Below are 144,179 nucleotides of genomic sequence, written 5' to 3' on the forward strand. Positions count from 1 at the left end.
AGGACCGGAGCTGATAAAAATGTTGATATGGATGTAATTTTTTTTCTGACTGCGGTTTCAAAACCATGCACCAGAATCAACTTCTTTCAACTCAGTAATGCATTTTGGATGTGTACCTAGAGTTTAAAGAAGAAAAACAGGAACTTTTAGAATTTTCATTTTTTTGACCAAAACGACAGGACCGGAGCTGATAAAAATGTTGATATGGATGTTATTTTTTTTCTGACTGCGATTTCAAAACCATGCACCAGAATTCACTTCTTTCAACTCAGTAATGCATTTTGGATGTGTACCTAGAGTTTAAAGCAGAAAAACAGGAACTTTTAGAATTTTCATTTTTTGACCAAAACGACAGGTCCGGAGCTGATAAAAATGTTGATATGGATGTAATTTTTTTTCTGACTGCAGTTTGAAAACCATGCACCAGAATCAACTTCTTTCAACTCAGTAATGCATTTTGGATGTGTACCTAGAGTTTAAAGCAGAAAAACAGGAACTTTAAGAATTTTCATTTTTTGACCAAAACGACAGGTCCGGAGCTGATAAAAATGTTGATATGGATGTAATTTTTTTTCTGACTGCGATTTCAAAACCATGAACCAGAATTCACTTCTTTCAACTCAGTAATGCATTTTGGATGTGTACCTAGAGTTTAAAGCAGAAAAACAGGAACTTTTAGAATTTTCATTTTTTGACCAAAACGACAGGACCGGAGCTGATAAAAATGTTGATATTGATGTAATTTTTTTTCTGACTGCGGTTTCAAAACCATGCACCAGAATCAACTTCTTTCAACTCAGTAATACATTTTGGATGTGTACCTAGAGTTTAAAGCAGAAAAACAGGAACTTTTAGAATTTTCATTTTTTGACCAAAACGACAGGACCGAAGCTGATAAAAATGTTGATATGGATGTAATTTTTTTTCTGACTGCAGTTTGAAAACCATGCACCAGAATCAACTTCTTTCAACTCAGTAATGCATTTTGGATGTGTACCTAGAGTTTAAAGCAGAAAAACAGGAACTTTTAGAATTTTCATTTTTTGACCAAAACGACAGGACCGAAGCTGATAAAAATGTTGATATGGATGTTATCTTTTTTTCTGACTGCGATTTCAAAACCATGCACCAGAATCAACTTCTTTCAACTCAGTAATGCATTTTGGATGTGTACCTAGAGTTTAAAGCAGAAAAACAGGAACTTTTAGAATTTTCATTTTTTGACCAAAACGACAGGACCGGAGCTGATAAAAATGTTGATATGGATGTAATTTTTTTTCTGACTTCGGTTTCAAAACCATGCACCAGAATCAACTTCTTTCAACTCAGTAATGAATTTTGGATGTGTACCTAGAGTTTAAAGCAGAAAAATAGGAACTTTTAGAATTTTCATTTTTTGACCAAAACGACAGGACCGGAGCTGATAAAAATGTTGATATGGATGTTATTTTTTTTTTGACTGCGGTTTCAAAACCATGCACCAGAATCAACTTCTTTCAACTCAGTAATGCATTTTGGATGTGTACCTAGAGTTTAAAGCAGAAAAACAGGAACTTTTAGAATTTTCATTTTTTGACCAAAACAACAGGACCGGAGCTGATAAAAATGTTGATATGGATGTAATTTTTTTTTTGACTGCGGTTTCAAAACCATGCACCAGAATCAACTTCTTTCAACTCAGTAATGCATTTTGGATGTGTACCTAGAGTTTAAAGCAGAAAAACAGGAACTTTTAGAATTTTCATTTTTTGACCAAAACGACAGGACCGGAGCTGATAAAAATGTTGATATTGATGTAATTTTTTTTCTGACTGCGGTTTCAAAACCATGCACCAGAATCAACTTCTTTTAACTCAGTAATACATTTTGGATGTGTACCTAGAGTTTAAAGCAGAAAAACAGGAACTTTTAGAATTTTCATTTTTTGACCAAAACGACAGGTTCAGAGCTGATAAAAATGTTGATATGGATGTAATTTTTTTTCTGACTGCGGTTTCAAAACCATGCACCAGAATCAACTTCTTTCAACTCAGTAATACATTTTGGATGTGTACCTAGAGTTTAAAGCAGAAAAATAGGAACTTTTAGAATTTTCATTTTTTGACCAAAACGACAGGACCGGAGCTGATAAAAATGTTGATATGGATGTTATTTTTTTTTTTACTGCGGTTTCAAAACCATGCACCAGAATCAACTTCTTTCAACTCAGTAATGCATTTTGGATGTGTACCTAGAGTTTAAAGCAGAAAAACAGGAACTTTTAGAATTTTCATTTTTTGATTAAAACAACAGGACCGGAGCTGATACAAATGTTGATATGGATGTAATTTTTTTTCTGACTGCGGTTTCAAAACCATGCACCAGAATCAACTTCTTTCAACTCAGTAATGCATTTTGGATGTGTACCTAGAGTTTAAAGCAGAAAAACAGGAACTTTTAGAATTTTCATTTTTTGACCAAAACAACAGGACCGTAGCTGATAAAAATGTTTATATGGATGTAATTTTTTTTCTGACTGCGGTTTCAAAACCATGCACCAGAATCAACTTCTTTCAACTCAGTAATACATTTTGGATGTGTACCTAGAGTTTAAAGCAGAAAAATAGGAACTTTTAGAATTTTCATTTTTTTGACCAAAACGACAGGACCGGAGCTGATAAAAATGTTGACATGGATGTTATTTTTTTTTTGACTGCGGTTTCAAAACCATGCACCAGAATCAACTTCTTTCAACTCAGTAATACATTTTGGATGTGTACCTAGAGTTTAAAGCAGAAAAACAGGAACTTTTAGAATTTTCATTTTTTGACCAAAACGACGGGACTGGAGCTGATAAAAATGTTGATATTGATGTAATTTTTTTTCTGACTGCGGTTTCAAAACCATGCACCAGAATCAACTTCTTTCAACTCAGTAATACATTTTGGATGTGTACCTAGAGTTTAAAGCAGAAAAACAGGAACTTTTAGAATTTTCATTTTTTGACCAAAACGACAGGTTCAGAGCTGATAAAAATGTTGATATGGATGTAATTTTTTTTCTGACTGCGGATTCAAAACCATGCACCAGAATCAACTTCTTTCAACTCAGTAATACATTTTGGATGTGTACCTAGAGTTTAAAGCAGAAAAACAGGAACTTTTAGAATTTTCATTTTTTGACCAAAACAACAGGACCGGAGCTGATAAAAATGTTGATATGGATGTAATTTTTTTCTGACTGCGGTTTCAAAACCATGCACCAGAATCAACTTCTTTCAACTCAGTAATACATTTTGGATGTGTACCTAGAGTTTAAAGCAGAAAAATAGGAACTTTTAGAATTTTCATTTTTTGACCAAAACGACAGGACCGGAGCTGATAAAAATGTTGATATGGATGTTATTTTTTTTTTGACTGCGGTTTCAAAACCATGCACCAGAATCAACTTCTTTCAACTCAGTAATGCATTTTGGATGTGTACCTAGAGTTTAAAGCAGAAAAATAGGAACTTTTAGAATTTTCATTTTTTGACCAAAACGACAGGACCGGAGCTGATAAAAATGTTGATATGGATGTTATTTTTTTTTTTAATGCGGTTTCAAAACCATCCACCAGAATCAACTTCTTTCAACTCAGTAATGCATTTTGGATGTGTACCTAGAGTTTAAAGCAGAAAAACAGGAACTTTTAGAATTTTCATTTTTTGACCAAAACAACAGGACCGGAGCTGATAAAAATGATGATATGGATGTAATTTTTTTTCTGACTGCGGTTTCAAAACCATGCACCAGAATCAACTTCTTTCAACTCAGTAATACATTTTGGATGTGTACCTAGAGTTTAAAGCAGAAAAACAGGAACTTTTAGAATTTTCATTTTTTGACCAAAACGACAGGACCGGAGCTGATACAATTGTTGATATGGATGTAATTTTTTTTCTGACTGCGGTTTCAAAACCATGCACCAGAATCAACTTCTTTCAACTCAGTAATGCATTTTGGATGTGTACCTAGAGTTTAAAGCTGAAAAACAGGAACTTTTAGAATTTTCATTTTTTGACCAAAACGACAGGACCGGAGCTGATAAAAATGTTGATATGGATGTTATTTTTTTCTGACTGTGATTTCAAAACCATGCACCAGAATTCACTTCTTTCAACTCAGTAATGCATTTTGGATGTGTACCTAGAGTTTAAAGCAGAAAAACAGGAACTTTTAGAATTTTCATTTTTTGACCAAAATGACAGGTCCGGGGAGCTGATAAAAATGTTGATATGGATGTAATTTTTTTTCTGACTGCAGTTTCAAAACCATGCACCAGAATCAACTTCTTTCAACTCAGTAATGCATTTTGGATATGTACCTAGAGTTTAAAGCAGAAAAACAGGAACTTTTAGAATTTTCATTTTTTGACCAAAACGACAGGTCCGGAGCTGATAAAAATGTTGATATGGATGTAATTTTTTTTCTGACTGCGATTTCAAAACCATGCACCAGAATTCACTTCTTTCAACTCAGTAATACATTTTGGATGTGTACCTAGAGTTTAAAGCAGAAAAACAGGAACTTTTAGAATTTTCATTTTTTGACCAAAACGACAGGTCCGGAGCTCATAAAAATGTTGATATGGATGTAATTTTTTTCTGACTGCGGTTTCAAAACCATGCACCAGAATCAACTTCTTTCAACTCAGTAATGCATTTTGGATGTGTACCTAGAGTTTAAAGCAGAAAAATAGGAACTTTTAGAATTTTCATTTTTTGACCAAAACGACAGGACCGGAGCTGATAAAAATGTTGATATTGATGTAATTTTTTTTCTGACTGCGGTTTCAAAACCATGCACCAGAATCAACTTCTTTTAACTCAGTAATACATTTTGGATGTGTACCTAGAGTTTAAAGCAGAAAAACAGTAACTTTTAGAATTTTCATTTTTTGACCAAAACGACAGGTTCAGAGCTGATAAAAATGTTGATATGGATGTAATTTTTTTTCTGACTGCGGTTTCAAAACCATGCACCAGAATCAACTTCTTTCAACTCAGTAATACATTTTGGATGTGTACCTAGAGTTTAAAGCAGAAAAATAGGAACTTTTAGAATTTTCATTTTTTGACCAAAACGACAGGACCGGAGCTGATAAAAATGTTGATATGGATGTAATTTTTTTTCTGACTGCGGTTTCAAAACCATGCACCAGAATCAACTTCTTTCAACTCAGTAATGCATTTTGGATGTGTACCTAGAGTTTAAAGCAGAAAAACAGGAACTTTTAGAATTTTCATTTTTTGATTAAAACAACAGGACCGGAGCTGATACAAATGTTGATATGGATGTAATTTTTTTTCTGACTGCGGTTTCAAAACCATGCACCAGAATCAACTTCTTTCAACTCAGTAATACATTTTGGATGTGTACCTAGAGTTTAAAGCAGAAAAACAGGAACTTTTAGAATTTTCATTTTTTGACCAAAACGACAGGTCCGAGCTCATAAAAATGTTGATATGGATGTAATTTTTTTCTGACTGCGGTTTCAAAACCATGCACCAGAATCAACTTCTTTCAACTCAGTAATGCATTTTGGATGTGTACCTAGAGTTTAAAGCAGAAAAACAGGAACTTTTAGAATTTTCATTTTTTGACCAAAACAACAGGACCGTAGCTGATAAAAATGTTTATATGGATGTAATTTTTTTCTGACTGCGGTTTCAAAACCATGCACCAGAATCAACTTCTTTCAACTCAGTAATACATTTTGGATGTGTACCTAGAGTTTAAAGCAGAAAAATAGGAACTTTTAGAATTTTCATTTTTTTGACCAAAACGACAGGACCGGAGCTGATAAAAATGTTGACATGGATGTTATTTTTTTTCTGACTGCAGTTTCAAAACCATGCACCAGAATCAACTTCTTTCAACTCAGTAATGCATTTTGGATATGTACCTAGAGTTTAAAGCAGAAAAACAGGAACTTTTAGAATTTTCATTTTTTGACCAAAACGACAGGTCCGGAGCTGATAAAAATGTTGATATGGATGTAATTTTTTTTCTGACTGCGATTTCAAAACCATGCACCAGAATTCACTTCTTTCAACTCAGTAATACATTTTGGATGTGTACCTAGAGTTTAAAGCAGAAAAACAGGAACTTTTAGAATTTTCATTTTTTGACCAAAACGACAGGTCCGGAGCTCATAAAAATGTTGATATGGATGTAATTTTTTTCTGACTGCGGTTTCAAAACCATGCACCAGAATCAACTTCTTTCAACTCAGTAATGCATTTTGGATGTGTACCTAGAGTTTAAAGCAGAAAAATAGGAACTTTTAGAATTTTCATTTTTTGACCAAAACGACAGGACCGGAGCTGATAAAAATGTTGATATTGATGTAATTTTTTTTCTGACTGCGGTTTCAAAACCATGCACCAGAATCAACTTCTTTTAACTCAGTAATACATTTTGGATGTGTACCTAGAGTTTAAAGCAGAAAAACAGTAACTTTTAGAATTTTCATTTTTTGACCAAAACGACAGGTTCAGAGCTGATAAAAATGTTGATATGGATGTAATTTTTTTTCTGACTGCGGTTTCAAAACCATGCACCAGAATCAACTTCTTTCAACTCAGTAATACATTTTGGATGTGTACCTAGAGTTTAAAGCAGAAAAATAGGAACTTTTAGAATTTTCATTTTTTTGACCAAAACGACAGGACCGGAGCTGATAAAAATGTTGACATGGATGTTATTTTTTTTTTGACTGCGGTTTCAAAACCATGCACCAGAATCAACTTCTTTCAACTCAGTAATGCATTTTGGATGTGTACCTAGAGTTTAAAGCAGAAAAACAGGAACTTTTAGAATTTTCATTTTTTGACCAAAACGACGGGACTGGAGCTGATAAAAATGTTGATATTGATGTAATTTTTTTTCTGACTGCGGTTTCAAAACCATGCACCAGAATCAACTTCTTTCAACTCAGTAATACATTTTGGATGTGTACCTAGAGTTTAAAGCAGAAAAACAGGAACTTTTAGAATTTTCATTTTTTGACCAAAACGACAGGTTCAGAGCTGATAAAAATGTTGATATGGATGTAATTTTTTTTCTGACTGCGGATTCAAAACCATGCACCAGAATCAACTTCTTTCAACTCAGTAATACATTTTGGATGTGTACCTAGAGTTTAAAGCAGAAAAATAGGAACTTTTAGAATTTTCATTTTTTGACCAAAACGACAGGACCGGAGCTGATAAAAATGTTGATATGGATGTTATTTTTTTTTTGACTGCGGTTTCAAAACCATGCACCAGAATCAACTTCTTTCAACTCAGTAATGCATTTTGGATGTGTACCTAGAGTTTAAAGCAGAAAAATAGGAACTTTTAGAATTTTCATTTTTTGACCAAAACGACAGGACCGGAGCTGATAAAAATGTTGATATGGATGTTATTTTTTTTTTGACTGCGGTTTCAAAACCATCCACCAGAATCAACTTCTTTCAACTCAGTAATGCATTTTGGATGTGTACCTAGAGTTTAAAGCAGAAAAACAGGAACTTTTAGAATTTTCATTTTTTGACCAAAACAACAGGACCGGAGCTGATAAAAATGATGATATGGATGTAATTTTTTTTCTGACTGCGGTTTCAAAACCATGCACCAGAATCAACTTCTTTCAACTCAGTAATACATTTTGGATGTGTACCTAGAGTTTAAAGCAGAAAAACAGGAACTTTTAGAATTTTCATTTTTTGACCAAAACGACAGGACCGGAGCTGATACAATTGTTGATATGGATGTAATTTTTTTTCTGACTGCGGTTTCAAAACCATGCACCAGAATCAACTTCTTTCAACTCAGTAATGCATTTTGGATGTGTACCTAGATTTTAAAGCTGAAAAACAGGAACTTTTAGAATTTTCATTTTTTGACCAAAACGACAGGACCGGAGCTGATAAAAATGTTGATATGGATGTTATTTTTTTCTGACTGTGATTTCAAAACCATGCACCAGAATTCACTTCTTTCAACTCAGTAATGCATTTTGGATGTGTACCTAGAGTTTAAAGCAGAAAAACAGGAACTTTTAGAATTTTCATTTTTTGACCAAAATGACAGGTCCGGGGAGCTGATAAAAATGTTGATATGGATGTAATTTTTTTTCTGACTGCAGTTTCAAAACCATGCACCAGAATCAACTTCTTTCAACTCAGTAATGCATTTTGGATATGTACCTAGAGTTTAAAGCAGAAAAACAGGAACTTTTAGAATTTTCATTTTTTGACCAAAACGACAGATCCGGAGCTGATAAAAATGTTGATATGGATGTAAATTTTTTTCTGACTGCGATTTCAAAACCATGCACCAGAATTCACTTCTTTCAACTCAGTAATGCATTTTGGATGTGTACCTAGAGTTTAAAGCAGAAAAACAGGAACTTTTAGAATTTTCATTTTTTGACCAAAACGACAGGACCGGAGCTGATAAAAATGTTGATATGGATGTTATCTTTTTTCTGACTGCGGTTTCAAAACCATGCACCAGAATCAACTTCTTTCAACTCAGTAATGCATTTTGGATGTGTACCTAGAGTTTAAAGCAGAAAAACAGGAACTTTTAGAATTTTCATTTTTTGACCAAAACAACAGGACCGTAGCTGATAAAAATGTTTATATGGATGTAATTTTTTTCTGACTGCGGTTTCAAAACCATGCACCAGAATCAACTTCTTTCAACTCAGTAATACATTTTGGATGTGTACCTAGAGTTTAAAGCAGAAAAATAGGAACTTTTAGAATTTTCATTTTTTTGACCAAAACGACAGGACCGGAGCTGATAAAAATGTTGACATGGATGTTATTTTTTTTCTGACTGCAGTTTCAAAACCATGCACCAGAATCAACTTCTTTCAACTCAGTAATGCATTTTGGATATGTACCTAGAGTTTAAAGCAGAAAAACAGGAACTTTTAGAATTTTCATTTTTTGACCAAAACGACAGGTCCGGAGCTGATAAAAATGTTGATATGGATGTAATTTTTTTTCTGACTGCGATTTCAAAACCATGCACCAGAATTCACTTCTTTCAACTCAGTAATACATTTTGGATGTGTACCTAGAGTTTAAAGCAGAAAAACAGGAACTTTTAGAATTTTCATTTTTTGACCAAAACGACAGGTCCGGAGCTCATAAAAATGTTGATATGGATGTAATTTTTTTCTGACTGCGGTTTCAAAACCATGCACCAGAATCAACTTCTTTCAACTCAGTAATGCATTTTGGATGTGTACCTAGAGTTTAAAGCAGAAAAATAGGAACTTTTAGAATTTTCATTTTTTGACCAAAACGACAGGACCGGAGCTGATAAAAATGTTGATATTGATGTAATTTTTTTTCTGACTGCGGTTTCAAAACCATGCACCAGAATCAACTTCTTTTAACTCAGTAATACATTTTGGATGTGTACCTAGAGTTTAAAGCAGAAAAACAGTAACTTTTAGAATTTTCATTTTTTTGACCAAAACGACAGGTTCAGAGCTGATAAAAATGTTGATATGGATGTAATTTTTTTTCTGACTGCGGTTTCAAAACCATGCACCAGAATCAACTTCTTTCAACTCAGTAATACATTTTGGATGTGTACCTAGAGTTTAAAGCAGAAAAATAGGAACTTTTAGAATTTTCATTTTTTTGACCAAAACGACAGGACCGGAGCTGATAAAAATGTTGACATGGATGTTATTTTTTTTTTGACTGCGGTTTCAAAACCATGCACCAGAATCAACTTCTTTCAACTCAGTAATGCATTTTGGATGTGTACCTAGAGTTTAAAGCAGAAAAACAGGAACTTTTAGAATTTTCATTTTTTGACCAAAACGACGGGACTGGAGCTGATAAAAATGTTGATATTGATGTAATTTTTTTTCTGACTGCGGTTTCAAAACCATGCACCAGAATCAACTTCTTTCAACTCAGTAATACATTTTGGATGTGTACCTAGAGTTTAAAGCAGAAAAACAGGAACTTTTAGAATTTTCATTTTTTGACCAAAACGACAGGTTCAGAGCTGATAAAAATGTTGATATGGATGTAATTTTTTTTCTGACTGCGGATTCAAAACCATGCACCAGAATCAACTTCTTTCAACTCAGTAATACATTTTGGATGTGTACCTAGAGTTTAAAGCAGAAAAATAGGAACTTTTAGAATTTTCATTTTTTGACCAAAACGACAGGACCGGAGCTGATAAAAATGTTGATATGGATGTTATTTTTTTTTTGACTGCGGTTTCAAAACCATGCACCAGAATCAACTTCTTTCAACTCAGTAATGCATTTTGGATGTGTACCTAGAGTTTAAAGCAGAAAAATAGGAACTTTTAGAATTTTCATTTTTTGACCAAAACGACAGGACCGGAGCTGATAAAAATGTTGATATGGATGTTATTTTTTTTCTGACTTCGGTTTCAAAACCATGCACCAGAATCAACTTCTTTCAACTCAGTAATACATTTTGGATGTGTACCTAGAGTTTAAAGCAGAAAAATAGGAACTTTTAGAATTTTCATTTTTTTGACCAAAACGACAGGACCGGAGCTGATAAAAATGTTGACATGGATGTTATTTTTTTTTTGACTGCGGTTTCAAAACCATGCACCAGAATCAACTTCTTTCAACTCAGTAATGCATTTTGGATGTGTACCTAGAGTTTAAAGCAGAAAAACAGGAACTTTTAGAATTTTCATTTTTTGACCAAAACGACAGGTCCGGAGCTCATAAAAATGTTGATATGGATGTAATTTTTTTCTGACTGCGGTTTCAAAACCATGCACCAGAATCAACTTCTTTCAACTCAGTAATGCATTTTGGATGTGTACCTAGAGTTTAAAGCAGAAAAACAGGAACTTTTAGAATTTTCATTTTTTGACCAAAACGACAGGACCGAAGCTGATAAAAATGTTGATATGGATGTTATCTTTTTTTCTGACTGCGATTTCAAAACCATGCACCAGAATCAACTTCTTTCAACTCAGTAATGCATTTTGGATGTGTACCTAGAGTTTAAAGCAGAAAAACAGGAACTTTTAGAATTTTCATTTTTTGACCAAAACGATAGGACCGGAGCTGATAAAAATGTTGATATGGATGTAATTTTTTTTCTGACTTCGGTTTCAAAACCATGCACCAGAATCAACTTCTTTCAACTCAGTAATGAATTTTGGATGTGTACCTAGAGTTTAAAGCAGAAAAATAGGAACTTTTAGAATTTTCATTTTTTGACCAAAACGACAGGACCGGAGCTGATAAAAATGTTGATATGGATGTTATTTTTTTTTTTGACTGCGGTTTCAAAACCATGCACCAGAATCAACTTCTTTCAACTCAGTAATGCATTTTGGATGTGTACCTAGAGTTTAAAGCAGAAAAACAGGAACTTTTAGAATTTTCATTTTTTGACCAAAACAACAGGACCGGAGCTGATAAAAATGTTGATATGGATGTAATTTTTTTTTTGACTGCGGTTTCAAAACCATGCACCAGAATCAACTTCTTTCAACTCAGTAATGCATTTTGGATGTGTACCTAGAGTTTAAAGCAGAAAAACAGGAACTTTTAGAATTTTCATTTTTTGACCAAAACGACAGGACCGGAGCTGATAAAAATGTTGATATTGATGTAATTTTTTTTCTGACTGCGGTTTCAAAACCATGCACCAGAATCAACTTCTTTTAACTCAGTAATACATTTTGGATGTGTACCTAGAGTTTAAAGCAGAAAAACAGGAACTTTTAGAATTTTCATTTTTTGACCAAAACGACAGGTTCAGAGCTGATAAAAATGTTGATATGGATGTAATTTTTTTTCTGACTGCGGTTTCAAAACCATGCACCAGAATCAACTTCTTTCAACTCAGTAATACATTTTGGATGTGTACCTAGAGTTTAAAGCAGAAAAATAGGAACTTTTAGAATTTTCATTTTTTGACCAAAACGACAGGACCGGAGCTGATAAAAATGTTGATATGGATGTTATTTTTTTTTTACTGCGGTTTCAAAACCATGCACCAGAATCAACTTCTTTCAACTCAGTAATGCATTTTGGATGTGTACCTAGAGTTTAAAGCAGAAAAACAGGAACTTTTAGAATTTTCATTTTTTGACCAAAACGACAGGACCGGAGCTGATAAAAATGTTGATATGGATGTTATCTTTTTTCTGACTGCGGTTTCAAAACCATGCACCAGAATCAACTTCTTTCAACTCAGTAATGCATTTTGGATGTGTACCTAGAGTTTAAAGCAGAAAAACAGGAACTTTTAGAATTTTCATTTTTTGACCAAAACGACAGGTCCGGAGCTGATAAAAATGTTGATATGGATGTAATTTTTTTTCTGACTGCGATTTCAAAACCATGCACCAGAATTCACTTCTTTCAACTCAGTAATGCATTTTGGATGTGTACCTAGAGTTTAAAGCAGAAAAACAGGAACTTTTAGAATTTTCATTTTTTGACCAAAACGACAGGTTCAGAGCTGATAAAAATGTTGATATGGATGTAATTTTTTTTCTGACTGCGATTTCAAAACCATGCACCAGAATCAACTTCTTTCAACTCAGTAATGCATTTTGGATGTGTACCTAGAGTTTAAAGCAGAAAAACAGGAACTTTTAGAATTTTTAATTTTTGACCAAAACGACAGGTTCAGAGCTGATAAAAATGTTGATATGGATGTAATTTTTTTTCTGACTGCGGTTTCAAAACCATGCACCAGAATCAACTTCTTTCAACTCAGTAATTCATTTTGGATGTGTACCTAGAGTTTAAAGCAGAAAAAGAGGAACTTTTAGAATTTAAATTTTTTGACCAAAACGACAGGACCGGAGCTGATAAAAATGTTGATATGGATGTAATTTTTTTTCTGACTGCGGTTTCAAAACCATGCACCAGAATCAACTTCTTTCAACTCAGTAATGCATTTTGGATGTGTACCTAGAGTTTAAAGAAGAAAAACAGGAACTTTTAGAATTTTCATTTTTTTGACCAAAACGACAGGACCGGAGCTGATAAAAATGTTGATATGGATGTTATTTTTTTTCTGACTGCGATTTCAAAACCATGCACCAGAATTCACTTCTTTCAACTCAGTAATGCATTTTGGATGTGTACCTAGAGTTTAAAGCAGAAAAACAGGAACTTTTAGAATTTTCATTTTTTGACCAAAACGACAGGTCCGGAGCTGATAAAAATGTTGATATGGATGTAATTTTTTTTCTGACTGCAGTTTGAAAACCATGCACCAGAATCAACTTCTTTCAACTCAGTAATGCATTTTGGATGTGTACCTAGAGTTTAAAGCAGAAAAACAGGAACTTTAAGAATTTTCATTTTTTGACCAAAACGACAGGTCCGGAGCTGATAAAAATGTTGATATGGATGTAATTTTTTTTCTGACTGCGATTTCAAAACCATGAACCAGAATTCACTTCTTTCAACTCAGTAATGCATTTTGGATGTGTACCTAGAGTTTAAAGCAGAAAAACAGGAACTTTTAGAATTTTCATTTTTTGACCAAAACGACAGGACCGGAGCTGATAAAAATGTTGATATTGATGTAATTTTTTTTCTGACTGCGGTTTCAAAACCATGCACCAGAATCAACTTCTTTCAACTCAGTAATACATTTTGGATGTGTACCTAGAGTTTAAAGCAGAAAAACAGGAACTTTTAGAATTTTAATTTTTTGACCAAAACGACAGGACCGAAGCTGATAAAAATGTTGATATGGATGTAATTTTTTTTCTGACTGCAGTTTGAAAACCATGCACCAGAATCAACTTCTTTTAACTCAGTAATGCATTTTGGATGTGTACCTAGAGTTTAAAGCAGAAAAAACAGGAACTTTTAGAATTTTCATTTTTTGACCAAAACGACAGGACCGAAGCTGATAAAAATGTTGATATGGATGTAATTTTTTTTCTGACTGCAGTTTGAAAACCATGCACCAGAATCAACTTCTTTCAACTCAGTAATGCATTTTGGATGTGTACCTAGAGTTTAAAGCAGAAAAACAGGAACTTTTAGAATTTTCATTTTTTGACCAAAACGACAGGACCGAAGCTGATAAAAATGTTGATATGGATGTTATCTTTTTTTCTGACTGCGATTTCAAAACCATGCACCAGAATCAACTTCTTTCAACTCAGTAATGCATTTTGGATGTGTACCTAGAGTTTAAAGCAGAAAAACAGGAACTTTTAGAATTTTCATTTTTTGACCAAAACGATAGGACCGGAGCTGATAAAAATGTTGATATGGATGTAATTTTTTTTCTGACTTCGGTTTCAAAACCATGCACCAGAATCAACTTCTTTCAACTCAGTAATGAATTTTGGATGTGTACCTAGAGTTTAAAGCAGAAAAATAGGAACTTTTAGAATTTTCATTTTTTGACCAAAACGACAGGACCGGAGCTGATAAAAATGTTGATATGGATGTTATTTTTTTTTTGACTGCGGTTTCAAAACCATGCACCAGAATCAACTTCTTTCAACTCAGTAATGCATTTTGGATGTGTACCTAGAGTTTAAAGCAGAAAAACAGGAACTTTTAGAATTTTCATTTTTTGACCAAAACAACAGGACCGGAGCTGATAAAAATGTTGATATGGATGTAATTTTTTTTTTGACTGCGGTTTCAAAACCATGCACCAGAATCAACTTCTTTCAACTCAGTAATGCATTTTGGATGTGTACCTAGAGTTTAAAGCAGAAAAACAGGAACTTTTAGAATTTTCATTTTTTGACCAAAACGACAGGACCGGAGCTGATAAAAATGTTGATATTGATGTAATTTTTTTTCTGACTGCGGTTTCAAAACCATGCACCAGAATCAACTTCTTTTAACTCAGTAATACATTTTGGATGTGTACCTAGAGTTTAAAGCAGAAAAACAGGAACTTTTAGAATTTTCATTTTTTGACCAAAACGACAGGTTCAGAGCTGATAAAAATGTTGATATGGATGTAATTTTTTTTCTGACTGCGGTTTCAAAACCATGCACCAGAATCAACTTCTTTCAACTCAGTAATACATTTTGGATGTGTACCTAGAGTTTAAAGCAGAAAAATAGGAACTTTTAGAATTTTCATTTTTTGACCAAAACGACAGGACCGGAGCTGATAAAAATGTTGATATGGATGTTATTATTTTTTTACTGCGGTTTCAAAACCATGCACCAGAATCAACTTCTTTCAACTCAGTAATGCATTTTGGATGTGTACCTAGAGTTTAAAGCAGAAAAACAGGAACTTTTAGAATTTTCATTTTTTGATTAAAACAACAGGACCGGAGCTGATACAAATGTTGATATGGATGTAATTTTTTTTCTGACTGCGGTTTCAAAACCATGCACCAGAATCAACTTCTTTCAACTCAGTAATACATTTTGGATGTGTACCTAGAGTTTAAAGCAGAAAAACAGGAACTTTTAGAATTTTCATTTTTTGACCAAAACGACAGGACCGAAGCTGATAAAAATGTTGATATGGATGTAATTTTTTTTCTGACTGCGATTTCAAAACCATGAACCAGAATTCACTTCTTTCAACTCAGTAATGCATTTTGGATGTGTACCTAGAGTTTAAAGCAGAAAAACAGGAACGTTTAGAATTTTCATTTTTTGACCAAAACGACAGGACTGGAGCTGATAAAAATGTTGATATTGATGTAATTTTTTTTCTGACTGCGGTTTCAAAACCATGCACCAGAATCAACTTCTTTCAACTCAGTAATACATTTTGGATGTGTACCTAGAGTTTAAAGCAGAAAAACAGGAACTTTTAGAATTTTCATTTTTTGACCAAAACGACAGGACCGAAGCTGATAAAAATGTTGATATGGATGTAATTTTTTTCTGACTGCAGTTTGAAAACCATGCACCAGAATCAACTTCTTTCAACTCAGTAATGCATTTTGGATGTGTACCTAGAGTTTAAAGCAGAAAAAACAGGAACTTTTAGAATTTTCATTTTTTGACCAAAACGACAGGACCGAAGCTGATAAAAATGTTGATATGGATGTAATTTTTTTTCTGACTGCAGTTTGAAAACCATGCACCAGAATCAACTTCTTTCAACTCAGTAATGCATTTTGGATGTGTACCTAGAGTTTAAAGCAGAAAAAACAGGAACTTTTAGAATTTTCATTTTTTGACCAAAACGACAGGTCCGGAGCTGATAAAAATGTTGATATGGATGTAATTTTTTTTCTGACTGCGATTTCAAAACCATGAACCAGAATTCACTTCTTTCAACTCAGTAATGCATTTTGGATGTGTACCTAGAGTTTAAAGCAGAAAAACAGGAACTTTTAGAATTTTCATTTTTTGACCAAAACGACAGGACCGGAGCTGATAAAAATGTTGATATTGATGTAATTTTTTTTCTGACTGCGGTTTCAAAACCATGCACCAGAATCAACTTCTTTGAACTCAGAAATACATTTTGGATGTGTACCTAGAGTTTAAAGCAGAAAAACAGGAACTTTTAGAATTTTCATTTTTTGACCAAAACGACAGGACCGAAGCTGATAAAAATGTTGATATGGATGATATCTTTTTTTCTGACTGCGATTTCAAAACCATGCACCAGAATCAACTTCTTTCAACTCAGTAATGCATTTTGGATGTGTACCTAGAGTTTAAAGCAGAAAAACAGGAACTTTTAGAATTTTCATTTTTTGACCAAAACGACAGGACCGGAGCTGATAAAAATGTTGATATGGATGTAATTTTTTTTCTGACTGCGGTTTCAAAACCATGCACCAGAATCAACTTCTTTCAACTCAGTAATGAATTTTGGATGTGTACCTAGAGTTTAAAGCAGAAAAATAGGAACTTTTAGAATTTTCATTTTTTGACCAAAACGACAGGACCGGAGCTGATAAAAATGTTGATATGGATGTTATTTTTTTTTTGACTGCGGTTTCAAAACCATGCACCAGAATCAACTTCTTTCAACTCAGTAATGCATTTTGGATGTGTACCTAGAGTTTAAAGCAGAAAAACAGGAACTTTTAGAATTTTCATTTTTTGACCAAAACGACAGGACCGGAGCTGATAAAAATGTTGACATTGATGTAATTTTTTTTCTGACTGCGGTTTCAAAACCATGCACCAGAATCAACTTCTTTCAACTCAGTAATGCATTTTGGATGTGTACCTAGAGTTTAAAGCAGAAAAAACAGGAACTTTTAGAATTTTCATTTTTTGACCAAAACGACAGGACCGAAGCTGATAAAAATGTTGATATGGATGTAATTTTTTTTCTGACTGCAGTTTGAAAACCATGCACCAGAATCAACTTCTTTCAACTCAGTAATGCATTTTGGATGTGTACCTAGAGTTTAAAGCAGAAAAAACAGGAACTTTTAGAATTTTCATTTTTTGACCAAAACGACAGGTCCGGAGCTGATAAAAATGTTGATATGGATGTAATTTTTTTTCTGACTGCGATTTCAAAACCATGAACCAGAATTCACTTCTTTCAACTCAGTAATGCATTTTGGATGTGTACCTAGAGTTTAAAGCAGAAAAACAGGAACTTTTAGAATTTTCATTTTTTGACCAAAACGACAGGACCGGAGCTGATAAAAATGTTGATATTGATGTAATTTTTTTTCTGACTGCGGTTTCAAAACCATGCACCAGAATCAACTTCTTTCAACTCAGAAATACATTTTGGATGTGTACCTAGAGTTTAAAGCAGAAAAACAGGAACTTTTAGAATTTTCATTTTTTGACCAAAACGACAGGACCGAAGCTGATAAAAATGTTGATATGGATGTTATCTTTTTTTCTGACTGCGATTTCAAAACCATGCACCAGAATCAACTTCTTTCAACTCAGTAATGCATTTTGGATGTGTACCTAGAGTTTAAAGCAGAAAAACAGGAACTTTTAGAATTTTCATTTTTTGACCAAAACGACAGGACCGGAGCTGATAAAAATGTTGATATGGATGTTATTTTTTTTTTGACTGCGGTTTCAAAACCATGCACCAGAATCAACTTCTTTCAACTCAGTAATGCATTTTGGATGTGTACCTAGAGTTTAAAGCAGAAAAACAGGAACTTTTAGAATTTTCATTTTTTGACCAAAACAACAGGACCGGAGCTGATAAAAATGTTGATATGGATGTAATTTTTTTTTTGACTGCGGTTTCAAAACCATGCACCAGAATCAACTTCTTTCAACTCAGTAATGCATTTTGGATGTGTACCTAGAGTTTAAAGCAGAAAAACAGGAACTTTTAGAATTTTCATTTTTTTGACCAAAACGACAGGACCGGAGCTGATAAAAATGTTGATATTGATGTAATTTTTTTTCTGACTGCGGTTTCAAAACCATGCACCAGAATCAACTTCTTTTAACTCAGTAATACATTTTGGATGTGTACCTAGAGTTTAAAGCAGAAAAACAGGAACTTTTAGAATTTTCATTTTTTGACCAAAACGACAGGTTCAGAGCTGATAAAAATGTTGATATGGATGTAATTTTTTTTCTGACTGCGGTTTCAAAACCATGCACCAGAATCAACTTCTTTCAACTCAGTAATACATTTTGGATGTGTACCTAGAGTTTAAAGCAGAAAAATAGGAACTTTTAGAATTTTCATTTTTTGACCAAAACGACAGGACCGGAGCTGATAAAAATTTTGATATGGATGTTATTTTTTTTTTGACTGCGGTTTCAAAACCATGCACCAGAATCAACTTCTTTCAACTCAGTAATGCATTTTGGATGTGTACCTAGAGTTTAAAGCAGAAAAACAGGAACTTTTAGAATTTTCATTTTTTGATTAAAACAACAGGACCGAAGCTGATACAAATGTTGATATGGATGTAATTTTTTTTCTGACTGCGGTTTCAAAACCATGCACCAGAATCAACTTCTTTCAACTCAGTAATACATTTTGGATGTGTACCTAGAGTTTAAAGCAGAAAAACAGGAACTTTTAGAATTTTCATTTTTTGACCAAAACGACAGGTCCGGAGCTCATAAAAATGTTGATATGGATGTAATTTTTTTCTGACTGCGGTTTCAAAACCATGCACCAGAATCAACTTCTTTCAACTCAGTAATGCATTTTGGATGTGTACCTAGAGTTTAAAGCAGAAAAACAGGAACTTTTAGAATTTTCATTTTTTGACCAAAACGACAGGACCGGAGCTGATAAAAATGTTGATATTGATGTAATTTTTTTTCTGACTGCGGTTTCAAAACCATGCACCAGAATCAACTTCTTTCAACTTAGTAATACATTTTGGATGTGTACCTAGAGTTTAAAGCAGAAAAACAGGAACTTTTAGAATTTTCGGTACTCTTTACTTAGAAGGGCGCCCATCATGGCCATCTCGGGCATTGAATGCACTAAAAAATCGGGTGAGATGCGACCGACGAGATGCCCGAGATTTCCCATAGGGAACAATGTTAAATGTCTCAATTGACCCGATTTTCCTGTTCAATGCCTCAATTGACCCGATTTTTCCATAGGAAACAATGTTAAATGGGCCACAGAGGCCAAATAGGCACCCTGAAGTGTATAATGGCCACCCGAATTGTTAACGCCACCCCACGATCAACGTCAACCCGAAGCGTGGCGAGCGCAGCGAGCCCGCGAGGGGCTGCGGTACGCGTCCTACGACCTTTTCATACCCCCACTATCCACGTCGGCGTGGAGTTGAGAATAGAAAGCGTGGCGAGCGCAGCGAGCCCCGCGGATACCTTCACAGGTATCCGCGTCCCCTCGCGGGCTTCACAGCTGTCCGCGTCCCCTCGCGGGGCTCGCTGCGCTCGCCACGCTTCGGGCTCGGTGGCTCGCTGCGCTCGCCACACTTTCTATTCTTAACTCCACGCCGACGTGGATAGTGGGGGTATGAAAAGGTCGTAGGACGCGTACCGCCGCCCCTCGCGGGCTCGCTGCGCTCGCCACGCTTCGGGTTGACGTTGATCGTGGGGTGGCGTTAACAATTCGGGTGGCCATTATACACTTCAGGGTGCCTATTTGGCCTCTGTGGCCCATTTAACATTGTTTCCTATGGAAAAATCGGGTCAATTGAGGCATTGAACAGGAAAATTGGGTCAATTGAGACATTTAACATTGTTCCCTATGGGAAATCGCGGGCATCTCGTCGGTCGCATCGCACCCAATTTTTTTGTGCATTCAATGCCCGAGATGCCCGAGATTTTTTACTAACGATGCCCACGATCAAAATCGTGGGCGCCGTTCTAAGTAAAGAGTACCGAATTTTCATTTTTTGACCAAAACGACAGGTTCAGAGCTGATAAAAATATTGATATGGATGTAATTTTTTTTCTGACTGCGGATTCAAAACCATGCACCAGAATCAACTTCTTTCAACTCAGTAATACATTTTGGATGTGTACCTAGAGTTTAAAGCAGAAAAACAGGAACTTTTAGAATTTTCATTTTTTGACCAAAACAACAGGACCGGAGCTGATAAAAATGTTGATATGGATGTAATTTTTTTTCTGACTGCGGTTTCAAAACCATGCACCAGAATCAACTTCTTTCAACTCAGTAATGCATTTTGGATGTGTACCTAGAGTTTAAAGCAGAAAAACAGGAACTTTTAGAATTTTCATTTTTTGACCAAAACGACAGGTCCAGAGCTGATAAAAATGTTGATATGGATCTAATTTTTTTTCTGACTGCGGTTTCAAAACCATGCACCAGAATCAACTTCTTTCAACTCAGTAATACATTTTGGATGTGTACCTAGAGTTTAAAGCTGAAAAACAGGAACTTTTAGAATTTTCATTTTTTGACCAAAACGACAGGACCGGAGCTGATAAAAATGTTGATATGGAGGTTATTTTTTTCTGACTGTGATTTCAAAACCATGCACCAGAATTCACTTCTTTCAACTCAGTAATGCATTTTGGATGTGTACCTAGAGTTTAAAGCAGAAAAACAGGAACTTTTAGAATTTTCATTTTTTGACCAAAACGACAGGTCCGGGGAGCTGATAAAAATGTTGATATGGATGTAATTTTTTTTCTGACTGCAGTTTCAAAACCATGCACCAGAATCAACTTCTTTCAACTCAGTAATGCATTTTGGATATGTACCTAGAGTTTAAAGCAGAAAAACAGGAACTTTTAGAATTTTCATTTTTTGACCAAAACGACAGGTCCGGAGCTGATAAAAATGTTGATATGGATGTAATTTTTTTTCTGACTGCGATTTCAAAACCATGCACCAGAATTCACTTCTTTCAACTCAGTAATGCATTTTGGATGTGTACCTAGAGTTTAAAGCAGAAAAACAGGAACTTTTAGAATTTTCATTTTTTGACCAAAACGACAGGACCGGAGCTGATAAAAATGTTGATATGGATGTTATCTTTTTTCTGACTGCGGTTTCAAAACCATGCACCAGAATCAACTTCTTTCAACTCAGTAATGCATTTTGGATGTGTACCTAGAGTTTAAAGCAGAAAAACAGGAACTTTTAGAATTTTCATTTTTTGACCAAAACGACAGGTCCGGAGCTGATAAAAATGTTGATATGGATGTAATTTTTTTTCTGACTGCGATTTCAAAACCATGCACCAGAATTCACTTCTTTCAACTCAGTAATGCATTTTGGATGTGTACCTAGAGTTTAAAGCAGAAAAACAGGAACTTTTAGAATTTTCATTTTTTGACCAAAACGACAGGTTCAGAGCTGATAAAAATGTTGATATGGATGTAATTTTTTTTCTGACTGCGATTTCAAAACCATGCACCAGAATCAACTTCTTTCAACTCAGTAATGCATTTTGGATGTGTACCTAGAGTTTAAAGCAGAAAAACAGGAACTTTTAGAATTTTTAATTTTTGACCAAAACGACAGGTTCAGAGCTGATAAAAATGTTGATATGGATGTAATTTTTTTTCTGACTGCGGTTTCAAAACCATGCACCAGAATCAACTTCTTTCAACTCAGTAATTCATTTTGGATGTGTACCTAGAGTTTAAAGCAGAAAAAGAGGAACTTTTAGAATTTAAATTTTTTGACCAAAACGACAGGACCGGAGCTGATAAAAATGTTGATATGGATGTAATTTTTTTTCTGACTGCGGTTTCAAAACCATGCACCAGAATCAACTTCTTTCAACTCAGTAATGCATTTTGGATGTGTACCTAGAGTTTAAAGAAGAAAAACAGGAACTTTTAGAATTTTCATTTTTTTGACCAAAATGACAGGACCGGAGCTGATAAAAATGTTGATATGGATGTTATTTTTTTTCTGACTGCGATTTCAAAACCATGCACCAGAATTCACTTCTTTCAACTCAGTAATGCATTTTGGATGTGTACCTAGAGTTTAAAGCAGAAAAACAGGAACTTTTAGAATTTTCATTTTTTGACCAAAACGACAGGTCCGGAGCTGATAAAAATGTTGATATGGATGTAATTTTTTTTCTGACTGCAGTTCGAAAACCATGCACCAGAATCAACTTCTTTCAACTCAGTAATGCATTTTGGATGTGTACCTAGAGTTTAAAGCAGAAAAACAGGAACTTTAAGAATTTTCATTTTTTGACCAAAACGACAGGTCCGGAGCTGATAAAAATGTTGATATGGATGTAATTTTTTTTCTGACTGCGATTTCAAAACCATGAACCAGAATTCACTTCTTTCAACTCAGTAATGCATTTTGGATGTGTACCTAGAGTTTAAAGCAGAAAAACAGGAACTTTTAGAATTTTCATTTTTTGACCAAAACGACAGGACCGGAGCTGATAAAAATGTTGATATTGATGTAATTTTTTTTCTGACTGCGGTTTCAAAACCATGCACCAGAATCAACTTCTTTCAACTCAGTAATACATTTTGGATGTGTACCTAGAGTTTAAAGCAGAAAAACAGATACTTTTAGAATTTTCATTTTTTGACCAAAACAACAGGACCGAAGCTGATAAAAATGTTGATATGGATGTAATTTTTTTTCTGACTGCAGTTTGAAAACCATGCACCAGAATCAACTTCTTTCAACTCAGTAATGCATTTTGGATGTGTACCTAGAGTTTAAAGCAGAAAAAACAGGAACTTTTAGAATTTTCATTTTTTGACCAAAACGACAGGACCGAAGCTGATAAAAATGTTGATATGGATGTAATTTTTTTTCTGACTGCAGTTTGAAAACCATGCACCAGAATCAACTTCTTTCAACTCAGTAATGCATTTTGGATGTGTACCTAGAGTTTAAAGCAGAAAAACAGGAACTTTTAGAATTTTCATTTTTTGACCAAAACGACAGGACCGAAGCTGATAAAAATGTTGATATGGATGTTATCTTTTTTTCTGACTGCGATTTCAAAACCATGCACCAGAATCAACTTCTTTCAACTCAGTAATGCATTTTGGATGTGTACCTAGAGTTTAAAGCAGAAAAACAGGAACTTTTAGAATTTTCATTTTTTGACCAAAACGACAGGACCGGAGCTGATAAAAATGTTGATATGGATGTAATTTTTTTTCTGACTTCGGTTTCAAAACCATGCACCAGAATCAACTTCTTTCAACTCAGTAATGAATTTTGGATGTGTACCTAGAGTTTAAAGCAGAAAAATAGGAACTTTTAGAATTTTCATTTTTTGACCAAAACGACAGGACCGGAGCTGATAAAAATGTTGATATGGATGTTATTTTTTTTTTGACTGCGGTTTCAAAACCATGCACCAGAATCAACTTCTTTCAACTCAGTAATGCATTTTGGATGTGTACCTAGAGTTTAAAGCAGAAAAACAGGAACTTTTAGAATTTTCATTTTTTGACCAAAACAACAGGACCGGAGCTGATAAAAATGTTGATATGGATGTAATTTTTTTTTTGACTGCGGTTTCAAAACCATGCACCAGAATCAACTTCTTTCAACTCAGTAATGCATTTTGGATGTGTACCTAGAGTTTAAAGCAGAAAAACAGGAACTTTTAGAATTTTCATTTTTTGACCAAAACGACAGGACCGGAGCTGATAAAAATGTTGATATTGATGTAATTTTTTTTCTGACTGCGGTTTCAAAACCATGCACCAGAATCAACTTCTTTTAACTCAGTAATACATTTTGGATGTGTACCTAGAGTTTAAAGCAGAAAAACAGGAACTTTTAGAATTTTCATTTTTTGACCAAAACGACAGGTTCAGAGCTAATAAAAATGTTGATATGGATGTAATTTTTTTTCTGACTGCGGTTTCAAAACCATGCACCAGAATCAACTTCTTTCAACTCAGTAATACATTTTGGATGTGTACCTAGAGTTTAAAGCAGAAAAATAGGAACTTTTAGAATTTTCATTTTTTGACCAAAACGACAGGACCGGAGCTGATAAAAATGTTGATATGGATGTTATTTTTTTTTTACTGCGGTTTCAAAACCATGCACCAGAATCAACTTCTTTCAACTCAGTAATGCATTTTGGATGTGTACCTAGAGTTTAAAGCAGAAAAACAGGAACTTTTAGAATTTTCATTTTTTGATTAAAACAACAGGACCGGAGCTGATACAAATGTTGATATGGATGTAATTTTTTTTCTGACTGCGGTTTCAAAACCATGCACCAGAATCAACTTCTTTCAACTCAGTAATACATTTTGGATGTGTACCTAGAGTTTAAAGCAGAAAAACAGGAACTTTTAGAATTTTCATTTTTTGACCAAAACGACAGGTCCGGAGCTCATAAAAATGTTGATATGGATGTAATTTTTTTCTGACTGCGGTTTCAAAACCATGCACCAGAATCAACTTCTTTCAACTCAGTAATGCATTTTGGATGTGTACCTAGAGTTTAAAGCAGAAAAACAGGAACTTTTAGAATTTTCATTTTTTGACCAAAACAACAGGACCGTAGCTGATAAAAATGTTGATATGGATGTAATTTTTTTTCTGACTGCGGTTTCAAAACCATGCACCAGAATCAACTTCTTTCAACTCAGTAATGCATTTTGGATGTGTACCTAGAGTTTAAAGCAGAAAAATAGGAACTTTTAGAATTTTCATTTTTTGACCAAAACGACAGGACCGGAGCTGATAAAAATGTTGATATTGATGTAATTTTTTTTCTGACTGCGGTTTCAAAACCATGCACCAGAATCAACTTCTTTTAACTCAGTAATACATTTTGGATGTGTACCTAGAGTTTAAAGCAGAAAAACAGGAACTTTTAGAATTTTCATTTTTTGACCAAAACGACAGGTTCAGAGCTGATAAAAATGTTGATATGGATGTAATTTTTTTTCTGACTGCGGTTTCAAAACCATGCACCAGAATCAACTTCTTTCAACTCAGTAATACATTTTGGATGTGTACCTAGAGTTTAAAGCAGAAAAATAGGAACTTTTAAAATTTTCATTTTTTGACCAAAACGACAGGACCGGAGCTGATAAAAATGTTGATATGGATGTTATTTTTTTTTTTACTGCGGTTTCAAAACCATGCACCAGAATCAACTTCTTTCAACTCAGTAATGCATTTTGGATGTGTACCTAGAGTTTAAAGCAGAAAAACAGGAACTTTTAGAATTTTCATTTTTTGATTAAAACAACAGGACCGGAGCTGATACAAATGTTGATATGGATGTAATTTTTTTTCTGACTGCGGTTTCAAAACCATGCACCAGAATCAACTTCTTTCAACTCAGTAATGCATTTTGGATGTGTACCTAGAGTTTAAAGCAGAAAAACAGGAACTTTTAGAATTTTCATTTTTTGACCAAAACAACAGGACCGTAGCTGATAAAAATGTTTATATGGATGTAATTTTTTTTCTGACTGCGGTTTCAAAACCATGCACCAGAATCAACTTCTTTCAACTCAGTAATACATTTTGGATGTGTACCTAGAGTTTAAAGCAGAAAAATAGGAACTTTTAGAATTTTCATTTTTTTGACCAAAACGACAGGACCGGAGCTGATAAAAATGTTGATATGGATGTAATTTTTTTTCTGACTGCGGTTTCAAAACCATGCACCAGAATCAACTTCTTTCAACTCAGTAATGCATTTTGGATGTGTACCTAGAGTTTAAAGCAGAAAAATAGGAACTTTTAGAATTTTCATTTTTTGACCAAAACGACAGGACCGGAGCTGATAAAAATGTTGATATTGATGTAATTTTTTTTCTGACTGCGGTTTCAAAACCATGCACCAGAATCAACTTCTTTTAACTCAGTAATACATTTTGGATGTGTACCTAGAGTTTAAAGCAGAAAAACAGGAACTTTTAGAATTTTCATTTTTTGACCAAAACGACAGGTTCAGAGCTGATAAAAATGTTGATATGGATGTAATTTTTTTTCTGACTGCGGTTTCAAAACCATGCACCAGAATCAACTTCTTTCAACTCAGTAATACATTTTGGATGTGTACCTAGAGTTTAAAGCAGAAAAATAGGAACTTTTAGAATTTTCATTTTTTGACCAAAACGACAGGACCGGAGCTGATAAAAATGTTGATATGGATGTTATTTTTTTTTTTACTGCGGTTTCAAAACCATGCACCAGAATCAACTTCTTTCAACTCAGTAATGCATTTTGGATGTGTACCTAGAGTTTAAAGCAGAAAAACAGGAACTTTTAGAATTTTCATTTTTTGATTAAAACAACAGGACCGGAGCTGATACAAATGTTGATATGGATGTAATTTTTTTTCTGACTGCGGTTTCAAAACCATGCACCAGAATCAACTTCTTTCAACTCAGTAATGCATTTTGGATGTGTACCTAGAGTTTAAAGCAGAAAAACAGGAACTTTTAGAATTTTCATTTTTTGACCAAAACAACAGGACCGTAGCTGATAAAAATGTTTATATGGATGTAATTTTTTTTCTGACTGCGGTTTCAAAACCATGCACCAGAATCAACTTCTTTCAACTCAGTAATACATTTTGGATGTGTACCTAGAGTTTAAAGCAGAAAAATAGGAACTTTTAGAATTTTCATTTTTTTGACCAAAACGACAGGACCGGAGCTGATAAAAATGTTGACATGGATGTTATTTTTTTTTTGACTGCGGTTTCAAAACCATGCACCAGAATCAACTTCTTTCAACTCAGTAATGCATTTTGGATGTGTACCTAGAGTTTAAAGCAGAAAAACAGGAACTTTTAGAATTTTCATTTTTTGACCAAAACGACGGGACTGGAGCTAATAAAAATGTTGATATTGATGTAATTTTTTTTCTGACTGCGGTTTCAAAACCATGCACCAGAATCAACTTCTTTCAACTCAGTAATACATTTTGGATGTGTACCTAGAGTTTAAAGCAGAAAAACAGGAACTTTTAGAATTTTCATTTTTTGACCAAAACGACAGGTTCAGAGCTGATAAAAATGTTGATATGGATGTAATTTTTTTTCTGACTGCGGATTCAAAACCATGCACCAGAATCAACTTCTTTCAACTCAGTAATACATTTTGGATGTGTACCTAGAGTTTAAAGCAGAAAAACAGGAACTTTTAGAATTTTCATTTTTTGACCAAAACAACAGGACCGTAGCTGATAAAAATGTTTATATGGATGTAATTTTTTTTCTGACTGCGGTTTCAAAACCATGCACCAGAATCAACTTCTTTCAACTCAGTAATACATTTTGGATGTGTACCTAGAGTTTAAAGCAGAAAAATAGGAACTTTTAGAATTTTCATTTTTTTGACCAAAACGACAGGACCGGAGCTGATAAAAATGTTGACATGGATGTTATTTTTTTTTTGACTGCGGTTTCAAAACCATGCACCAGAATCAACTTCTTTCAACTCAGTAATGCATTTTGGATGTGTACCTAGAGTTTAAAGCAGAAAAACAGGAACTTTTAGAATTTTCATTTTTTGACCAAAACGACGGGACTGGAGCTAATAAAAATGTTGATATTGATGTAATTTTTTTTCTGACTGCGGTTTCAAAACCATGCACCAGAATCAACTTCTTTCAACTCAGTAATACATTTTGGATGTGTACCTAGAGTTTAAAGCAGAAAAACAGGAACTTTTAGAATTTTCATTTTTTGACCAAAACGACAGGTTCAGAGCTGATAAAAATGTTGATATGGATGTAATTTTTTTTCTGACTGCGGATTCAAAACCATGCACCAGAATCAACTTCTTTCAACTCAGTAATACATTTTGGATGTGTACCTAGAGTTTAAAGCAGAAAAATAGGAACTTTTAGAATTTTCATTTTTTGACCAAAACGACAGGACCGGAGCTGATAAAAATGTTGATATGGATGTTATTTTTTTTTTGACTGCGGTTTCAAAACCATGCACCAGAATCAACTTCTTTCAACTCAGTAATGCATTTTGGATGTGTACCTAGAGTTTAAAGCAGAAAAATAGGAACTTTTAGAATTTTCATTTTTTGACCAAAACGACAGGACCGGAGCTGATAAAAATGTTGATATGGATGTTATTTTTTTTTTGACTGCGGTTTCAAAACCATCCACCAGAATCAACTTCTTTCAACTCAGTAATGCATTTTGGATGTGTACCTAGAGTTTAAAGCAGAAAAACAGGAACTTTTAGAATTTTCATTTTTTGACCAAAACAACAGGACCGGAGCTGATAAAAATGATGATATGGATGTAATTTTTTTTCTGACTGCGGTTTCAAAACCATGCACCAGAATCAACTTCTTTCAACTCAGTAATACATTTTGGATGTGTACCTAGAGTTTAAAGCAGAAAAACAGGAACTTTTAGAATTTTCATTTTTTGACCAAAACGACAGGACCGGAGCTGATACAATTGTTGATATGGATGTAATTTTTTTTCTGACTGCGGTTTCAAAACCATGCACCAGAATCAACTTCTTTCAACTCAGTAATGCATTTTGGATGTGTACCTAGAGTTTAAAGCTGAAAAACAGGAACTTTTAGAATTTTCATTTTTTGACCAAAATGACAGGTCCGGGGAGCTGATAAAAATGTTGATATGGATGTAATTTTTTTTCTGACTGCAGTTTCAAAACCATGCACCAGAATCAACTTCTTTCAACTCAGTAATGCATTTTGGATATGTACCTAGAGTTTAAAGCAGAAAAACAGGAACTTTTAGAATTTTCATTTTTTGACCAAAACGACAGGTCCGGAGCTGATAAAAATGTTGATATGGATGTTATTTTTTTCTGACTGTGATTTCAAAACCATGCACCAGAATTCACTTCTTTCAACTCAGTAATGCATTTTGGATGTGTACCTAGAGTTTAAAGCAGAAAATCAGGAACTTTTAGAATTTTCATTTTTTGACCAAAATGACAGGTCCGGGGAGCTGATAAAAATGTTGATATGGATGTAATTTTTTTTCTGACTGCAGTTTCAAAACCATGCACCAGAATCAACTTCTTTCAACTCAGTAATGCATTTTGGATATGTACCTAGAGTTTAAAGCAGAAAAACAGGAACTTTTAGAATTTTCATTTTTTGACCAAAACGACAGGTCCGGAGCTGATAAAAATGTTGATATGGATGTAATTTTTTTTCTGACTGCGATTTCAAAACCATGCACCAGAATTCACTTCTTTCAACTCAGTAATACATTTTGGATGTGTACCTAGAGTTTAAAGCAGAAAAACAGGAACTTTTAGAATTTTCATTTTTTGACCAAAACGACAGGTCCGGAGCTCATAAAAATGTTGATATGGATGTAATTTTTTTCTGACTGCGGTTTCAAAACCATGCACCAGAATCAACTTCTTTCAACTCAGTAATGCATTTTGGATGTGTACCTAGAGTTTAAAGCAGAAAAATAGGAACTTTTAGAATTTTCATTTTTTGACCAAAACGACAGGACCGGAGCTGATAAAAATGTTGATATTGATGTAATTTTTTTTCTGACTGCGGTTTCAAAACCATGCACCAGAATCAACTTCTTTTAACTCAGTAATACATTTTGGATGTGTACCTAGAGTTTAAAGCAGAAAAACAGTAACTTTTAGAATTTTCATTTTTTGACCAAAACGACAGGTTCAGAGCTGATAAAAATGTTGATATGGATGTAATTTTTTTTCTGACTGCGGTTTCAAAACCATGCACCAGAATCAACTTCTTTCAACTCAGTAATACATTTTGGATGTGTACCTAGAGTTTAAAGCAGAAAAATAGGAACTTTTAGAATTTTCATTTTTTGACCAAAACGACAGGACCGGAGCTGATAAAAATGTTGATATGGATGTAATTTTTTTTCTGACTGCGGTTTCAAAACCATGCACCAGAATCAACTTCTTTCAACTCAGTAATGCATTTTGGATGTGTACCTAGAGTTTAAAGCAGAAAAACAGGAACTTTTAGAATTTTCATTTTTTGATTAAAACAACAGGACCGGAGCTGATACAAATGTTGATATGGATGTAATTTTTTTTCTGACTGCGGTTTCAAAACCATGCACCAGAATCAACTTCTTTCAACTCAGTAATACATTTTGGATGTGTACCTAGAGTTTAAAGCAGAAAAACAGGAACTTTTAGAATTTTCATTTTTTGACCAAAACGACAGGTCCGAGCTCATAAAAATGTTGATATGGATGTAATTTTTTTCTGACTGCGGTTTCAAAACCATGCACCAGAATCAACTTCTTTCAACTCAGTAATGCATTTTGGATGTGTACCTAGAGTTTAAAGCAGAAAAACAGGAACTTTTAGAATTTTCATTTTTTGACCAAAACAACAGGACCGTAGCTGATAAAAATGTTTATATGGATGTAATTTTTTTTCTGACTGCGGTTTCAAAACCATGCACCAGAATCAACTTCTTTCAACTCAGTAATACATTTTGGATGTGTACCTAGAGTTTAAAGCAGAAAAATAGGAACTTTTAGAATTTTCATTTTTTTGACCAAAACGACAGGACCGGAGCTGATAAAAATGTTGACATGGATGTTATTTTTTTTTTGACTGCGGTTTCAAAACCATGCACCAGAATCAACTTCTTTCAACTCAGTAATGCATTTTGGATGTGTACCTAGAGTTTAAAGCAGAAAAACAGGAACTTTTAGAATTTTCATTTTTTGACCAAAACGACGGGACTGGAGCTGATAAAAATGTTGATATTGATGTAATTTTTTTTCTGACTGCGGTTTCAAAACCATGCACCAGAATCAACTTCTTTCAACTCAGTAATACATTTTGGATGTGTACCTAGAGTTTAAAGCAGAAAAACAGGAACTTTTAGAATTTTCATTTTTTGACCAAAACGACAGGTTCAGAGCTGATAAAAATGTTGATATGGATGTAATTTTTTTTCTGACTGCGGATTCAAAACCATGCACCAGAATCAACTTCTTTCAACTCAGTAATACATTTTGGATGTGTACCTAGAGTTTAAAGCAGAAAAATAGGAACTTTTAGAATTTTCATTTTTTGACCAAAACGACAGGACCGGAGCTGATAAAAATGTTGATATGGATGTTATTTTTTTTTTGACTGCGGTTTCAAAACCATGCACCAGAATCAACTTCTTTCAACTCAGTAATGCATTTTGGATGTGTACCTAGAGTTTAAAGCAGAAAAATAGGAACTTTTAGAATTTTCATTTTTTGACCAAAACGACAGGACCGGAGCTGATAAAAATGTTGATATGGATGTTATTTTTTTTTTTACTGCGGTTTCAAAACCATCCACCAGAATCAACTTCTTTCAACTCAGTAATGCATTTTGGATGTGTACCTAGAGTTTAAAGCAGAAAAACAGGAACTTTTAGAATTTTCATTTTTTGACCAAAACAACAGGACCGGAGCTGATAAAAATGATGATATGGATGTAATTTTTTTTCTGACTGCGGTTTCAAAACCATGCACCAGAATCAACTTCTTTCAACTCAGTAATACATTTTGGATGTGTACCTAGAGTTTAAAGCAGAAAAACAGGAACTTTTAGAATTTTCATTTTTTGACCAAAACGACAGGACCGGAGCTGATACAATTGTTGATATGGATGTAATTTTTTTTCTGACTGCGGTTTCAAAACCATGCACCAGAATCAACTTCTTTCAACTCAGTAATGCATTTTGGATGTGTACCTAGATTTTAAAGCTGAAAAACAGGAACTTTTAGAATTTTCATTTTTTGACCAAAACGACAGGACCGGAGCTGATAAAAATGTTGATATGGATGTTATTTTTTTCTGACTGTGATTTCAAAACCATGCACCAGAATTCACTTCTTTCAACTCAGTAATGCATTTTGGATGTGTACCTAGAGTTTAAAGCAGAAAAACAGGAACTTTTAGAATTTTCATTTTTTGACCAAAATGACAGGTCCGGGGAGCTGATAAAAATGTTGATATGGATGTAATTTTTTTTCTGACTGCAGTTTCAAAACCATGCACCAGAATCAACTTCTTTCAACTCAGTAATGCATTTTGGATATGTACCTAGAGTTTAAAGCAGAAAAACAGGAACTTTTAGAATTTTCATTTTTTGACCAAAACGACAGGACCGGAGCTGATAAAAATGTTGATATGGATGTTATCTTTTTTCTGACTGCGGTTTCAAAACCATGCACCAGAATCAACTTCTTTCAACTCAGTAATGCATTTTGGATGTGTACCTAGAGTTTAAAGCAGAAAAACAGGAACTTTTAGAATTTTCATTTTTTGACCAAAACGACAGGTCCGGAGCTGATAAAAATGTTGATATGGATGTAATTTTTTTTCTGGCTGCGATTTCAAAACCATGCACCAGAATTCACTTCTTTCAACTCAGTAATGCATTTTGGATGTGTACCTAGAGTTTAAAGCAGAAAAACAGGAACTTTTAGAATTTTCATTTTTTGACCAAAACGACAGGACCGAAACTGATAAAAATGTTGATATTGATGTAATTTTTTTTCTGACTGCGGTTTCAAAACCATGCACCAGAATCAACTTCTTTCAACTCAGTAATACATTTTGGATGTGTACCTAGAGTTTAAAGCAGAAAAACAGGAACTTTTAGAATTTTCATTTATTGACCAAAACGACAGGTTCAGAGCTGATAAAAATGTTGATATGGATGTAATTTTTTTTCTGACTGCGGATTCAAAAGCATGCACCAGAATCAACTTCTTTCAACTCAGTAATACATTTTGGATGTGTACCTAGAGTTTAAAGCAGAAAAACAGGAACTTTTAGAATTTTCATTTTTTGACCAAAACGACAGGACCGGAGCTGATAAAAATGTTGATATGGATGTAATTTTTTTTCTGACTGCGGTTTCAAAACCATGCACCAGAATCAACTTCTTTTAACTTAGTAATGCATTTTGGATGTGTACCTAGAGTTGAAAGCAGAAAAACAGGAACTTTTAGAATTTTCATTTTTTGACCAAAATGACAGGTCCGGGGAGCTGATAAAAATGTTGATATGGATGTAATTTTTTTTCTGACTGCAGTTTCAAAACCATGCACCAGAATCAACTTCTTTCAACTCAGTAATGCATTTTGGATATGTACCTAGAGTTTAAAGCAGAAAAACAGGAACTTTTAGAATTTTCATTTTTTGACCAAAACGACAGGTCCGGAGCTGATAAAAATGTTGATATGGATGTAATTTTTTTTCTGACTGCGATTTCAAAACCATGCACCAGAATTCACTTCTTTCAACTCAGTAATACATTTTGGATGTGTACCTAGAGTTTAAAGCAGAAAAACAGGAACTTTTAGAATTTTCATTTTTTGACCAAAACGACAGGTCCGGAGCTCATAAAAATGTTGATATGGATGTAATTTTTTTCTGACTGCGGTTTCAAAACCATGCACCAGAATCAACTTCTTTCAACTCAGTAATGCATTTTGGATGTGTACCTAGAGTTTAAAGCAGAAAAATAGGAACTTTTAGAATTTTCATTTTTTGACCAAAACGACAGGACCGGAGCTGATAAAAATGTTGATATTGATGTAATTTTTTTTCTGACTGCGGTTTCAAAACCATGCACCAGAATCAACTTCTTTTAACTCAGTAATACATTTTGGATGTGTACCTAGAGTTTAAAGCAGAAAAACAGTAACTTTTAGAATTTTCATTTTTTGACCAAAACGACAGGTTCAGAGCTGATAAAAATGTTGATATGGATGTAATTTTTTTTCTGACTGCGGTTTCAAAACCATGCACCAGAATCAACTTCTTTCAACTCAGTAATACATTTTGGATGTGTACCTAGAGTTTAAAGCAGAAAAATAGGAACTTTTAGAATTTTCATTTTTTGACCAAAACGACAGGACCGGAGCTGATAAAAATGTTGATATGGATGTAATTTTTTTTCTGACTGCGGTTTCAAAACCATGCACCAGAATCAACTTCTTTCAACTCAGTAATGCATTTTGGATGTGTACCTAGAGTTTAAAGCAGAAAAACAGGAACTTTTAGAATTTTCATTTTTTGATTAAAACAACAGGACCGGAGCTGATACAAATGTTGATATGGATGTAATTTTTTTTCTGACTGCGGTTTCAAAACCATGCACCAGAATCAACTTCTTTCAACTCAGTAATACATTTTGGATGTGTACCTAGAGTTTAAAGCAGAAAAACAGGAACTTTTAGAATTTTCATTTTTTGACCAAAACGACAGGTCCGAGCTCATAAAAATGTTGATATGGATGTAATTTTTTTCTGACTGCGGTTTCAAAACCATGCACCAGAATCAACTTCTTTCAACTCAGTAATGCATTTTGGATGTGTACCTAGAGTTTAAAGCAGAAAAACAGGAACTTTTAGAATTTTCATTTTTTGACCAAAACAACAGGACCGTAGCTGATAAAAATGTTTATATGGATGTAATTTTTTTTCTGACTGCGGTTTCAAAACCATGCACCAGAATCAACTTCTTTCAACTCAGTAATACATTTTGGATGTGTACCTAGAGTTTAAAGCAGAAAAATAGGAACTTTTAGAATTTTCATTTTTTTGACCAAAACGACAGGACCGGAGCTGATAAAAATGTTGACATGGATGTTATTTTTTTTTTGACTGCGGTTTCAAAACCATGCACCAGAATCAACTTCTTTCAACTCAGTAATGCATTTTGGATGTGTACCTAGAGTTTAAAGCAGAAAAACAGGAACTTTTAGAATTTTCATTTTTTGACCAAAACGACGGGACTGGAGCTGATAAAAATGTTGATATTGATGTAATTTTTTTTCTGACTGCGGTTTCAAAACCATGCACCAGAATCAACTTCTTTCAACTCAGTAATACATTTTGGATGTGTACCTAGAGTTTAAAGCAGAAAAATAGGAACTTTTAGAATTTTCATTTTTTGACCAAAACGACAGGACCGGAGCTGATAAAAATGTTGATATGGATGTTATTTTTTTTTTGACTGCGGTTTCAAAACCATGCACCAGAATCAACTTCTTTCAACTCAGTAATGCATTTTGGATGTGTACCTAGAGTTTAAAGCAGAAAAATAGGAACTTTTAGAATTTTCATTTTTTGACCAAAACGACAGGACCGGAGCTGATAAAAATGTTGATATGGATGTTATTTTTTTTTTTACTGCGGTTTCAAAACCATCCACCAGAATCAACTTCTTTCAACTCAGTAATGCATTTTGGATGTGTACCTAGAGTTTAAAGCAGAAAAACAGGAACTTTTAGAATTTTCATTTTTTGACCAAAACAACAGGACCGGAGCTGATAAAAATGATGATATGGATGTAATTTTTTTTCTGACTGCGGTTTCAAAACCATGCACCAGAATCAACTTCTTTCAACTCAGTAATACATTTTGGATGTGTACCTAGAGTTTAAAGCAGAAAAACAGGAACTTTTAGAATTTTCATTTTTTGACCAAAACGACAGGACCGGAGCTGATACAATTGTTGATATGGATGTAATTTTTTTTCTGACTGCGGTTTCAAAACCATGCACCAGAATCAACTTCTTTCAACTCAGTAATGCATTTTGGATGTGTACCTAGATTTTAAAGCTGAAAAACAGGAACTTTTAGAATTTTCATTTTTTGACCAAAACGACAGGACCGGAGCTGATAAAAATGTTGATATGGATGTTATTTTTTTCTGACTGTGATTTCAAAACCATGCACCAGAATTCACTTCTTTCAACTCAGTAATGCATTTTGGATGTGTACCTAGAGTTTAAAGCAGAAAAACAGGAACTTTTAGAATTTTCATTTTTTGACCAAAATGACAGGTCCGGGGAGCTGATAAAAATGTTGATATGGATGTAATTTTTTTTCTGACTGCAGTTTCAAAACCATGCACCAGAATCAACTTCTTTCAACTCAGTAATGCATTTTGGATATGTACCTAGAGTTTAAAGCAGAAAAACAGGAACTTTTAGAATTTTCATTTTTTGACCAAAACGACAGATCCGGAGCTGATAAAAATGTTGATATGGATGTAATTTTTTTTCTGACTGCGATTTCAAAACCATGCACCAGAATTCACTTCTTTCAACTCAGTAATGCATTTTGGATGTGTACCTAGAGTTTAAAGCAGAAAAACAGGAACTTTTAGAATTTTCATTTTTTGACCAAAACGACAGGACCGGAGCTGATAAAAATGTTGATATGGATGTTATCTTTTTTCTGACTGCGGTTTCAAAACCATGCACCAGAATCAACTTCTTTCAACTCAGTAATGCATTTTGGATGTGTACCTAGAGTTTAAAGCAGAAAAACAGGAACTTTTAGAATTTTCATTTTTTGACCAAAACGACAGGTCCGGAGCTGATAAAAATGTTGATATGGATGTAATTTTTTTTCTGGCTGCGATTTCAAAACCATGCACCAGAATTCACTTCTTTCAACTCAGTAATGCATTTTGGATGTGTACCTAGAGTTTAAAGCAGAAAAACAGGAACTTTTAGAATTTTCATTTTTTGACCAAAACGACAGGACCGAAACTGATAAAAATGTTGATATTGATGTAATTTTTTTTCTGACTGCGGTTTCAAAACCATGCACCAGAATCAACTTCTTTCAACTCAGTAATACATTTTGGATGTGTACCTAGAGTTTAAAGCAGAAAAACAGGAACTTTTAGAATTTTCATTTATTGACCAAAACGACAGGTTCAGAGCTGATAAAAATGTTGATATGGATGTAATTTTTTTTCTGACTGCGGATTCAAAAGCATGCACCAGAATCAACTTCTTTCAACTCAGTAATACATTTTGGATGTGTACCTAGAGTTTAAAGCAGAAAAACAGGAACTTTTAGAATTTTCATTTTTTGACCAAAACGACAGGACCGGAGCTGATAAAAATGTTGATATGGATGTAATTTTTTTTCTGACTGCGGTTTCAAAACCATGCACCAGAATCAACTTCTTTTAACTTAGTAATGCATTTTGGATGTGTACCTAGAGTTGAAAGCAGAAAAACAGGAACTTTTAGAATTTTCATTTTTTTGACCAAAACGACAGGACCGGAGCTGATAAAAATGTTGATATGGATGTTATCTTTTTTCTGACTGCGATTTCAAAACCATGCACCAGAATCAACTTCTTTCAACTCAGTAATGCATTTTGGATGTGTACCTAGAGTTTAAAGCAGAAAAACAGGAACTTTTAGAATTTTCATTTTTTGACCAAAACGACAGGTCCGGAGATGATAAAAATGTTGATATGGATGTAATTTTTTTTCTGACTGCGGTTTTAAAACCATGCACCAGAATCAACTTCTTTCAACTCAGTAATTCATTTTGGATGTGTACCAAGAGTTTAAAGCAGAAAAAGAGGAACTTTTAGAATTTTAATTTTTTGACCAAAACGACAGGACCGGAGCTGATAAAAATGTTGATATGGATGTAATTTTTTTTCTGACTGCGGTTTCAAAACCATGCACCAGAATCAACTTCTTTCAACTCAGTAATACATTTTGGATGTGTACCTAGAGTTTAAAGCAGAAAAACAGGAACTTTTAGAATTTTCATTTTTTGACCAAAACGACAGGTCCAGAGCTGATAAAAATGTTGATATGGATGTAATTTTTTTTCTGACTGCGGTTTCAAAACCATGCACCAGAATCAACTTCTTTCAACTCAGTAATACATTTTGGATGTGTACCTAGAGTTTAAAGCAGAAAAACAGGAACTTTTAGAATTTTCATTTATTGACCAAAACGACAGGTTCAGAGCTGATAAAAATGTTGATATGGATGTAATTTTTTTTCTGACTGCGGATTCAAAACCATGCACCAGAATCAACTTCTTTCAACTCAGTAATTCATTTTGGATGTGTACCTAGAGTTTAAAGCAGAAAAATAGGAACTTTTAGAATTTTCATTTTTTGACCAAAACGACAGGTCCGGAGCTGATAAAAATGTTGATATGGATGTAATTTTTTTTCTGGCTGCGATTTCAAAACCATGCACCAGAATTCACTTCTTTCAACTCAGTAATGCATTTTGGATGTGTACCTAGAGTTTAAAGCAGAAAAACAGGAACTTTTAGAATTTTCATTTTTTAACCAAAACGACAGGACCGGAACTGATAAAAATGTTGATATTGATGTAATTTTTTTTCTGACTGCGGTTTCAAAACCATGCACCAGAATCAACTTCTTTCAACTCAGTTATACATTTTGGATGTGTACCTAGAGTTTAAAGCAGAAAAACAGGAACTTTTAGAATTTTCATTTATTGACCAAAACGACAGGTTCAGAGCTGATAAAAATGTTGATATGGATGTAATTTTTTTTCTGACTGCGGTTTCAAAACCATGCACCAGAATCAACTTCTTTCAACTCAGTAATGCATTTTGGATGTGTACCTAGAGTTGAAAGCAGAAAAACAGGAACTTTTAGAATTTTCATTTTTTGACCAAAACGACAGGACCGGAGCTGATAAAAATGTTGATATGGATGTTATCTTTTTTCTGACTGCGATTTCAAAACCATGCACCAGAATCAACTTCTTTCAACTCAGTAATGCATTTTGGATGTGTACCTAGAGTTTAAAGCAGAAAAACAGGAACTTTTAGAATTTTAATTTTTTGACCAAAACGACAGGTCCGGAGATGATAAATATGTTGATATGGATGTAATTTTTTTCTGACTGCGGTTTCAAAACCATGCACCAGAATCAACTTCTTTCAACTCAGTAATTCATTTTGGATGTGTACCTAGAGTTTAAAGCAGAAAAAGAGGAACTTTTAGAATTTTAATTTTTTGACCAAAACGACAGGACCGGAGCTGATAAAAATGTTGATATGGATGTAATTTTTTTTCTGACTGCGGTTTCAAAACCATGCACCAGAATCAACTTCTTTCAACTCAGTAATACATTTTGGATGTGTACCTAGAGTTTAAAGCAGAAAAACAGGAACTTTTAGAATTTTCATTTTTTGACCAAAACGACAGGTCCAGAGCTGATAAAAATGTTGATATGGATGTAATTTTTTTTCTGACTGCGGTTTCAAAACCATGCACCAGAATCAACTTCTTTCAACTCAGTAATACATTTTGGATGTGTACCTAGAGTTTAAAGCAGAAAAACAGGAACTTTTAGAATTTTCATTTATTGACCAAAACGACAGGACCGGAGCTGATAAAAATGTTGATATTGATGTAATTTTTTTTCTGACTGCGGTTTCAAAACCATGCACCAGAATCAACTTCTTTCAACTCAGTAATACATTTTGGATGTGTACCTAGAGTTTAAAGCAGAAAAAGAGGAACTTTTAGAATTTTCATTTTTTGACCAAAACGACAGGTCCGTAGCTGATAAAAATGTTGATATGGATGTAATTTTTTTTCTGACTGCGATTTCAAAACCATGCACCAGAATTCACTTCTTTCAACTCAGTAATGCAATTTGGATGTGTACCTAGAGTTTAAAGCAGAAAAACAGGAACTTTTAGAATTTTCATTTTTTGACCAAAACGACAGGACCGGAGCTGATAAAAATGTTGATATGGATGTAATTTTTTTTCTGACTGCGGTTTCAAAACCATGCACCAGAATCAACTTCTTTCAACTCAGTAATGCATTTTGGATGTGTACCTAGAGTTTAAAGCAAAAAAACAGGAACTTTTAGAATTTTCATTTTTTGACCAAAACGACAGGACCGGAGCTGATAAAAATGTTGATATGGATGTTATTTTTTTTTGACTGCGGTTTTAAAACCATGCACCAGAATCAACTTCTTTCAACTCAGTAATGCATTTTGGATGTGTACCTAGAGTTTATAGCAGAAAAACAGGAACTTTTAGAATTTTCATTTTTTGACCAAAACGACAGGTCCGGAGATGATAAATATGTTGATATGGATGTAATTTTTTTTCTGACTGCGGTTTCAAAACCATGCACCAGAATCAACGTCTTTCAACTCAGTAATTCATTTTGGATGTGTACCTAGAGTTTAAAGCAGAAAAAGAGGAACTTTTAGAATTTTAATTTTTTGACCAAAACGACAGGACCGGAGCTGATAAAAATGTTGATATGGATGTAATTTTTTTTCTGACTGCGGTTTCAAAACCATGCACCAGAATCAACTTCTTTCAACTCAGTAATACATTTTGGATGTGTACCTAGAGTTTAAAGCAGAAAAACAGGAACTTTTAGAATTTTCATTTTTTGACCAAAACGACAGGTCCAGAGCTGATAAAAATGTTGATATGGATGTAATTTTTTTTCTGACTGCGGTTTCAAAACCATGCACCAGAATCAACTTCTTTCAACTCAGTAATACATTTTGGATGTGTACCTAGAGTTTAAAGCAGAAAAACAGGAACTTTTAGAATTTTCATTTATTGACCAAAACGACAGGACCGGAGCTGATAAAAATGTTGATATTGATGTAATTTTTTTTCTGACTGCGGTTTCAAAACCATGCACCAGAATCAACTTCTTTCAACTCAGTAATACATTTTGGATGTGTACCTAGAGTTTAAAGCAGAAAAAGAGGAACTTTTAGAATTTTCATTTTTTGACCAAAACGACAGGTCCGTAGCTGATAAAAATGTTGATATGGATTTAATTTTTTTTCTGACTGCGATTTCAAAACCATGCACCAGAATTCACTTCTTTCAACTCAGTAATGCAATTTGGATGTGTACCTAGAGTTTAAAGCAGAAAAACAGGAACTTTTAGAATTTTCATTTTTTGACCAAAACGACAGGTCCAGAGCTGATAAAAATGTTGATATGGATGTAATTTTTTTTCTGACTGCGGTTTCAAAACCATGCACCAGAATCAACTTCTTTCAACTCAGTAATACATTTTGGATGTGTACCTAGAGTTTAAAGCAGAAAAACAGGAACTTTTAGAATTTTCATTTATTGACCAAAACGACAGGTTCAGAGCTGATAAAAATGTTGATATGGATGTAATTTTTTTTCTGACTGCGGATTCAAAACCATGCACCAGAATCAACTTCTTTCAACTCAGTAATTCATTTTGGATGTGTACCTAGAGTTTAAAGCAGAAAAATAGGAACTTTTAGAATTTTCATTTTTTGACCAAAACGACAGGTCCGGAGCTGATAAAAATGTTGATATGGATGTAATTTTTTTTCTGGCTGCGATTTCAAAACCATGCACCAGAATTCACTTCTTTCAACTCAGTAATGCATTTTGGATGTGTACCTAGAGTTTAAAGCAGAAAAACAGGAACTTTTAGAATTTTCATTTTTTAACCAAAACGACAGGACCGGAACTGATAAAAATGTTGATATTGATGTAATTTTTTTTCTGACTGCGGTTTCAAAACCATGCACCAGAATCAACTTCTTTCAACTCAGTAATACATTTTGGATGTGTACCTAGAGTTTAAAGCAGAAAAACAGGAACTTTTAGAATTTTCTTTTTTTGACCAAAACGACAGGTTCAGAGCTGATAAAAATGTTGATATGGATGTAATTTTTTTTCTGACTGCGGATTCAAAACCATGCACCAGAATCAACTTCTTTCAACTCAGTAATACATTTTGGATGTGTACCTAGAGTTTAAAGCAGAAAAACAGGAACTTTTAGAATTTTCATTTTTTGACCAAAACGACAGGACCGGAGCTGATAAAAATGTTGATATGGATGTAATTTTTTTTCTGACTGCGGTTTCAAAACCATGCACCAGAATCAACTTCTTTCAACTCAGTAATGCATTTTGGATGTGTACCTAGAGTTGAAAGCACAAAAACAGGAACTTTTAGAATTTTCATTTTTTGACCAAAACGACAGGACCGGAGCTGATAAAAATGTTGATATGGATGTTATCTTTTTTCTGACTGCGATTTCAAAACCATGCACCAGAATCAACTTCTTTCAACTCAGTAATGCATTTTGGATGTGTACCTAGAGTTTAAAGCAGAAAAACAGGAACTTTTAGAATTTTAATTTTTTGACCAAAACGACAGGTCCGGAGATGATAAATATGTTGATATGGATGTAATTTTTTTCTGACTGCGGTTTTAAAAACCATGCACCAGAATCAACTTCTTTCAACTCAGTAATACATTTTGGATGTGTACCTAGAGTTTAAAGCAGAAAAACAAGAACTTTTAGAATTTTCATTTTTTGACCAAAACGACAGGTCCAGAGCTGATAAAAATGTTGATATGGATGTAATTTTTTTTCTGACTGCGGATTCAAAACCATGCACCAGAATCAACTTCTTTCAACTCAGTAATTCATTTTGGATGTGTACCTAGAGTTTAAAGCAGAAAAATAGGAACTTTTAGAATTTTCATTTTTTGACCAAAACGACAGGTCCGGAGCTGATAAAAATGTTGATATGGATGTAATTTTTTTTCTGGCTGCGATTTCAAAACCATGCACCAGAATTCACTTCTTTCAACTCAGTAATGCATTTTGGATGTGTACCTAGAGTTTAAAGCAGAAAAACAGGAACTTTTAGAATTTTCATTTTTTAACCAAAACGACAGGACCGGAACTGATAAAAATGTTGATATTGATGTAATTTTTTTTCTGACTGCGGTTTCAAAACCATGCACCAGAATCAACTTCTTTCAACTCAGTAATACATTTTGGATGTGTACCTAGAGTTTAAAGCAGAAAAACAGGAACTTTTAGAATTTTCATTTATTGACCAAAACGACAGGTTCAGAGCTGATAAAAATGTTGATATGGATGTAATTTTTTTTCTGACTGCGGATTCAAAACCATGCACCAGAATCAACTTCTTTCAACTCAGTAATACATTTTGGATGTGTACCTAGAGTTTAAAGCAGAAAAACAGGAACTTTTAGAATTTTCATTTTTTGACCAAAACGACAGGACCGGAGCTGATAAAAATGTTGATATGGATGTAATTTTTTTTCTGACTGCGGTTTCAAAACCATGCACCAGAATCAACTTCTTTCAACTCAGTAATGCATTTTGGATGTGTACCTAGAGTTGAAAGCAGAAAAACAGGAACTTTTAGAATTTTCATTTTTTGACCAAAACGACAGGACCGGAGCTGATAAAAATGTTGATATGGATGTTATCTTTTTTCTGACTGCGATTTCAAAACCATGCACCAGAATCAACTTCTTTCAACTCAGTAATGCATTTTGGATGTGTACCTAGAGTTTAAAGCAGAAAAACAGGAACTTTTAGAATTTTAATTTTTTGACCAAAACGACAGGTCCGGAGATGATAAATATGTTGATATGGATGTAATTTTTTTCTGACTGCGGTTTAAAACCATGCACCAGAATCAACTTCTTTCAACTCAGTAATTCATTTTGGATGTGTACCTAGAGTTTAAAGCAGAAAAAGAGGAACTTTTAGAATTTTAATTTTTTGACCAAAACGACAGGACCGGAGCTGATAAAAATGTTGATATGGATGTAATTTTTTTTCTGACTGCGGTTTCAAAACCATGCACCAGAATCAACTTCTTTCAACTCAGTAATACATTTTGGATGTGTACCTAGAGTTTAAAGCAGAAAAAGAGGAACTTTTAGAATTTTCATTTTTTGACCAAAACGACAGGTCCGTAGCTGATAAAAATGTTGATATGGATGTAATTTTTTTTCTGACTGCGATTTCAAAACCATGCACCAGAATTCACTTCTTTCAACTCAGTAATGCAATTTGGATGTGTACCTAGAGTTTAAAGCAGAAAAACAGGAACTTTTAGAATTTTCATTTTTTGACCAAAACGACAGGACCGGAGCTGATAAAAATGTTGATATGGATGTAATTTTTTTTCTGACTGCGGTTTCAAAACCATGCACCAGAATCAACTTCTTTCAACTCAGTAATGCATTTTGGATGTGTACCTAGAGTTTAAAGCAAAAAAACAGGAACTTTTAGAATTTTCATTTTTTGACCAAAACGACAGGTCCAGAGCTGATAAAAATGTTGATATGGATGTAATTTTTTTTCTGACTGCGGTTTCAAAACCATGCACCAGAATCAACTTCTTTCAACTCAGTAATACATTTTGGATGTGTACCTAGAGTTTAAAGCAGAAAAATAGGAACTTTTAGAATTTTCATTTTATGACCAAAACGACAGGACCGGAGCTGATAAAAATGTTGATATGGATGTTATTTTTTTTTGACTGCGGTTTCAAAACCATGCACCAGAATCAACTTCTTTCAACTCAGTAATGCATTTTGGATGTGTACCTAGAGTTTATAGCAGAAAAACAGGAACTTTTAGAATTTTCATTTTTTGACCAAAACGACAGGTCCGGAGATGATAAATATGTTGATATGGATGTAATTTTTTTTCTGACTGCGGTTTCAAAACCATGCACCAGAATCAACGTCTTTCAACTCAGTAATTCATTTTGGATGTGTACCTAGAGTTTAAAGCAGAAAAAGAGGAACTTTTAGAATTTTAATTTTTTGACCAAAACGACAGGACCGGAGCTGATAAAAATGTTGATATGGATGTAATTTTTTTTCTGACTGCGGTTTCAAAACCATGCACCAGAATCAACTTCTTTCAACTCAGTAATACATTTTGGATGTGTACCTAGAGTTTAAAGCAGAAAAACAGGAACTTTTAGAATTTTCATTTTTTGACCAAAACGACAGGTCCAGAGCTGATAAAAATGTTGATATGGATGTAATTTTTTTTCTGACTGCGGTTTCAAAACCATGCACCAGAATCAACTTCTTTCAACTCAGTAATACATTTTGGATGTGTACCTAGAGTTTAAAGCAGAAAAACAGGAACTTTTAGAATTTTCATTTATTGACCAAAACGACAGGACCGGAGCTGATAAAAATGTTGATATTGATGTAATTTTTTTTCTGACTGCGGTTTCAAAACCATGCACCAGAATCAACTTCTTTCAACTCAGTAATACATTTTGGATGTGTACCTAGAGTTTAAAGCAGAAAAAGAGGAACTTTTAGAATTTTCATTTTTTGACCAAAACGACAGGTCCGTAGCTGATAAAAATGTTGATATGGATTTAATTTTTTTTCTGACTGCGATTTCAAAACCATGCACCAGAATTCACTTCTTTCAACTCAGTAATGCAATTTGGATGTGTACCTAGAGTTTAAAGCAGAAAAACAGGAACTTTTAGAATTTTCATTTTTTGACCAAAACGACAGGACCGGAGCTGATAAAAATGTTGATATGGATGTAATTTTTTTTCTGACTGCGGTTTCAAAACCATGCACCAGAATCAACTTCTTTCAACTCAGTAATGCATTTTGGATGTGTACCTAGAGTTTAAAGCAGAAAAACAGGAACTTTTAGAATTTTCATTTTTTGACCAAAACGACAGGTCCAGAGCTGATAAAAATGTTGATATGGATGTAATTTTTTTTCTGACTGCGGTTTCAAAACCATGCACCAGAATCAACTTCTTTCAACTCAGTAATACATTTTGGATGTGTACCTAGAGTTTAAAGCAGAAAAATAGGAACTTTTAGAATTTTCATTTTTTGACCAAAACGACAGGACCGGAGCTGATAAAAATGTTGATATGGATGTTATTTTTTTTGACTGCGGTTTCAAAACCATGCACCAGAATCAACTTCTTTCAACTCAGTAATGCATTTTGGATGTGTACCTAGAGTTTAAAGCAGAAAAACAGGAACTTTTAGAATTTTCATTTTTTGATTAAAACAACAGGACCGGAGCTGATACAAATGTTGATATGGATGTAATTTTTTTTCTGACTGCGGTTTCAAAACCATGCACCAGAATCAACTTCTTTCAACTCAGTAATACATTTTGGATGTGTACCTAGAGTTTAAAGCAGAAAAACAGGAACTTTTAGAATTTTCATTTTTTGACCAAAACGACAGGTCCAGAGCTGATAAAAATGTTGATATGGATGTAATTTTTTTTCTGACTGCGGTTTCAAAACCATGCACCAGAATCAACTTCTTTCAACTCAGTAATGCATTTTGGATGTGTACCTAGAGTTTAAAGCAGAAAAACAGGAACTTTTAGAATTTTCATTTATTGACCAAAACGACAGGTTCAGAGCTGATAAAAATGTTGATATGGATGTAATTTTTTTTCTGACTGCGATTTCAAAACCATGCACCAGAATCAACTTCTTTCAACTCAGTAATTCATTTTGGATGTGTACCTAGAGTTTAAAGCAGAAAAACAGGAATTTTTAGAATTTTTAATTTTTGACCAAAACGACAGGTTCAGAGCTGATAAAAATGTTGATATGGATGTAATTTTTTTTCTGACTGCGGTTTCAAAACCATGCACCAGAATCAACTTCTTTCAACTCAGTAATTCATTTTGGATGTGTACCTAGAGTTTAAAGGAGAAAAAGAGGAACTTTTAGAATTTTAATTTTTTGACCAAAACGACAGGACCGGAGCTGATAAAAATGTTGATATGGATGTAATTTTTTTTCTGACTGCGGTTTCAAAACCATGCACCAGAATCAACTTCTTTCAACTCAGTAATACATTTTGGATGTGTACCTAGAGTTTAAAGCAGAAAAACAGGAACTTTTAGAATTTTCATTTTTTGACCAAAACGACAGGTCCAGAGCTGATAAAAATGTTGATATGGATGTAATTTTTTTTCTGACTGCGGTTTCAAAACCATGCACCAGAATCAACTTCTTTCAACTCAGTAATACATTTTGGATGTGTACCTAGAGTTTAAAGCAGAACAACAGGAACTTTTAGAATTTTCATTTATTGACCAAAACGACAGGACCGGAGCTGATAAAAATGTTGATATTGATGTAATTTTTTTTCTGACTGCGGTTTCAAAACCATGCACCAGAATCAACTTCTTTCAACTCAGTAATACATTTTGGATGTGTACCTAGAGTTTAAAGCAGAAAAAGAGGAACTTTTAGAATTTTCATTTTTTGACCAAAACGACAGGTCCATAGCTGATAAAAATGTTGATATGGATGTAATTTTTTTTCTGACTGCGATTTCAAAACCATGCACCAGAATTCACTTCTTTCAACTCAGTAATGCAATTTGGATGTGTACCTAGAGTTTAAAGCAGAAAAACAGGAACTTTTAGAATTTTCATTTTTTGACCAAAACGACAGGACCGGAGCTGATAAAAATGTTGATATGGATGTAATTTTTTTTCTGACTGCGGTTTCAAAACCATGCACCAGAATCAACTTCTTTCAACTCAGTAATGCATTTTGGATGTGTACCTAGAGTTTAAAGCAGAAAAACAGGAACTTTTAGAATTTTCATTTTTTTACCAAAACGACAGGTCCAGAGCTGATAATAATGTTGATATGGATGTTATTTTTTTTTGACTGCGGTTTCAAAACCATGCACCAGAATCAACTTCTTTCAACTCAGTAATGCATTTTGGATGTGTACCTAGAGTTTAAAACAGAAAAACAGGAACTTTTAGAATTTTCATTTATTGACCAAAACGACAGGACCGGAGCTGATAAAAATGTTGATATTGATGTAATTTTTTTTCTGACTGCGGTTTCAAAACCATGCACCAGAATCAACTTCTTTCAACTCAGTAATACATTTTGGATGTGTACCTAGAGTTTAAAGCAGAAAAAGAGGAACTTTTAGAATTTTCATTTTTTGACCAAAACGACAGGTCCGTAGCTGATAAAAATGTTGATATGGATGTAATTTTTTTTCTGACTGCGATTTCAAAACCATGCACCAGAATCAACTTCTTTCAAATCAGTAATTCATTTTGGATGTGTACCTAGAGTTTAAAGCAGAAAAACAGGAATTTTTAGAATTTTTAATTTTTGACCAAAACGACAGGTTCAGAGCTGATAAAAATGTTGATATGGATGTAATTTTTTTTCTGACTGCGGTTTCAAAACCATGCACCAGAATCAACTTCTTTCAACTCAGTAATTCATTTTGGATGTGTACCTAGAGTTTAAAGGAGAAAAAGAGGAACTTTTAGAATTTTAATTTTTTGACCAAAACGACAGGACCGGAGCTGATAAAAATGTTGATATGGATGTAATTTTTTTTCTGACTGCGGTTTCAAAACCATGCACCAGAATCAACTTCTTTCAACTCAGTAATACATTTTGGATGTGTACCTAGAGTTTAAAGCAGAAAAACAGGAACTTTTAGAATTTTCATTTTTTGACCAAAACGACAGGTCCAGAGCTGATAAAAATGTTGATATGGATGTAATTTTTTTTCTGACTGCGGTTTCAAAACCATGCACCAGAATCAACTTCTTTCAACTCAGTAATACATTTTGGATGTGTACCTAGAGTTTAAAGCAGAACAACAGGAACTTTTAGAATTTTCATTTATTGACCAAAACGACAGGACCGGAGCTGATAAAAATGTTGATATTGATGTAATTTTTTTTCTGACTGCGGTTTCAAAACCATGCACCAGAATCAACTTCTTTCAACTCAGTAATACATTTTGGATGTGTACCTAGAGTTTAAAGCAGAAAAAGAGGAACTTTTAGAATTTTCATTTTTTGACCAAAACGACAGGTCCGTAGCTGATAAAAATGTTGATATGGATTTAATTTTTTTTCTGACTGCGATTTCAAAACCATGCACCAGAATTCACTTCTTTCAACTCAGTAATGCAATTTGGATGTGTACCTAGAGTTTAAAGCAGAAAAACAGGAACTTTTAGAATTTTCATTTTTTGACCAAAACGACAGGACCGGAGCTGATAAAAATGTTGATATGGATGTAATTTTTTTTCTGACTGCGGTTTCAAAACCATGCACCAGAATCAACTTCTTTCAACTCAGTAATGCATTTTGGATGTGTACCTAGAGTTTAAAGCAGAAAAACAGGAACTTTTAGAATTTTCATTTTTTGACCAAAACGACAGGTCCAGAGCTGATAAAAATGTTGATATGGATGTAATTTTTTTTCTGACTGCGGTTTCAAAACCATGCACCAGAATCAACTTCTTTCAACTCAGTAATACATTTTGGATGTGTACCTAGAGTTTAAAGCAGAAAAATAGGAACTTTTAGAATTTTCATTTTTTGACCAAAACGACAGGACCGGAGCTGATAAAAATGTTGATATGGATGTTATTTTTTTTGACTGCGGTTTCAAAACCATGCACCAGAATCAACTTCTTTCAACTCAGTAATGCATTTTGGATGTGTACCTAGAGTTTAAAGCAGAAAAACAGGAACTTTTAGAATTTTCATTTTTTGATTAAAACAACAGGACCGGAGCTGATACAAATGTTGATATGGATGTAATTTTTTTTCTGACTGCGGTTTCAAAACCATGCACCAGAATCAACTTCTTTCAACTCAGTAATACATTTTGGATGTGTACCTAGAGTTTAAAGCAGAAAAACAGGAACTTTTAGAATTTTCATTTTTTGACCAAAACGACAGGTCCAGAGCTGATAAAAATGTTGATATGGATGTAATTTTTTTTCTGACTGCGGTTTCAAAACCATGCACCAGAATCAACTTCTTTCAACTCAGTAATGCATTTTGGATGTGTACCTAGAGTTTAAAGCAGAAAAACAGGAACTTTTAGAATTTTCATTTATTGACCAAAACGACAGGTTCAGAGCTGATAAAAATGTTGATATGGATGTAATTTTTTTTCTGACTGCGATTTCAAAACCATGCACCAGAATCAACTTCTTTCAACTCAGTAATTCATTTTGGATGTGTACCTAGAGTTTAAAGCAGAAAAACAGGAATTTTTAGAATTTTTAATTTTTGACCAAAACGACAGGTTCAGAGCTGATAAAAATGTTGATATGGATGTAATTTTTTTTCTGACTGCGGTTTCAAAACCATGCACCAGAATCAACTTCTTTCAACTCAGTAATTCATTTTGGATGTGTACCTAGAGTTTAAAGGAGAAAAAGAGGAACTTTTAGAATTTTAATTTTTTGACCAAAACGACAGGACCGGAGCTGATAAAAATGTTGATATGGATGTAATTTTTTTTCTGACTGCGGTTTCAAAACCATGCACCAGAATCAACTTCTTTCAACTCAGTAATACATTTTGGATGTGTACCTAGAGTTTAAAGCAGAAAAACAGGAACTTTTAGAATTTTCATTTTTTGACCAAAACGACAGGTCCAGAGCTGATAAAAATGTTGATATGGATGTAATTTTTTTTCTGACTGCGGTTTCAAAACCATGCACCAGAATCAACTTCTTTCAACTCAGTAATACATTTTGGATGTGTACCTAGAGTTTAAAGCAGAACAACAGGAACTTTTAGAATTTTCATTTATTGACCAAAACGACAGGACCGGAGCTGATAAAAATGTTGATATTGATGTAATTTTTTTTCTGACTGCGGTTTCAAAACCATGCACCAGAATCAACTTCTTTCAACTCAGTAATACATTTTGGATGTGTACCTAGAGTTTAAAGCAGAACAACAGGAACTTTTAGAATTTTCATTTATTGACCAAAACGACAGGACCGGAGCTGATAAAAATGTTGATATTGATGTAATTTTTTTTCTGACTGCGGTTTCAAAACCATGCACCAGAATCAACTTCTTTCAACTCAGTAATACATTTTGGATGTGTACCTAGAGTTTAAAGCAGAAAAAGAGGAACTTTTAGAATTTTCATTTTTTGACCAAAACGACAGGTCCATAGCTGATAAAAATGTTGATATGGATGTAATTTTTTTTCTGACTGCGATTTCAAAACCATGCACCAGAATTCACTTCTTTCAACTCAGTAATGCAATTTGGATGTGTACCTAGAGTTTAAAGCAGAAAAACAGGAACTTTTAGAATTTTCATTTTTTGACCAAAACGACAGGACCGGAGCTGATAAAAATGTTGATATGGATGTAATTTTTTTTCTGACTGCGGTTTCAAAACCATGCACCAGAATCAACTTCTTTCAACTCAGTAATGCATTTTGGATGTGTACCTAGAGTTTAAAGCAGAAAAACAGGAACTTTTAGAATTTTAATTTTTTGACCAAAACGACAGGTCCGGAGATGATAAATATGTTGATATGGATGTAATTTTTTTCTGACTGCGGTTTAAAACCATGCACCAGAATCAACTTCTTTCAACTCAGTAATTCATTTTGGATGTGTACCTAGAGTTTAAAGCAGAAAAAGAGGAACTTTTAGAATTTTAATTTTTTGACCAAAACGACAGGACCGGAGCTGATAAAAATGTTGATATGGATGTAATTTTTTTTCTGACTGCGGTTTCAAAACCATGCACCAGAATCAACTTCTTTCAACTCAGTAATACATTTTGGATGTGTACCTAGAGTTTAAAGCAGAAAAAGAGGAACTTTTAGAATTTTCATTTTTTGACCAAAACGACAGGTCCGTAGCTGATAAAAATGTTGATATGGATGTAATTTTTTTTCTGACTGCGATTTCAAAACCATGCACCAGAATTCACTTCTTTCAACTCAGTAATGCAATTTGGATGTGTACCTAGAGTTTAAAGCAGAAAAACAGGAACTTTTAGAATTTTCATTTTTTGACCAAAACGACAGGACCGGAGCTGATAAAAATGTTGATATGGATGTAATTTTTTTTCTGACTGCGGTTTCAAAACCATGCACCAGAATCAACTTCTTTCAACTCAGTAATGCATTTTGGATGTGTACCTAGAGTTTAAAGCAAAAAAACAGGAACTTTTAGAATTTTCATTTTTTGACCAAAACGACAGGTCCAGAGCTGATAAAAATGTTGATATGGATGTAATTTTTTTTCTGACTGCGGTTTCAAAACCATGCACCAGAATCAACTTCTTTCAACTCAGTAATACATTTTGGATGTGTACCTAGAGTTTAAAGCAGAAAAATAGGAACTTTTAGAATTTTCATTTTATGACCAAAACGACAGGACCGGAGCTGATAAAAATGTTGATATGGATGTTATTTTTTTTTGACTGCGGTTTCAAAACCATGCACCAGAATCAACTTCTTTCAACTCAGTAATGCATTTTGGATGTGTACCTAGAGTTTATAGCAGAAAAACAGGAACTTTTAGAATTTTCATTTTTTGACCAAAACGACAGGTCCGGAGATGATAAATATGTTGATATGGATGTAATTTTTTTTCTGACTGCGGTTTCAAAACCATGCACCAGAATCAACGTCTTTCAACTCAGTAATTCATTTTGGATGTGTACCTAGAGTTTAAAGCAGAAAAAGAGGAACTTTTAGAATTTTAATTTTTTGACCAAAACGACAGGACCGGAGCTGATAAAAATGTTGATATGGATGTAATTTTTTTTCTGACTGCGGTTTCAAAACCATGCACCAGAATCAACTTCTTTCAACTCAGTAATACATTTTGGATGTGTACCTAGAGTTTAAAGCAGAAAAACAGGAACTTTTAGAATTTTCATTTTTTGACCAAAACGACAGGTCCAGAGCTGATAAAAATGTTGATATGGATGTAATTTTTTTTCTGACTGCGGTTTCAAAACCATGCACCAGAATCAACTTCTTTCAACTCAGTAATACATTTTGGATGTGTACCTAGAGTTTAAAGCAGAAAAACAGGAACTTTTAGAATTTTCATTTATTGACCAAAACGACAGGACCGGAGCTGATAAAAATGTTGATATTGATGTAATTTTTTTTCTGACTGCGGTTTCAAAACCATGCACCAGAATCAACTTCTTTCAACTCAGTAATACATTTTGGATGTGTACCTAGAGTTTAAAGCAGAAAAAGAGGAACTTTTAGAATTTTCATTTTTTGACCAAAACGACAGGTCCGTAGCTGATAAAAATGTTGATATGGATTTAATTTTTTTTCTGACTGCGATTTCAAAACCATGCACCAGAATTCACTTCTTTCAACTCAGTAATGCAATTTGGATGTGTACCTAGAGTTTAAAGCAGAAAAACAGGAACTTTTAGAATTTTCATTTTTTGACCAAAACGACAGGACCGGAGCTGATAAAAATGTTGATATGGATGTAATTTTTTTTCTGACTGCGGTTTCAAAACCATGCACCAGAATCAACTTCTTTCAACTCAGTAATGCATTTTGGATGTGTACCTAGAGTTTAAAGCAGAAAAACAGGAACTTTTAGAATTTTCATTTTTTGACCAAAACGACAGGTCCAGAGCTGATAAAAATGTTGATATGGATGTAATTTTTTTTCTGACTGCGGTTTCAAAACCATGCACCAGAATCAACTTCTTTCAACTCAGTAATACATTTTGGATGTGTACCTAGAGTTTAAAGCAGAAAAATAGGAACTTTTAGAATTTTCATTTTTTGACCAAAACGACAGGACCGGAGCTGATAAAAATGTTGATATGGATGTTATTTTTTTTGACTGCGGTTTCAAAACCATGCACCAGAATCAACTTCTTTCAACTCAGTAATGCATTTTGGATGTGTACCTAGAGTTTAAAGCAGAAAAACAGGAACTTTTAGAATTTTCATTTTTTGATTAAAACAACAGGACCGGAGCTGATACAAATGTTGATATGGATGTAATTTTTTTTCTGACTGCGGTTTCAAAACCATGCACCAGAATCAACTTCTTTCAACTCAGTAATACATTTTGGATGTGTACCTAGAGTTTAAAGCAGAAAAACAGGAACTTTTAGAATTTTCATTTTTTGACCAAAACGACAGGTCCAGAGCTGATAAAAATGTTGATATGGATGTAATTTTTTTTCTGACTGCGGTTTCAAAACCATGCACCAGAATCAACTTCTTTCAACTCAGTAATGCATTTTGGATGTGTACCTAGAGTTTAAAGCAGAAAAACAGGAACTTTTAGAATTTTCATTTATTGACCAAAACGACAGGTTCAGAGCTGATAAAAATGTTGATATGGATGTAATTTTTTTTCTGACTGCGATTTCAAAACCATGCACCAGAATCAACTTCTTTCAACTCAGTAATTCATTTTGGATGTGTACCTAGAGTTTAAAGCAGAAAAACAGGAATTTTTAGAATTTTTAATTTTTGACCAAAACGACAGGTTCAGAGCTGATAAAAATGTTGATATGGATGTAATTTTTTTTCTGACTGCGGTTTCAAAACCATGCACCAGAATCAACTTCTTTCAACTCAGTAATTCATTTTGGATGTGTACCTAGAGTTTAAAGGAGAAAAAGAGGAACTTTTAGAATTTTAATTTTTTGACCAAAACGACAGGACCGGAGCTGATAAAAATGTTGATATGGATGTAATTTTTTTTCTGACTGCGGTTTCAAAACCATGCACCAGAATCAACTTCTTTCAACTCAGTAATACATTTTGGATGTGTACCTAGAGTTTAAAGCAGAAAAACAGGAACTTTTAGAATTTTCATTTTTTGACCAAAACGACAGGTCCAGAGCTGATAAAAATGTTGATATGGATGTAATTTTTTTTCTGACTGCGGTTTCAAAACCATGCACCAGAATCAACTTCTTTCAACTCAGTAATACATTTTGGATGTGTACCTAGAGTTTAAAGCAGAACAACAGGAACTTTTAGAATTTTCATTTATTGACCAAAACGACAGGACCGGAGCTGATAAAAATGTTGATATTGATGTAATTTTTTTTCTGACTGCGGTTTCAAAACCATGCACCAGAATCAACTTCTTTCAACTCAGTAATACATTTTGGATGTGTACCTAGAGTTTAAAGCAGAAAAAGAGGAACTTTTAGAATTTTCATTTTTTGACCAAAACGACAGGTCCATAGCTGATAAAAATGTTGATATGGATGTAATTTTTTTTCTGACTGCGATTTCAAAACCATGCACCAGAATTCACTTCTTTCAACTCAGTAATGCAATTTGGATGTGTACCTAGAGTTTAAAGCAGAAAAACAGGAACTTTTAGAATTTTCATTTTTTGACCAAAACGACAGGACCGGAGCTGATAAAAATGTTGATATGGATGTAATTTTTTTTCTGACTGCGGTTTCAAAACCATGCACCAGAATCAACTTCTTTCAACTCAGTAATGCATTTTGGATGTGTACCTAGAGTTTAAAGCAGAAAAACAGGAACTTTTAGAATTTTCATTTTTTTACCAAAACGACAGGTCCAGAGCTGATAATAATGTTGATATGGATGTTATTTTTTTTTGACTGCGGTTTCAAAACCATGCACCAGAATCAACTTCTTTCAACTCAGTAATGCATTTTGGATGTGTACCTAGAGTTTAAAACAGAAAAACAGGAACTTTTAGAATTTTCATTTATTGACCAAAACGACAGGACCGGAGCTGATAAAAATGTTGATATTGATGTAATTTTTTTTCTGACTGCGGTTTCAAAACCATGCACCAGAATCAACTTCTTTCAACTCAGTAATACATTTTGGATGTGTACCTAGAGTTTAAAGCAGAAAAAGAGGAACTTTTAGAATTTTCATTTTTTGACCAAAACGACAGGTCCGTAGCTGATAAAAATGTTGATATGGATGTAATTTTTTTTTTGACTGCGATTTCAAAACCATGCACCAGAATCAACTTCTTTCAAATCAGTAATTCATTTTGGATGTGTACCTAGAGTTTAAAGCAGAAAAACAGGAATTTTTAGAATTTTTAATTTTTGACCAAAACGACAGGTTCAGAGCTGATAAAAATGTTGATATGGATGTAATTTTTTTTCTGACTGCGGTTTCAAAACCATGCACCAGAATCAACTTCTTTCAACTCAGTAATTCATTTTGGATGTGTACCTAGAGTTTAAAGGAGAAAAAGAGGAACTTTTAGAATTTTAATTTTTTGACCAAAACGACAGGACCGGAGCTGATAAAAATGTTGATATGGATGTAATTTTTTTTCTGACTGCGGTTTCAAAACCATGCACCAGAATCAACTTCTTTCAACTCAGTAATACATTTTGGATGTGTACCTAGAGTTTAAAGCAGAAAAACAGGAACTTTTAGAATTTTCATTTTTTGACCAAAACGACAGGTCCAGAGCTGATAAAAATGTTGATATGGATGTAATTTTTTTTCTGACTGCGGTTTCAAAACCATGCACCAGAATCAACTTCTTTCAACTCAGTAATACATTTTGGATGTGTACCTAGAGTTTAAAGCAGAACAACAGGAACTTTTAGAATTTTCATTTATTGACCAAAACGACAGGACCGGAGCTGATAAAAATGTTGATATTGATGTAATTTTTTTTCTGACTGCGGTTTCAAAACCATGCACCAGAATCAACTTCTTTCAACTCAGTAATACATTTTGGATGTGTACCTAGAGTTTAAAGCAGAAAAAGAGGAACTTTTAGAATTTTCATTTTTTGACCAAAACGACAGGTCCGTAGCTGATAAAAATGTTGATATGGATTTAATTTTTTTTCTGACTGCGATTTCAAAACCATGCACCAGAATTCACTTCTTTCAACTCAGTAATGCAATTTGGATGTGTACCTAGAGTTTAAAGCAGAAAAACAGGAACTTTTAGAATTTTCATTTTTTGACCAAAACGACAGGACCGGAGCTGATAAAAATGTTGATATGGATGTAATTTTTTTTCTGACTGCGGTTTCAAAACCATGCACCAGAATCAACTTCTTTCAACTCAGTAATGCATTTTGGATGTGTACCTAGAGTTTAAAGCAGAAAAACAGGAACTTTTAGAATTTTCATTTTTTGACCAAAACGACAGGTCCAGAGCTGATAAAAATGTTGATATGGATGTAATTTTTTTTCTGACTGCGGTTTCAAAACCATGCACCAGAATCAACTTCTTTCAACTCAGTAATACATTTTGGATGTGTACCTAGAGTTTAAAGCAGAAAAATAGGAACTTTTAGAATTTTCATTTTTTGACCAAAACGACAGGACCGGAGCTGATAAAAATGTTGATATGGATGTTATTTTTTTTGACTGCGGTTTCAAAACCATGCACCAGAATCAACTTCTTTCAACTCAGTAATGCATTTTGGATGTGTACCTAGAGTTTAAAGCAGAAAAACAGGAACTTTTAGAATTTTCATTTTTTGATTAAAACAACAGGACCGGAGCTGATACAAATGTTGATATGGATGTAATTTTTTTTCTGACTGCGGTTTCAAAACCATGCACCAGAATCAACTTCTTTCAACTCAGTAATACATTTTGGATGTGTACCTAGAGTTTAAAGCAGAAAAACAGGAACTTTTAGAATTTTCATTTTTTGACCAAAACGACAGGTCCAGAGCTGATAAAAATGTTGATATGGATGTAATTTTTTTTCTGACTGCGGTTTCAAAACCATGCACCAGAATCAACTTCTTTCAACTCAGTAATGCATTTTGGATGTGTACCTAGAGTTTAAAGCAGAAAAACAGGAACTTTTAGAATTTTCATTTATTGACCAAAACGACAGGTTCAGAGCTGATAAAAATGTTGATATGGATGTAATTTTTTTTCTGACTGCGATTTCAAAACCATGCACCAGAATCAACTTCTTTCAACTCAGTAATTCATTTTGGATGTGTACCTAGAGTTTAAAGCAGAAAAACAGGAATTTTTAGAATTTTTAATTTTTGACCAAAACGACAGGTTCAGAGCTGATAAAAATGTTGATATGGATGTAATTTTTTTTCTGACTGCGGTTTCAAAACCATGCACCAGAATCAACTTCTTTCAACTCAGTAATTCATTTTGGATGTGTACCTAGAGTTTAAAGGAGAAAAAGAGGAACTTTTAGAATTTTAATTTTTTGACCAAAACGACAGGACCGGAGCTGATAAAAATGTTGATATGGATGTAATTTTTTTTCTGACTGCGGTTTCAAAACCATGCACCAGAATCAACTTCTTTCAACTCAGTAATACATTTTGGATGTGTACCTAGAGTTTAAAGCAGAAAAACAGGAACTTTTAGAATTTTCATTTTTTGACCAAAACGACAGGTCCAGAGCTGATAAAAATGTTGATATGGATGTAATTTTTTTTCTGACTGCGGTTTCAAAACCATGCACCAGAATCAACTTCTTTCAACTCAGTAATACATTTTGGATGTGTACCTAGAGTTTAAAGCAGAACAACAGGAACTTTTAGAATTTTCATTTATTGACCAAAACGACAGGACCGGAGCTGATAAAAATGTTGATATTGATGTAATTTTTTTTCTGACTGCGGTTTCAAAACCATGCACCAGAATCAACTTCTTTCAACTCAGTAATACATTTTGGATGTGTACCTAGAGTTTAAAGCAGAACAACAGGAACTTTTAGAATTTTCATTTATTGACCAAAACGACAGGACCGGAGCTGATAAAAATGTTGATATTGATGTAATTTTTTTTCTGACTGCGGTTTCAAAACCATGCACCAGAATCAACTTCTTTCAACTCAGTAATACATTTTGGATGTGTACCTAGAGTTTAAAGCAGAAAAAGAGGAACTTTTAGAATTTTCATTTTTTGACCAAAACGACAGGTCCATAGCTGATAAAAATGTTGATATGGATGTAATTTTTTTTCTGACTGCGATTTCAAAACCATGCACCAGAATTCACTTCTTTCAACTCAGTAATGCAATTTGGATGTGTACCTAGAGTTTAAAGCAGAAAAACAGGAACTTTTAGAATTTTCATTTTTTGACCAAAACGACAGGACCGGAGCTGATAAAAATGTTGATATGGATGTAATTTTTTTTCTGACTGCGGTTTCAAAACCATGCACCAGAATCAACTTCTTTCAACTCAGTAATGCATTTTGGATGTGTACCTAGAGTTTAAAGCAGAAAAACAGGAACTTTTAGAATTTTCATTTTTTTACCAAAACGACAGGTCCAGAGCTGATAATAATGTTGATATGGATGTTATTTTTTTTTGACTGCGGTTTCAAAACCATGCACCAGAATCAACTTCTTTCAACTCAGTAATGCATTTTGGATGTGTACCTAGAGTTTAAAACAGAAAAACAGGAACTTTTAGAATTTTCATTTATTGACCAAAACGACAGGACCGGAGCTGATAAAAATGTTGATATTGATGTAATTTTTTTTCTGACTGCGGTTTCAAAACCATGCACCAGAATCAACTTCTTTCAACTCAGTAATACATTTTGGATGTGTACCTAGAGTTTAAAGCAGAAAAAGAGGAACTTTTAGAATTTTCATTTTTTGACCAAAACGACAGGTCCGTAGCTGATAAAAATGTTGATATGGATGTAATTTTTTTTCTGACTGCGATTTCAAAACCATGCACCAGAATCAACTTCTTTCAAATCAGTAATTCATTTTGGATGTGTACCTAGAGTTTAAAGCAGAAAAACAGGAATTTTTAGAATTTTTAATTTTTGACCAAAACGACAGGTTCAGAGCTGATAAAAATGTTGATATGGATGTAATTTTTTTTCTGACTGCGGTTTCAAAACCATGCACCAGAATCAACTTCTTTCAACTCAGTAATTCATTTTGGATGTGTACCTAGAGTTTAAAGGAGAAAAAGAGGAACTTTTAGAATTTTAATTTTTTGACCAAAACGACAGGACCGGAGCTGATAAAAATGTTGATATGGATGTAATTTTTTTTCTGACTGCGGTTTCAAAACCATGCACCAGAATCAACTTCTTTCAACTCAGTAATACATTTTGGATGTGTACCTAGAGTTTAAAGCAGAAAAACAGGAACTTTTAGAATTTTCATTTTTTGACCAAAACGACAGGTCCAGAGCTGATAAAAATGTTGATATGGATGTAATTTTTTTTCTGACTGCGGTTTCAAAACCATGCACCAGAATCAACTTCTTTCAACTCAGTAATACATTTTGGATGTGTACCTAGAGTTTAAAGCAGAACAACAGGAACTTTTAGAATTTTCATTTATTGACCAAAACGACAGGACCGGAGCTGATAAAAATGTTGATATTGATGTAATTTTTTTTCTGACTGCGGTTTCAAAACCATGCACCAGAATCAACTTCTTTCAACTCAGTAATACATTTTGGATGTGTACCTAGAGTTTAAAGCAGAAAAAGAGGAACTTTTAGAATTTTCATTTTTTGACCAAAACGACAGGTCCATAGCTGATAAAAATGTTGATATGGATGTAATTTTTTTTCTGACTGCGATTTCAAAACCATGCACCAGAATTCACTTCTTTCAACTCAGTAATGCAATTTGGATGTGTACCTAGAGTTTAAAGCAGAAAAACAGGAACTTTTAGAATTTTCATTTTTTGACCAAAACGACAGGACCGGAGCTGATAAAAATGTTGATATGGATGTAATTTTTTTTCTGACTGCGGTTTCAAAACCATGCACCAGAATCAACTTCTTTCAACTCAGTAATGCATTTTGGATGTGTACCTAGAGTTTAAAGCAGAAAAACAGGAACTTTTAGAATTTTCATTTTTTTACCAAAACGACAGGTCCAGAGCTGATAATAATGTTGATATGGATGTTATTTTTTTTTGACTGCGGTTTCAAAACCATGCACCAGAATCAACTTCTTTCAACTCAGTAATGCATTTTGGATGTGTACCTAGAGTTTAAAGCAGAAAAACAGGAACTTTTAGAATTTTCATTTATTGACCAAAACGACAGGACCGGAGCTGATAAAAATGTTGATATTGATGTAATTTTTTTTCTGACTGCGGTTTCAAAACCATGCACCAGAATCAACTTCTTTCAACTCAGTAATACATTTTGGATGTGTACCTAGAGTTTAAAGCAGAAAAAGAGGAACTTTTAGAATTTTCATTTTTTGACCAAAACGACAGGTCCGTAGCTGATAAAAATGTTGATATGGATTTAATTTTTTTTCTGACTGCGATTTCAAAACCATGCACCAGAATTCACTTCTTTCAACTCAGTAATGCAATTTGGATGTGTACCTAGAGTTTAAAGCAGAAAAACAGGAACTTTTAGAATTTTCATTTTTTGACCAAAACGACAGGACCGGAGCTGATAAAAATGTTGATATGGATGTAATTTTTTTTCTGACTGCGGTTTCAAAACCATGCACCAGAATCAACTTCTTTCAACTCAGTAATGCATTTTGGATGTGTACCTAGAGTTTAAAGCAGAAAAACAGGAACTTTTAGAATTTTCATTTTTTGACAAAAACGACAGGTCCAGAGCTGATAAAAATGTTGATATGGATGTAATTTTTTTTCTGACTGCGGTTTCAAAACCATGCACCAGAATCAACTTCTTTCAACCAGTAATACATTTTGGATGTGTACCTAGAGTTTAAAGCAGAAAAATAGGAACTTTTAGAATTTTCATATTTTGACCAAAACGACAGGACCGGAGCTGATAAAAATGTTGATATGGATGTTATTTTTTTTGACTGCGGTTTCAAAACCATGCACCAGAATCAACTTCTTTCAACTCAGTAATGCATTTTGGATGTGTACCTAGAGTTTAAAGCAGAAAAACAGGAACTTTTAGAATTTTCATTTTTTGATTAAAACAACAGGACCGGAGCTGATACAAATGTTGATATGGATGTAATTTTTTTTCTGACTGCGGTTTCAAAACCATGCACCAGAATCAACTTCTTTCAACTCAGTAATACATTTTGGATGTGTACCTAGAGTTTAAAGCAGAAAAACAGGAACTTTTAGAATTTTCATTTTTTGACCAAAACGACAGGACCGGAGCTGATAAAAATGTTGATATGGATGTAATTTTTTTTCTGACTGCGGTTTCAAAACCATGCACCAGAATCAACTTCTTTCAACTCAGTAATGCATTTTGGATGTGTACCTAGAGTTTAAAGCAGAAAAACAGGAACTTTTAGAATTTTCATTTTTTGACCAAAACGACAGGTCCAGAGCTGATAAAAATGTTGATATGGATGTAATTTTTTTTCTGACTGCGGTTTCAAAACCATGCACCAGAATCAACTTCTTTCAACTCAGTAATACATTTTGGATGTGTACCTAGAGTTTAAAGCAGAAAAATAGGAACTTTTAGAATTTTCATTTTTTGACCAAAACGACAGGACCGGAGCTGATAAAAATGTTGATATGGATGTTATTTTTTTTAACTGCGGTTTCAAAACCATGCACCAGAATCAACTTCTTTCAACTCAGTAATGCATTTTGGATGTGTACCTAGAGTTTAAAGCAGAAAAACAGGAACTTTTAGAATTTTCATTTTTTGATTAAAACAACAGGACCGGAGCTGATACAAATGTTGATATGGATGTAATTTTTTTTCTGACTGCGGTTTCAAAACCATGCACCAGAATCAACTTCTTTCAACTCAGTAATACATTTTGGATGTGTACCTAGAGTTTAAAGCAGAAAAACAGGAACTTTTAGAATTTTCATTTTTTGACCAAAACGACAGGTCCAGAGCTGATAAAAATGTTGATATGGATGTAATTTTTTTTCTGACTGCGGTTTCAAAACCATGCACCAGAATCAACTTCTTTCAACTCAGTAATGCATTTTGGATGTGTACCTAGAGTTTAAAGCAGAAAAACAGGAACTTTTAGAATTTTCATTTATTGACCAAAACGACAGGTTCAGAGCTGATAAAAATGTTGATATGGATGTAATTTTTTTTCTGACTGCGATTTCAAAACCATGCACCAGAATCAACTTCTTTCAACTCAGTAATTCATTTTGGATGTGTACCTAGAGTTTAAAGCAGAAAAACAGGAATTTTTAGAATTTTTAATTTTTGACCAAAACGACAGGTTCAGAGCTGATAAAAATGTTGATATGGATGTAATTTTTTTTCTGACTGCGGTTTCAAAACCATGCACCAGAATCAACTTCTTTCAACTCAGTAATTCATTTTGGATGTGTACCTAGAGTTTAAAGGAGAAAAAGAGGAACTTTTAGAATTTTAATTTTTTGACCAAAACGACAGGACCGGAGCTGATAAAAATGTTGATATGGATGTAATTTTTTTTCTGACTGCGGTTTCAAAACCATGCACCAGAATCAACTTCTTTCAACTCAGTAATACATTTTGGATGTGTACCTAGAGTTTAAAGCAGAAAAACAGGAACTTTTAGAATTTTCATTTTTTGACCAAAACGACAGGTCCAGAGCTGATAAAAATGTTGATATGGATGTAATTTTTTTTCTGACTGCGGTTTCAAAACCATGCACCAGAATCAACTTCTTTCAACTCAGTAATACATTTTGGATGTGTACCTAGAGTTTAAAGCAGAACAACAGGAACTTTTAGAATTTTCATTTATTGACCAAAACGACAGGACCGGAGCTGATAAAAATGTTGATATGGATGTAATTTTTTTTCTGACTGCGGTTTCAAAACCATGCACCAGAATCAACTTCTTTCAACTCAGTAATGCATTTTGGATGTGTACCTAGAGTTTAAAGCAGAAAAACAGGAACTTTTAGAATTTTCATTTTTTTACCAAAACGACAGGTCCAGAGCTGATAAAAATGTTGATATGGATGTAATTTTTTTTCTGACTGCGGTTTCAAAACCATGCACCAGAATCAACTTCTTTCAACTCAGTAATACATTTTGGATGTGTACCTAGAGTTTAAAGCAGAAAAATAGGAACTTTTAGAATTTTCATTTTTTGACCAAAACGACAGGACCGGAGCTGATAAAAATGTTGATATGGATGTTATTTTTTTTGACTGCGGTTTCAAAACCATGCACCAGAATCAACTTCTTTCAACTCAGTAATGCATTTTGGATGTGTACCTAGAGTTTAAAGCAGAAAAACAGGAACTTTTAGAATTTTCATTTATTGACCAAAACGACAGGACCGGAGCTAATAAAAATGTTGATATGGATGTTATTTTTTTTTGACTGCGGTTTCAAAACCATGCACCAGAATCAACTTCTTTCAACTCAGTAATGCATTTTGGATGTGTACCTAGAGTTTATAGCAGAAAAACAGGAACTTTTAGAATTTTCATTTTTTGACCAAAACGACAGGTCCGGAGATGATAAATATGTTGATATGGATGTAATTTTTTTTCTGACTGCGGTTTCAAAACCATGCACCAGAATCAACTTCTTTCAACTCAGTAATTCATTTTGGATGTGTACCTAGAGTTTAAAGCAGAAAAAGAGGAACTTTTAGAATTTTAATTTTTTGACCAAAACGACAGGACCGGAGCTGATAAAAATGTTGATATGGATGTAATTTTTTTTCTGACTGCGGTTTCAAAACCATGCACCAGAATCAACTTCTTTCAACTCAGTAATACATTTTGGATGTGTACCTAGAGTTTAAAGCAGAAAAACAGGAACTTTTAGAATTTTCATTTTTTGACCAAAACGACAGGTCCAGAGCTGATAAAAATGTTGATATGGATGTAATTTTTTTTCTGACTGCGGTTTCAAAACCATGCACCAGAATCAACTTCTTTCAACTCAGTAATACATTTTGGATGTGTACCTAGAGTTTAAAGCAGAAAAACAGGAACTTTTAGAATTTTCATTTATTGACCAAAACGACAGGACCGGAGCTGATAAAAATGTTGATATTGATGTAATTTTTTTTCTGACTGCGGTTTCAAAACCATGCACCAGAATCAACTTCTTTCAACTCAGTAATACATTTTGGATGTGTACCTAGAGTTTAAAGCAGAAAAAGAGGAACTTTTAGAATTTTCATTTATTGACCAAAACGACAGGACCGGAGCTGATAAAAATGTTGATATTGATGTAATTTTTTTTCTGACTGCGGTTTCAAAACCATGCACCAGAATCAACTTCTTTCAACTCAGTAATACATTTTGGATGTGTACCTAGAGTTTAAAGCAGAAAAAGAGGAACTTTTAGAATTTTCATTTTTTGACCAAAACGACAGGTCCGTAGCTGATAAAAATGTTGATATGGATTTGATTTTTTTTCTGACTGCGATTTCAAAACCATGCACCAGAATTCACTTCTTTCAACTCAGTAATGCAATTTGGATGTGTACCTAGAGTTTAAAGCAGAAAAACAGGAACTTTTAGAATTTTTAATTTTTGACCAAAACGACAGGTTCAGAGCTGATAAAAATGTTGATATGGATGTAATTTTTTTTCTGACTGCGGTTTCAAAACCATGCACCAGAATCAACTTCTTTCAACTCAGTAATTCATTTTGGATGTGTACCTAGAGTTTAAAGGAGAAAAAGAGGAACTTTTAGAATTTTAATTTTTTGACCAAAACGACAGGACCGGAGCTGATAAAAATGTTGATATGGATGTAATTTTTTTTCTGACTGCGGTTTCAAAACCATGCACCAGAATCAACTTCTTTCAACTCAGTAATGCATTTTGGATGTGTACCTAGAGTTTAAAGCAGAAAAACAGGAACTTTTAGAATTTTCATTTTTTTGACCAAAACGACAGGACCGGAGCTGATAAAAATGTTGATATGGATGTTATTTTTTTTCTGACTGCGATTTCAAAACCATGCACCAGAATTCACTTCTTTCAACTCAGTAATGCATTTTGGATGTGTACCTAGAGTTTAAAGCAGAAAAACAGGAACTTTTAGAATTTTCATTTTTTGACCAAAACGACAGGTCCGGAGCTGATAAAAATGTTGATATGGATGTAATTTTTTTTCTGACTGCAGTTTGAAAACCATGCACCAGAATCAACTTCTTTCAACTCAGTAATGCATTTTGGATGTGTACCTAGAGTTTAAAGCAGAAAAACAGGAACTTTTAGAATTTTCATTTTTTGACCAAAACGACAGGTCCGGAGCTGATAAAAATGTTGATATGGATGTAATTTTTTTTCTGACTGCGGTTTCAAAACCATGAACCAGAATTCACTTCTTTCAACTCAGTAATGCATTTTGGATGTGAACCTAGAGTTTAAAGCAGAAAAACAGGAACTTTTAGAATTTTCATTTTTTGACCAAAACGACAGGACCGGAGCTGATAAAAATGTTGATATTGATGTAATTTTTTTTCTGACTGCGGTTTCAAAACCATGCACCAGAATCAACTTCTTTCAACTCAGTAATACATTTTGGATGTGTACCTAGAGTTTAAAGCAGAAAAACAGGAACTTTTAGAATTTTCATTTTTTGACCAAAACGACAGGACCGAAGCTGATAAAAATGTTGATATGGATGTTATCTTTTTTTCTGACTGCGATTTCAAAACCATGCACCAGAATCAACTTCTTTCAACTCAGTAACGCATTTTGGATGTGTACCTAGAGTTTAAAGCAGAAAAACAGGAACTTTTAGAATTTTCATTTTTTGACCAAAACGACAGGACCGGAGCTGATAAAAATGTTGATATGGATGTAATTTTTTTTCTGACTGCGGTTTCAAAACCATGCACCAAAATCAACTTCTTTCAACTCAGTAATGAATTTTGGATGTGTACCTAGAGTTTAAAGCAGAAAAAGAGGAACTTTTAGAATTTTAATTTTTTGACCAAAACGACAGGACCGGAGCTGATAAAAATGTTGATATGGATGTTATTTTTTTTTTGACTGCGGTTTCAAAACCATGCACCAGAATCAACTTATTTCAACTCAGTAATGCATTTTGGATGTGTACCTAGAGTTTAAAGCAGAAAAACAGGAACTTTTAGAATTTTCATTTTTTGACCAAAACAACAGGACCGGAGCTGATAAAAATGTTGATATGGATGTAATTTTTTTTTTTGACTGCGGTTTCAAAACCATGCACCAGAATCAACTTCTTTCAACTCAGTAATACATTTTGGATGTGTACCTAGAGTTTAAAGCAGAAAAACAGGAACTTTTAGAATTTTCATTTTTTGACCAAAACGACAGCTGATAAAAATGTTGATATGGATGTAATTTTTTTTCTGACTGCGGATATAAAACCATGCACCAGAATCAACTTCTTTCAACTCAGTTATACATTTTGGATGTGTACCTAGAGTTTAAAGCAGAAAAATAGGAACTTTTAGAATTTTCATTTTTTGACCAAAACGACAGGACCGGAGCTGATAAAAATGTTGATATGGATGTTATTTTTTTTTTGACTGCGGTTTCAAAACCATGCACCAGAATCAACTTCTTTCAACTCAGTAATGCATTTTGGATGTGTACCTAGAGTTTAAAGCAGAAAAACAGGAACTTTTAGAATTTTAATTTTTTGATTAAAACAACAGGACTGGAGCTGATACAAATGTTGATATGGATGTAATTTTTTTTCTGACTGCGGTTTCAAAACCATGCACCAGAATCAACTTCTTTCAACTCAGTAATACATTTTGGATGTGTACCTAGAGTTTAAAGCAGAAAAACAGGAACTTTTAGAATTTTCATTTTTTGACCAAAACGACAGGTTCAGAGCTGATAAAAATGTTGATATGGATGTAATTTTTTTTCTGACTGCGGATTCAAAACCATGCACCAGAATCAACTTCTTTCAACTCAGTAATACATTTTGGATGTGTACCTAGAGTTTAAAGCAGAAAAACAGGAACTTTTAGAATTTTCATTTTTTGACCAAAACAACAGGACCGGAGCTGATAAAAATGTTGATATGGATGTAATTTTTTTTCTGACTGCGGTTTCAAAACCATGCACCAGAATCAACTTCTTTCAACTCAGTAATGCATTTTGGATGTGTACCTAGAGTTTAAAGCAGAAAAACAGGAACTTTTAGAATTTTCATTTTTTGACCAAAACGACAGGTCCAGAGCTGATAAAAATGTTGATATGGATGTAATTTTTTTTCTGACTGCGGTTTCAAAACCATGCACCAGAATCAACTTCTTTCAACTCAGTAATGTATTTTGGATGTGTACCTAGAGTTTAAAGCAGAAAAACATGAACTTTTAGAATTTTCATTTTTTTGACCAAAACGACAGGACCGGAGCTGATAAAAATGTTTATATGGATGTAATTTTTTTTCTGACTGCGATTTCAAAACCATGAACCAGAATTCACTTCTTTCAACTCAGTAATGCATTTTGGATGTGTACCTAGAGTTTAAAGCAGAAAAACAGGAACTTTTAGAATTTCCATTTTTTGACCAAAACGACAGGACCGGAGCTGATAAAAATGTTGATATTGATGTAATTTTTTTTCTGACTGCGGTTTCAAAACCATGCACCAGAATCAACTTCTTTCAACTCAGTAATACATTTTGGATGTGTACCTAGAGTTTAAAGCAGAAAAACAGGAACTTTTAGAATTTTCATTTTTTGACCAAAACGACAGGACCGAAGCTGATAAAAATGTTGATATGGATGTTATCTTTTTTTCTGACTGCGATTTCAAAACCATGCACCAGAATCAACTTCTTTCAACTCAGTAATGCATTTTGGATGTGTACCTAGAGTTTAAAGCAGAAAAACAGGAACTTTTAGAATTTTCATTTTTTGACCAAAACGACAGGACCGGAGCTGATAAAAATGTTGATATGGATGTAATTTTTTTTCTGACTGCGGTTTCAAAACCATGCACCAGAATCAACTTCTTTCAACTCAGTAATGAATTTTGGATGTGTACCTAGAGTTTAAAGCAGAAAAATAGGAACTTTTAGAATTTTCATTTTTTGACCAAAACGACAGGACCGGAGCTGATAAAAATGTTGATATGGATGTTATTTTTTTTTTGACTGCGGTTTCAAAACCATGCACCAGAATCAACTTCTTTCAACTCAGTAATGCATTTTGGATGTGTACCTAGAGTTTAAAGCAGAAAAACAGGAACTTTTAGAATTTTCATTTTTTGAGCAAAACAACAGGACCGGAGCTGATAAAAATGTTGATATGGATGTAATTTTTTTTCTGACTGCGGTTTCAAAACCATGCACCAGAATCAACTTCTTTCAACTCAGTAATACATTTTGGATGTGTACCTAGAGTTTAAAGCAGAAAAACAGGAACTTTTAGAATTTTCATTTTTTGACCAAAACGACAGGATCGGAGCTGATAAAAATGTTGATATGGATGTAATTTTTTTTCTGACTGCGGTTTCAAAACCATGCACCAGAATCAACTTCTTTCAACTCAGTAATACATTTTGGATGTGTACCTAGAGTTTAAAGCAGAAAAACAAGAACTTTTAGAATTTTCATTTTTTGACCAAAACGACAGGTCCAGAGCTGATAAAAATGTTGATATGGATGTAATTTTTTTTCTGACTGCAGTTTGAAAACCATGCACCAGAATCAACTTCTTTCAACTCAGTAATGCATTTTGGATGTGTACCTAGAGTTTAAAGCAGAAAAACAGGAACTTTTAGAATTTTCATTTTTTGACCAAAACGACAGGTCCGGAGCTGATAAAAATGTTGATATGGATGTAATTTTTTTTCTGACTGCGGTTTCAAAACCATGAACCAGAATTCACTTCTTTCAACTCAGTAATGCATTTTGGATGTGTACCTAGAGTTTAAAGCAGAAAAACAGGAACTTTTAGAATTTTCATTTTTTGACCAAAACGACAGGACCGGAGCTGATAAAAATGTTGATATTGATGTAATTTTTTTTCTGACTGCGGTTTCAAAACCATGCACCAGAATCAACTTCTTTCAACTCAGTAATACATTTTGGATGTGTACCTAGAGTTTAAAGCAGAAAAACAGGAACTTTTAGAATTTTCATTTTTTGACCAAAACGACAGGACCGAAGCTGATAAAAATGTTGATATGGATGTTATCTTTTTTTCTGACTGCGATTTCAAAACCATGCACCAGAATCAACTTCTTTCAACTCAGTAATGCATTTTGGATGTGTACCTAGAGTTTAAAGCAGAAAAACAGGAACTTTTAGAATTTTCATTTTTTGACCAAAACGACAGGACCGGAGCTGATAAAAATGTTGATATGGATGTAATTTTTTTTCTGACTGCGGTTTCAAAACCATGCACCAGAATCAACTTCTTTCAACTCAGTAATGCATTTTGGATGTGTACCTAGAGTTTAAAGCAGAAAAACAGGAACTTTTAGAATTTTCATTTTTTGACCAAAACAACAGGACCGGAGCTGATAAAAATGTTGATATGGATGTAATTTTTTTTTTTGACTGCGGTTTCAAAACCATGCACCAGAATCAACTTCTTTCAACTCAGTAATACATTTTGGATGTGTACCTAGAGTTTAAAGCAGAAAAACAGGAACTTTTAGAATTTTCATTTTTTGACCAAAACGACAGCTGATAAAAATGTTGATATGGATGTAATTTTTTTTCTGACTGCGGATATAAAACCATGCACCAGAATCAACTTCTTTCAACTCAGTTATACATTTTGGATGTGTACCTAGAGTTTAAAGCAGAAAAATAGGAACTTTTAGAATTTTCATTTTTTGACCAAAACGACAGGACCGGAGCTGATAAAAATGTTGATATGGATGTTATTTTTTTTTTGACTGCGGTTTCAAAACCATGCACCAGAATCAACTTCTTTCAACTCAGTAATGCATTTTGGATGTGTACCTAGAGTTTAAAGCAGAAAAACAGGAACTTTTAGAATTTTAATTTTTTGATTAAAACAACAGGACTGGAGCTGATACAAATGTTGATATGGATGTAATTTTTTTTCTGACTGCGGTTTCAAAACCATGCACCAGAATCAACTTCTTTCAACTCAGTAATACATTTTGGATGTGTACCTAGAGTTTAAAGCAGAAAAACAGGAACTTTTAGAATTTTCATTTTTTGACCAAAACAACAGGACCGGAGCTGATAAAAATGTTGATATGGATGTAATTTTTTTTCTGACTGCGGTTTCAAAACCATGCACCAGAATCAACTTCTTTCAACTCAGTAATGCATTTTGGATGTGTACCTAGAGTTTAAAGCTGAAAAAAAAGGAACTTTTAGAATTTTCATTTTTTGACCAAAACGACAGGTCCAGAGCTGATAAAAATGTTGATATGGATGTAATTTTTTTTCTGACTGCGGTTTCAAAACCATGCACCAGAATCAACTTCTTTCAACTCAGTAATGCATTTTGGATGTGTACCTAGAGTTTAAAGCAGAAAAACAGGAACTTTTAGAATTTTCATTTTTTTGACCAAAACGACAGGACCGGAGCTGATAAAAATGTTGATATGGATGTTATTTTTTTTCTGACTGCGATTTCAAAACCATGCACCAGAATTCACTTCTTTCAACTCAGTAATGCATTTTGGATGTGTACCTAGAGTTTAAAGCAGAAAAACAGGAACTTTTAGAATTTTCATTTTTTGACCAAAACGACAGGTCCGGAGCTGATAAAAATGTTGATATGGATGTAATTTTTTTTCTGACTGCAGTTTGAAAACCATGCACCAGAATCAACTTCTTTCAACTCAGTAATGCATTTTGGATGTGTACCTAGAGTTTAAAGCAGAAAAACAGGAACTTTTAGAATTTTCATTTTTTTGACCAAAACGACAGGTCCGGAGCTGATAAAAATGTTGATATGGATGTAATTTTTTTTCTGACTGCGATTTCAAAACCATGAACCAGAATTCACTTCTTCCAACTCAGTAATGCATTTTGGATGTGTACCTAGAGTTTAAAGCAGAAAAACAGGAACTTTTAGAATTTTCATTTTTTGACCAAAACGACAGGACCGGAGCTGATAAAAATGTTGATATTGATGTAATTTTTTTTCTGACTGCGGTTTCAAAACCATGCACCAGAATCAACTTCTTTCAACTCAGTAATACATTTTGGATGTGTACCTAGAGTTTAAAGCAGAAAAACAGGAACTTTTAGAATTTTCATTTTTTGACCAAAACGACAGGACCGAAGCTGATAAAAATGTTGATATGGATGTTATCTTTTTTTCTGACTGCGATTTCAAAACCATGCACCAGAATCAACTTCTTTCAACTCAGTAATGCATTTTGGATGTGTACCTAGAGTTTAAAGCAGAAAAACAGGAACTTTTAGAATTTTCATTTTTTGACCAAAACGACAGGACCGGAGATGATAAAAATGTTGATATGGATGTAATTTTTTTTCTGACTGCGGTTTCAAAACCATGCACCAGAATCAACTTCTTTCAACTCAGTAATGAATTTTGGATGTGTACCTAGAGTTTAAAGCAGAAAAATAGGAACTTTTAGAATTTTCATTTTTTGACCAAAACGACAGGACCGGAGCTGATAAAAATGTTGATATGGATGTTATTTTTTTTTTGACTGCGGTTTCAAAACCATGCACCAGAATCAACTTCTTTCAACTAAGTAATGCATTTTGGATGTGTACCTAGAGTTTAAAGCAGAAAAACAGGAACTTTTAGAATTTTCATTTTTTGAGCAAAACAACAGGACCGGAGCTGATAAAAATGTTGATATGGATGTAATTTTTTTTCTGACTGCGGTTTCAAAACCATGCACCAGAATCAACTTCTTTCAACTCAGTAATACATTTTGGATGTGTACCTAGAGTTTAAAGCAGAAAAACAGGAACTTTTAGAATTTTCATTTTTTGACCAAAACGACAGGATCGGAGCTGATAAAAATGTTGATATGGATGTAATTTTTTTTCTGACTGCGGTTTCAAAACCATGCACCAGAATCAACTTCTTTCAACTCAGTAATGCATTTTGGATGTGTACCTAGAGTTTAAAGCAGAAAAACAGGAACTTTTAGAATTTTTAATTTTTGACCAAAACGACAGGTCCGGAGCTGATAAAAATGTTGATATGGATGTAATTTTTTTTCTGACTGCGGTTTCAAAACCATGCACCAGAATCAACTTCTTTCAACTCAGTAATTCATTTTGGATGTGTACCTAGAGTTTAAAGCAGAAAAAGAGGAACTTTTAGAATTTTAATTTTTTGACCAAAACGACAGGACCGGAGCTGATAAAAATGTTGATATGGATGTAATTTTTTTTCTGACTGCGGTTTCAAAACCATGCACCAGAATCAACTTCTTTCAACTCAGTAATGCATTTTGGATGTGTACCTAGAGTTTAAAGCAGAAAAATAGGAACTTTTAGAATTTTCATTTTTTGACCAAAACGACAGGACCGGAGCTGATAAAAATGTTGATATGGATGTAATTTTTTTTCTGACTGCGGTTTCAAAACCATGCACCAGAATCAACTTCTTTCAACTCAGTAATACATTTTGGATGTGTACCTAGAGTTTAAAGCAGAAAAACAGGAACTTTTAGAATTTTCATTTTTTGACCAAAACGACAGGATCGGAGCTGATAAAAATGTTGATATGGATGTAATTTTTTTTCTGACTGCGGTTTCAAAACCATGCACCAGAATCAACTTCTTTCAACTCAGTAATACATTTTGGATGTGTACCTAGAGTTTAAAGCAGAAAAACAAGAACTTTTAGAATTTTCATTTTTTGACCAAAACGACAGGTCCAGAGCTGATAAAAATGTTGATATGGATGTAATTTTTTTTCTGACTGCGGTTTCAAAACCATGCACCAGAATCAACTTCTTTCAACTCAGTAATGCATTTTGGATGTGTACCTAGAGTTTAAAGCAGAAAAACAGGAACTTTTAGAATTTTCATTTATTGACCAAAACGACAGGTTCAGAGCTGATAAAAATGTTGATATGGATGTAATTTTTTTTCTGACTGCGATTTCAAAACCATGCACCAGAATCAACTTCTTTCAACTCAGTAATGCATTTTGGATGTGTACCTAGAGTTTAAAGCAGAAAAACAGGAACTTTTAGAATTTTTAATTTTTGACCAAAACGACAGGTCCGGAGCTGATAAAAATGTTGATATGGATGTAATTTTTTTTCTGACTGCGGTTTCAAAACCATGCACCAGAATCAACTTCTTTCAACTCAGTAATTCATTTTGGATGTGTACCTAGAGTTTAAAGCAGAAAAAGAGGAACTTTTAGAATTTTAATTTTTTGACCAAAACGACAGGACCGGAGCTGATAAAAATGTTGATATGGATGTAATTTTTTTTCTGACTGCGGTTTCAAAACCATGCACCAGAATCAACTTCTTTCAACTCAGTAATGCATTTTGGATGTGTACCTAGAGTTTAAAGCAGAAAAACAGGAACTTTTAGAATTTTCATTTTTTGACCAAAACGACAGGACCGGAGCTGATAAAAATGTTGATATGGATGTTATTTTTTTTCTGACTGCGATTTCAAAACCATGCACCAGAATTCACTTCTTGCAACTCAGTAATGCATTTTGGATGTGTACCTAGAGTTTAAAGCAGAAAAACAGGAACTTTTAGAATTTTCATTTTTTGACCAAAACGACAGGTCCGGAGATGATAAAATTGTTGATATGGATGTAATTTTTTTTCTGACTGCAGTTTCAAAACCATGCACCAGATTCAACTTCTTTCAACTCAGTAATGCATTTTGGATGTGTAGCTAGAGTTTAAAGCAGAAAAACAGGAACTTTTAGAATTTTCATTTTTTGACCAAAACGACAGGTCCGGAGCTGATAAAAATGTTGATATGGATGTAATTTTTTTTCTGACTGCGATTTCAAAACCATGCACCAGAATTCACTTCTTTCAACTCAGTAATGCATTTTGGATGTGTACCTAGAGTTTAAAGCAGAAAAACAGGAACTTTTAGAATTTTCATTTTTTGACCAAAACGACAGGACCGGAGCTGATAAAAATGTTGATATTGATGTAATTTTTTTTCTGACTGCGGTTTCAAAACCATGCACCAGAATCAACTTCTTTTAACTCAGTAATACATTTTGGATGTGTACCTAGAGTTTAAAGCAGAAAAACAGGAACTTTTAGAATTTTCATTTTTTGACCAAAACGACAGGACCGGAGCTGATAAAAATGTTGATATGGATGTTATCTTTTTTTCTGACTGCGATTTCAAAACCATGCACCAGAATCAACTTCTTTCAACTCAGTAATGCATTTTGGATGTGTACCTAGAGTTTAAAGCACAAAAACAGGAACTTTTAGAATTTTAATTTTTTGACCAAAACGACAGGACCGGAGCTGATAAAAATGTTGATATGGATGTTATTTTTTTTTTAACTGCGGTTTCAAAACCATGCACCAGAATCAACTTCTTTCAACTCAGTAATGCATTTTGGATGTGTACCTAGAGTTTAAAGCAGAAAAACAGGAACTTTTAGAATTTTCATTTTTTGACCAAAACAACAGGACCGGAGCTGATAAAAATGTTGATATGGATGTAATTTTTTTTCTGACTGCGGTTTATAAACCATGCACCAGAATCAACTTCTTTCAACTCAGTAATACATTTTGGATGTGTACCTAGAGTTTAAAGCAGAAAAACAGGAACTTTTAGAATTTTCATTTTTTGACCAAAACGACAGGACCGGAGCTGATAAAAATGTTGATATGGATGTAATTTTTTTCTGACTGCGGTTTCAAAACCATGCACCAGAATCAACTTCTTTCAACTCAGTAATGCATTTTGGATGTGTACCTAGAGTTTAAAGCAGAAAAACAGGAACTTTTAGAATTTTCATTTTTTGACCAAAACGACAGGACCGGAGCTGATAAAAATGTTGATATGGATGTTATTTTTTTTTGACTGCGGTTTCAAAACCATGCACCAGAATCAACTTCTTTCAACTCAGTAATGCATTTTGGATGTGTACCTAGAGTTTACAGCAGAAAAACAGGAACTTTTAGAATTTTCATTTTTTGACCAAAACAACAGGACCGGAGCTGATAAAAATGTTGATATGGATGTAATTTTTTTTCTGACTGCGGTTTCAAAACCATGCACCAGAATCAACTTCTTTCAACTCAGTAATACATTTTGGATGTGTACCTAGAGTTTAAAGCAGAAAAACAGGAACTTTTAGAATTTTCATTTTTTGACCAAAACGACAGGATCGGAGCTGATAAAAATGTTGATATGGATGTAATTTTTTTTCTGACTGCGGTTTCAAAACCATGCACCAGAATCAACTTCTTTCAACTCAGTAATACATTTTGGATGTGTACCTAGAGTTTAAAGCAGAAAAACAAGAACTTTTAGAATTTTCATTTTTTGACCAAAACGACAGGTCCAGAGCTGATAAAAATGTTGATATGGATGTAATTTTTTTTCTGACTGCGGTTTCAAAACCATGCACCAGAATCAACTTATTTCAACTCAGTAATGCATTTTGGATGTGTACCTAGAGTTTAAAGCAGAAAAACAGGAACTTTTAGAATTTTCATTTATTGACCAAAACGACAGGTCCAGAGCTGATAAAAATGTTGATATGGATGTAATTTTTTTTCTGACTGCGATTTCAAAACCATGCACCAGAATCAACTTCTTTCAACTCAGTAATGCATTTTGGATGTGTACCTAGAGTTTAAAGCAGAAAAACAGGAACTTTTAGAATTTTTAATTTTTGACCAAAACGACAGGTCCGGAGCTGATAAAAATGTTGATATGGATGTAATTTTTTTTCTGACTGCGGTTTCAAAACCATGCACCAGAATCAACTTCTTTCAACTCAGTAATTCATTTTGGATGTGTACCTAGAGTTTAAAGCAGAAAAAGAGGAACTTTTAGAATTTAAATTTTTTGACCAAAACGACAGGACCGGAGCTGATAAAAATGTTGATATGGATGTAATTTTTTTTCTGACTGCGGTTTCAAAACCATGCACCAGAATCAACTTCTTTCAACTCAGTAATGCATTTTGGATGTGTACCTAGAGTTTAAAGCAGAAAAACAGGAACTTTTAGAATTTTCATTTTTTGACCAAAACGACAGGTCCGGAGATGATAAAATTGTTGATATGGATGTAATTTTTTTTCTGACTGCAGTTTCAAAACCATGCACCAGATTCAACTTCTTTCAACTCAGTAATGCATTTTGGATGTGTAGCTAGAGTTTAAAGCAGAAAAACAGGAACTTTTAGAATTTTCATTTTTTGACCAAAACGACAGGACCGGAGCTGATAAAAATGTTGATATGGATGTAATTTTTTTTCTGACTGCGGTTTCAAAACCATGCACCAGAATCAACTTCTTTCAACTCAGTAATGCATTTTGGATGTGTACCTAGAGTTTAAAGCAGAAAAACAGGAACTTTTAGAATTTTCATTTTTTTGACCAAAACGACAGGACCGGAGCTGATAAAAATGTTGATATGGATGTTATTTTTTTTCTGACTGCGATTTCAAAACCATGCACCAGAATTCACTTCTTTCAACTCAGTAATGCATTTTGGATGTGTACCTAGAGTTTAAAGCAGAAAAACAGGAACTTTTAGAATTTTCATTTTTTGACCAAAACGACAGGTCCGGAGATGATAAAATTGTTGATATGGATGTAATTTTTTTTCTGACTGCAGTTTCAAAACCATGCACCAGATTCAACTTCTTTCAACTCAGTAATGCATTTTGGATGTGTAGCTAGAGTTTAAAGCAGAAAAACAGGAACTTTTAGAATTTTCATTTTTTGACCAAAACGACAGGACCGGAGCTGATAAAAATGTTGATATGGATGTAATTTTTTTTCTGACTGCGGTTTCAAAACCATGCACCAGAATCAACTTCTTTCAACTCAGTAATGCATTTTGGATGTGTACCTAGAGTTTAAAGCAGAAAAACAGGAACTTTTAGAATTTTCATTTTTTGACCAAAACGACAGGACCGGAGCTGATAAAAATGTTGATATTGATGTAATTTTTTTTCTGACTGCGGTTTCAAAACCATGCACCAGAATCAACTTCTTTCAACTCAGTAATACATTTTGGATGTGTACCTAGAGTTTAAAGCAGAAAAACAGGAACTTTTAGAATTTTCATTTTTTGACCAAAACGACAGGACCGAAGCTGATAAAAATGTTGATATGGATGTTATCTTTTTTTCTGACTGCGATTTCAAAACCATGCACCAGAATCAACTTCTTTCAACTCAGTAATGCATTTTGGATGTGTACCTAGAGTTTAAAGCAGAAAAACAGGAACTTTTAGAATTTTCATTTTTTGACCAAAACGACAGGACCGGAGCTGATAAAAATGTTGATATGGATGTAATTTTTTTTCTGACTGCGGTTTCAAAACCATGCACCAGAATCAACTTCTTTCAACTCAGTAATGCATTTTGGATGTGTACCTAGAGTTTAAAGCAGAAAAACAGGAACTTTTAGAATTTTCATTTTTTGACCAAAACAACAGGACCGGAGCTGATAAAAATGTTGATATGGATGTAATTTTTTTTTTTGACTGCGGTTTCAAAACCATGCACCAGAATCAACTTCTTTCAACTCAGTAATACATTTTGGATGTGTACCTAGAGTTTAAAGCAGAAAAACAGGAACTTTTAGAATTTTCATTTTTTGACCAAAACGACAGCTGATAAAAATGTTGATATGGATGTAATTTTTTTTCTGACTGCGGATATAAAACCATGCACCAGAATCAACTTCTTTCAACTCAGTTATACATTTTGGATGTGTACCTAGAGTTTAAAGCAGAAAAATAGGAACTTTTAGAATTTTCATTTTTTGACCAAAACGACAGGACCGGAGCTGATAAAAATGTTGATATGGATGTTATTTTTTTTTTGACTGCGGTTTCAAAACCATGCACCAGAATCAACTTCTTTCAACTCAGTAATGCATTTTGGATGTGTACCTAGAGTTTAAAGCAGAAAAACAGGAACTTTTAGAATTTTAATTTTTTGATTAAAACAACAGGACTGGAGCTGATACAAATGTTGATATGGATGTAATTTTTTTTCTGACTGCGGTTTCAAAACCATGCACCAGAATCAACTTCTTTCAACTCAGTAATACATTTTGGATGTGTACCTAGAGTTTAAAGCAGAAAAACAGGAACTTTTAGAATTTTCATTTTTTGACCAAAACAACAGGACCGGAGCTGATAAAAATGTTGATATGGATGTAATTTTTTTTCTGACTGCGGTTTCAAAACCATGCACCAGAATCAACTTCTTTCAACTCAGTAATGCATTTTGGATGTGTACCTAGAGTTTAAAGCTGAAAAAAAAGGAACTTTTAGAATTTTCATTTTTTGACCAAAACGACAGGTCCAGAGCTGATAAAAATGTTGATATGGATGTAATTTTTTTTCTGACTGCGGTTTCAAAACCATGCACCAGAATCAACTTCTTTCAACTCAGTAATGCATTTTGGATGTGTACCTAGAGTTTAAAGCAGAAAAACAGGAACTTTTAGAATTTTCATTTTTTTGACCAAAACGACAGGACCGGAGCTGATAAAAATGTTGATATGGATGTTATTTTTTTTCTGACTGCGATTTCAAAACCATGCACCAGAATCAACTTCTTTCAACTCAGTAATGCATTTTGGATGTGTACCTAGAGTTTAAAGCAGAAAAACAGGAACTTTTAGAATTTTCATTTTTTGACCAAAACGACAGGACCGGAGATGATAAAAATGTTGATATGGATGTAATTTTTTTTCTGACTGCGGTTTCAAAACCATGCACCAGAATCAACTTCTTTCAACTCAGTAATGAATTTTGGATGTGTACCTAGAGTTTAAAGCAGAAAAATAGGAACTTTTAGAATTTTCATTTTTTGACCAAAACGACAGGACCGGAGCTGATAAAAATGTTGATATGGATGTTATTTTTTTTTTGACTGCGGTTTCAAAACCATGCACCAGAATCAACTTCTTTCAACTAAGTAATGCATTTTGGATGTGTACCTAGAGTTTAAAGCAGAAAAACAGGAACTTTTAGAATTTTCATTTTTTGAGCAAAACAACAGGACCGGAGCTGATAAAAATGTTGATATGGATGTAATTTTTTTTCTGACTGCGGTTTCAAAACCATGCACCAGAATCAACTTCTTTCAACTCAGTAATACATTTTGGATGTGTACCTAGAGTTTAAAGCAGAAAAACAGGAACTTTTAGAATTTTCATTTTTTGACCAAAACGACAGGATCGGAGCTGATAAAAATGTTGATATGGATGTAATTTTTTTTCTGACTGCGGTTTCAAAACCATGCACCAGAATCAACTTCTTTCAACTCAGTAATGCATTTTGGATGTGTACCTAGAGTTTAAAGCAGAAAAACAGGAACTTTTAGAATTTTTAATTTTTGACCAAAACGACAGGTCCGGAGCTGATAAAAATGTTGATATGGATGTAATTTTTTTTCTGACTGCGGTTTCAAAACCATGCACCAGAATCAACTTCTTTCAACTCAGTAATTCATTTTGGATGTGTACCTAGAGTTTAAAGCAGAAAAAGAGGAACTTTTAGAATTTTAATTTTTTGACCAAAACGACAGGACCGGAGCTGATAAAAATGTTGATATGGATGTAATTTTTTTTCTGACTGCGGTTTCAAAACCATGCACCAGAATCAACTTCTTTCAACTCAGTAATGCATTTTGGATGTGTACCTAGAGTTTAAAGCAGAAAAATAGGAACTTTTAGAATTTTCATTTTTTGACCAAAACGACAGGACCGGAGCTGATAAAAATGTTGATATGGATGTAATTTTTTTTCTGACTGCGGTTTCAAAACCATGCACCAGAATCAACTTCTTTCAACTCAGTAATACATTTTGGATGTGTACCTAGAGTTTAAAGCAGAAAAACAGGAACTTTTAGAATTTTCATTTTTTGACCAAAACGACAGGATCGGAGCTGATAAAAATGTTGATATGGATGTAATTTTTTTTCTGACTGCGGTTTCAAAACCATGCACCAGAATCAACTTCTTTCAACTCAGTAATACATTTTGGATGTGTACCTAGAGTTTAAAGCAGAAAAACAAGAACTTTTAGAATTTTCATTTTTTGACCAAAACGACAGGTCCAGAGCTGATAAAAATGTTGATATGGATGTAATTTTTTTTCTGACTGCGGTTTCAAAACCATGCACCAGAATCAACTTCTTTCAACTCAGTAATGCATTTTGGATGTGTACCTAGAGTTTAAAGCAGAAAAACAGGAACTTTTAGAATTTTCATTTATTGACCAAAACGACAGGTTCAGAGCTGATAAAAATGTTGATATGGATGTAATTTTTTTTCTGACTGCGATTTCAAAACCATGCACCAGAATCAACTTCTTTCAACTCAGTAATGCATTTTGGATGTGTACCTAGAGTTTAAAGCAGAAAAACAGGAACTTTTAGAATTTTTAATTTTTGACCAAAACGACAGGTCCGGAGCTGATAAAAATGTTGATATGGATGTAATTTTTTTTCTGACTGCGGTTTCAAAACCATGCACCAGAATCAACTTCTTTCAACTCAGTAATTCATTTTGGATGTGTACCTAGAGTTTAAAGCAGAAAAAGAGGAACTTTTAGAATTTTAATTTTTTGACCAAAACGACAGGACCGGAGCTGATAAAAATGTTGATATGGATGTAATTTTTTTTCTGACTGCGGTTTCAAAACCATGCACCAGAATCAACTTCTTTCAACTCAGTAATGCATTTTGGATGTGTACCTAGAGTTTAAAGCAGAAAAACAGGAACTTTTAGAATTTTCATTTTTTGACCAAAACGACAGGACCGGAGCTGATAAAAATGTTGATATGGATGTTATTTTTTTTCTGACTGCGATTTCAAAACCATGCACCAGAATTCACTTCTTGCAACTCAGTAATGCATTTTGGATGTGTACCTAGAGTTTAAAGCAGAAAAACAGGAACTTTTAGAATTTTCATTTTTTGACCAAAACGACAGGTCCGGAGATGATAAAATTGTTGATATGGATGTAATTTTTTTTCTGACTGCAGTTTCAAAACCATGCACCAGATTCAACTTCTTTCAACTCAGTAATGCATTTTGGATGTGTAGCTAGAGTTTAAAGCAGAAAAACAGGAACTTTTAGAATTTTCATTTTTTGACCAAAACGACAGGTCCGGAGCTGATAAAAATGTTGATATGGATGTAATTTTTTTTCTGACTGCGATTTCAAAACCATGCACCAGAATTCACTTCTTTCAACTCAGTAATGCATTTTGGATGTGTACCTAGAGTTTAAAGCAGAAAAACAGGAACTTTTAGAATTTTCATTTTTTGACCAAAACGACAGGACCGGAGCTGATAAAAATGTTGATATTGATGTAATTTTTTTTCTGACTGCGGTTTCAAAACCATGCACCAGAATCAACTTCTTTTAACTCAGTAATACATTTTGGATGTGTACCTAGAGTTTAAAGCAGAAAAACAGGAACTTTTAGAATTTTCATTTTTTGACCAAAACGACAGGACCGGAGCTGATAAAAATGTTGATATGGATGTTATCTTTTTTTCTGACTGCGATTTCAAAACCATGCACCAGAATCAACTTCTTTCAACTCAGTAATGCATTTTGGATGTGTACCTAGAGTTTAAAGCACAAAAACAGGAACTTTTAGAATTTTAATTTTTTGACCAAAACGACAGGACCGGAGCTGATAAAAATGTTGATATGGATGTTATTTTTTTTTTAACTGCGGTTTCAAAACCATGCACCAGAATCAACTTCTTTCAACTCAGTAATGCATTTTGGATGTGTACCTAGAGTTTAAAGCAGAAAAACAGGAACTTTTAGAATTTTCATTTTTTGACCAAAACAACAGGACCGGAGCTGATAAAAATGTTGATATGGATGTAATTTTTTTTCTGACTGCGGTTTATAAACCATGCACCAGAATCAACTTCTTTCAACTCAGTAATACATTTTGGATGTGTACCTAGAGTTTAAAGCAGAAAAACAGGAACTTTTAGAATTTTCATTTTTTGACCAAAACGACAGGACCGGAGCTGATAAAAATGTTGATATGGATGTAATTTTTTTTCTGACTGCGGTTTCAAAACCATGCACCAGAATCAACTTCTTTCAACTCAGTAATGCATTTTGGATGTGTACCTAGAGTTTAAAGCAGAAAAACAGGAACTTTTAGAATTTTCATTTTTTGACCAAAACGACAGGACCGGAGCTGATAAAAATGTTGATATGGATGTTATTTTTTTTTGACTGCGGTTTCAAAACCATGCACCAGAATCAACTTCTTTCAACTCAGTAATGCATTTTGGATGTGTACCTAGAGTTTACAGCAGAAAAACAGGAACTTTTAGAATTTTCATTTTTTGACCAAAACAACAGGACCGGAGCTGATAAAAATGTTGATATGGATGTAATTTTTTTTCTGACTGCGGTTTCAAAACCATGCACCAGAATCAACTTCTTTCAACTCAGTAATACATTTTGGATGTGTACCTAGAGTTTAAAGCAGAAAAACAGGAACTTTTAGAATTTTCATTTTTTGACCAAAACGACAGGATCGGAGCTGATAAAAATGTTGATATGGATGTAATTTTTTTTCTGACTGCGGTTTCAAAACCATGCACCAGAATCAACTTCTTTCAACTCAGTAATACATTTTGGATGTGTACCTAGAGTTTAAAGCAGAAAAACAAGAACTTTTAGAATTTTCATTTTTTGACCAAAACGACAGGTCCAGAGCTGATAAAAATGTTGATATGGATGTAATTTTTTTTCTGACTGCGGTTTCAAAACCATGCACCAGAATCAACTTATTTCAACTCAGTAATGCATTTTGGATGTGTACCTAGAGTTTAAAGCAGAAAAACAGGAACTTTTAGAATTTTCATTTATTGACCAAAACGACAGGTCCAGAGCTGATAAAAATGTTGATATGGATGTAATTTTTTTTCTGACTGCGATTTCAAAACCATGCACCAGAATCAACTTCTTTCAACTCAGTAATGCATTTTGGATGTGTACCTAGAGTTTAAAGCAGAAAAACAGGAACTTTTAGAATTTTTAATTTTTGACCAAAACGACAGGTCCGGAGCTGATAAAAATGTTGATATGGATGTAATTTTTTTTCTGACTGCGGTTTCAAAACCATGCACCAGAATCAACTTCTTTCAACTCAGTAATTCATTTTGGATGTGTACCTAGAGTTTAAAGCAGAAAAAGAGGAACTTTTAGAATTTAAATTTTTTGACCAAAACGACAGGACCGGAGCTGATAAAAATGTTGATATGGATGTAATTTTTTTTCTGACTGCGGTTTCAAAACCATGCACCAGAATCAACTTCTTTCAACTCAGTAATGCATTTTGGATGTGTACCTAGAGTTTAAAGCAGAAAAACAGGAACTTTTAGAATTTTCATTTTTTTGACCAAAACGACAGGACCGGAGCTGATAAAAATGTTGATATGGATGTTATTTTTTTTCTGACTGCGATTTCAAAACCATGCACCAGAATTCACTTCTTTCAACTCAGTAATGCATTTTGGATGTGTACCTAGAGTTTAAAGCAGAAAAACAGGAACTTTTAGAATTTTCATTTTTTGACCAAAACGACAGGTCCGGAGATGATAAAATTGTTGATATGGATGTAATTTTTTTTCTGACTGCAGTTTCAAAACCATGCACCAGATTCAACTTCTTTCAACTCAGTAATGCATTTTGGATGTGTAGCTAGAGTTTAAAGCAGAAAAACAGGAACTTTTAGAATTTTCATTTTTTGACCAAAACGACAGGACCGGAGCTGATAAAAATGTTGATATGGATGTAATTTTTTTTCTGACTGCGGTTTCAAAACCATGCACCAGAATCAACTTCTTTCAACTCAGTAATGCATTTTGGATGTGTACCTAGAGTTTAAAGCAGAAAAACAGGAACTTTTAGAATTTTCATTTTTTTGACCAAAACGACAGGACCGGAGCTGATAAAAATGTTGATATGGATGTTATTTTTTTTCTGACTGCGATTTCAAAACCATGCACCAGAATTCACTTCTTTCAACTCAGTAATGCATTTTGGATGTGTACCTAGAGTTTAAAGCAGAAAAACAGGAACTTTTAGAATTTTCATTTTTTGACCAAAACGACAGGTCCGGAGATGATAAAATTGTTGATATGGATGTAATTTTTTTTCTGACTGCAGTTTCAAAACCATGCACCAGATTCAACTTCTTTCAACTCAGTAATGCATTTTGGATGTGTAGCTAGAGTTTAAAGCAGAAAAACAGGAACTTTTAGAATTTTCATTTTTTGACCAAAACGACAGGACCGGAGCTGATAAAAATGTTGATATGGATGTAATTTTTTTTCTGACTGCGGTTTCAAAACCATGCACCAGAATCAACTTCTTTCAACTCAGTAATGCATTTTGGATGTGTACCTAGAGTTTAAAGCAGAAAAACAGGAACTTTTAGAATTTTCATTTTTTGACCAAAACGACAGGACCGGAGCTGATAAAAATGTTGATATTGATGTAATTTTTTTTCTGACTGCGGTTTCAAAACCATGCACCAGAATCAACTTCTTTCAACTCAGTAATACATTTTGGATGTGTACCTAGAGTTTAAAGCAGAAAAACAGGAACTTTTAGAATTTTCATTTTTTGACCAAAACGACAGGACCGAAGCTGATAAAAATGTTGATATGGATGTTATCTTTTTTTCTGACTGCGATTTCAAAACCATGCACCAGAATCAACTTCTTTCAACTCAGTAATGCATTTTGGATGTGTACCTAGAGTTTAAAGCAGAAAAACAGGAACTTTTAGAATTTTCATTTTTTGACCAAAACGACAGGACCGGAGCTGATAAAAATGTTGATATGGATGTAATTTTTTTTCTGACTGCGGTTTCAAAACCATGCACCAGAATCAACTTCTTTCAACTCAGTAATGCATTTTGGATGTGTACCTAGAGTTTAAAGCAGAAAAACAGGAACTTTTAGAATTTTCATTTTTTGACCAAAACAACAGGACCGGAGCTGATAAAAATGTTGATATGGATGTAATTTTTTTTTTTGACTGCGGTTTCAAAACCATGCACCAGAATCAACTTCTTTCAACTCAGTAATACATTTTGGATGTGTACCTAGAGTTTAAAGCAGAAAAACAGGAACTTTTAGAATTTTCATTTTTTGACCAAAACGACAGCTGATAAAAATGTTGATATGGATGTAATTTTTTTTCTGACTGCGGATATAAAACCATGCACCAGAATCAACTTCTTTCAACTCAGTTATACATTTTGGATGTGTACCTAGAGTTTAAAGCAGAAAAATAGGAACTTTTAGAATTTTCATTTTTTGACCAAAACGACAGGACCGGAGCTGATAAAAATGTTGATATGGATGTTATTTTTTTTTTGACTGCGGTTTCAAAACCATGCACCAGAATCAACTTCTTTCAACTCAGTAATGCATTTTGGATGTGTACCTAGAGTTTAAAGCAGAAAAACAGGAACTTTTAGAATTTTAATTTTTTGATTAAAACAACAGGACTGGAGCTGATACAAATGTTGATATGGATGTAATTTTTTTTCTGACTGCGGTTTCAAAACCATGCACCAGAATCAACTTCTTTCAACTCAGTAATACATTTTGGATGTGTACCTAGAGTTTAAAGCAGAAAAACAGGAACTTTTAGAATTTTCATTTTTTGACCAAAACAACAGGACCGGAGCTGATAAAAATGTTGATATGGATGTAATTTTTTTTCTGACTGCGGTTTCAAAACCATGCACCAGAATCAACTTCTTTCAACTCAGTAATGCATTTTGGATGTGTACCTAGAGTTTAAAGCTGAAAAAAAAGGAACTTTTAGAATTTTCATTTTTTGACCAAAACGACAGGTCCAGAGCTGATAAAAATGTTGATATGGATGTAATTTTTTTTCTGACTGCGGTTTCAAAACCATGCACCAGAATCAACTTCTTTCAACTCAGTAATGCATTTTGGATGTGTACCTAGAGTTTAAAGCAGAAAAACAGGAACTTTTAGAATTTTCATTTTTTTGACCAAAACGACAGGACCGGAGCTGATAAAAATGTTGATATGGATGTTATTTTTTTTCTGACTGCGATTTCAAAACCATGCACCAGAATTCACTTCTTTCAACTCAGTAATGCATTTTGGATGTGTACCTAGAGTTTAAAGCAGAAAAACAGGAACTTTTAGAATTTTCATTTTTTGACCAAAACGACAGGTCCGGAGCTGATAAAAATGTTGATATGGATGTAATTTTTTTTCTGACTGCAGTTTGAAAACCATGCACCAGAATCAACTTCTTTCAACTCAGTAATGCATTTTGGATGTGTACCTAGAGTTTAAAGCAGAAAAACAGGAACTTTTAGAATTTTCATTTTTTTGACCAAAACGACAGGTCCGGAGCTGATAAAAATGTTGATATGGATGTAATTTTTTTTCTGACTGCGATTTCAAAACCATGAACCAGAATTCACTTCTTCCAACTCAGTAATGCATTTTGGATGTGTACCTAGAGTTTAAAGCAGAAAAACAGGAACTTTTAGAATTTTCATTTTTTGACCAAAACGACAGGACCGGAGCTGATAAAAATGTTGATATTGATGTAATTTTTTTTCTGACTGCGGTTTCAAAACCATGCACCAGAATCAACTTCTTTCAACTCAGTAATACATTTTGGATGTGTACCTAGAGTTTAAAGCAGAAAAACAGGAACTTTTAGAATTTTCATTTTTTGACCAAAACGACAGGACCGAAGCTGATAAAAATGTTGATATGGATGTTATCTTTTTTTCTGACTGCGATTTCAAAACCATGCACCAGAATCAACTTCTTTCAACTCAGTAATGCATTTTGGATGTGTACCTAGAGTTTAAAGCAGAAAAACAGGAACTTTTAGAATTTTCATTTTTTGACCAAAACGACAGGACCGGAGATGATAAAAATGTTGATATGGATGTAATTTTTTTTCTGACTGCGGTTTCAAAACCATGCACCAGAATCAACTTCTTTCAACTCAGTAATGAATTTTGGATGTGTACCTAGAGTTTAAAGCAGAAAAATAGGAACTTTTAGAATTTTCATTTTTTGACCAAAACGACAGGACCGGAGCTGATAAAAATGTTGATATGGATGTTATTTTTTTTTTGACTGCGGTTTCAAAACCATGCACCAGAATCAACTTCTTTCAACTAAGTAATGCATTTTGGATGTGTACCTAGAGTTTAAAGCAGAAAAACAGGAACTTTTAGAATTTTCATTTTTTGAGCAAAACAACAGGACCGGAGCTGATAAAAATGTTGATATGGATGTAATTTTTTTTCTGACTGCGGTTTCAAAACCATGCACCAGAATCAACTTCTTTCAACTCAGTAATACATTTTGGATGTGTACCTAGAGTTTAAAGCAGAAAAACAGGAACTTTTAGAATTTTCATTTTTTGACCAAAACGACAGGATCGGAGCTGATAAAAATGTTGATATGGATGTAATTTTTTTTCTGACTGCGGTTTCAAAACCATGCACCAGAATCAACTTCTTTCAACTCAGTAATACATTTTGGATGTGTACCTAGAGTTTAAAGCAGAAAAACAAGACCTTTTAGAATTTTCATTTATTGACCAAAACGACAGGTTCAGAGCTGATAAAAATGTTGATATGGATGTAATTTTTTTTCTGACTGCGATTTCAAAACCATGCACCAGAATCAACTTCTTTCAACTCAGTAATGCATTTTGGATGTGTACCTAGAGTTTAAAGCAGAAAAACAGGAACTTTTAGAATTTTTAATTTTTGACCAAAACGACAGGTCCGGAGCTGATAAAAATGTTGATATGGATGTAATTTTTTTTCTGACTGCGGTTTCAAAACCATGCACCAGAATCAACTTCTTTCAACTCAGTAATTCATTTTGGATGTGTACCTAGAGTTTAAAGCAGAAAAAGAGGAACTTTTAGAATTTTAATTTTTTGACCAAAACGACAGGACCGGAGCTGATAAAAATGTTGATATGGATGTAATTTTTTTTCTGACTGCGGTTTCAAAACCATGCACCAGAATCAACTTCTTTCAACTCAGTAATGCATTTTGGATGTGTACCTAGAGTTTAAAGCAGAAAAATAGGAACTTTTAGAATTTTCATTTTTTGACCAAAACGACAGGACCGGAGCTGATAAAAATGTTGATATGGATGTAATTTTTTTTCTGACTGCGGTTTCAAAACCATGCACCAGAATCAACTTCTTTCAACTCAGTAATACATTTTGGATGTGTACCTAGAGTTTAAAGCAGAAAAACAGGAACTTTTAGAATTTTCATTTTTTGACCAAAACGACAGGATCGGAGCTGATAAAAATGTTGATATGGATGTAATTTTTTTTCTGACTGCGGTTTCAAAACCATGCACCAGAATCAACTTCTTTCAACTCAGTAATACATTTTGGATGTGTACCTAGAGTTTAAAGCAGAAAAACAAGAACTTTTAGAATTTTCATTTTTTGACCAAAACGACAGGTCCAGAGCTGATAAAAATGTTGATATGGATGTAATTTTTTTTCTGACTGCGGTTTCAAAACCATGCACCAGAATCAACTTCTTTCAACTCAGTAATGCATTTTGGATGTGTACCTAGAGTTTAAAGCAGAAAAACAGGAACTTTTAGAATTTTCATTTATTGACCAAAACGACAGGTTCAGAGCTGATAAAAATGTTGATATGGATGTAATTTTTTTTCTGACTGCGATTTCAAAACCATGCACCAGAATCAACTTCTTTCAACTCAGTAATGCATTTTGGATGTGTACCTAGAGTTTAAAGCAGAAAAACAGGAACTTTTAGAATTTTTAATTTTTGACCAAAACGACAGGTCCGGAGCTGATAAAAATGTTGATATGGATGTAATTTTTTTTCTGACTGCGGTTTCAAAACCATGCACCAGAATCAACTTCTTTCAACTCAGTAATTCATTTTGGATGTGTACCTAGAGTTTAAAGCAGAAAAAGAGGAACTTTTAGAATTTTAATTTTTTGACCAAAACGACAGGACCGGAGCTGATAAAAATGTTGATATGGATGTAATTTTTTTTCTGACTGCGGTTTCAAAACCATGCACCAGAATCAACTTCTTTCAACTCAGTAATGCATTTTGGATGTGTACCTAGAGTTTAAAGCAGAAAAACAGGAACTTTTAGAATTTTCATTTTTTGACCAAAACGACAGGACCGGAGCTGATAAAAATGTTGATATGGATGTTATTTTTTTTCTGACTGCGATTTCAAAACCATGCACCAGAATTCACTTCTTGCAACTCAGTAATGCATTTTGGATGTGTACCTAGAGTTTAAAGCAGAAAAACAGGAACTTTTAGAATTTTCATTTTTTGACCAAAACGACAGGTCCGGAGATGATAAAATTGTTGATATGGATGTAATTTTTTTTCTGACTGCAGTTTCAAAACCATGCACCAGATTCAACTTCTTTCAACTCAGTAATGCATTTTGGATGTGTAGCTAGAGTTTAAAGCAGAAAAACAGGAACTTTTAGAATTTTCATTTTTTGACCAAAACGACAGGTCCGGAGCTGATAAAAATGTTGATATGGATGTAATTTTTTTTCTGACTGCGATTTCAAAACCATGCACCAGAATTCACTTCTTTCAACTCAGTAATGCATTTTGGATGTGTACCTAGAGTTTAAAGCAGAAAAACAGGAACTTTTAGAATTTTCATTTTTTGACCAAAACGACAGGACCGGAGCTGATAAAAATGTTGATATTGATGTAATTTTTTTTCTGACTGCGGTTTCAAAACCATGCACCAGAATCAACTTCTTTTAACTCAGTAATACATTTTGGATGTGTACCTAGAGTTTAAAGCAGAAAAACAGGAACTTTTAGAATTTTCATTTTTTGACCAAAACGACAGGACCGGAGCTGATAAAAATGTTGATATGGATGTTATCTTTTTTTCTGACTGCGATTTCAAAACCATGCACCAGAATCAACTTCTTTCAACTCAGTAATGCATTTTGGATGTGTACCTAGAGTTTAAAGCAGAAAAACAGGAACTTTTAGAATTTTAATTTTTTGACCAAAACGACAGGACCGGAGCTGATAAAAATGTTGATATGGATGTTATTTTTTTTTTAACTGCGGTTTCAAAACCATGCACCAGAATCAACTTCTTTCAACTCAGTAATGCATTTTGGATGTGTACCTAGAGTTTAAAGCAGAAAAACAGGAACTTTTAGAATTTTCATTTTTTGACCAAAACAACAGGACCGGAGCTGATAAAAATGTTGATATGGATGTAATTTTTTTTCTGACTGCGGTTTATAAACCATGCACCAGAATCAACTTCTTTCAACTCAGTAATACATTTTGGATGTGTACCTAGAGTTTAAAGCAGAAAAACAGGAACTTTTAGAATTTTCATTTTTTGACAAAAACGACAGGACCGGAGCTGATAAAAATGTTGATATGGATGTAATTTTTTTTCTGACTGCGGTTTCAAAACCATGCACCAGAATCAACTTCTTTCAACTCAGTAATGCATTTTGGATGTGTACCTAGAGTTTAAAGCAGAAAAACAGGAACTTTTAGAATTTTCATTTTTTGACCAAAACGACAGGACCGGAGCTGATAAAAATGTTGATATGGATGTTATTTTTTTTTGACTGCGGTTTCAAAACCATGCACCAGAATCAACTTCTTTCAACTCAGTAATGCATTTTGGATGTGTACCTAGAGTTTACAGCAGAAAAACAGGAACTTTTAGAATTTTCATTTTTTGACCAAAACAACAGGACCGGAGCTGATAAAAATGTTGATATGGATGTAATTTTTTTTCTGACTGCGGTTTCAAAACCATGCACCAGAATCAACTTCTTTCAACTCAGTAATACATTTTGGATGTGTACCTAGAGTTTAAAGCAGAAAAACAGGAACTTTTAGAATTTTCATTTTTTGACCAAAACGACAGGATCGGAGCTGATAAAAATGTTGATATGGATGTAATTTTTTTTCTGACTGCGGTTTCAAAACCATGCACCAGAATCAACTTCTTTCAACTCAGTAATACATTTTGGATGTGTACCTAGAGTTTAAAGCAGAAAAACAAGAACTTTTAGAATTTTCATTTTTTGACCAAAACGACAGGTCCAGAGCTGATAAAAATGTTGATATGGATGTAATTTTTTTTCTGACTGCGGTTTCAAAACCATGCACCAGAATCAACTTATTTCAACTCAGTAATGCATTTTGGATGTGTACCTAGAGTTTAAAGCAGAAAAACAGGAACTTTTAGAATTTTCATTTATTGACCAAAACGACAGGTCCAGAGCTGATAAAAATGTTGATATGGATGTAATTTTTTTTCTGACTGCGATTTCAAAACCATGCACCAGAATCAACTTCTTTCAACTCAGTAATGCATTTTGGATGTGTACCTAGAGTTTAAAGCAGAAAAACAGGAACTTTTAGAATTTTTAATTTTTGACCAAAACGACAGGTCCGGAGCTGATAAAAATGTTGATATGGATGTAATTTTTTTTCTGACTGCGGTTTCAAAACCATGCACCAGAATCAACTTCTTTCAACTCAGTAATTCATTTTGGATGTGTACCTAGAGTTTAAAGCAGAAAAAGAGGAACTTTTAGAATTTAAATTTTTTGACCAAAACGACAGGACCGGAGCTGATAAAAATGTTGATATGGATGTAATTTTTTTTCTGACTGCGGTTTCAAAACCATGCACCAGAATCAACTTCTTTCAACTCAGTAATGCATTTTGGATGTGTACCTAGAGTTTAAAGCAGAAAAACAGGAACTTTTAGAATTTTCATTTTTTTGACCAAAACGACAGGACCGGAGCTGATAAAAATGTTGATATGGATGTTATTTTTTTTCTGACTGCGATTTCAAAACCATGCACCAGAATTCACTTCTTTCAACTCAGTAATGCATTTTGGATGTGTACCTAGAGTTTAAAGCAGAAAAACAGGAACTTTTAGAATTTTCATTTTTTGACCAAAACGACAGGTCCGGAGATGATAAAATTGTTGATATGGATGTAATTTTTTTTCTGACTGCAGTTTCAAAACCATGCACCAGATTCAACTTCTTTCAACTCAGTAATGCATTTTGGATGTGTAGCTAGAGTTTAAAGCAGAAAAACAGGAACTTTTAGAATTTTCATTTTTTGACCAAAACGACAGGACCGGAGCTGATAAAAATGTTGATATGGATGTAATTTTTTTTCTGACTGCGGTTTCAAAACCATGCACCAGAATCAACTTCTTTCAACTCAGTAATGCATTTTGGATGTGTACCTAGATTTTAAAGCAGAAAAACAGGAACTTTTAGAATTTTCATTTTTTTGACCAAAACGACAGGACCGGAGCTGATAAAAATGTTGATATGGATGTAATTTTTTTTCTGACTGCGGTTTCAAAACCATGCACCAGAATCAACTTCTTTCAACTCAGTAATGCATTTTGGATGTGTACCTAGAGTTTAAAGCAAAAAACCGGAACTTTTAGAATTTTTTTTTTTGACCAAAACGACAGGACCGGAGCTGATAAAAATGTTGATATGGATGTTTTTTTTTGTGACTGATTTCAAAACCATGCACCAGAATTCACTTCTTTCAACTCAGTAATGCATTTTGGATGTGTACCTAGAGTTTAAAGCAGAAAAACAGGAACTTTTAGAATTTTCATTTTTTGACCAAAACGACAGGTCCGGAGCTGATAAAAATGTTGATATGGATGTAATTTTTTTTCTGACTGCAGTTTCAAAACCATGCACCAGAATCAACTTCTTTCAACTCAGTAATGCATTTTGGATGTGTATCTAGAGTTTAAAGCAGAAAAACAGGAACTTTTAGAATTTTCATTTTTTGACCAAAACGACAGGTCCGGAGCTGATAAAAATGTTGATATGGATGTAATTTTTTTTCTGACTGCGATTTTAAAACCATGCACCAAAATTCACTTCTTTCAACTCAGTAATGCATTTTGGATGTGTACCTAGAGTTTAAAGCAGAAAAACAGGAACTTTTAGAATTTTCATTTTTTGACCAAAACGACAGGACCGGAGCTGATAAAAATGTTGATATTGATGTAATTTTTTTTCTGACTGCGGTTTCAAAACCATGCACCAGAATCAACTTCTTTCAACTCAGTAATACATTTTGGATGTGTACCTAGAGTTTAAAGCAGAAAAACAGGAACTTTTAGAATTTTCATTTATTGACCAAAACGACAAGTTCAGAGCTGATAAAAATGTTGATATGGATGTAATTTTTTTTCTGACTGCGGATTCAAAACCATGCACCAGAATCAACTTCTTTCAACTCAGTAATACATTTTGGATGTGTACCTAGAGTTTAAAGCAGAAAAATAGGAACTTTTAGAATTTTCATTTTTTGACCAAAACGACAGGACCGGAGCTGATAAAAATGTTGATATGGATGTTATTTTTTTTTTGACTGCGGTTTCAAAACCATGCACCAGAATCAACTTCTTTCAACTCAGTAATGCATTTTGGATGTGTACCTAGAGTTTAAAGCAGAAAAACAGGAACTTTTAGAATTTTAATTTTTTGAGCAAAACAACAGGACCGGAGCTGATAAAAATGTTGATATGGATGTAATTTTTTTTCTGACTGCGGTTTCAAAACCATGCACCAGAATCAACTTCTTTCAACTCAGTAATACATTTTGGATGTGTACCTAGAGTTTAAAGCAGAAAAACAGGAACTTTTAGAATTTTCATTTTTTGACCAAAACGACAGGATCGGAGCTGATAAAAATGTTGATATGGATGTAATTTTTTTTCTGACTGCGGTTTCAAAACCATGCACCAGAATCAACTTCTTTCAACTCAGTAATACATGTTGGATGTGTACCTAGAGTTTAAAGCAGAAAAACAAGAACTTTTAGAATTTTCATTTTTTGACCAAAACGACAGGTCCAGAGCTGATAAAAATGTTGATATGGATGTAATTTTTTTTCTGACTGCGGTTTCAAAACCATGCACCAGAATCAACTTCTTTCAACTCAGTAATGCATTTTGGATGTGTACCTAGAGTTTAAAGCAGAAAAACAGGAACTTTTAGAATTTTCATTTATTGACCAAAACGACAGGTTCAGAGCTGATAAAAATGTTGATATGGATGTAATTTTTTTTCTGACTGCGATTTCAAAACCATGCACCAGAATCAACTTCTTTCAACTCAGTAATGCATTTTGGATGTGTACCTAGAGTTTAAAGCAGAAAAACAGGAACTTTTAGAATTTTTAATTTTTGACCAAAACGACAGGTCCGGAGCTGATAAAAATGTTGATATGGATGTAATTTTTTTTCTGACTGCGGTTTCAAAACCATGCACCAGAATCAACTTCTTTCAACTCAGTAATTCATTTTGGATGTGTACCTAGAGTTTAAAGCAGAAAAAGAGGAACTTTTAGAATTTTAATTTTTTGACCAAAACGACAGGACCGGAGCTGATAAAAATGTTGATATGGATGTTATTTTTTTTCTGACTGCGATTTCAAAACCATGCACCAGAATTCACTTCTTGCAACTCAGTAATGCATTTTGGATGTGTACCTAGAGTTTAAAGCAGAAAAACAGGAACTTTTAGAATTTTCATTTTTTGACCAAAACGACAGGTCCGGAGATGATAAAATTGTTGATATGGATGTAATTTTTTTTCTGACTGCAGTTTCAAAACCATGCACCAGATTCAACTTCTTTCAACTCAGTAATGCATTTTGGATGTGTAGCTAGAGTTTAAAGCAGAAAAACAGGAACTTTTAGAATTTTCATTTATTGACCAAAACGACAAGTTCAGAGCTGATAAAAATGTTGATATGGATGTAATTTTTTTTCTGACTGCGGATTCAAAACCATGCACCAGAATCAACTTCTTTCAACTCAGTAATACATTTTGGATGTGTACCTAGAGTTTAAAGCAGAAAAATAGGAACTTTTAGAATTTTCATTTTTTGACCAAAACGACAGGACCGGAGCTGATAAAAATGTTGATATGGATGTTATTTTTTTTTTGACTGCGGTTTCAAAACCATGCACCAGAATCAACTTCTTTCAACTCAGTAATGCATTTTGGATGTGTACCTAGAGTTTAAAGCAGAAAAACAGGAACTTTTAGAATTTTAATTTTTTGAGCAAAACAACAGGACCGGAGCTGATAAAAATGTTGATATGGATGTAATTTTTTTTCTGACTGCGGTTTCAAAACCATGCACCAGAATCAACTTCTTTCAACTCAGTAATACATTTTGGATGTGTACCTAGAGTTTAAAGCAGAAAAACAGGAACTTTTAGAATTTTCATTTTTTGACCAAAACGACAGGATCGGAGCTGATAAAAATGTTGATATGGATGTAATTTTTTTTCTGACTGCGGTTTCAAAACCATGCACCAGAATCAACTTCTTTCAACTCAGTAATACATGTTGGATGTGTACCTAGAGTTTAAAGCAGAAAAACAAGAACTTTTAGAATTTTCATTTTTTGACCAAAACGACAGGTCCAGAGCTGATAAAAATGTTGATATGGATGTAATTTTTTTTCTGACTGCGGTTTCAAAACCATGCACCAGAATCAACTTCTTTCAACTCAGTAATGCATTTTGGATGTGTACCTAGAGTTTAAAGCAGAAAAACAGGAACTTTTAGAATTTTCATTTATTGACCAAAACGACAGGTTCAGAGCTGATAAAAATGTTGATATGGATGTAATTTTTTTTCTGACTGCGATTTCAAAACCATGCACCAGAATCAACTTCTTTCAACTCAGTAATGCATTTTGGATGTGTACCTAGAGTTTAAAGCAGAAAAACAGGAACTTTTAGAATTTTTAATTTTTGACCAAAACGACAGGTCCGGAGCTGATAAAAATGTTGATATGGATGTAATTTTTTTTCTGACTGCGGTTTCAAAACCATGCACCAGAATCAACTTCTTTCAACTCAGTAATTCATTTTGGATGTGTACCTAGAGTTTAAAGCAGAAAAAGAGGAACTTTTAGAATTTTAATTTTTTGACCAAAACGACAGGACCGGAGCTGATAAAAATGTTGATATGGATGTTTATTTTTTTTCTGACTGCGATTTCAAAACCATGCACCAGAATTCACTTCTTGCAACTCAGTAATGCATTTTGGATGTGTACCTAGAGTTTAAAGCAGAAAAACAGGAACTTTTAGAATTTTCATTTTTTGACCAAAACGACAGGTCCGGAGATGATAAAATTGTTGATATGGATGTAATTTTTTTTCTGACTGCAGTTTCAAAACCATGCACCAGATTCAACTTCTTTCAACTCAGTAATGCATTTTGGATGTGTAGCTAGAGTTTAAAGCAGAAAAACAGGAACTTTTAGAATTTTCATTTTTTGACCAAAACGACAGGTCCGGAGCTGATAAAAATGTTGATATGGATGTAATTTTTTTTCTGACTGCGATTTCAAAACCATGCACCAGAATTCACTTCTTTCAACTCAGTAATGCATTTTGGATGTGTACCTAGAGTTTAAAGCAGAAAAACAGGAACTTTTAGAATTTTCATTTTTTGACCAAAACGACAGGACCGGAGCTGATAAAAATGTTGATATTGATGTAATTTTTTTTCTGACTGCGGTTTCAAAACCATGCACCAGAATCAACTTCTTTTAACTCAGTAATACATTTTGGATGTGTACCTAGAGTTTAAAGCAGAAAAACAGGAACTTTTAGAATTTTCATTTTTTGACCAAAACGACAGGACCGGAGCTGATAAAAATGTTGATATGGATGTTATCTTTTTTTCTGACTGCGATTTCAAAACCATGCACCAGAATCAACTTCTTTCAACTCAGTAATGCATTTTGGATGTGTACCTAGAGTTTAAAGCAGAAAAACAGGAACTTTTAGAATTTTAATTTTTTGACCAAAACGACAGGACCGGAGCTGATAAAAATGTTGATATGGATGTTATTTTTTTTTTAACTGCGGTTTCAAAACCATGCACCAGAATCAACTTCTTTCAACTCAGTAATGCATTTTGGATGTGTACCTAGAGTTTAAAGCAGAAAAACAGGAACTTTTAGAATTTTCATTTTTTGACCAAAACAACAGGACCGGAGCTGATAAAAATGTTGATATGGATGTAATTTTTTTTCTGACTGCGGTTTATAAACCATGCACCAGAATCAACTTCTTTCAACTCAGTAATACATTTTGGATGTGTACCTAGAGTTTAAAGCAGAAAAACAGGAACTTTTAGAATTTTCATTTTTTGACCAAAACGACAGGACCGGAGCTGATAAAAATGTTGATATGGATGTAATTTTTTTTCTGACTGCGGTTTCAAAACCATGCACCAGAATCAACTTCTTTCAACTCAGTAATGCATTTTGGATGTGTACCTAGAGTTTAAAGCAGAAAAACAGGAACTTTTAGAATTTTCATTTTTTGACCAAAACGACAGGACCGGAGCTGATAAAAATGTTGATATGGATGTTATTTTTTTTTGACTGCGGTTTCAAAACCATGCACCAGAATCAACTTCTTTCAACTCAGTAATGCATTTTGGATGTGTACCTAGAGTTTACAGCAGAAAAACAGGAACTTTTAGAATTTTTATTTTTTGACCAAAACAACAGGACCGGAGCTGATAAAAATGTTGATATGGATGTAATTTTTTTTCTGACTGCGGTTTCAAAACCATGCACCAGAATCAACTTCTTTCAACTCAGTAATACATTTTGGATGTGTACCTAGAGTTTAAAGCAGAAAAACAGGAACTTTTAGAATTTTCATTTTTTGACCAAAACGACAGGATCGGAGCTGATAAAAATGTTGATATGGATGTAATTTTTTTTCTGACTGCGGTTTCAAAACCATGCACCAGAATCAACTTCTTTCAACTCAGTAATACATTTTGGATGTGTACCTAGAGTTTAAAGCAGAAAAACAAGAACTTTTAGAATTTTCATTTTTTGACCAAAACGACAGGTCCAGAGCTGATAAAAATGTTGATATGGATGTAATTTTTTTTCTGACTGCGGTTTCAAAACCATGCACCAGAATCAACTTATTTCAACTCAGTAATGCATTTTGGATGTGTACCTAGAGTTTAAAGCAGAAAAACAGAAACTTTTAGAATTTTCATTTATTGACCAAAACGACAGGTTCAGAGCTGATAAAAATGTTGATATGGATGTAATTTTTTTTCTGACTGCGATTTCAAAACCATGCACCAGAATCAACTTCTTTCAACTCAGTAATGCATTTTGGATGTGTACCTAGAGTTTAAAGCAGAAAAACAGGAACTTTTAGAATTTTTAATTTTTGACCAAAACGACAGGTCCGGAGCTGATAAAAATGTTGATATGGATGTAATTTTTTTTCTGACTGCGGTTTCAAAACCATGCACCAGAATCAACTTCTTTCAACTCAGTAATTCATTTTGGATGTGTACCTAGAGTTTAAAGCAGAAAAAGAGGAACTTTTAGAATTTTAATTTTTTGACCAAAACGACAGGACCGGAGCTGATAAAAATGTTGATATGGATGTAATTTTTTTTCTGACTGCGGTTTCAAAACCATGCACCAGAATCAACTTCTTTCAACTCAGTAATGCATTTTGGATGTGTACCTAGAGTTTAAAGCAGAAAAACAGGAACTTTTAGAATTTTCATTTTTTTGACCAAAACGACAGGACCGGAGCTGATAAAAATGTTGATATGGATGTTATTTTTTTTCTGACTGCGATTTCAAAACCATGCACCAGAATTCACTTCTTTCAACTCAGTAATGCATTTTGGATGTGTACCTAGAGTTTAAAGCAGAAAAACAGGAACTTTTAGAATTTTCATTTTTTGACCAAAACGACAGGTCCGGAGATGATAAAATTGTTGATATGGATGTAATTTTTTTTCTGACTGCAGTTTCAAAACCATGCACCAGATTCAACTTCTTTCAACTCAGTAATGCATTTTGGATGTGTAGCTAGAGTTTAAAGCAGAAAAACAGGAACTTTTAGAATTTTCATTTTTTGACCAAAACGACAGGTCCGGAGCTGATAAAAATGTTGATATGGATGTAATTTTTTTTCTGACTGCGATTTCAAAACCATGCACCAGAATTCACTTCTTTCAACTCAGTAATGCATTTTGGATGTGTACCTAGAGTTTAAAGCAGAAAAACAGGAACTTTTAGAATTTTCATTTTTTGACCAAAACGACAGGACCGGAGCTGATAAAAATGTTGATATGGATGTAATTTTTTTTCTGACTGCGGTTTCAAAACCATGCACCAGAATCAACTTCTTTCAACTCAGTAATGCATTTTGGATGTGTACCTAGATTTTAAAGCAGAAAAACAGGAACTTTTAGAATTTTCATTTTTTGACCAAAACGACAGGACCGGAGCTGATAAAAATGTTGATATGGATGTAATTTTTTTTCTGACTGCGGTTTCAAAACCATGCACCAGAATCAACTTCTTTCAACTCAGTAATGCATTTTGGATGTGTACCTAGAGTTTAAAGCAGAAAAACAGGAACTTTTAGAATTTTTTTTTTTGACCAAAACGACAGGACCGGAGCTGATAAAAATGTTGATATGGATGTTTTTTTTTTGTGACTGATTTCAAAACCATGCACCAGAATTCACTTCTTTCAACTCAGTAATGCATTTTGGATGTGTACCTAGAGTTTAAAGCAGAAAAACAGGAACTTTTAGAATTTTCATTTTTTGACCAAAACGACAGGTCCGGAGCTGATAAAAATGTTGATATGGATGTAATTTTTTTTCTGACTGCAGTTTCAAAACCATGCACCAGAATCAACTTCTTTCAACTCAGTAATGCATTTTGGATGTGTACCTAGAGTTTAAAGCAGAAAAACAGGAACTTTTAGAATTTTCATTTTTTGACCAAAACGACAGGACCGGAGCTGATAAAAATGTTGATATTGATGTAATTTTTTTTCTGACTGCGGTTTCAAAACCATGCACCAGAATCAACTTCTTTCAACTCAGTAATACATTTTGGATGTGTACCTAGAGTTTAAAGCAGAAAAACAGGAACTTTTAGAATTTTCATTTATTGACCAAAACGACAAGTTCAGAGCTGATAAAAATGTTGATATGGATGTAATTTTTTTTCTGACTGCGGATTCAAAACCATGCACCAGAATCAACTTCTTTCAACTCAGTAATACATTTTGGATGTGTACCTAGAGTTTAAAGCAGAAAAATAGGAACTTTTAGAATTTTCATTTTTTGACCAAAACGACAGGACCGGAGCTGATAAAAATGTTGATATGGATGTTATTTTTTTTTTTACTGCGGTTTCAAAACCATGCACCAGAATCAACTTCTTTCAACTCAGTAATGCATTTTGGATGTGTACCTAGAGTTTAAAGCAGAAAAACAGGAACTTTTAGAATTTTCATTTTTTGAGCAAAACAACAGGACCGGAGCTGATAAAAATGTTGATATGGATGTAATTTTTTTTCTGACTGCGGTTTCAAAACCATGCACCAGAATCAACTTCTTTCAACTCAGTAATGCATTTTGGATGTGTACCTAGAGTTTAAAGCAGAAAAACAGGAACTTTTAGAATTTTCATTTATTGACCAAAACGACAGGTTCAGAGCTGATAAAAATGTTGATATGGATGTAATTTTTTTTCTGACTGCGATTTCAAAACCATGCACCAGAATCAACTTCTTTCAACTCAGTAATGCATTTTGGATGTGTACCTAGAGTTTAAAGCAGAAAAACAGGAACTTTTAGAATTTTTAATTTTTGACCAAAACGACAGGTCCGGAGCTGATAAAAATGTTGATATGGATGTAATTTTTTTTCTGACTGCGGTTTCAAAACCATGCACCAGAATCAACTTCTTTCAACTCAGTAATTCATTTTGGATGTGTACCTAGAGTTTAAAGCAGAAAAAGAGGAACTTTTAGAATTTTAATTTTTTGACCAAAACGACAGGACCGGAGCTGATAAAAATGTTGATATGGATGTAATTTTTTTTCTAACTGCGGTTTCAAAACCATGCACCAGAATCAACTTCTTTCAACTCAGTAATGCATTTTGGATGTGTACCTAGAGTTTAAAGCAGAAAAATAGGAACTTTTAGAATTTTCATTTTTTGACCAAAACGACAGGACCGGAGCTGATAAAAATGTTGATATGGATGTTATTTTTTTTTTGACTGCAGTTTCAAAACCATGCACCAGAATCAACTTCTTTCAACTCAGTAATGCATTTTGGATGTGTACCTAGAGTTTAAAGCAGAAAAACAGGAACTTTTAGAATTTTCATTTTTTGAGCAAAACAACAGGACCGGAGCTGATAAAAATGTTGATATGGATGTAATTTTTTTTCTGACTGCGGTTTCAAAACCATGCACCAGAATCAACTTCTTTCAACTCAGTAATACATTTTGGATGTGTACCTAGAGTTTAAAGCAGAAAAACAGGAACTTTTAGAATTTTCATTTTTTTGACCAAAACGACAGGACCGGAGCTGATAAAAATGTTGATATGGATGTTATTTTTTTTCTGACTGCGATTTCAAAACCATGCACCAGAATTCACTTCTTTCAACTCAGTAATGCATTTTGGATGTGTACCTAGAGTTTAAAGCAGAAAAACAGGAACTTTTAGAATTTTCATTTTTTGACCAAAACGACAGGTCCGGAGATGATAAAATTGTTGATATGGATGTAATTTTTTTTCTGACTGCAGTTTCAAAACCATGCACCAGATTCAACTTCTTTCAACTCAGTAATGCATTTTGGATGTGTAGCTAGAGTTTAAAGCAGAAAAACAGGAACTTTTAGAATTTTCATTTTTTGACCAAAACGACAGGTCCGGAGCTGATAAAAATGTTGATATGGATGTAATTTTTTTTCTGACTGCGATTTCAAAACCATGCACCAGAATTCACTTCTTTCAACTCAGTAATGCATTTTGGATGTGTACCTAGAGTTTAAAGCAGAAAAACAGGAACTTTTAGAATTTTCATTTTTTGACCAAAACGACAGGACCGGAGCTGATAAAAATGTTGATATGGATGTAATTTTTTTTCTGACTGCGGTTTCAAAACCATGCACCAGAATCAACTTCTTTCAACTCAGTAATGCATTTTGGATGTGTACCTAGATTTTAAAGCAGAAAAACAGGAACTTTTAGAATTTTCATTTTTTGACCAAAACGACAGGACCGGAGCTGATAAAAATGTTGATATGGATGTAATTTTTTTTCTGACTGCGGTTTCAAAACCATGCACCAGAATCAACTTCTTTCAACTCAGTAATGCATTTTGGATGTGTACCTAGAGTTTAAAGCAGAAAAACAGGAACTTTTAGAATTTTTTTTTTTGACCAAAACGACAGGACCGGAGCTGATAAAAATGTTGATATGGATGTTTTTTTTTTGTGACTGATTTCAAAACCATGCACCAGAATTCACTTCTTTCAACTCAGTAATGCATTTTGGATGTGTACCTAGAGTTTAAAGCAGAAAAACAGGAACTTTTAGAATTTTCATTTTTTGACCAAAACGACAGGTCCGGAGCTGATAAAAATGTTGATATGGATGTAATTTTTTTTCTGACTGCAGTTTCAAAACCATGCACCAGAATCAACTTCTTTCAACTCAGTAATGCATTTTGGATGTGTACCTAGAGTTTAAAGCAGAAAAACAGGAACTTTTAGAATTTTCATTTTTTGACCAAAACGACAGGTCCGGAGCTGATAAAAATGTTGATATGGATGTAATTTTTTTTCTGACTGCGATTTCAAAACCATGCACCAGAATTCACTTCTTTCAACTCAGTAATGCATTTTGGATGTGTACCTAGAGTTTAAAGCAGAAAAACAGGAACTTTTAGAATTTTCATTTTTTGACCAAAACGACAGGACCGGAGCTGATAAAAATGTTGATATTGATGTAATTTTTTTTCTGACTGCGGTTTCAAAACCATGCACCAGAATCAACTTCTTTCAACTCAGTAATACATTTTGGATGTGTACCTAGAGTTTAAAGCAGAAAAACAGGAACTTTTAGAATTTTCATTTATTGACCAAAACGACAAGTTCAGAGCTGATAAAAATGTTGATATGGATGTAATTTTTTTTCTGACTGCGGATTCAAAACCATGCACCAGAATCAACTTCTTTCAACTCAGTAATACATTTTGGATGTGTACCTAGAGTTTAAAGCAGAAAAATAGGAACTTTTAGAATTTTCATTTTTTGACCAAAACGACAGGACCGGAGCTGATAAAAATGTTGATATGGATGTTATTTTTTTTTTTACTGCGGTTTCAAAACCATGCACCAGAATCAACTTCTTTCAACTCAGTAATGCATTTTGGATGTGTACCTAGAGTTTAAAGCAGAAAAACAGGAACTTTTAGAATTTTCATTTTTTGAGCAAAACAACAGGACCGGAGCTGATAAAAATGTTGATATGGATGTAATTTTTTTTCTGACTGCGGTTTCAAAACCATGCACCAGAATCAACTTCTTTCAACTCAGTAATGCATTTTGGATGTGTACCTAGAGTTTAAAGCAGAAAAACAGGAACTTTTAGAATTTTCATTTATTGACCAAAACGACAGGTTCAGAGCTGATAAAAATGTTGATATGGATGTAATTTTTTTTCTGACTGCGATTTCAAAACCATGCACCAGAATCAACTTCTTTCAACTCAGTAATGCATTTTGGATGTGTACCTAGAGTTTAAAGCAGAAAAACAGGAACTTTTAGAATTTTTAATTTTTGACCAAAACGACAGGTCCGGAGCTGATAAAAATGTTGATATGGATGTAATTTTTTTTCTGACTGCGGTTTCAAAACCATGCACCAGAATCAACTTCTTTCAACTCAGTAATTCATTTTGGATGTGTACCTAGAGTTTAAAGCAGAAAAAGAGGAACTTTTAGAATTTTAATTTTTTGACCAAAACGACAGGACCGGAGCTGATAAAAATGTTGATATGGATGTAATTTTTTTTCTAACTGCGGTTTCAAAACCATGCACCAGAATCAACTTCTTTCAACTCAGTAATGCATTTTGGATGTGTACCTAGAGTTTAAAGCAGAAAAATAGGAACTTTTAGAATTTTCATTTTTTGACCAAAACGACAGGACCGGAGCTGATAAAAATGTTGATATGGATGTTATTTTTTTTTTGACTGCAGTTTCAAAACCATGCACCAGAATCAACTTCTTTCAACTCAGTAATGCATTTTGGATGTGTACCTAGAGTTTAAAGCAGAAAAACAGGAACTTTTAGAATTTTCATTTTTTGAGCAAAACAACAGGACCGGAGCTGATAAAAATGTTGATATGGATGTAATTTTTTTTCTGACTGCGGTTTCAAAACCATGCACCAGAATCAACTTCTTTCAACTCAGTAATACATTTTGGATGTGTACCTAGAGTTTAAAGCAGAAAAACAGGAACTTTTAGAATTTTCATTTTTTGACCAAAACGACAGGATCGGAGCTGATAAAAATGTTGATATGGATGTAATTTTTTTTCTGACTGCGGTTTCAAAACCATGCACCAGAATCAACTTCTTTCAACTCAGTAATTCATTTTGGATGTGTACCTAGAGTTTAAAGCAGAAAAAGAGGAACTTTTAGAATTTTAATTTTTTGACCAAAACGACAGGACCGGAGCTGATAAAAATGTTGATATGGATGTAATTTTTTTTCTGACTGCGGTTTCAAAACCATGCACCAGAATCAACTTCTTTCAACTCAGTAATACATTTTGGATGTGTACCTAGAGTTTAAAGCAGAAAAACAAGAACTTTTAGAATTTTCATTTTTTGACCAAAACGACAGGTCCAGAGCTGATAAAAATGTTGATATGGATGTAATTTTTTTTCTGACTGCGGTTTCAAAACCATGCACCAGAATCAACTTCTTTCAACTCAGTAATGCATTTTGGATGTGTACCTAGAGTTTAAAGCAGAAAAACAGGAACTTTTAGAATTTTCATTTATTGACCAAAACGACAGGTTCAGAGCTGATAAAAATGTTGATATGGATGTAATTTTTTTTCTGACTGCGATTTCAAAACCATGCACCAGAATCAACTTCTTTCAACTCAGTAATGCATTTTGGATGTGTACCTAGAGTTTAAAGCAGAAAAACAGGAACTTTTAGAATTTTAAATTTTTGACCAAAACGACAGGTCCGGAGCTGATAAAAATGTTGATATGGATGTAATTTTTTTTCTGACTGCGGTTTCAAAACCATGCACCAGAATCAACTTATTTCAACTCAGTAATTCATTTTGGATGTGTACCTAGAGTTTAAAGCAGAAAAAGAGGAACTTTTAGAATTTTAATTTTTTGACCAAAACGACAGGACCGGAGCTGATAAAAATGTTGATATGGATGTAATTTTTTTTCTGACTGCGGTTTCAAAACCATGCACCAGAATCAACTTCTTTCAACTCAGTAATGCATTTTGGATGTGTACCTAGAGTTTAAAGCAGAAAAACAGGAACTTTTAGAATTTTCATTTTTTTGACCAAAACGACAGGACCGGAGCTGATAAAAATGTTGATATGGATGTTATTTTTTTTCTGACTGCGATTTCAAAACCATGCACCAGAATTCACTTCTTGCAACTCAGTAATGCATTTTGGATGTGTACCTAGAGTTTAAAGCAGAAAAACAGGAACTTTTAGAATTTTCATTTTTTGACCAAAACGACAGGTCCGGAGATGATAAAATTGTTGATATGGATGTAATTTTTTTTCTGACTGCAGTTTCAAAACCATGCACCAGATTCAACTTCTTTCAACTCAGTAATGCATTTTGGATGTGTAGCTAGAGTTTAAAGCAGAAAAACAGGAACTTTTAGAATTTTCATTTTTTGACCAAAACGACAGGTCCGGAGCTGATAAAAATGTTGATATGGATGTAATTTTTTTTCTGACTGCGATTTCAAAACCATGCACCAGAATTCACTTCTTTCAACTCAGTAATACATTTTGGATGTGTACCTAGAGTTTAAAGCAGAAAAACAGGAACTTTTAGAATTTTCATTTTTTGACCAAAACGACAGGACCGGAGCTGATAAAAATGTTGATATGGATGTTATCTTTTTTTCTGACTGCGATTTCAAAACCATGCACCAGAATCAACTTCTTTCAACTCAGTAATGCATTTTGGATGTGTACCTAGAGTTTAAAGCAGAAAAACAGGAACTTTTAGAATTTTAATTTTTTGACCAAAACGACAGGACCGGAGCTGATAAAAATGTTGATATGGATGTTATTTTTTTTTTAACTGCGGTTTCAAAACCATGCACCAGAATCAACTTCTTTCAACTCAGTAATGCATTTTGGATGTGTACCTAGAGTTTAAAGCAGAAAAACAGGAACTTTTAGAATTTTCATTTTTTGACCAAAACAACAGGACCGGAGCTGATAAAAATGTTGATATGGATGTAATTTTTTTTCTGACTGCGGTTTATAAACCATGCACCAGAATCAACTTCTTTCAACTCAGTAATACATTTTGGATGTGTACCTAGAGTTTAAAGCAGAAAAACAGGAACTTTTAGAATTTTCATTTTTTGACCAAAACGACAGGACCGGAGCTGATAAAAATGTTGATATGGATGTAATTTTTTTTCTGACTGCGGTTTCAAAACCATGCACCAGAATCAACTTCTTTCAACTCAGTAATGCATTTTGGATGTGTACCTAGAGTTTAAAGCAGAAAAACAGGAACTTTTAGAATTTTCATTTTTTGACCAAAACGACAGGACCGGAGCTGATAAAAATGTTGATATGGATGTTATTTTTTTTTGACTGCGGTTTCAAAACCATGCACCAGAATCAACTTCTTTCAACTCAGTAATGCATTTTGGATGTGTACCTAGAGTTTACAGCAGAAAAACAGGAACTTTTAGAATTTTCATTTTTTGACCAAAACAAGAGGACCGGAGCTGATAAAAATGTTGATATGGATGTAATTTTTTTTCTGACTGCGGTTTCAAAACCATGCACCAGAATCAACTTCTTTCAACTCAGTAATACATTTTGGATGTGTACCTAGAGTTTAAAGCAGAAAAACAAGAACTTTTAGAATTTTCATTTTTTGACCAAAACGACAGGTCCAGAGCTGATAAAAATGTTGATATGGATGTAATTTTTTTTCTGACTGCGGTTTCAAAACCATGCACCAGAATCAACTTCTTTCAACTCAGTAATGCATTTTGGATGTGTACCTAGAGTTTAAAGCAGAAAAACAGGAACTTTTAGAATTTTCATTTATTGACCAAAACGACAGGTTCAGAGCTGATAAAAATGTTGATATGGATGTAATTTTTTTTCTGACTGCGATTTCAAAACCATGCACCAGAATCAACTTCTTTCAACTCAGTAATGCATTTTGGATGTGTACCTAGAGTTTAAAGCAGAAAAACAGGAACTTTTAGAATTTTTAATTTTTGACCAAAACGACAGGTCCGGAGCTGATAAAAATGTTGATATGGATGTAATTTTTTTTCTGACTGCGGTTTCAAAACCATGCACCAGAATCAACTTCTTTCAACTCAGTAATTCATTTTGGATGTGTACCTAGAGTTTAAAGCAGAAAAAGAGGAACTTTTAGAATTTTAATTTTTTGACCAAAACGACAGGACCGGAGCTGATAAAAATGTTGATATGGATGTAATTTTTTTTCTGACTGCGGTTTCAAAACCATGCACCAGAATCAACTTCTTTCAACTCAGTAATGCATTTTGGATGTGTACCTAGAGTTTAAAGCAGAAAAACAGGAACTTTTAGAATTTTCATTTTTTTGACCAAAACGACAGGACCGGAGCTGATAAAAATGTTGATATGGATGTTATTTTTTTTCTGACTGCGATTTCAAAACCATGCACCAGAATTCACTTCTTTCAACTCAGTAATGCATTTTGGATGTGTACCTAGAGTTTAAAGCAGAAAAACAGGAACTTTTAGAATTTTCATTTTTTGACCAAAACGACAGGTCCGGAGATGATAAAATTGTTGATATGGATGTAATTTTTTTTCTGACTGCAGTTTCAAAACCATGCACCAGATTCAACTTCTTTCAACTCAGTAATGCATTTTGGATGTGTACCTAGAGTTTAAAGCAGAAAAACAGGAACTTTTAGAATTTTCATTTTTTGACCAAAACGACAGGTCCGGAGCTGATAAAAATGTTGATATGGATGTAATTTTTTTTCTGACTGCGATTTCAAAACCATGCACCAGAATTCACTTCTTTCAACTCAGTAATGCATTTTGGATGTGTACCTAGAGTTTAAAGCAGAAAAACAAGAACTTTTAGAATTTTCATTTTTTGACCAAAACGACAGGACCGGAGCTGATAAAAAATGTTGATATGGATGTAATTTTTTTTCTGACTGCGGTTTCAAAACCATGCACCAGAATCAACTTCTTTCAACTCAGTAATGCATTTTGGATGTGTACCTAGAGTTTAAAGCAGAAAAACAGGAACTTTTAGAATTTTCATTTTTTGACCAAAACGACAGGACCGGAGCTGATAAAAATGTTGATATGGATGTAATTTTTTTTCTGACTGCGGTTTCAAAACCATGCACCAGAATCAACTTCTTTCAACTCAGTAATGCATTTTGGATGTGTACCTAGAGTTTAAAGCAGAAAAACAGGAACTTTTAGAATTTTTTTTTTTGACCAAAACGACAGGACCGGAGCTGATAAAAATGTTGATATGGATGTTATTTTTTTCTGACTGTGATTTCAAAACCATGCACCAGAATTCACTTCTTTCAACTCAGTAATGCATTTTGGATGTGTACCTAGAGTTTAAAGCAGAAAAACAGGAACTTTTAGAATTTTCATTTTTTGACCAAAACGACAGGTCCGGAGCTGATAAAAATGTTGATATGGATGTAATTTTTTTTCTGACTGCAGTTTCAAAACCATGCACCAGAATCAACTTCTTTCAACTCAGTAATGCATTTTGGATGTGTACCTAGAGTTTAAAGCAGAAAAACAGGAACTTTTAGAATTTTCATTTTTTGACCAAAACGACAGGTCCGGAGCTGATAAAAATGTTGATATGGATGTAATTTTTTTTCTGACTGCGATTTCAAAACCATGCACCAGAATTCACTTCTTTCAACTCAGTAATGCATTTTGGATGTGTACCTAGAGTTTAAAGCAGAAAAACAGGAACTTTTAGAATTTTCATTTTTTGACCAAAACGACAGGACCGGAGCTGATAAAAATGTTGATATTGATGTAATTTTTTTCTGACTGCGGTTTCAAAACCATGCACCAGAATCAACTTCTTTCAACTCAGTAATACATTTTGGATGTGTACCTAGAGTTTAAAGCAGAAAAACAGGAACTTTTAGAATTTTCATTTATTGACCAAAATGACAAGTTCAGAGCTGATAAAAATGTTGATATGGATGTAATTTTTTTTCTGACTGCGGATTCAAAACCATGCACCAGAATCAACTTCTTTCAACTCAGTAATGCATTTTTGATGTGTACCTAGAGTTGAAAGCAGAAAAACAGGAACTTTTAGAATTTTCATTTTTTGACCAAAACGACAGGACCGGAGCTGATAAAAATGTTGATATGGATGTTATCTTTTTTCTGACTGCGATTTCAAAACCATGCACCAGAATCAACTTCTTTCAACTCAGTAATGCATTTTGGATGTGTACCTAGAGTTTAAAGCAGAAAAACAGGAACTTTTAGAATTTTCATTTTTTGACCAAAACGACAGGTCCGGAGCTGATAAAAATGTTGATATGGATGTAATTTTTTTTCTGACTGCGATTTCAAAACCATGCACCAGAATTCACTTCTTTCAACTCAGTAATGCATTTTGGATGTGTACCTAGAGTTTAAAGCAGAAAAACAGGAACTTTTAGAATTTTCATTTTTTGACCAAAACGACAGGACCGGAGCTGATAAAAATGTTGATATGGATGTAATTTTTTTTCTGACTGCGGTTTCAAAACCATGCACCAGAATCAACTTCTTTCAACTCAGTAATACATTTTGGATGTGTACCTAGAGTTTAAAGCAGAAAAACAGGAACTTTTAGAATTTTCATTTTTTGACCAAAACGACAGGTCCAGAGCTGATAAAAATGTTGATATGGATGTAATTTTTTTTCTGACTGCGGTTTCAAAACCATGCACCAGAATCAACTTCTTTCAACTCAGTAATACATTTTGGATGTGTACCTAGAGTTTAAAGCAGAAAAACAGGAACTTTTAGAATTTTCATTTATTGACCAAAACGACAGGACCGGAGCTGATAAAAATGTTGATATTGATGTAATTTTTTTTCTGACTGCGGTTTCAAAACCATGCACCAGAATCAACTTCTTTCAACTCAGTAATACATTTTGGATGTGTACCTAGAGTTTAAAGCAGAAAAACAGGAACTTTTAGAATTTTCATTTTTTGACCAAAACGACAGGACCGGAGCTGATAAAAATGTTGATATGGATGTAAATTTTTTTCTGACTGCGGTTTCAAAACCATGCACCAGAAATAACTTCTTTCAACTCAGTAATGCATTTTGGATGTGTACCTAGAGTTTAAAGCAGAAAAACAGGAACTTTTAGAATTTTCATTTTTTGACCAAAACGACAGGACCGGAGCTGATAAAAATGTTGATATGGATGTAATTTTTTTTCTGACTGCGGTTTCAAAACCATGCACCAGAATCAACTTCTTTCAACTCAGTAATACATTTTGGATGTGTACCTAGAGTTTAAAGCAGAAAAATAGGAACTTTTAGAATTTTCATTTTTTGACCAAAACGACAGGACCGGAGCTGATAAAAATGTTGATATGGATGTTATTTTTTTTTGACTGCGGTTTCAAAACCATGCACCAGAATCAACTTCTTTCAACTCAGTAATGCATTTTGGATGTGTACCTAGAGTTTAAAGCAGAAAAACAGGAACTTTTAGAATTTTCATTTTTTGATTAAAACAACAGGACCGGAGCTGATACAAATGTTGATATGGATGTAATTTTTTTTCTGACTGCGGTTTCAAAACCATGCACCAGAATCAACTTCTTTCAACTCAGTAATGCATTTTGGATGTGTACCTAGAGTTTAAAGCAGAAAAACAGGAACTTTTAGAATTTTTTTTTTTGACCAAAACGACAGGACCGGAGCTGATAAAAATGTTGATATGGATGTTATTTTTTTCTGACTGTGATTTCAAAACCATGCACCAGAATTCACTTCTTTCAACTCAGTAATGCATTTTGGATGTGTACCTAGAGTTTAAAGCAGAAAAACAGGAACTTTTAGAATTTTCATTTTTTGACCAAAACGACAGGTCCGGAGCTGATAAAAATGTTGATATGGATGTAATTTTTTTTCTGACTGCAGTTTCAAAACCATGCACCAGAATCAACTTCTTTCAACTCAGTAATGCATTTTGGATGTGTACCTAGAGTTTAAAGCAGAAAAACAGGAACTTTTAGAATTTTCATTTTTTGACCAAAACGACAGGTCCGGAGCTGATAAAAATGTTGATATGGATGTAATTTTTTTTCTGACTGCGATTTCAAAACCATGCACCAGAATTCACTTCTTTCAACTCAGTAATGCATTTTGGATGTGTACCTAGAGTTTAAAGCAGAAAAACAGGAACTTTTAGAATTTTCATTTTTTGACCAAAACGACAGGACCGGAGCTGATAAAAATGTTGATATTGATGTAATTTTTTTCTGACTGCGGTTTCAAAACCATGCACCAGAATCAACTTCTTTCAACTCAGTAATACATTTTGGATGTGTACCTAGAGTTTAAAGCAGAAAAACAGGAACTTTTAGAATTTTCATTTATTGACCAAAATGACAAGTTCAGAGCTGATAAAAATGTTGATATGGATGTAATTTTTTTTCTGACTGCGGATTCAAAACCATGCACCAGAATCAACTTCTTTCAACTCAGTAATGCATTTTTGATGTGTACCTAGAGTTGAAAGCAGAAAAACAGGAACTTTTAGAATTTTCATTTTTTGACCAAAACGACAGGACCGGAGCTGATAAAAATGTTGATATGGATGTTATCTTTTTTCTGACTGCGATTTCAAAACCATGCACCAGAATCAACTTCTTTCAACTCAGTAATGCATTTTGGATGTGTACCTAGAGTTTAAAGCAGAAAAACAGGAACTTTTAGAATTTTCATTTTTTGACCAAAACGACAGGTCCGGAGCTGATAAAAATGTTGATATGGATGTAATTTTTTTTCTGACTGCGATTTCAAAACCATGCACCAGAATTCACTTCTTTCAACTCAGTAATGCATTTTGGATGTGTACCTAGAGTTTAAAGCAGAAAAACAGGAACTTTTAGAATTTTCATTTTTTGACCAAAACGACAGGACCGGAGCTGATAAAAATGTTGATATGGATGTAATTTTTTTTCTGACTGCGGTTTCAAAACCATGCACCAGAATCAACTTCTTTCAACTCAGTAATACATTTTGGATGTGTACCTAGAGTTTAAAGCAGAAAAACAGGAACTTTTAGAATTTTCATTTTTTGACCAAAACGACAGGTCCAGAGCTGATAAAAATGTTGATATGGATGTAATTTTTTTTCTGACTGCGGTTTCAAAACCATGCACCAGAATCAACTTCTTTCAACTCAGTAATACATTTTGGATGTGTACCTAGAGTTTAAAGCAGAAAAACAGGAACTTTTAGAATTTTCATTTATTGACCAAAACGACAGGACCGGAGCTGATAAAAATGTTGATATTGATGTAATTTTTTTTCTGACTGCGGTTTCAAAACCATGCACCAGAAATAACTTCTTTCAACTCAGTAATGCATTTTGGATGTGTACCTAGAGTTTAAAGCAGAAAAACAGGAACTTTTAGAATTTTCATTTTTTGACCAAAACGACAGGACCGGAGCTGATAAAAATGTTGATATGGATGTAATTTTTTTTCTGACTGCGGTTTCAAAACCATGCACCAGAATCAACTTCTTTCAACTCAGTAATACATTTTGGATGTGTACCTAGAGTTTAAAGCAGAAAAATAGGAACTTTTAGAATTTTCATTTTTTGACCAAAACGACAGGACCGGAGCTGATAAAAATGTTGATATGGATGTTATTTTTTTTTGACTGCGGTTTCAAAACCATGCACCAGAATCAACTTCTTTCAACTCAGTAATGCATTTTGGATGTGTACCTAGAGTTTAAAGCAGAAAAACAGGAACTTTTAGAATTTTCATTTTTTGATTAAAACAACAGGACCGGAGCTGATACAAATGTTGATATGGATGTAATTTTTTTTCTGACTGCGGTTTTAAAACCATGCACCAGAATCAACTTCTTTCAACTCAGTAATACATTTTGGATGTGTACCTAGAGTTTAAAGCAGAAAAACAGGAACTTTTAGAATTTTCATTTTTTGACCAAAACGACAGGTCCAGAGCTGATAAAAATGTTGATATAGATGTAATTTTTTTTCTGACTGCGGTTTCAAAACCATGCACCAGAATCAACTTCTTTCAACTCAGTAATGCATTTTGGATGTGTACCTAGAGTTTAAAGCAGAAAAACAGGAACTTTTAGAATTTTCATTTATTGACCAAAACGACAGGTTCAGAGCTGATAAAAATGTTGATATGGATGTAATTTTTTTTCTGACTGCGGTTTCAAAACCATGCACCAGAATCAACTTCTTTCAACTCAGTAATGCATTTTGGATGTGTACCTAGAGTTTAAAGCAGAAAAACAGGAACTTTTAGAATTTTCATTTTTTTGACCAAAACGACAGGACCGGAGCTGATAAAAATGTTGATATGGATGTTATTTTTTTTCTGACTGCGATTTCAAAACCATGCACCAGAATTCACTTCTTTCAACTCAGTAATGCATTTTGGATGTGTACCTAGAGTTTAAAGCAGAAAAACAGGAACTTTTAGAATTTTCATTTTTTGACCAAAACGACAGGTCCGGAGCTGATAAAAATGTTGATATGGATGTAATTTTTTTTCTGACTGCAGTTTGAAAACCATGCACCATAATCAACTTCTTTCAACTCAGTAATACATTTTGGATGTGTACCTAGAGTTTAAAGCAGAAAAACAGGAACTTTTAGAATTTTCATTTTTTGACCAAAACGACAGGTCCAGAGCTGATAAAAATGTTGATATAGATGTAATTTTTTTTCTGACTGCGGTTTCAAAACCATGCACCAGAATCAACTTCTTTCAACTCAGTAATGCATTTTGGATGTGTACCTAGAGTTTAAAGCAGAAAAACAGGAACTTTTAGAATTTTTAATTTTTGACCAAAACGACAGGTCCGGAGCTGATAAAAATGTTGATATGGATGTAATTTTTTTTCTGACTGCGGTTTCAAAACCATGCACCAGAATCAACTTCTTTCAACTCAGTAATGCATTTTGGATGTGTACCTAGAGTTTAAAGCAGAAAAAGAGGAACTTTTAGAATTTTAATTTTTTGACCAAAACGACAGGACCGGAGCTGATAAAAATGTTGATATGGATGTAATTTTTTTTCTAACTGCGGTTTCAAAACCATGCACCAGAATCAACTTCTTTCAACTCAGTAATGCATTTTGGATGTGTACCTAGAGTTTAAAGCAGAAAAATAGGAACTTTTAGAATTTTCATTTTTTGACCAAAACGACAGGACCGGAGCTGATAAAAATGTTGATATGGATGTTATTTTTTTTTTGACTGCAGTTTCAAAACCATGCACCAGAATCAACTTCTTTCAACTCAGTAATGCATTTTGGATGTGTACCTAGAGTTTAAAGCAGAAAAACAGGAACTTTTAGAATTTTCATTTTTTGAGCAAAACAACAGGACCGGAGCTGATAAAAATGTTGATATGGATGTAATTTTTTTTCTGACTGCGGTTTCAAAACCATGCACCAGAATCAACTTCTTTCAACTCAGTAATGCATTTTGGATGTGTACCTAGAGTTTAAAGCAGAAAAACAGGAACTTTTAGAATTTTCATTTATTGACCAAAACGACAGGTTCAGAGCTGATAAAAATGTTGATATGGATGTAATTTTTTTTCTGACTGCGGTTTCAAAACCATGCACCAGAATCAACTTCTTTCAACTCAGTAATGCATTTTGGATGTGTACCTAGAGTTTAAAGCAGAAAAACAGGAACTTTTAGAATTTTCATTTTTTTGACCAAAACGACAGGACCGGAGCTGATAAAAATGTTGATATGGATGTTATTTTTTTTCTGACTGCGATTTCAAAACCATGCACCAGAATTCACTTCTTTCAACTCAGTAATGCATTTTGGATGTGTACCTAGAGTTTAAAGCAGAAAAACAGGAACTTTTAGAATTTTCATTTTTTGACCAAAACGACAGGTCCGGAGCTGATAAAAATGTTGATATGGATGTAATTTTTTTTCTGACTGCAGTTTGAAAACCATGCACCAGAATCAACTTCTTTCAACTCAGTAATACATTTTGGATGTGTACCTAGAGTTTAAAGCAGAAAAACAGGAACTTTTAGAATTTTCATTTTTTGACCAAAACGACAGGTCCAGAGCTGATAAAAATGTTGATATAGATGTAATTTTTTTTCTGACTGCGGTTTCAAAACCATGCACCAGAATCAACTTCTTTCAACTCAGTAATGCATTTTGGATGTGTACCTAGAGTTTAAAGCAGAAAAACAGGAACTTTTAGAATTTTCATTTATTGACCAAAACGACAGGTTCAGAGCTGATAAAAATGTTGATATGGATGTAATTTTTTTTCTGACTGCGGTTTCAAAACCATGCACCAGAATCAACTTCTTTCAACTCAGTAATGCATTTTGGATGTGTACCTAGAGTTTAAAGCAGAAAAACAGGAACTTTTAGAATTTTCATTTATTGACCAAAACGACAGGTTCAGAGCTGATAAAAATGTTGATATGGATGTAATTTTTTTTCTGACTGCGATTTCAAAACCATGCACCAGAATCAACTTCTTTCAACTCAGTAATGCATTTTGGATGTGTACCTAGAGTTTAAAGCAGAAAAACAGGAACTTTTAGAATTTTTAATTTTTGACCAAAACGACAGGTCCGGAGCTGATAAAAATGTTGATATGGATGTAATTTTTTTTCTGACTGCGGTTTCAAAACCATGCACCAGAATCAACTTCTTTCAACTCAGTAATTCATTTTGGATGTGTACCTAGAGTTTAAAGCAGAAAAAGAGGAACTTTTAGAATTTTAATTTTTTGACCAAAACGACAGGACCGGAGCTGATAAAAATGTTGATATGGATGTAATTTTTTTTCTAACTGCGGTTTCAAAACCATGCACCAGAATCAACTTCTTTCAACTCAGTAATGCATTTTGGATGTGTACCTAGAGTTTAAAGCAGAAAAATAGGAACTTTTAGAATTTTCATTTTTTGACCAAAACGACAGGACCGGAGCTGATAAAAATGTTGATATGGATATTATTTTTTTTTTGACTGCAGTTTCAAAACCATGCACCAGAATCAACTTCTTTCAACTCAGTAATGCATTTTGGATGTGTACCTAGAGTTTAAAGCAGAAAAACAGGAACTTTTAGAATTTTCATTTTTTGAGCAAAACAACAGGACCGGAGCTGATAAAAATGTTGATATGGATGTAATTTTTTTTCTGACTGCGGTTTCAAAACCATGCACCAGAATCAACTTCTTTCAACTCAGTAATACATTTTGGATGTGTACCTAGAGTTTAAAGCAGAAAAACAGGAACTTTTAGAATTTTCATTTTTTGACCAAAACGACAGGATCGGAGCTGATAAAAATGTTGATATGGATGTAATTTTTTTTCTGACTGCGGTTTCAAAACCATGCACCAGAATCAACTTCTTTCAACTCAGTAATTCATTTTGGATGTGTACCTAGAGTTTAAAGCAGAAAAAGAGGAACTTTTAGAATTTTAATTTTTTGACCAAAACGACAGGACCGGAGCTGATAAAAATGTTGATATGGATGTAATTTTTTTTCTGACTGCGGTTTCAAAACCATGCACCAGAATCAACTTCTTTCAACTCAGTAATACATTTTGGATGTGTACCTAGAGTTTAAAGCAGAAAAACAAGAACTTTTAGAATTTTCATTTTTTGACCAAAACGACAGGTCCAGAGCTGATAAAAATGTTGATATTGATGTAATTTTTTTTCTGACTGCGGTTTCAAAACCATGCACCAGAATCAACTTCTTTCAACTCAGTAATGCATTTTGGATGTGTACCTAGAGTTTAAAGCAGAAAAACAGGAACTTTTAGAATTTTCATTTATTGACCAAAACGACAGGTTCAGAGCTGATAAAAATGTTGATATGGATGTAATTTTTTTTCTGACTGCGATTTCAAAACCATGCACCAGAATCAACTTCTTTCAACTCAGTAATGCATTTTGGATGTGTACCTAGAGTTTAAAGCAGAAAAACAGGAACTTTTAGAATTTTAAATTTTTGACCAAAACGACAGGTCCGGAGCTGATAAAAATGTTGATATGGATGTAATTTTTTTTCTGACTGCGGTTTCAAAACCATGCACCAGAATCAACTTATTTCAACTCAGTAATTCATTTTGGATGTGTACCTAGAGTTTAAAGCAGAAAAAGAGGAACTTTTAGAATTTTAATTTTTTGACCAAAACGACAGGACCGGAGCTGATAAAAATGTTGATATGGATGTAATTTTTTTTCTGACTGCGGTTTCAAAACCATGCACCAGAATCAACTTCTTTCAACTCAGTAATGCATTTTGGATGTGTACCTAGAGTTTAAAGCAGAAAAACAGGAACTTTTAGAATTTTCATTTTTTTGACCAAAACGACAGGACCGGAGCTGATAAAAATGTTGATATGGATGTTATTTTTTTTCTGACTGCGATTTCAAAACCATGCACCAGAATTCACTTCTTGCAACTCAGTAATGCATTTTGGATGTGTACCTAGAGTTTAAAGCAGAAAAACAGGAACTTTTAGAATTTTCATTTTTTGACCAAAACGACAGGTCCGGAGATGATAAAATTGTTGATATGGATGTAATTTTTTTTCTGACTGCAGTTTCAAAACCATGCACCAGATTCAACTTCTTTCAACTCAGTAATGCATTTTGGATGTGTAGCTAGAGTTTAAAGCAGAAAAACAGGAACTTTTAGAATTTTCATTTTTTGACCAAAACGACAGGTCCGGAGCTGATAAAAATGTTGATATGGATGTAATTTTTTTTCTGACTGCGATTTCAAAACCATGCACCAGAATTCACTTCTTTCAACTCAGTAATGCATTTTGGATGTGTACCTAGAGTTTAAAGCAGAAAAACAGGAACTTTTAGAATTTTCATTTTTTGACCAAAACGACAGGACCGGAGCTGATAAAAATGTTGATATTGATGTAATTTTTTTTCTGACTGCGGTTTCAAAACCATGCACCAGAATCAACTTCTTTCAACTCAGTAATACATTTTGGATGTGTACCTAGAGTTTAAAGCAGAAAAACAGGAACTTTTAGAATTTTCATTTTTTGACCAAAACGACAGGACCGGAGCTGATAAAAATGTTGATATGGATGTTATCTTTTTTTCTGACTGCGATTTCAAAACCATGCACCAGAATCAACTTCTTTCAACTCAGTAATGCATTTTGGATGTGTACCTAGAGTTTAAAGCAGAAAAACAGGAACTTTTAGAATTTTAATTTTTTGACCAAAACGACAGGACCGGAGCTGATAAAAATGTTGATATGGATGTTATTTTTTTTTAACTGCGGTTTCAAAACCATGCACCAGAATCAACTTCTTTCAACTCAGTAATGCATTTTGGATGTGTACCTAGAGTTTAAAGCAGAAAAACAGGAACTTTTAGAATTTTCATTTTTTGACCAAAACAACAGGACCGGAGCTGATAAAAATGTTGATATGGATGTAATTTTTTTTCTGACTGCGGTTTATAAACCATGCACCAGAATCAACTTCTTTCAACTCAGTAATACATTTTGGATGTGTACCTAGAGTTTAAAGCAGAAAAACAGGAACTTTTAGAATTTTCATTTTTTGACCAAAACGACAGGACCGGAGCTGATAAAAATGTTGATATGGATGTAATTTTTTTTCTGACTGCGGTTTCAAAACCATGCACCAGAATCAACTTCTTTCAACTCAGTAATGCATTTTGGATGTGTACCTAGAGTTTAAAGCAGAAAAACAGGAACTTTTAGAATTTTCATTTTTTGACCAAAACGACAGGACCGGAGCTGATAAAAATGTTGATATGGATGTTATTTTTTTTTGACTGCGGTTTCAAAACCATGCACCAGAATCAACTTCTTTCAACTCAGTAATGCATTTTGGATGTGTACCTAGAGTTTACAGCAGAAAAACAGGAACTTTTAGAATTTTCATTTTTTGACCAAAACAAGAGGACCGGAGCTGATAAAAATGTTGATATGGATGTAATTTTTTTTCTGACTGCGGTTTCAAAACCATGCACCAGAATCAACTTCTTTCAACTCAGTAATACATTTTGGATGTGTACCTAGAGTTTAAAGCAGAAAAACAGGAACTTTTAGAATTTTCATTTTTTGACCAAAACGACAGGATCGGAGCTGATAAAAATGTTGATATGGATGTAATTTTTTTTCTGACTGCGGTTTCAAAACCATGCACCAGAATCAACTTCTTTCAACTCAGTAATACATTTTGGATGTGTACCTAGAGTTTAAAGCAGAAAAACAAGAACTTTTAGAATTTTCATTTTTTTACCAAAACGACAGGTCCAGAGCTGATAAAAATGTTGATATGGATGTAATTTTTTTTCTGACTGCGGTTTCAAAACCATGCACCAGAATCAACTTCTTTCAACTCAGTAATGCATTTTGGATGTGTACCTAGAGTTTAAAGCAGAAAAACAGGAACTTTTAGAATTTTCATTTATTGACCAAAACGACAGGTTCAGAGCTGATAAAAATGTTGATATGGATGTAATTTTTTTTCTGACTGCGATTTCAAAACCATGCACCAGAATCAACTTCTTTCAACTCAGTAATGCATTTTGGATGTGTACCTAGAGTTTAAAGCAGAAAAACAGGAACTTTTAGAATTTTTAATTTTTGACCAAAACGACAGGTCCGGAGCTGATAAAAATGTTGATATGGATGTAATTTTTTTTCTGACTGCGGTTTCAAAACCATGCACCAGAATCAACTTCTTTCAACTCAGTAATTCATTTTGGATGTGTACCTAGAGTTTAAAGCAGAAAAACAGGAACTTTTAGAATTTTCATTTATTGACCAAAACGACAGGTTCAGAGCTGATAAAAATGTTGATATGGATGTAATTTTTTTTCTGACTGCGATTTCAAAACCATGCACCAGAATCAACTTCTTTCAACTCAGTAATGCATTTTGGATGTGTACCTAGAGTTTAAAGCAGAAAAACAGGAACTTTTAGAATTTTTAATTTTTGACCAAAACGACAGGTCCGGAGCTGATAAAAATGTTGATATGGATGTAATTTTTTTTCTGACTGCGGTTTCAAAACCATGCACCAGAATCAACTTCTTTCAACTCAGTAATTCATTTTGGATGTGTACCTAGAGTTTAAAGCAGAAAAAGAGGAACTTTTAGAATTTTAATTTTTTGACCAAAACGACAGGACCGGAGCTGATAAAAATGTTGATATGGATGTTATCTTTTTTTCTGACTGCGATTTCAAAACCATGCACCAGAATCAACTTCTTTCAACTCAGTAATGCATTTTGGATGTGTACCTAGAGTTTAAAGCAGAAAAACAGGAACTTTTAGAATTTTAATTTTTTGACCAAAACGACAGGACCGGAGCTGATAAAAATGTTGATATGGATGTTATTTTTTTTTAACTGCGGTTTCAAAACCATGCACCAGAATCAACTTCTTTCAACTCAGTAATGCATTTTGGATGTGTACCTAGAGTTTAAAGCAGAAAAACAGGAACTTTTAGAATTTTCATTTTTTGACCAAAACAACAGGACCGGAGCTGATAAAAATGTTGATATGGATGTAATTTTTTTTCTGACTGCGGTTTATAAACCATGCACCAGAATCAACTTCTTTCAACTCAGTAATACATTTTGGATGTGTACCTAGAGTTTAAAGCAGAAAAACAGGAACTTTTAGAATTTTCATTTTTTGACCAAAACGACAGGACCGGAGCTGATAAAAATGTTGATATGGATGTAATTTTTTTTCTGACTGCGGTTTCAAAACCATGCACCAGAATCAACTTCTTTCAACTCAGTAATGCATTTTGGATGTGTACCTAGAGTTTAAAGCAGAAAAACAGGAACTTTTAGAATTTTCATTTTTTGACCAAAACGACAGGACCGGAGCTGATAAAAATGTTGATATGGATGTTATTTTTTTTTGACTGCGGTTTCAAAACCATGCACCAGAATCAACTTCTTTCAACTCAGTAATGCATTTTGGATGTGTACCTAGAGTTTACAGCAGAAAAACAGGAACTTTTAGAATTTTCATTTTTTGACCAAAACAAGAGGACCGGAGCTGATAAAAATGTTGATATGGATGTAATTTTTTTTCTGACTGCGGTTTCAAAACCATGCACCAGAATCAACTTCTTTCAACTCAGTAATACATTTTGGATGTGTACCTAGAGTTTAAAGCAGAAAAACAGGAACTTTTAGAATTTTCATTTTTTGACCAAAACGACAGGATCGGAGCTGATAAAAATGTTGATATGGATGTAATTTTTTTTCTGACTGCGGTTTCAAAACCATGCACCAGAATCAACTTCTTTCAACTCAGTAATACATTTTGGATGTGTACCTAGAGTTTAAAGCAGAAAAACAAGAACTTTTAGAATTTTCATTTTTTTACCAAAACGACAGGTCCAGAGCTGATAAAAATGTTGATATGGATGTAATTTTTTTTCTGACTGCGGTTTCAAAACCATGCACCAGAATCAACTTCTTTCAACTCAGTAATGCATTTTGGATGTGTACCTAGAGTTTAAAGCAGAAAAACAGGAACTTTTAGAATTTTCATTTATTGACCAAAACGACAGGTTCAGAGCTGATAAAAATGTTGATATGGATGTAATTTTTTTTCTGACTGCGATTTCAAAACCATGCACCAGAATCAACTTCTTTCAACTCAGTAATGCATTTTGGATGTGTACCTAGAGTTTAAAGCAGAAAAACAGGAACTTTTAGAATTTTTAATTTTTGACCAAAACGACAGGTCCGGAGCTGATAAAAATGTTGATATGGATGTAATTTTTTTTCTGACTGCGGTTTCAAAACCATGCACCAGAATCAACTTCTTTCAACTCAGTAATTCATTTTGGATGTGTACCTAGAGTTTAAAGCAGAAAAACAGGAACTTTTAGAATTTTCATTTATTGACCAAAACGACAGGTTCAGAGCTGATAAAAATGTTGATATGGATGTAATTTTTTTTCTGACTGCGATTTCAAAACCATGCACCAGAATCAACTTCTTTCAACTCAGTAATGCATTTTGGATGTGTACCTAGAGTTTAAAGCAGAAAAACAGGAACTTTTAGAATTTTTAATTTTTGACCAAAACGACAGGTCCGGAGCTGATAAAAATGTTGATATGGATGTAATTTTTTTTCTGACTGCGGTTTCAAAACCATGCACCAGAATCAACTTCTTTCAACTCAGTAATTCATTTTGGATGTGTACCTAGAGTTTAAAGCAGAAAAAGAGGAACTTTTAGAATTTTAATTTTTTGACCAAAACGACAGGACCGGAGCTGATAAAAATGTTGATATGGATGTAATTTTTTTTCTGACTGCGGTTTCAAAACCATGCACCAGAATCAACTTCTTTCAACTCAGTAATGCATTTTGGATGTGTACCTAGAGTTTAAAGCAGAAAAACAGGAACTTTTAGAATTTTCATTTTTTTGACCAAAACGACAGGACCGGAGCTGATAAAAATGTTGATATGGATGTTATTTTTTTTCTGACTGCGATTTCAAAACCATGCACCAGAATTCACTTCTTTTAACTCAGTAATGCATTTTGGATGTGTACCTAGAGTTTAAAGCAGAAAAACAGGAACTTTTAGAATTTTCATTTTTTGACCAAAACGACAGGTCCGGAGATGATAAAATTGTTGATATGGATGTAATTTTTTTTCTGACTGCAGTTTCAAAACCATGCACCAGATTCAACTTCTTTCAACTCAGTAATGCATTTTGGATGTGTAGCTAGAGTTTAAAGCAGAAAAACAGGAACTTTTAGAATTTTCATTTTTTGACCAAAACGACAGGTCCGGAGCTGATAAAAATGTTGATATGGATGTAATTTTTTTTCTGACTGCGATTTCAAAACCATGCACCAGAATTCACTTCTTTCAACTCAGTAATGCATTTTGGATGTGTACCTAGAGTTTAAAGCAGAAAAACAGGAACTTTTAGAATTTTCATTTTTTGACCAAAACGACAGGACCGGAGCTGATAAAAATGTTGATATTGATGTAATTTTTTTTTCTGACTGCGGTTTCAAAACCATGCACCAGAATCAACTTCTTTCAACTCAGTAATACATTTTGGATGTGTACCTAGAGTTTAAAGCAGAAAAACAGGAACTTTTAGAATTTTCATTTATTGACCAAAATGACAAGTTCAGAGCTGATAAAAATGTTGATATGGATGTAATTTTTTTTCTGACTGCGGATTCAAAACCATGCACCAGAATCAACTTCTTTCAACTCAGTAATACATTTTGGATGTGTACCTAGAGTTTAAAGCAGAAAAACAGGAACTTTTAGAATTTTCATTTTTTGACCAAAACGACAGGACCGGAGCTGATAAAAATGTTGATATGGATGTAATTTTTTTTCTGACTGCGGTTTCAAAACCATGCACCAGAATCAACTTCTTTCAACTCAGTAATGCATTTTTGATGTGTACCTAGAGTTGAAAGCAGAAAAACAGGAACTTTTAGAATTTTCATTTTTTGACCAAAACGACAGGACCGGAGCTGATAAAAATGTTGATATGGATGTTATCTTTTTTCTGACTGCGATTTCAAAACCATGCACCAGAATCAACTTCTTTCAACTCAGTAATGCATTTTGGATGTGTACCTAGAGTTTAAAGCAGAAAAACAGGAACTTTTAGAATTTTCATTTTTTGACCAAAACGACAGGTCCGGAGCTGATAAAAATGTTGATATGGATGTAATTTTTTTTCTGACTGCGATTTCAAAACCATGCACCAGAATTCACTTCTTTCAACTCAGTAATGCATTTTGGATGTGTACCTAGAGTTTAAAGCAGAAAAACAGGAACTTTTAGAATTTTCATTTTTTGACCAAAACGACAGGACCGGAGCTGATAAAAATGTTGATATGGATGTAATTTTTTTTCTGACTGCGGTTTCAAAACCATGCACCAGAATCAACTTCTTTCAACTCAGTAATACATTTTGGATGTGTACCTAGAGTTTAAAGCAGAAAAACAGGAACTTTTAGAATTTTCATTTTTTGACCAAAACGACAGGTCCAGAGCTGATAAAAATGTTGATATGGATGTAATTTTTTTTCTGACTGCGGTTTCAAAACCATGCACCAGAATCAACTTCTTTCAACTCAGTAATACATTTTGGATGTGTACCTAGAGTTTAAAGCAGAAAAACAGGAACTTTTAGAATTTTCATTTATTGACCAAAACGACAGGACCGGAGCTGATAAAAATGTTGATATTGATGTAATTTTTTTTCTGACTGCGGTTTCAAAACCATGCACCAGAATCAACTTCTTTCAACTCAGTAATACATTTTGGATGTGTACCTAGAGTTTAAAGCAGAAAAACAGGAACTTTTAGAATTTTCATTTTTTGACCAAAACGACAGGACCGGAGCTGATAAAAATGTTGATATGGATGTAATTTTTTTTCTGACTGCGGTTTCAAAACCATGCACCAGAATCAACTTCTTTCAACTCAGTAATGCATTTTGGATGTGTACCTAGAGTTTAAAGCAGAAAAACAGGAACTTTTAGAATTTTCATTTTTTGACCAAAACGACAGGACCGGAGCTGATAAAAATGTTGATATGGATGTAATTTTTTTTCTGACTGCGGTTTCAAAACCATGCACCAGAATCAACTTCTTTCAACTCAGTAATACATTTTGGATGTGTACCTAGAGTTTAAAGCAGAAAAATAGGAACTTTTAGAATTTTCATTTTTTGACCAAAACGACAGGACCGGAGCTGATAAAAATGTTGATATGGATGTTATTTTTTTTTGACTGCGGTTTCAAAACCATGCACCAGAATCAACTTCTTTCAACTCAGTAATGCATTTTGGATGTGTACCTAGAGTTTAAAGCAGAAAAACAGGAACTTTTAGAATTTTCATTTTTTGATTAAAACAACAGGACCGGAGCTGATACAAATGTTGATATGGATGTAATTTTTTTTCTGACTGCGGTTTTAAAACCATGCACCAGAATCAACTTCTTTCAACTCAGTAATACATTTTGGATGTGTACCTAGAGTTTAAAGCAGAAAAACAGGAACTTTTAGAATTTTCATTTTTTGACCAAAACGACAGGTCCAGAGCTGATAAAAATGTTGATATGGATGTAATTTTTTTTCTGACTGCGATTTCAAAACCATGCACCAGAATCAACTTCTTTCAACTCAGTAATTCATTTTGGATGTGTACCTAGAGTTTAAAGCAGAAAAACAGGAATTTTTAGAATTTTTAATTTTTGACCAAAACGACAGGTTCAGAGCTGATAAAAATGTTGATATGGATGTAATTTTTTTTCTGACTGCGGTTTCAAAACCATGCACCAGAATCAACTTCTTTCAACTCAGTAATGCATTTTGGATGTGTACCTAGAGTTTAAAGCAGAAAAACAGGAACTTTTAGAATTTTCATTTTTTTGACCAAAACGACAGGACCGGAGCTGATAAAAATGTTGATATGGATGTTATTTTTTTTCTGACTGCGATTTCAAAACCATGCACCAGAATTCACTTCTTTCAACTCAGTAATGCATTTTGGATGTGTACCTAGAGTTTAAAGCAGAAAAACAGGAACTTTTAGAATTTTCATTTTTTGACCAAAACGACAGGTCCGGAGCTGATAAAAATGTTGATATGGATGTAATTTTTTTTCTGACTGCAGTTTGAAAACCATGCACCAGAATCAACTTCTTTCAACTCAGTAATACATTTTGGATGTGTACCTAGAGTTTAAAGCAGAAAAACAGGAACTTTTAGAATTTTCATTTTTTGACCAAAACGACAGGTCCAGAGCTGATAAAAATGTTGATATAGATGTAATTTTTTTTCTGACTGCGGTTTCAAAACCATGCACCAGAATCAACTTCTTTCAACTCAGTAATGCATTTTGGATGTGTACCTAGAGTTTAAAGCAGAAAAACAGGAACTTTTAGAATTTTCATTTATTGACCAAAACGACAGGTTCAAAGCTGATAAAAATGTTGATATGGATGTAATTTTTTTTCTGACTGCGATTTCAAAACCATGCACCAGAATCAACTTCTTTCAACTCAGTAATTCATTTTGGATGTGTACCTAGAGTTTAAAGCAGAAAAACAGGAATTTTTAGAATTTTTAATTTTTGACCAAAACGACAGGTTCAGAGCTGATAAAAATGTTGATATGGATGTAATTTTTTTTCTGACTGCGGTTTCAAAACCATGCACCAGAATCAACTTCTTTCAACTCAGTAATTCATTTTGGATGTGTACCTAGAGTTTAAAGCAGAAAAAGAGGAACGTTTAGAATTTTAATTTTTTGACCAAAACGACAGGACCGGAGCTGATAAAAATGTTGATATGGATGTAATTTTTTTTCTGACTGCGGTTTCAAAACCATGCACCAGAATCAACTTCTTTCAACTCAGTAATGCATTTTGGATGTGTACCTAGAGTTTAAAGCAGAAAAACAGGAACTTTTAGAATTTTCATTTTTTTGACCAAAACGACAGGACCGGAGCTGATAAAAATGTTGATATGGATGTTATTTTTTTTCTGACTGCGATTTCAAAACCATGCACCAGAATTCACTTCTTTCAACTCAGTAATGCATTTTGGATGTGTACCTAGAGTTTAAAGCAGAAAAACAGGAACTTTTAGAATTTTCATTTTTTGACCAAAACGACAGGTCCGGAGCTGATAAAAATGTTGATATGGATGTAATTTTTTTTCTGACTGCGATTTCAAAACTATGAACCAGAATTCACTTCTTTCAACTCAGTAATGCATTTTGGATGTGTACCTAGAGTTTAAAGCAGAAAAACAGGAACTTTTAGAATTTTCATTTTTTGACCAAAACGACAGGACCGGAGCTGATAAAAATGTTGATATTGATGTAATTTTTTTTCTGACTGCGGTTTCAAAACCATGCACCAGAATCAACTTCTTTCAACTCAGTAATACATTTTGGATGTGTACCTAGAGTTTAAAGCAGAAAAACAGGAACTTTTAGAATTTTCATTTTTTGACCAAAACGACAGGACCGAAGCTGATAAAAATGTTGATATGGATGTTATCTTTTTTTCTGACTGCGATTTCAAAACCATGCACCAGAATCAACTTCTTTCAACTCAGTAATGCATTTTGGATGTGTACCTAGAGTTTAAAGCAGAAAAACAGGAACTTTTAGAATTTTCATTTTTTGACCAAAACGACAGGACCGGAGCTGATAAAAATGTTGATATGGATGTAATTTTTTTTCTGACTGCGGTTTCAAAACCATGCACCAGAATCAACTTCTTTCAACTCAGTAATGAATTTTGGATGTGTACCTAGAGTTTAAAGCAGAAAAATAGGAACTTTTAGAATTTTCATTTTTTGACCAAAACGATAGGACCGGAGCTGATAAAAATGTTGATATGGATGTTATTTTTTTTTTTACTGCGGTTTCAAAACCATGCACCAGAATCAACTTATTTCAACTCAGTAATGCATTTTGGATGTGTACCTAGAGTTTAAAGCAGAAAAACAGGAACTTTTAGAATTTTCATTTTTTGACCAAAACAACAGGACCGGAGCTGATAAAAATGTTGATATGGATGTAATTTTTTTTTTGACTGCGGTTTCAAAACCATGCACCAGAATCAACTTCTTTCAACTCAGTAATACATTTTGGATGTGTACCTAGAGTTTAAAGCAGAAAAACAGGAACTTTTAGAATTTTCATTTTTTGACCAAAACGACAGCTGATAAAAATGTTGATATGGATGTAATTTTTTTTCTGACTGCGGATATAAAACCATGCACCAGAATCAACTTCTTTCAACTCAGTTATACATTTTGGATGTGTACCTAGAGTATAAAGCAGAAAAACAGGAACTTTTAGAATTTTCATTTTTTGATTAAAACAACAGGACCGGAGCTGATACAAATGTTGATATGGATGTAATTTTTTTTCTGACTGCGGTTTCAAAACCATGCACCAGAATCAACTTCTTTCAACTCAGTAATACATTTTGGATGTGTACCTTGAGTTTAAAGCAGAAAAACAGGAACTTTTAGAATTTTCATTTTTTGACCAAAACGACAGGTCCGGAGTTGATAAAAATGTTGATATGGATGTAATTTTTTTCTGACTGCGGTTTCAAAACCATGCACCAGAATCAACTTCTTTCAACTCAGTAATGCATTTTGGATGTGTACCTAGAGTTTAAAGCAGAAAAACAGGAACTTTTAGAATTTTCATTTTTTGACCAAAACAACAGGACCGTAGCTGATAAAAATGTTGATATGGATGTAATTTTTTTTCTGACTGCGGTTTCAAAACCATGCACCAGAATCAACTTCTTTCAACTCAGTAATACATTTTGGATGTGTACCTAGAGTTTAAAGCAGAAAAATAGGAACTTTTAGAATTTTCATTTTTTTGACCAAAACGACAGGACCGGAGCTGATAAAAATGTTGACATGGATGTTATTTTTTTTTTGACTGCGGTTTCAAAACCATGCACCAGAATCAACTTCTTTCAACTCAGTAATACATTTTGGATGTGTACCTAGAGTTTAAAGCAGAAAAACAGGAACTTTTAGAATTTTCATTTTTTGACCAAAACGACAGGTTCAGAGCTGATAAAAATGTTGATATGGATGTAATTTTTTTTCTGACTGCGGATTCAAAACCATGCACCAGAATCAACTTCTTTCAACTCAGTAATACATTTTGGATGTGTACCTAGAGTTTAAAGCAGAAAAACAGGAACTTTTAGAATTTTCATTTTTTGACCAAAACAACAGGACCGGAGCTGATAAAAATGTTGATATGGATGTAATTTTTTTTCTGACTGCGGTTTCAAAACCATGCACCAGAATCAACTTCTTTCAACTCAGTAATGCATTTTGGATGTGTACCTAGAGTTTAAAGCAGAAAAACAGGAACTTTTAGAATTTTCATTTTTTGACCAAAACAACAGGACCGTAGCTGATAAAAATGTTGATATGGATGTAATTTTTTTTCTGACTGCGGTTTCAAAACCATGCACCAGAATCAACTTCTTTCAACTCAGTAATGCATTTTGGATGTGTACCTAGAGTTTAAAGCAGAAAAACAGGAACTTTTAGAATTTTCATTTTTTTGACCAAAACGACAGGACCGGAGCTGATAAAAATGTTGATATGGATGTTATTTTTTTTCTGACTGCAATTTCAAAACCATGCACCAGAATTCACTTCTTTCAACTCAGTAATGCATTTTGGATGTGTACCTAGAGTTTAAAGCAGAAAAACAGGAACTTTTAGAATTTTCATTTTTTGACCAAAACGACAGGTCCGGAGCTGATAAAAATGTTGATATGGATGTAATTTTTTTTCTGACTGCAGTTTGAAAACCATGCACCAGAATCAACTTCTTTCAACTCAGTAATGCATTTTGGATGTGTACCTAGAGTTTAAAGCAGAAAAACAGGAACTTTTAGAATTTTCATTTTTTGACCAAAACGACAGGTCCGGAGCTGATAAAAATGTTGATATGGATGTAATTTTTTTTCTGACTGCGATTTCAAAACTATGAACCAGAATTCACTTCTTTCAACTCAGTAATGCATTTTGGATGTGTACCTAGAGTTTAAAGCAGAAAAACAGGAACTTTTAGAATTTTCATTTTTTGACCAAAACGACAGGACCGGAGCTGATAAAAATGTTGATATTGATGTAATTTTTTTTCTGACTGCGGTTTCAAAACCATGCACCAGAATCAACTTCTTTCAACTCAGTAATACATTTTGGATGTGTACCTAGAGTTTAAAGCAGAAAAACAGGAACTTTTAGAATTTTCATTTTTTGACCAAAACGACAGGACCGAAGCTGATAAAAATGTTGATATGGATGTTATCTTTTTTTCTGACTGCGATTTCAAAACCATGCACCAGAATCAACTTCTTTCAACTCAGTAATGCATTTTGGATGTGTACCTAGAGTTTAAAGCAGAAAAACAGGAACTTTTAGAATTTTCATTTTTTGACCAAAACGACAGGACCGGAGCTGATAAAAATGTTGATATGGATGTAATTTTTTTTCTGACTGCGGTTTCAAAACCATGCACCAGAATCAACTTCTTTCAACTCAGTAATGAATTTTGGATGTGTACCTAGAGTTTAAAGCAGAAAAATAGGAACTTTTAGAATTTTCATTTTTTGACCAAAACGACAGGACCGGAGCTGATAAAAATGTTGATATGGATGTTATTTTTTTTTTTACTGCGGTTTCAAAACCATGCACCAGAATCAACTTATTTCAACTCAGTAATGCATTTTGGATGTGTACCTAGAGTTTAAAGCAGAAAAACAGGAACTTTTAGAATTTTCATTTTTTGACCAAAACAACAGGACCGGAGCTGATAAAAATGTTGATATGGATGTAATTTTTTTTTTGACTGCGGTTTCAAAACCATGCACCAGAATCAACTTCTTTCAACTCAGTAATACATTTTGGATGTGTACCTAGAGTTTAAAGCAGAAAAACAGGAACTTTTAGAATTTTCATTTTTTGACCAAAACGACAGCTGATAAAAATGTTGATATGGATGTAATTTTTTTTCTGACTGCGGATATAAAACCATGCACCAGAATCAACTTCTTTCAACTCAGTTATACATTTTGGATGTGTACCTAGAGTATAAAGCAGAAAAACAGGAACTTTTAGAATTTTCATTTTTTGATTAAAACAACAGGACCGGAGCTGATACAAATGTTGATATGGATGTAATTTTTTTTCTGACTGCGGTTTCAAAACCATGCACCAGAATCAACTTCTTTCAACTCAGTAATGCATTTTGGATGTGTACCTAGAGTTTAAAGCAGAAAAACAGGAACTTTTAGAATTTTCATTTTTTGACCAAAACGACAGGACCGTAGCTGATAAAAATGTTGATATGGATGTAATTTTTTTTCTGACTGCGGTTTCAAAACCATGCACCAGAATCAACTTCTTTCAACTCAGTAATACATTTTGGATGTGTACCTAGAGTTTAAAGCAGAAAAATAGGAACTTTTAGAATTTTCATTTTTTTGACCAAAACGACAGGACCGGAGCTGATAAAAATGTTGACATGGATGTTATTTTTTTTTTGACTGCGGTTTCAAAACCATGCACCAGAATCAACTTCTTTCAACTCAGTAATACATTTTGGATGTGTACCTAGAGTTTAAAGCAGAAAAACAGGAACTTTTAGAATTTTCATTTTTTGACCAAAACGACAGGTTCAGAGCTGATAAAAATGTTGATATGGATGTAATTTTTTTTCTGACTGCGGATTCAAAACCATGCACCAGAATCAACTTCTTTCAACTCAGTAATACATTTTGGATGTGTACCTAGAGTTTAAAGCAGAAAAACAGGAACTTTTAGAATTTTCATTTTTTGACCAAAACAACAGGACCGGAGCTGATAAAAATGTTGATATGGATGTAATTTTTTTTCTGACTGCGGTTTCAAAACCATGCACCAGAATCAACTTCTTTCAACTCAGTAATGCATTTTGGATGTGTACCTAGAGTTTAAAGCAGAAAAACAGGAACTTTTAGAATTTTCATTTTTTGACCAAAACGACAGGTCCAGAGCTGATAAAAATGTTGATATGGATCTAATTTTTTTTCTGACTGCGGTTTCAAAACCATGCACCAGAATCAACTTCTTTCAACTCAGTAATACATTTTGGATGTGTACCTAGAGTTTAAAGCAGAAAAATAGGAACTTTTAGAATTTTCATTTTTTGACCAAAACGACAGGACCGGAGCTGATAAAAATGTTGATATGGATGTTATTTTTTTTTTGACTGCGGTTTCAAAACCATGCACCAGAATCAACTTCTTTCAACTCAGTAATGCATTTTGGATGTGTACCTAGAGTTTAAAGCAGAAAAATAGGAACTTTTAGAATTTTCATTTTTTGACCAAAACGACAGGACCGGAGCTGATAAAAATGTTGATATGGATGTTATTTTTTTTTTGACTGCGTTTTCAAAACCATGCACCAGAATCAACTTTTTTCAACTCAGTAATGCATTTTGGATGTGTACCTAGAGTTTAAATCAGAAAAACAGGAACTTTTAGAATTTTCATTTTTTGACCAAAACAACAGGACCGGAGCTGATAAAAATGATGATATGGATGTAATTTTTTTTCTGACTGCGGTTTCAAAACCATGCACCAGAATCAACTTCTTTCAACTCAGTAATACATTTTGGATGTGTACCTAGAGTTTAACGCAGAAAAACAGGAACTTTTAGAATTTTCATTTTTTGACCAAAACGACAGGACCGGAGCTGATACAAATGTTGATATGGATGTAATTTTTTTTCTGACTGCGGTTTCAAAACCATGCACCAGAATCAACTTCTTTCAACTCAGTAATGCCTTTTGGATGTGTACCTAGAGTTTAAAGCTGAAAAACAGGAACTTTTAGAATTTTCATTTTTTGACCAAAACGACAGGACCGGAGCTGATAAAAATGTTGATATGGATGTTATTTTTTTCTGACTGTGATTTCAAAACCATGCACCAGAATTCACTTCTTTCAACTCAGTAATGCATTTTGGATGTGTACCTAGAGTTTAAAGCAGAAAAACAGGAACTTTTAGAATTTTCATTTTTTGACCAAAACGACAGGTCCGGGGAGCTGATAAAAATGTTGATATGGATGTAATTTTTTTTCTGACTGCAGTTTCAAAACCATGCACCAGAATCAACTTCTTTCAACTCAGTAATGCATTTTGGATATGTACCTAGAGTTTAAAGCAGAAAAACAGGAACTTTTAGAATTTTCATTTTTTGACCAAAACGACAGGTCCGGAGCTGATAAAAATGTTGATATGGATGTAATTTTTTTTCTGACTGCGATTTCAAAACCATGCACCAGAATTCACTTCTTTCAACTCAGTAATGCATTTTGGATGTGTACCTAGAGTTTAAAGCAGAAAAACAGGAACTTTTAGAATTTTCATTTTTTGACCAAAACGACAGGACCGGAGCTGATAAAAATGTTGATATTGATGTAATTTTTTTTCCGACTGCGGTTTCAAAACCATGCACCAGAATCAACTTCTTTCAACTCAGTAATACATTTTGGATGTGTACCTAGAGTTTAAAGCAGAAAAACAGGAACTTTTAGAATTTTCATTTATTGACCAAAACGACAAGTTCAGAACTGATAAAAATGTTGATATGGATGTAATTTTTTTTCTGACTGCGGATTCAAAACCATGCACCAGAATCAACTTCTTTCAACTCAGTAATACATTTTGGATGTGTACCTAGAGTTTAAAGCAGAAAAACAGGAACTTTTAGAATTTTCATTTTTTGACCAAAACGACAGGTCCGGAGCTGATAAAAATGTTGATATGGATGTATTTTTTTTTCTGACTGCGGTTTCAAAACCATGCACCAGAATCAACTTCTTTCAACTCAGTAATGCATTTTGGATGTGTACCTAGAGTTTAAAGCAGAAAAACAGGAACTTTTAGAATTTTCATTTTTTGACCAAAACGACAGGTCCGGAGCTGATAAAAATGTTGATATGGATGTAATTTTTTTTCTGACTGCGATTTCAAAACCATGCACCAGAATTCACTTCTTTCAACTCAGTAATGCATTTTGGATGTGTACCTAGAGTTTAAAGCAGAAAAACAGGAACTTTTAGAATTTTCATTTATTGACCAAAACGACAGGTTCAGAGCTGATAAAAATGTTGATATGGATGTAATTTTTTTTCTGGCTGCGATTTCAAAACCATGCACCAGAATTCACTTCTTTCAACTCAGTAATGCATTTTGGATGTGTACCTAGAGTTTAAAGCAGAAAAACAGGAACTTTTAGAATTTTCATTTTTTGACCAAAACGACAGGACCGAAACTGATAAAAATGTTGATATTGATATAATTTTTTTTCTGACTGCGGTTTCAAAACCATGCACCAGAATCAACTTCTTTCAACTCAGTAATACATTTTGGATGTGTACCTAGAGTTTAAAGCAGAAAAACAGGAACTTTTAGAATTTTCATTTATTGACCAAAACGACAGGTTCAGAGCTGATAAAAATGTTGATATGGATGTAATTTTTTTTCTGACTGCGGATTCAAAACCATGCACCAGAATCAACTTCTTTCAACTCAGTAATACATTTTGGATGTGTACCTAGAGTTTAAAGCAGAAAAACAGGAACTTTTAGAATTTTCATTTATTGACCAAAACGACAGGTCCGGAGCTGATAAAAATGTTGATATGGATGTAATTTTTTTTCTGGCTGCGATTTCAAAACCATGCACCAGAATTCACTTCTTTCAACTCAGTAATGCATTTTGGATGTGTACCTAGAGTTTAAAGCAGAAAAACAGGAACTTTTAGAATTTTCATTTTTTGACCAAAACGACAGGACCGAAACTGATAAAAATGTTGATATTGATATAATTTTTTTTCTGACTGCGGTTTCAAAACCATGCACCAGAATCAACTTCTTTCAACTCAGTAATACATTTTGGATGTGTACCTAGAGTTTAAAGCAGAAAAACAGGAACTTTTAGAATTTTCATTTATTGACCAAAACGACAGGTTCAGAGCTGATAAAAATGTTGATATGGATGTAATTTTTTTTCTGACTGCGGATTCAAAACCATGCACCAGAATCAACTTCTTTCAACTCAGTAATACATTTTGGATGTGTACCTAGAGTTTAAAGCAGAAAAACAGGAACTTTTAGAATTTTCATTTTTTGACCAAAACGACAGGACCGGAGCTGATAAAAATGTTGATATGGATGTAATTTTTTTCTGACTGCGGTTTCAAAACCATGCACCAGAATCAACTTCTTTTAACTTAGTAATGCATTTTGGATGTGTACCTAGAGTTTAAAGCAGAAAAACAGGAACTTTTAGAATTTTCATTTTTTGACCAAAACGACAGGACCGGAACTGATAAAAATGTTGATATTGATGTAATTTTTTTTCTGACTGCGGTTTCAAAACCATGCACCAGAATCAACTTCTTTCAACTCAGTAATACATTTTGGATGTGTACCTAGAGTTTAAAGCAGAAAAACAGGAACTTTTAGAATTTTCATTTATTGACTAAAACGACAGGTTCAGAGCTGATAAAAATGTTGATATGGATGTAATTTTTTTTCTGACTGCGGATTCAAAACCATGCACCAGAATCAACTTCTTTCAACTCAGTAATACATTTTGGATGTGTACCTAGAGTTTAAAGCAGAAAAACAGGAACTTTTAGAATTTTCATTTTTTGACCAAAACGACAGGACCGGAGCTGATAAAAATGTTGATATGGATGTAATTTTTTTTCTGACTGCGGTTTCAAAACCATGCACCAGAATCAACTTTTTTCAACTCAGTAATGCATTTTGGATGTGTACCTAGAGTTGAAAGCAGAAAAACAGGAACTTTTAGAATTTTCATTTTTTGACCAAAACGACAGGACCGGAGCTGATAAAAATGTTGATATGGATGTTATCTTTTTTCTGACTGCGATTTCAAAACCATGCACCAGAATCAACTTCTTTCAACTCAGTAATGCATTTTGGATGTGTACCTAGAGTTTAAAGCAGAAAAACAGGAACTTTTAGAATTTTCATTTTTTGACCAAAACGACAGGTCCGGAGATGATAAATATGTTGATATGGATGTAATTTTTTTTCTGACTGCGGTTTCAAAACCATGCACCAGAATCAACTTCTTTCAACTCAGTAATTCATTTTGGATGTGTACCTAGAGTTTAAAGCAGAAAAAGAGGAACTTTTAGAATTTTAATTTTTTGACCAAAACGACAGGACCGGAGCTGATAAAAATGTTGATATGGATGTAATTTTTTTTCTGACTGCGGTTTCAAAACCATGCACCAGAATCAACTTCTTTCAACTCAGTAATACATTTTGGATGTGTACCTAGAGTTTAAAGCAGAAAAACAGGAACTTTTAGAATTTTCATTTTTTGACCAAAACGACAGGTCCAGAGCTGATAAAAATGTTGATATGGATGTAATTTTTTTTCTGACTGCGGTTTCAAAACCATGCACCAGAATCAACTTCTTTCAACTCAGTAATACATTTTGGATGTGTACCTAGAGTTTAAAGCAGAAAAACAGGAACTTTTAGAATTTTCATTTATTGACCAAAACGACAGGACCGGAGCTGATAAAAATGTTGATATTGATGTAATTTTTTTCTGACTGCGGTTTCAAAACCATGCACCAGAATCAACTTCTTTCAACTCAGTAATACATTTTGGATGTGTACCTAGAGTTTAAAGCAGAAAAAGAGGAACTTTTAGAATTTTCATTTTTTGACCAAAACGACAGGTCCGTAGCTGATAAAAATGTTGATATGGATGTAATTTTTTTTCTGACTGCGATTTCAAAACCATGCACCAGAATTCACTTCTTTCAACTCAGTAATGCAATTTGGATGTGTACCTAGAGTTTAAAGCAGAAAAACAGGAACTTTTAGAATTTTCATTTTTTGACCAAAACGACAGGACCGGAGCTGATAAAAATGTTGATATGGATGTAATTTTTTTTCTGACTGCGGTTTCAAAACCATGCACCAGAATCAACTTCTTTCAACTCAGTAATGCATTTTGGATGTGTACCTAGAGTTTAAAGCAGAAAAACAGGAACTTTTAGAATTTTCATTTTTTGACCAAAACGACAGGTCCAGAGCTGATAAAAATGTTGATATGGATGTCATTTTTTTTCTGACTGCGGTTTCAAAACCATGCACCAGAATCAACTTCTTTCAACTCAGTAATACATTTTGGATGTGTACCTAGAGTTTAAAGCAGAAAAACAGGAACTTTTAGAATTTTCATTTATTGACCAAAACGACAGGACCGGAGCTGATAAAAATGTTGATATTGATGTAATTTTTTTCTGACTGCGGTTTCAAAACCATGCACCAGAATCAACTTCTTTCAACTCAGTAATACATTTTGGATGTGTACCTAGAGTTTAAAGCAGAAAAAGAGGAACTTTTAGAATTTTCATTTTTTGACCAAAACGACAGGTCCGTAGCTGATAAAAATGTTGATATGGATGTAATTTTTTTTCTGACTGCGATTTCAAAACCATGCACCAGAATTCACTTCTTTCAACTCAGTAATGCAATTTGGATGTGTACCTAGAGTTTAAAGCAGAAAAACAGGAACTTTTAGAATTTTCATTTTTTGACCAAAACGACAGGACCGGAGCTGATAAAAATGTTGATATGGATGTAATTTTTTTTCTGACTGCGGTTTCAAAACCATGCACCAGAATCAACTTCTTTCAACTCAGTAATGCATTTTGGATGTGTACCTAGAGTTTAAAGCAGAAAAACAGGAACTTTTAGAATTTTCATTTTTTGACCAAAACGACAGGTCCAGAGCTGATAAAAATGTTGATATGGATGTAATTTTTTTTCTGACTGCGGTTTCAAAACCATGCACCAGAATCAACTTCTTTCAACTCAGTAATACATTTTGGATGTGTACCTAGAGTTTAAAGCAGAAAAACAGGAACTTTTAGAATTTTCATTTTTTGACCAAAACGACAGGACCGGAACTGATAAAAATGTTGATATGGATGTAATTTTTTTTCTGACTGCGGTTTCAAAACCATGCACCAGAATCAACTTCTTTTAACTTAGTAATGCATTTTGGATGTGTACCTAGAGTTTAAAGCAGAAAAACAGGAACTTTTAGAATTTTCATTTTTTGACCAAAACGACAGGACCGGAACTGATAAAAATGTTGATATGGATGTAATTTTTTTTCTGACTGCGGTTTCAAAACCATGCACCAGAATCAACTTCTTTCAACTCAGTAATACATTTTGGATGTGTACCTAGAGTTTAAAGCAGAAAAACAGGAACTTTTAGAATTTTCATTTATTGACTAAAACGACAGGTTCAGAGCTGATAAAAATGTTGATATGGATGTAATTTTTTTTTCTGACTGCGGATTCAAAACCATGCACCAGAATCAACTTCTTTCAACTCAGTAATACATTTTGGATGTGTACCTAGAGTTTAAAGCAGAAAAACAGGAACTTTTAGAATTTTCATTTTTTGACCAAAACGACAGGACCGGAGCTGATAAAAATGTTGATATGGATGTAATTTTTTTTCTGACTGCGGTTTCAAAACCATGCACCAGAATCAACTTCTTTCAACTCAGTAATGCATTTTGGATGTGTACCTAGAGTTGAAAGCAGAAAAACAGGAACTTTTAGAATTTTCATTTTTTGACCAAAACGACATGACCGGAGCTGATAAAAATGTTGATATGGATGTTATCTTTTTTCTGACTGCGATTTCAAAACCATGCACCAGAATCAACTTCTTTCAACTCAGTAATGCATTTTGGATGTGTACCTAGAGTTTAAAGCAGAAAAACAGGAACTTTTAGAATTTTCATTTTTTGACCAAAACGACAGGTCCGGAGATGATAAATATGTTGATATGGATGTAATTTTTTTTCTGACTGCGGTTTCAAAACCATGCACCAGAATCAACTTCTTTCAACTCAGTAATTCATTTTGGATGTGTACCTAGAGTTTAAAGCAGAAAAAGAGGAACTTTTAGAATTTTAATTTTTTGACCAAAACGACAGGACCGGAGCTGATAAAAATGTTGATATGGATGTAATTTTTTTTCTGACTGCGGTTTCAAAACCATGCACCAGAATCAACTTCTTTCAACTCAGTAATACATTTTGGATGTGTACCTAGAGTTTAAAGCAGAAAAACAGGAACTTTTAGAATTTACATTTTTTGACCAAAACGACAGGTCCAGAGCTGATAAAAATGTTGATATGGATGTAATTTTTTTTCTGACTGCGGTTTCAAAACCATGCACCAGAATCAACTTCTTTCAACTCAGTAATACATTTTGGATGTGTACCTAGAGTTTAAAGCAGAAAAACAGGAACTTTTAGAATTTTCATTTATTGACCAAAACGACAGGACCGGAGCTGATAAAAATGTTGATATTGATGTAATTTTTTTTCTGACTGCGGTTTCAAAACCATGCACCAGAATCAACTTCTTTCAACTCAGTAATACATTTTGGATGTGTACCTAGAGTTTAAAGCAGAAAAACAGGAACTTTTAGAATTTTCATTTATTGACCAAAACGACAGGACCGGAACTGATAAAAATGTTGATATTGATGTAATTTTTTTCCTGACTGCGGTTTCAAAACCATGCACCAGAATCAACTTCTTTCAACTCAGTAATACATTTTGGATGTGTACCTAGAGTTTAAAGCAGAAAAACAGGAACTTTTAGAATTTTCATTTATTGACCAAAACGACAGGACCGGAGCTGATAAAAATGTTGATATTGATGTAATATTTTTTCTGACTGCGGTTTCAAAACCATGCACCAGAATCAACTTCTTTCAACTCAGTAATACATTTTGGATGTGTACCTAGAGTTTAAAGCAGAAAAACAGGAACTTTTAGAATTTTCATTTATTGACCAAAACGACAGGACCGGAACTGATAAAAATGTTGATATTGATGTAATTTTTTTCCTGACTGCGGTTTCAAAACCATGCACCAGAATCAACTTCTTTCAACTCAGTAATACATTTTGGATGTGTACCTAGAGTTTAAAGCAGAAAAAGAGGAACTTTTAGAATTTTCATTTTTTGACCAAAACGACAGGTCCGTAGCTGATAAAAATGTTGATATGGATGTAATTTTTTTTCTGACTGCGATTTCAAAACCATGCACCAGAATTCACTTCTTTCAACTCAGTAATGCAATTTGGATGTGTACCTAGAGTTTAAAGCAGAAAAACAGGAACTTTTAGAATTTTCATTTTTTGACCAAAACGACAGGACCGGAGCTGATAAAAATGTTGATATGGATGTAATTTTTTTTCTGACTGCGGTTTCAAAACCATGCACCAGAATCAACTTCTTTCAACTCAGTAATGCATTTTGGATGTGTACCTAGAGTTTAAAGCAGAAAAACAGGAACTTTTAGAATTTTCATTTTTTGACCAAAACGACAGGTCCAGAGCTGATAAAAATGTTGATATGGATGTTATTTTTTTTTGACTGCGGTTTCAAAACCATGCACCAGAATCAACTTCTTTCAACTCAGTAATGCATTTTGGATGTGTACCTAGAGTTTAAAGCAGAAAAACAGGAACTTTTAGAATTTTCATTTTTTGATTAAAACAACAGGACCGGAGCTGATACAAATGTTGATATGGATGTAATTTTTTTTCTGACTGCGGTTTCAAAACCATGCACCAGAATCAACTTCTTTTAACTCAGTAATTCATTTTGGATGTGTACCTAGAGTTTAAAGCAGAAAAAGAGGAACTTTTAGAATTTTAATTTTTTGACCAAAACGACAGGACCGGAGCTGATAAAAATGTTGATATGGATGTAATTTTTTTTCTGACTGCGGTTTCAAAACCATGCACCAGAATCAACTTCTTTTAACTCAGTAATACATTTTGGATGTGTACCTAGAGTTTAAAGCAGAAAAACAGGAACTTTTAGAATTTTCATTTTTTGACCAAAACGACAGGTCCAGAGCTGATAAAAATGTTGATATGGATGTAATTTTTTTTCTGACTGCGGTTTCAAAACCATGCACCAGAATCAACTTCTTTCAACTCAGTAATACATTTTGGATGTGTACCTAGAGTTTAAAGCAGAAAAACAGGAACTTTTAGAATTTTCATTTATTGACCAAAACGACAGGACCGGAGCTGATAAAAATGTTGATATTGATGTAATTTTTTTTCTGACTGCGGTTTCAAAACCATGCACCAGAATCAACTTCTTTCAACTCAGTAATACATTTTGGATGTGTACCTAGAGTTTAAAGCAGAAAAAGAGGAACTTTTAGCATTTTCATTTTTTGACCAAAACGACAGGTCCGTAGCTGATAAAAATGTTGATATGGATTTAAATTTTTTTCTGACTGCGATTTCAAAACCATGCACCAGAATTCACTTCTTTCAACTCAGTAATGCAATTTGGATGTGTACCTAGAGTTTAAAGCAGAAAAACAGGAACTTTTAGAATTTTCATTTTTTGACCAAAACGACAGGACCGGAGCTGATAAAAATGTTGATATGGATGTAATTTTTTTTCTGACTGCGGTTTCAAAACCATGCACCAGAATCAACTTCTTTCAACTCAGTAATGCATTTTGGATGTGTACCTAGAGTTTAAAGCAGAAAAACAGGAACTTTTAGAATTTTCATTTTTTGACCAAAACGACAGGACCGGAGCTGATAAAAATGTTGATATGGATGTAATTTTTTTTCTGACTGCGGTTTCAAAACCATGCACCAGAATCAACTTCTTTCAACTCAGTAATACATTTTGGATGTGTACCTAGAGTTTAAAGCAGAAAAATAGGAACTTTTAGAATTTTCATTTTTTGACCAAAACGACAGGACCGGAGCTGATAAAAATGTTGATATGGATGTTATTTTTTTTGACTGCGGTTTCAAAACCATGCACCAGAATCAACTTCTTTCAACTCAGTAATGCATTTTGGATGTGTACCTAGAGTTTAAAGCAGAAAAACAGGAACTTTTAGAATTTTCATTTTTTGATTAAAACAACAGGACCGGAGCTGATACAAATGTTGATATGGATGTAATTTTTTTTCTGACTGCGGTTTTGAAACCATGCACCAGAATCAACTTCTTTCAACTCAGTAATACATTTTGGATGTGTACCTAGAGTTTAAAGCAGAAAAACAGGAACTTTTAGAATTTTCATTTTTTGACCAAAACGACAGGTCCAGAGCTGATAAAAATGTTGATATAGATGTAATTTTTTTTCTGACTGCGGTTTCAAAACCATGCACCAGAATCAACTTCTTTCAACTCAGTAATGCATTTTGGATGTGTACCTAGAGTTTAAAGCAGAAAAACAGGAACTTTTAGAATTTTCATTTATTGACCAAAACGACAGGTTCAGAGCTGATAAAAATGTTGATATGGATGTAATTTTTTTTCTGACTGCGATTTCAAAACCATGCACCAGAATCAACTTCTTTCAACTCAGTAATTCATTTTGGATGTGTACCTAGAGTTTAAAGCAGAAAAACAGGAATTTTTAGAATTTTTAATTTTTGACCAAAACGACAGGTTCAGAGCTGATAAAAATGTTGATATGGATGTAATTTTTTTTCTGACTGCGGTTTCAAAACCATGCACCAGAATCAACTTCTTTCAACTCAGTAATTCATTTTGGATGTGTACCTAGAGTTTAAAGCAGAAAAAGAGGAACGTTTAGAATTTTAATTTTTTGACCAAAACGACAGGACCGGAGCTGATAAAAATGTTGATATGGATGTAATTTTTTTTCTGACTGCGGTTTCAAAACCATGCACCAGAATCAACTTCTTTCAACTCAGTAATGCATTTTGGATGTGTACCTAGAGTTTAAAGCAGAAAAACAGGAACTTTTAGAATTTTCATTTTTTGACCAAAACGACAGGTCCGGAGCTGATAAAAATGTTGATATGGATGTAATTTTTTTTCTGACTGCAGTTTGAAAACCATGCACCAGAATCAACTTCTTTCAACTCAGTAATGCATTTTGGATGTGTACCTAGAGTTTAAAGCAGAAAAACAGGAACTTTTAGAATTTTCATTTTTTGACCAAAACGACAGGTCCGGAGCTGATAAAAATGTTGATATGGATGTAATTTTTTTTCTGACTGCGATTTCAAAACCATGAACAAGAATTCACTTCTTTCAACTCAGTAATGCATTTTGGATGTGTACCTAGAGTTTAAAGCAGAAAAACAGGAACTTTTAGAATTTTCATTTTTTGACCAAAACGACAGGACCGGAGCTGATAAAAATGT

Source organism: Crinia signifera, chromosome 19, assembly GCF_055691185.1.
Source record: "Crinia signifera chromosome 19, ASM5569118v1, whole genome shotgun sequence".
Classification (NCBI taxonomy): domain Eukaryota; kingdom Metazoa; phylum Chordata; class Amphibia; order Anura; family Myobatrachidae; genus Crinia; species Crinia signifera.